General features: G+C 44.1%; 3 protein-coding genes and 3 long non-coding RNA genes across 9 annotated transcripts in view; 1 reads left to right on the top strand and 5 right to left on the bottom strand.

The window, feature by feature from the left end:
• The window catches only part of GALNT16 (polypeptide N-acetylgalactosaminyltransferase 16), a 67,073-nt gene extending 50,923 nt beyond the window's left edge, over nt 1-16,150 (bottom strand). For both annotated transcript variants that reach the window (XM_035328289.1, XM_035328290.1), the window contains exon 1: nt 15,879-16,150. In XM_035328289.1, coding sequence (XP_035184180.1) covers nt 15,879-16,049 — 171 coding nt within the window. In that variant the 5' untranslated portion in view covers nt 16,050-16,150. The remainder of the gene's footprint in view (nt 1-15,878) is intronic.
• A 6,476-nt stretch (nt 16,151-22,626) lies between these two features.
• Nucleotides 22,627-24,270, bottom strand: LOC118168663. The gene is made up of 3 exons (XR_004751723.1): nt 24,101-24,270; nt 23,348-23,438; nt 22,627-22,680 (listed from the first exon to the last, which is right to left on the bottom strand). It is a non-coding gene; the product is annotated as an uncharacterized LOC118168663 (long non-coding RNA).
• Nucleotides 24,271-33,583: 9,313 nt separating this feature from the next.
• EXD2 (exonuclease 3'-5' domain containing 2) lies at nt 33,584-44,532 on the bottom strand. Its single transcript, XM_035328321.1, has 8 exons — nt 44,188-44,532; nt 43,054-43,310; nt 41,841-41,967; nt 40,902-41,224; nt 38,789-38,895; nt 38,446-38,581; nt 37,439-37,795; nt 33,584-36,288 (listed from the first exon to the last, which is right to left on the bottom strand). The coding sequence occupies exons 1-8, from the start codon at nt 44,515-44,517 to the stop codon at nt 36,072-36,074; spliced, it is 1,854 nt and encodes a 617-aa protein (XP_035184212.1). The 5' UTR covers nt 44,518-44,532; the 3' UTR covers nt 33,584-36,071.
• On the bottom strand, nt 42,495-42,878 carry LOC118168151. The gene is made up of 2 exons (XR_004751392.1): nt 42,570-42,878; nt 42,495-42,539 (listed from the first exon to the last, which is right to left on the bottom strand). It is a non-coding gene; the product is annotated as an uncharacterized LOC118168151 (long non-coding RNA).
• Nucleotides 44,533-46,429: 1,897 nt separating the features above from the next.
• Nucleotides 46,430-53,615, bottom strand: LOC118167919. 2 transcript variants are annotated; one of them, XR_004751289.1, is made up of 4 exons: nt 53,206-53,341; nt 52,270-52,426; nt 52,049-52,169; nt 46,430-49,076 (listed from the first exon to the last, which is right to left on the bottom strand). It is a non-coding gene; the product is annotated as an uncharacterized LOC118167919 (long non-coding RNA). The 2 variants fall into 2 exon arrangements; XR_004751288.1 differs by lacking the exon at nt 52,270-52,426 and having other exon boundaries at nt 53,206-53,615.
• Nucleotides 52,808-121,790, top strand: DCAF5 (DDB1 and CUL4 associated factor 5). 2 transcript variants are annotated; one of them, XM_035327880.1, is made up of 9 exons: nt 52,808-53,330; nt 63,771-63,914; nt 67,419-67,455; nt 68,863-69,002; nt 72,990-73,119; nt 88,987-89,200; nt 103,592-103,658; nt 113,266-113,393; nt 119,718-121,790. In XM_035327880.1, exons 1-9 carry the CDS (start codon nt 53,120-53,122, stop codon nt 121,524-121,526), a joined length of 2,880 nt encoding a protein of 959 aa, XP_035183771.1. In that variant the 5' UTR covers nt 52,808-53,119; the 3' UTR covers nt 121,527-121,790. The 2 variants fall into 2 exon arrangements, with proteins under 2 accessions (XP_035183771.1, XP_035183772.1); XM_035327881.1 differs by lacking the exon at nt 52,808-53,330 and adding an exon at nt 54,781-57,154.
• The last annotated feature ends 21,151 nt before the right edge of the window (nt 121,791-142,941 follow it).

Below are 142,941 nucleotides of genomic sequence, written 5' to 3'. Positions count from 1 at the left end.
CTCAGCACTGAAGTCTCCAGAAGTTGCCACAATTAAAATATCATTACAGTATGCACTCATAGCTGGGCTGCAATATGAACCTCAAGCCTGCCAATATACACACATGTAAATTATACATCCACATCTCCCAAACAACTCATTCATAAACTGTGCACGTAGTTTCTGCATGAAAAGACACAAAAATGAGAGGAGAAACAGATGAAAAAGATGGCAGCCAGCCTACCATTTGTAGCATATGCACAGACATTTTCAGCAGCTCACCTGCAGTCACCCAGACTCCAAATGTGGATTATTTTAATATTTTTATTTTTACAATCTTTTTTCTTTTAACAAAAATCCTTTGACATTATAGTACACCCCTCTTTGCTGATTCTTTTGGAGGAGGTTTTACAAGGAGGCCATCTTTTTGTTTTTTAAACTCAGCCCCTCCCTCATGTTTTTATTATTTCTGTTATATTCTCTCCTAGTAGGTATGCATGGCTGGTATAACCTTTGTAGTGGAATGCTCATATTTCAAACACTAAAGAGATTAAAAGATTAGTCCTGAAAATAAAAATTCCAAATACTGGGGGGACAAGGGACATAGAAAGAAGTTCAGTTAATTTAGTCATCGTTGACAAGGATGTTATATTAAGTTTGATGCGACTGTGATGAATGGGCTGAGTGAACTTGGCTTATGTAAATGTTAGAGCTCAAGGAAGTCACGGGTACAAATGGGTGACCAGATTAATGTGAGGTGTGTAGACAGAAGAAGAGGGAAGATGCCCTGAGTAAATCATGTTTTGCTTTCCAGAGGCAGGGTAGGAGAATAGAGAAGTTTCACATCACATTTACGTAAGCAAACGGCCATTGGAGGTTTTATTGAAGACCTGTACTTTATAACACTAGCCAGCAATCTTACTGATTCTTCTAGCACAGACATAAGATTTCTAAAGAAGCAAACTTGGTTAGTAAGGTGCCCATACAGAGATGGGCTGAAAAAGTTTAGAGATTTCATAGGTTAACAGAGCAGTTGACTTCCAATCCTACCAGCAAAGCCTGTAATTTACAGCAAGGGCGAGCCTGTAGTACCTGCTGGCAGCAAATGGAGATGTGCTCATACTCTTCCCCGAATCACCTCCATAAGGCAATTAATCGTCTTTGCCCTCTCTGTGTTCAGTGTTTTCCATCTGAAGGTTTGGAGCAGTGCTGCTGACGTGAGGTTGCAAGGTTAAGTCTTCAGCGGCTTCAGCGGTTATTGCTGAAGCAGTAGTATGAGCAATAGCCTATGACTTTTCTAAGACACCGCCAACAAGAAGAAGGATTGTGACACTGAAGTCTTGCAGAATTATTACATTTTTTGGACCAGTGGGTTCTAGGAAGCTGAGGATGAGTCACAGGTTACTCTGTCCAAAATAAACCTGTCTCCTGCTACTCCTTTTCCATCCAGCCTCCAAAGACCCCACAACGGGGTGACCTGTTATCAGCGGCAGCAATGGCACAAGCTGGCGTTGGTGCCCTCGATACTGGTGCCTCCGTAACATGACCCTTCCCACTGCATTCAGACCCAACACATGCTCTCCTCTCTCCACAGCGGGGACAGGGCAGACATACCAGAAGCTCCATACCACCCACTCTAGCCTGGTTAGTGAGCACTGCAGGGCTTCTGGCTGCAGCAAGGACGTGAACAGCCTTTGGTGGAAACGTTGCCCTGATTTAAATCCACTCCCTCAAAGCTCAAGGCAAGGCCTCTAGGGTGAGGTAGCATTGCTCAGGCTGCAGATGCCAAGTTTGCCATGCACACAAGCCAGCCCTTGGACCTACTGGGGATTGCATCCTACTCTGTCTGACACCTTCCTTCTTGTGAAGAAGACCAGTCCCACTTTTGGTCATCACCCCAGTGCTCACATCAGCTGGGGAAGCAGAAAATACCTGTTGATTCAAGAAGGTCAGGGAGCTACCAGCTCAACTTCTCCTCCTGGTGTACCATAATCTCCAGAGCTATCTGCAACCAGGAATCTCCTCGGGTCACCAGGACTAACCTAGTCACAGACTAACTAATACTTTGGGACAGGCACTGCCTCCTGCACAGCCCAAAAGGGAGGCAGTACCCAGAGTCAAGGAAGCACGAGCAACACGTGCAGACAGATGAAGGGCTTACCCCAGGAGCGTAAGGCTAATTTCTCCTGACCATCCATGAACAGCCTCTACTGGCAGCTACCAAGATCTGCAGGAATGGCATAATTTATGTTAACCTGAAGAGCAAAATATAAGAATCTCACCTTCACAGAGCAAGAGGGACAGTAAGAAGCGTCCCCAGGCTTTTAAATCAAATATTTTGCTTCTCTCAGCAAGCTATCAGAGCCGTCCACCCCTTCTTCCAGCCGAATGGCCCCAGCAAGATCTTTTGGAGGACTCAAACTGTAACGTTCACAGCGCTGCATCAATGTCTTGCAGAGCCCCTGAGGAGTGATTAACACCTCCTTTCCACCTCAGCTCCAAGGGAGAGCTACAACACCAGAAGCAGCTTCAGGCACACCTGGAAGCAGGTGTTTTATACGTACTCATCCGAGAGACCTTGCAAATCTCACACCCAACGTGTGTAGTTTAATTAACTGCTTCCATCCATTGTAAGGATAAAAACGACTTGGATTCACTTTTTAATGAAAATATTGTCCTGTAATTAAAAGCAGATAACATTGTTCTTTGCCTGGCAACAGTCATTTTAAACTAATATTTATGCTTTTTGGAGCCAGTAAGGCAATTTTACATTACTCACATCTCACAAGAAACTTTTCCAGACAAGAGTTCAGTCAATTAGTCATCAGTGTTGTATATAAGATTTTACACAGAGGAATCCAATAAGCCAGGGATCGTCAGTAACTTCTTGACCATTCTGAAGTGCTAGGCTGTAACTCTCATCCTCAGACATGTGGCAGATTGGAAAATCATATGTCTGGGGCCTCAAACTACAAGCTAGCCATGTAGATAACTGCGCAGAAACTCTTCTGGGGGCTTTTCTAGACAGAGAAGGCACCACAGCCCACAGGTCAGCAAGTCTTCAATCACATTAAAGACTCCATAGTCTGTCCTCTTCTGATTTCTTGGCACTACACACTTGAGAACAAGGAGAGGCAAAAATGCTTGTTCTACCTTTCCTCATTTTGAGATATTTCTTTAAACTTTAATTTAGCATTCACTAAACTTGAAAAACCTCCTACTTGAAGAAGTCTTCCGGGCACAACCTTCCATCAGATCTTGTTCGGCAGAGGAGGCACCTTCATCCTAACTCATGGCAAGACAGCACAGTGCACAAGGGGAAGAAGAAAATTTCTTAACACTTTAATCCCAAAAGAAAAGTGCAAGAAGTGTTCAGCAAACACCTGCAAGAAAGCACTCACTGAAGAGCAGGTCTTAACTACAGGCATAGGCAAATACTTATCCCCTCTCTCATAATAACCCAGATCTCCCAGTTTTTGTACTCAGAGGACAGAAGCTGAAGATCACAGCTTTTACCTGCAGAGAGAGCCCCAGTGGGACATGGGGTAGCTGTATGCGCACCCAAGGCTCGTGGGGTGAGAGCAAAATCTCAGCCAGGTTAGAAGAGGGCTAAAGACTTGTCTCCATGAGACAGCTTGCATGCCTTCGCTCTGCTTTGAGGCAGGGAAAGGACACGGTTCTCCTTAGCAATATGTTTACACCATGACAGGTATCAGGGGAGGAAGAAAGGAGTTGAGGCAGCTAAAAGAAATTTTCCACTGAAAAAATGGATGGGATTATTAGCAAAAAAACAAACGCGGGGGGGGAAGGGGGGGACGGACCAACGCTCCTCTCCAGTGATTTAATTGCTCCCACCAGCTTCAGAGGAGAGCCCTGCTGCACCCCACTGGCAAGCATTTCAAATCGTGCTTACGTGTTTCAGAGCCAGCAAGCTGTTCCTGCATTATTCTCTGTGAACGACACAGCCCCTTCAAAACCTGAATGTAAGCAATTCATCCTTGGCACTAGAAGCCAGGTTTCACATAGAAGGATCCAATGAGCAATTTTAATCTCTGATTCTTCAGCTCTGCCCAGTACTTTCTAAGCTTTCTCTTCTCCAGACACTTGAAAGGGCATCCCTTGGCCAGCTGAACTGGAGGGGACAGGGGGGCAGAGGGGAAAGAAGCAGAATCGAGATCTACTTGATCTCGATTCTGCCACAAACTAAGCTGTTAATTTTGAAATTACCATAGCAAATCTCTCCGCACCTTATCCCTTCCTTTACTAGTGGCAGTACAGGAGAGGAAAACAAAGATGTTTTAGGAGAGGGCTATTAAAATTTTAAACGTGGCATGATTTTTCCCCTTTACCACTGCAGATCTAGAAGCTTTGGAATAGGCAAGTTTTAAGCATCTCCAGATCAGCAGAAAGCAAGCCTTGTGGAGCTACCTCAACTCAAAGTCAGCAATTCGTTAAATAATTAAAAACACAATAGTGGCAGCACAGCAATATCACCCGGAACCTCGTCCCTGCCTGCAGACACCAAGGACTGCCACATTTCATATAAATGGTAAACAACAACAGCCACATTTCTGCTGATGTAATTAATCTCTATCCCCTGCCATATTAACGAGTGAAAGATGCCCATGTTTAGGATGAATCCTTCTAATTAAGAACCCCATGCAAATGGCATGCATCTCGCCCAAGGGACTTTATCTAAGCTAGGAATCTGGTTCAAGAATAAAAGTCATCTGCGTGGCTAGGTAAGCACAAAGCAGGGTGACGCTTTTCTGCAAGGCAGAAGCCAATGAGCCATTCCTGGACAGCTCGTTACTGTTTGTCTCATTTGAGCCACTCATTACAAGGGGCTTCACCTTGCAGCCCTGCAAGATGCCATACTTTGCCAACAGACCTGAGTGCTCTCAATGCTGCATCCAAGGACACATCAGAAGGAGAAGCACCATCCTCAGGGGATGAAGCATCCTTGCACCACACACCTGCAGGGTATATTCACCTCTTTTCCTTAAGCCACCACCCCTCCCCACAAAGGAGCCGTGACTATTCACACATACACTAGAGGAAGGGGTGTCAGCCAAGTGCCTGGTGTGAGACATTCAAAGAGAAAGTCAGAGCCCGAGCAACCCGTGTGAATCAAGACTTTAACCTTTCTTAGCCTCAGATTCTTGATCTGTAAAAGAAGATGCTCAAGGGCTCTTCAGAAATGTGTTAAGTGAAGTGCACCAGACAGATGTGTCAATACAAAATATTTAGTGCCAAAAATAACAATTGAAGTGTCTCAGTCTTACTGTCTCTGGATTGTTTCCCCCAGTAAAAAAATAAAAATTTGGGTAAAACAGATGCTACTACAAATTTGTTGAACTTAGAAAAATACTCATTCCCTTTCAGTCTGTATATCCTCAGCAGATAGATCCCTGGCTTGGTGCAATACCTAATTCCCAACTCCTGTGACATCAGCAGCTAAGACATGACTCTAGCAGGCAGTATCCCGGCTCCCAGCGCAGAAAGCAGCACTTTCTGTTCATTGACCAGCAGAGAGAAACGTGGCTGCTCAGCAGCTGAGTCAGATGGGAACTGCCCCCTACCCACACAAAGAAAATGTTCAAGGAAAATCATCCTCTGCCCACTGCTCTCTGCAGTAACACCATTAGGCCACAACACACAGCCGGGTCTGTCGATCACCTAATGTACCAGGAAGAGTTCCAGCAATCGCATTTCCCTTGCCTGAAGGGGAGGCAGTCCACTAAATCAGCTCTGGAGGAGCAGACAGGCCTCTAACAGCAGTCCTCTCCTCCCACATCTTCAGATGAGGGAACATGACCTCTACAGCAAGAGCAACCAGCTCCAGCCAGTGACCTTGAATCCTGCTCTATAGTCCCAGCATCTCTAAATAATCATTTATTCTGGTTTCAGACACTGAGCATTCAATCTGTCTCAATGCAAGCTAACACCATAGCACTGCACATCCCGAATGTTATCTTATCAATCCCTTTAATGAGACAGAAACTGTCCGAAAGCTCTTCCTCCTCTACGTACCTCCCCAAACAAGCAAGCAGCTCCAAGATATGGCATGAGGCATTACTACAGGACAGCAGTCTGCATCTGTGGGGAGACTGCCTGGATAACACACCTCCACTTTCTGTGACTGATGCAAGCAACGTGTGCAAAGACGAAAGACAAAAAATATATCTTTTTTCCTAATACACTCAAATAGCTGAAGTGACAATTAAGGACAATATTAATATTCATATTTAAAACATTCCAGTATTTGCTATTTTAATACTTCCACACCAGCCCTACATTATAGGCATATACTGAAGAAAAAAGCCCTCGTACTTTGTGCTTCTTCGTACTTCCTTCTCATTCACTGGGAGCATAAAGGAAGCTTCTCCAAGTTCATGCAAGCTACTCCAGCAAAATAAAAGGCATATGGCTGTCCACCTTCAAATTCTCAGAAATCCACTCAATCTGTTTAATTAAAAAGTGAGAGATTTATTTTTAGCTAACAGGTTTGAGAAATGTGCAGTGACATGCTCTTTTAGGTCAACACATAGTAAAGCACAGTATAAATGCCTTTTTCCTCACCAGACCCGGTGTCTGTCCAGAGGACAGATAGCTGAGCTGCCCTCCAAATGACACCAAAGATGTTCCTGGGCAGATGCTTTTCAGGTGTGCCGTGGTAATGCTGGAGGTAGTGAGCTGGCAGAAGAATTGCAAGTAGTTCTGGAGGCACAGCCCACGGGGGCTTGAACAGCCCTATCAAACAGCAGGGATTTTCCACTCTCTTCTTTCTCAAGGGGCAAAGGTAGTTAGCTAGTGAGCTTTTCTTTAAATCAGCAGGGTTTTCAGTTAATCTTGGTCATTTTCTTCCCCTCAAATAACTCCAGATAGCCCATTTCTGCTTACAGTGCAGAGCCACTCCGAAGCACAGATCTCACAGAGCCATAAGGAGATGTTCAAGAAGAAACAGCAAGGATGTGTCAGACAAGGCAGGTTTCCCTCAGGGCATGGTGCTGCTGCTGGCTGTGAGGAGGCTCCTTGGGGTGGCATGTTGCTGCTGCCCCAAAAGCCCCCCTCTGCACACCTCTGATTGGGAAGGTGGTCTCTGGGGCCTTGCAGGGCAGCTCACCTGGCTCTGGCACAAACCATAGTTCATACATCCAGTGTTACCCGCCAGTACAATGGGGCTAAATGTCTGCTCACTCGTATTTCTTCTCATCATCCAGCAGAATTTGCCTAGACAGTCTAGCCTACACTAGTTAGACCCCTTTTGACTGAAGTCAGAAGTTGCAGTAGCAGAAGTGGATGTGCAACATCCAGATTTCTGTTCTGGGGGAAAGTACAACCAGCTGAGCTTATCCTTGCAAAATTCTGCTCCTGCAAAAGTCAATGCTGCAGTTTGTGTTTGCATTTGACAATTAATTACTTGTGGCAGAAAGGCCATGTGCCCTATCAGACAGCATTGCCCATTGTACCTTGTGCCGTATGTTTAAGCACGCAGGCATTCACGTTACTGTTGCCTAGCTGCTTAAAGAAATTGTTAACAAGGCAAAAAACAAGTGCATACTACAAATGCTAGGAGCACGTTCCCAGAGGAACATGTTTTTTTCTGCAGAGGGAATGATCTTCAGGCTGCCTACAGTGGGTTTCTTCCCCCAAGAAGAGCAAATCACACAGGCTACTGGCCTGAGCCACGGGTTACGGCTGTCACTTTACATTAAAAGCAACATAAGCTGGGTAACCTCACATTATCAGGGTGAAGTCGAGGATTTAACTCTCCAAAGCCAGAGTTACAAGTGAGGCAGCAGCTGGCAGGAGCCGTGCTGCACTGCCAGCGACAGAGCCTTCAGCCTGCAGTCAGCAGCAGCGAGATCGCAGCCCAGCTCCCAGCGCTCACCTACAAGCTCAGCAAACACCCCGCGATCTATTTCTACTCAGCCTGGAGAGGCAGCTCATCCTGACGAGAAGTCATGCAGTGAAGTGGTAGTTGGTTTAATGATTAACACTGTCGCGCAGAGGAACCATTTATAAGCTTCTCCCGCCTGTATCCCCACTCCCAGCAGCTTATCCCCACTCCAAACGCTGCTTCTTCAAGCAAACGAACAGGTAGAAAGATAGGCATGATAAACCTGAGGCAGCACTTGGGGTAATCGAGAGGGTAGGAAATCCCAACACCCCCAGCCACCAGCACAAGGGACCCAGCAGCAGGGGCCGTGCCCGAGGGCTGTGCCCGCAGGCCTCAGGCCACACGGCCTGCACCTGCAGCCACTTGGAGAAGCGGCTGCTGACCGTGGGCAGCCCTGCAGCAGCCCCCCATGGTTTGATCACCCACACACGTCCCTGCCCTGCTCTCCCACCTGCAGGGGCTCCCCCAGACACGTTCCTCACGTGCAGAGTCTGCCCCGGAGGCACGGGTCCAGCAGCGAGCCAGGCTACGCGCACAGGCTTACAGCCAGCGCTGCTTTCTCTAACTTCAGACACAAAACAGCTGACAGGCAGTGGCTGAAACCTATCAAAATCTACCCACGTCACATGTTCCCAACTGACAGCGATATGTGAATTTACATTGGGAAGAAAAACATTGAGCTGATAAGGCAAATTCTGAGCTCAACAGAAGTGTTTTCCCATTCAGTCACAACTCAAATCTGGAAAGAGAAGAACCCCCTTTAGTGATTCACGTAACCTTCTGGCAACGTGCTTCCCAACTAGCCTTGCCACGGAGTGGTGACAACCACAATTAAAGCTTCATACAGGGCTGGCAAGTTAAATATAGCAGCAGGAGGTGTGTTTCTAGTGGAATTATAACTGCATTAGCAGAAAGCTAGACACACACACAAAAAAGATGATGATGATGTAACGTGGATCCCCAAAGCTTACTTAGCTTTAGTGAATCTGCCACAAGACTTGGTTTAGCAAATTCCTGGACATTTAATAAATGCTGTGTGCTACATTACCTCCTCATTTCTCTGATGCACTGCTATATAAACTAGGGAGTTCAAACCGTCATCCCATGCTTCTGTTTGCTCACATGTGTTTCATTTGAAACTCAGATGTTGCAGTTTTGCATTCCACTGAAATGCAGCTGAAGGAACCAGGTAGGTTTGCGTACCTTGTTTTCTGACCGTGCAACACGTAGGCAGCTCCAAGTGCCTTTTGCACACTCATGAGCTAGAATAATGGGTACAGGAGGCACAGAACAGCCGCAGGGGGACCCCTTCAGACACAGCTGCCCAGCAGCACTCTCCCCATGCAGCCACCAACAGCCTGCTGCGAGCCCCTGCTCCAGCACCGGCATGATCTGGGGATACGAGTGTGACAGAGCATCCCCTGCAGATCCCACAAGAACATGAGCCCAAGAGGCGCGGGCACAGCATTTTCCTCAGCTCTTCTTCAGCACTCGCAGCGATGCTAATGCCCGTTCATCCGCTCCTACCCCTTCTTTGTGGTGTCTCTCGGGAGACATTGGGGAGAAGCAGAAGAAAGACACAGAGCGTTCTGATCCCCTTTAAGCTCAATGCAACAGTCATAATCCTCTAAATAAAAAGAAAAAAGAGGAAAAATGAGATGGGCTGTGACAGGTTGGGAGGACTAAATCCCTGTTAACTAGGGCACCAAGATTTAAAGGGCTCAGCTTTGCACACATCCTAGGCCTCCGATGAGGTGCACGCAGGATGGTGTCCCTGCAATTTCTTCTACGGGCAAGCAAGAGCTGGTGAGCCCCGCTGCTCCAGTGGTGGACAAGTGGGCTCAGCATTGCCACGCTGAGACTGATGTGCCCAAAACCACGGGAGCGGCAGGAGCACTCGGGAAGCTCCTTGACTCCCTGGGTGCAAGGGACAGGAGGGGAGGGAGGGGTGCCAATGGCAAAGCACAGCTGCACAACCCAGCGGCTGAACAGCAGCGGTTAGGAGAATACCACACAACCTGTGTCATTTGCCCTGCCAAGCACCGTCATTTATATCTTCCCACCACATTCCCCTTCAGCTCCAGCACATCTGTCCTGAAAGCAAGGCTTTGGGCCCCCAAAAATCAATGAGAAATAATGTACAATTAGCAATTATGTTCAATAATGCTGGAAGCTAAGCAACGCAAGCAGATGAGCAGATTTTCCCAGCTACTTGATGAGACTCGCTCTGCGTCCTGCACTGCAAGCACAGCACCATTCACTTCTACTTTAAACTGGCTCACCCAACATCGCAGCATGAGTTGTGTCTGTTCAGGAACCTGACCTGAGCCAGCAGGTCTTTCTTTGCGTCTCTTTCACGTGCTGCCAAAAGCAGCTTTTGAAGCATGCTGGGGCAACCCCTCTGAGGCTAGACCTCCCTTTGCTGCACTTCGTCTCCTGACCTGACAGAGCCTCTGTGCCAACCACAGCTGTTCTGAAGGAGCACTGATTTCCCAGCCCTCCCCAAAATTTCTGGGTGTGCCCGGCCAGCACAGACCAGTTTCCCCAGCACAGACTGGGAGTGCTCAGCTAAGCAGGCGTGGCTCAGCAGCTGGGCATCCCAGGGCATGGCACAGCACGACTCAGACCACCCAAAGATACAGCGGATGCAGACAGACACAGATTTGCTCCAAGACATTTTTTGGAAGGGGCTACCTCACCGCAGAGCATCTATCCTGCTGCTGCCAACCCAGGCTCGGTGTAAACACCACGTTGAGCTCTGTCTGAGAGGCGGGAGAACCACAACTGTGCTCCCCTCAGCCTGCATCTGATGCTGCCAGGAGCCAGCTCTGCTACTTCTGAGCACAAAGCCAAGGGCCAAGCACCACACGTTATGCCCTAATTGCTGCTGCTCCTATCAACCCACCCAGCACTCACACTGTGAGGCTGATTGCACCCTAGCTTCAGGTGTAACTTGACATGTTTGCCCTTCAGGCAAACAGACATCCCAGGAAGTTAGGAAACACACAGCCTGCTCCACCAACAGCCTGGTGTAGCTGGCAATTCCTCCTACTGCACAACTGGATCCAAAATGCCTTCCAGGAAGGTACAAAGGAAAACAAAGGAATCACATACTTATTATAGCACTTGGGAAATACAGCATGATCACATCACTGAGCACTTCCAAGACTCACATTTCTTAACTTCAATATTGTACTATTAATTTTTACAATTAATTTACATTTTTTTTTAAAAACCAACCACTTCAAGTTGATTTGATGGTTACTGTTTGAATTGCCACTGTATCACCGTTCCCAGACTCAGAAACCAACTCAGAAGTTACCCAAGAACCTGCTTTTTGCAGGTCCTTAGATGCTCACTTATTAATCTTTTTTTTTGTTTGTTTTAGCTGTACACTTGATACCAAAAAGCACAGAGGTACAGCACAAAAATCCTTCAAGCAGGGCTTTCTGCACGTGAGCAGATGGAAAGCATCAGTGTTTTCCAGTTTTGTCCCACAGGAAGAGTTTTTCAGAGACCTGCTAAAGACACCTTGTTGGGCAAGAGTGCTTTTCTGGCTGTGGCTGTTTCAGGATTTGGCTGGTCCAGAATAAATTATTTTTTAACGTGCTCCTACATACTTCATTGAACATATAGCCACAAGCCCAATTTGGACCTGGAAAGTATGATAAGAACAGTCCACCTCCTGTCCTTTGTCTCTTACTAGTTGCAAGAAAATATGCTCACAAAAATGCAGTGAGGAATAGCAGCAGGTAGGAGACAGCCTTTTTTCACTCCCTGCTGCACACTGAGCAAACTCTGCTGTGCCCACAGCATCGCCCCCTTGCAGCTGATCCTTCCTGACCCGTGCATTTCTGCTAATCCAGTTTCTGGTTCAAATGTTCACAGAAGAGTGACCTCAATCAAATGTTTTGCTAAGGATATCTCATCTGAAATGCTTCACATGATTTGCAAGTTAAGGCTCCCAAAAGCCCTGCGAAGCAGCTAAAATCTCCATTTTAGATTTTGGGGAAACTAAAAGGCAGCGCAGAACTGCTTCTCTTCCCAGCAAACGTTGCTAAATTTTTAGCTTTTAGATCACGGAGGTTTGTCAGGGCGGTTTTATAAACACAAGGAGAAATCTAACTCTGGAAGCAGCAGCACACTGCGTTCTCACTAAAGCCTGCAGCTGCTTCACCCACTTATCAAAGGCAAGGCTCTGCTAAAAATGCTTTTTGGGGAGCGCTGTGCTTTCAGCCCCCCACCTCCAAGCACCATCCCAGCTGCCCAGGTCACCACGCTCCCCTATACCAGAACTGCCACGCCACACACCAACAATGCCAATGCTGCCAACTGGATTTAATTAACATCACTGTGAACCTTTTCTTAAAATTATTATTATTTATTTTTAATGTCTCACACGGGCCACTGAGACAAGTTAAATACGACCATTTTCTGCCAGTTAGACAAATGGCATTCCCACATTTCTAAGATAAACGCTGTAAGTAAAATATTAGGCTGTCGAACTGCCCCTGAACATTAGTCTTAGAGAAACAGGCACGCAGTGATCCTTTTCTGGCACAGGGCTCTCATCTGCTGCTGGTAACAGAGATCCCACGGAGAACCAGCACGTTGTAGGGGCTCATCCACAATAGGAACTGCCACCACAAGCCGCCAAGGACTGTCCCCCTTCCCTAAATAAATAACAGCACATCGAGGCAGCCTTGGTAGCAAACAGGAACAAGCCACCAGTTTGGCTACCCAGAGAACTCCAGCCACTACCTGATATCTGGCTGAACAAGAGGGAAACCAGGCGACTGGCATCCTTCCTCACCAACTTGTTCGATGCCCAGAGACAGCGCCTTGTCAGCCCAGCCCAGAGCCCCACCAGCTGCCTCACAACAGGCAGGCAGAGCTCGGCTCGGTGCCGCTCGCAGAGCATTTAGAAACCCTTTGCTACAAGGGAAAAGGACACAGCGATCTTATCTGCCTGGTGTTCATTTTAAGTGGCTGAACACAGAGATAGCGAGCAGCCACCAGAGCTGACACCGGGAAATGTGAGGCAGTGCGACCGTGCCGGAGCTGTCAGCTGCCAAGCAGCCTCTGGTGGGATCACAGAGAAGCTGCACAGGCCACAGAAGCTGGCAGGACAAAGGTAACAGACAGTGCGACCACTCCGAAGAGCAACCAGGCACCACCTAACACAGTCTATCTTCCAAAGATGCTGGTTTTGTGCCACCCCAGGAAAGCCAGCCAGCTGGAGAAGCCCTCGGGCACCCTCGCATCCAGTTTTTGACTCAGGAGTGGGAGCAAATAAATCCTCAACACACACCATCAGCCAACAAGAAAAACTCCTCAGGGATGCCTGCCAGCCACCCCTCTGAGCAACACACTTTGCAGGGACGGGGGTGCTCTGGGCGAGCTTCCCACCCAGCAGCGTTTTGTGGCAGGAGGATGGAGTCAGGCTCTGGCCATCAGCTCCACGTGAAAGCAGATGAGCAGCAAGTGGTGAATGATTAACAGTCTGTGTGTCGTGTGGAAACGATGCCAAAGCCCCTCTGAAAACACATCGCACAGGTTCTGCCTCTGGGAAGCCTCCAAGGGTCAGGAGGCAAACAGAAATAGTGCTTTCCCTGGACTCTGACACTTGCCCACGGTGGATGGAACAGGGAGCGTCCAGGGGCACAGCTCACACTGATTCACGCCTCCAGTTTCCCAATTGCTGCATTTTTATTTCAAGCACCTGTAGGACCTGTTTGGGTAGAGGCTGTTGCATAGAGGCCAAGTATCCAGATTTCTGGATAAGGAACAGGGATCTGTAGGATCACCATTAACGCATGAGCTATTTCTGGGACACTGCTTGATCTCTGACATCCCCACTGCCCAGCTTTAGCATTCAAAGATTTCCCTTGCTGACTCCAAGAGTCACACATCCAGAATTTAAGTTTAAACTTGTGCTAATAAATGTGAGGTAAACAAGTAAGAAACCAGTTTCAAGATGAGACTCAGAATCAACTGTTCTTTTTTTTTTTTTTTTTTTTTTTCCTGAAGTTATTTTTATTCATCAGGAGAGAATAATTAAGAAAACCACATCTCACTTCAAGCCCAGAAAGCACTCCACCATAATTCACCCAGGATCTGAAATGTCACAGCATAGATGCAAGAGCAGAACTCTTGGACTTGCTCATCAAAGAGACACAATTTTCCCCCCAGACAGAGAAGCAGCCAATTGCAGAAAAATGAAAAAATATTTTTCCAGTGAACCAGAAGTCACATGAGTCACCCTTACTTGCAGATGAACCCAAACCTGAACTCCAGCATCATCAGTCACACAGAGCAGAGCAGACCAAAAGCTAGCTGAAAACAGGCAGCTTGCCTTGGCGGCTCTGTGGAAGGCCAGGGGACTCGAGCAGCACGCAGAGGATACACACGCCTTCTCTTGCACAACACTGCCATTATTTATTACCTCAAGTAGTTCAGCTTCTCGGGGAACGAGCTCAGGGCTGAGGGCTCTGCACAGCAGAAGGACAGCCATGTCTCTAGATAACCATTTCTCCCTCAGGGTTTTCCCTCCTGGTTCAATTTCAGGTTGAAATGGCACATTTTCTGGGCTGGATGGGGGGCGGATGGCGGGCAGCACTGTAGCCCCAGCAGGAGGAGGCAAGACAAACGCTGAGACCACCTTGTGCAGCCACAGCCACGCGTAACCAACCCCACAGACTCACACAGGGCACATGAGACCACCCACTCGGGGCCTCACTAGATGCCACCCCTGTGGGACAATGCTGTCCCCAGCATGCATGAGGGGATGCCCAGACACCACAAAACCCCGCTGTTGCCCTTCTCTCTGCAAGGGGATCGCTGCAGGTCAAGACATGGTATTGCCACCACACCGCGATGTGGTCAGATATGTCAGGAGAAGGTCCTCCACCCCAGCCACTGCCTTCCCGGGGGGTGGCACATCGTGGGACCCCAGCACGGAGGGATGGGAGAGAAAGGGATGATTATTTCTCCCCGTGATATGGGATTTCAGTGGTAAGGGATGCTTCGCAGCGACCTGCGAGCAGGCTGGGATGTGGAGCGGCAGCTGCCCGGCGCTGCAGCTTGTAAAGCCAGGCACTGAGGTTAGCAGCGAGCTCACACCGCCTCCCGCAAGCAGCAGCAGCACAGCAACGCGCGGCACCTCCACGGCATCCTCCTCCCGCGGATTTTAGGGCACGCAGATCCAGGAAACCTTGCACAAACCCTGCGAGGGGGAGCGAAGTAAATGCAATTAAAAAAATAACAACTGAAGGGTAAGTGGGGGGAATTGAGAAATAAGCTGCCAGAGCCGCATGCTCAGCACACGCAAGAAATATGGGGCTCGGGGCAGCTTTCCCCACGCTGAGGGGGGATCCGACAGACCCTCGCACTGTTCGACAGCACGGGAACGTTTTGCAGCGGGGTGCAGAACAGCCCGGGGGCACCGCAGGCACGTCCACAGCCCCGCTCCTCAGGACCTCGGAGATGCCCCAGCCGCTGGAAACAAACAACACCCTCACCGTGCCAGCAGCCTCAGCTGTGACTTTTGAGTTTCCCCCTCTGCAAGCAGCGGCCGAGGGTGTCAGCAGAAGGCTCTTTTGCCCTGCCAAACAGCCCCCGAAGGCACGGAGCCCTGTATTTCAGCCAGAGCACAGCGAGCCCTGCCCCTGCCGCTTTTGTTGCCTGCCGGCTGCCGACGGGGCCACGCAGAGCGGCTCCCGAACTGCATCACTGCCGGGCCACCTCTGCCCCTGGGCTGCCTCGTTATTGTTATTATTATTTTTAATTAAGCTATTCCTGGAGTTGCGAGAGCCGCCGCTGCGCCCATGCTGAAGTGGACCCAACCTCCCCCCGCGCAGCATCGCCCCGCTCTCCCGCTGCCATGGTTACGAGCGGGCACGCCAACCCCCCCCCCACAAGAAACGTTGGGGGGGGGGCCCAAAGCGACCCCAAATCCCCCTCCTCGCCCGAGCGCGGTTCTCCCCACCCCACTCACGGCCAGGGGCAGGCTCCCGTCCTCCCGGCGGAGCTCCGGCCGGCCCGCCGCCCTCGGCCCGCCGCCGCCCGCCGCCGCGCGGGGCTTGCTGTCCTGCCATAAGTAGTAGAAAGTGCCCAGGATCCAGGCGACCGTCAGCACGGCGATGGCATTGGCCCGCAGCCTCCTCATGCCGAGAGCCCCGGTGGAGCTTGGGAGCGCTGCCTCGCCGGGCAGCGGCGGCGGAGGGAGGCGGGGAGGCGGCGTGGGGCCCCCCCTTCCTCCTCCTCGGGCTGGGGAGGGACGGGTTAGGGCCGGGCCGCCCCCCGCACCCGCCGGGTCCTAACGCCGGCAGGAGGGGACCGGAGGACAGCACCGGCACAGCCCCGTAATGGAGGCGCCCTCCCCCCGCGGCCAGCCGCCCCCCGGGACGCTGAGGGTCCCAGCAGAACCCCCCGTGCCTGCAGATCACACGGCCCGGCTGCCTCGCTTCGCCGCCCCCACTGCGTCCCGGCGTGCCCAGAGCGGTGCTTTTTAGGAAACAGCACAGAAAACCTCAAAACTCAGAGCTTATTTGTATTACCTGGGTAACTCGGCCTGCTGAGTACAGAAATGAGTGACAGAAAGCATCCCGCACAGAATCACTACTGCCCGTAACTCCCTTTGTTGATCGTAAGAAAACCACTAGGTAGATTAGCTAATCCTTCCCGTTGAAGGCCCCAAACGCCTTTTCTAGGTGCCCTGTAGAAAAGTGTCAAAAACGAGCGGGTTGACCCCTGCCCGGGAGCAGCGGCGATAAATGGGATATGAAGAGGTTTCTCCTCACTGAGCAAAGTCACCGCTAGCCACCCCAGAGGGCATTATTCCCCTACAGGTAAGGCCTGTAGAAACTCAGCCAGACCCGCCTGGCAGCTCAGAGCCATCAGACGAGCTGCTCACACTGGCCCTGAGGCACCCCACTCGACACAGATAAACCAGACCCACAGAGACCTGTTATTCAGGTCGCCTAAGCTTCGGGACCTGAGCCGAAGAGCCGAGGGAGTGCTGACAACATGCTAGCTGCCGCCCTGGGGCACACAGCACCCGTTCAGCGCAGCCACCACAACGAGACACGTACTCGAGCAGCACTATGCCTCCGCACGCTTTGCAGACATGTCCCCAGCCATATTCCATCTTCAAGGGCCCAAAGCTCCACTGGCTCCCAGGCCCGAGCTATGAGTACCAAGGTCGTGTGCTCTGCAGTCAGAATTTGCAAGGATTTCACCTCCGGCTGCAGAGCTTTGCTCCAAAAATCTCACCTCTCATTTAAGAGACAGCGTATTTTGAACTTTGTGCTTGTACAGGGGCCTCTGACAACTCAAATTCTTAATGTGTGGCTATACTATAAGCTGCAAGGTTGTATACAGGTATTGGAGACAGCCTTATCAGAAATAAGCACCAGAAGCAGCCTAGCAGAGATCTCAACGCAGCCTCCAGAGTAGATATATAATGAATATTAACAGTGACAATATTGTATTGCTGATTTTGCAAAAGCATTAGACAATTCAATGAATACCTCTGTTGCCTAACAGAAATTACCTGAAAAACATAATAAACTGAACAAATCAGTCTTATACAAGCATCACAGCAGAACTGTGGGGTCTTACCACCACAACTGTTCTTTTTTGTTCCCTCTATAGCTGGGATTTCCATGCTAGAGAAGTCTTTATTTTTATTTTGAGACATACTTAGTTCAGTTCTGTACAGTGGAATGATATAAGGTACCCTTTGATAATTCAAGTGGCTGATTTGTTAGCCTACCTATTTAGTGAGTAATCTTCATACAGTAATAGGAAGGAGGAATATGATCAGCTACATGGAAGAAGTTTATGCAGGGGGCGTGTTTAGGAACCTTATTTTCTTTATAATCACCTTCAATAGGAAGGGATCTCCTAGAGCCCTGAAGGTTGAATAGTGCACTTGAGAAACCAGTTCTGTATTTCTGGGTGATAGCCTTGGTAACAGCTAGAAGAGTAGATCTGGTATCCCAGATAGAATTAAAGTGTTCTTCATTGCAGAGAGAGAGAGAGAGAGAGAAGAGAAAAAAAAAAGAAAAAAAGAAAAAAAGCATCATCCAGACTTGTCTTGTCTTCACAAAAAGTAAAACATGGCTGTTTTATAGCTATGGTGCAGAGAACATGTTTGTCAGATTGCTGATGAATGTAGCTGAGCTTTCAACTATGGAACATCTGCAGAACACAAAAAGGCTTTCCTTAGCACTATTCTGATCTGATAAATCATGTCCGCTATTTTTTTGTGGCCTCCAGGCATGGAAGTGCCATCTGAAATGCAAACATAAGGTCTGTCTAGACTCCAGAAACAGTTTGGACAAAGTCATCCAGAGTTTAGCTAATAACATTTAAGGAAAATCAGCATTAGAGTTCAGGGGCTGGAGCAGGTCACGCAAGGCTGGGCTGTGCAGCTGCACCCTTGCAAGACCTCTGTTTCACTTTCACTTTTCACAAGGTTTCACTTCACCAGGCTGGCAGCAAGGAGAACAGCAAAGGGGGAGAAATGAGTGTGTGGTGCTGTCCTGCGGGGATGTGGTTCCTTTGCTCAGGGAGATGCAGCTCTGCTCACCCATGGCCCACCAGCCAGGCACGGAGCTGCACCTCATGCAGAAGTACCCCATGCCCAGCTGGGCTCCTGCCTGCTCACTGAAAGCACTACAGGCTGGGGACCCAGAAAGTCACGTATCTTGAAGCCACAAGGGCTAAGGATACAGTCACAGCTCATTTCCCCGGAGCTTTCCATCCACAGAGGTTCCTTCTGTTAATTCTCACTTCAAAGCCCACCCATACACTCAGCTGAGACAGTTCCATTGTTTTCTTAGGCAAGCTTGTCATGGCTGCTAGCCAAGATAAGCAAGTGAAGAGCAGCCCCAGCTCAGGAACTTTTCCCACAACACCTCTCCTCAGAGAGGTCCTTCTACATGGGCAGAGCACAGTACCTTGGAGAAGAGTGCAAGACATCTCAGGGTGGTTTTCTCTGAGGTTGCTGCCACCAAGTGGCTCCTTCCTCCTCCTCCACTCCATCCCTGGGCTGGAGGCTCACCCTCCCTGGTGAAGTTCCTGCTCTCTTTGAGCAAGGGTGACTCTGCTCCCAGGTGCTCAAGCAGGTGCATTGGCATGGGTGAAAGCAGTTTACCTACTGAAGGACTCTGAGTTCAGCCCTGGTTTCAATTCAGGAAGACCCTTGGAAAAAATTAGAAAGGGAGAAGTGTTTACCCCAGTGGGCAGAAAGAGCCATGGAGTCCCTTCCCCACAGCAAATGGGGAACAATCTGATGGTCTAACTCTAGCACCTCACTATGCTCTTATCCAGATCCAAACCACTCCTCTGCAAGCCTTTGAGATGAGTTTATCCATACTGCAGTGCCAACATGGTAAAGTGTGTGCCACCAGCCTCCACTGCCTGGAACTGGAAAAGAAAAATGTTATCTGCATTACTCATCTAGAGTGGCCAAATTCATAAATTGCCCAAATACTTTCCATTTCCAAAGAGCTTCTTCATGCTGGTCAGAGGTTGTGGGTGTGTTTGCATTTCTGAAAACCTACATTGCAGTGCCCCAGATCATCGGTCACCCTGCACACCCTTGTTCTCAGCCACCTGCACCACAAAAGCACAAGCTGTGCCAGAAATCTAACAGACCATCTTAAACACGGCACAGAGCTAGATGCCATTCAGGCTCCCTCCAGGTGATCACCTCCACAAACACCATAAAGAGGCCAGACAGAAATTACTCCCCCAGGAGTGGCTCCATCCTTAATCTATTCTGATGCCCAGCCAGAAGAGGCACAGAGGGTGAATGCTGATTATTTCTGCAATTAACAGAAGATGAGCTGCCTGGGATGGCATATTTGCCAACCAGGACAGAAATACCTTCTGGTTCATGGTTTCTGGCCGATGTCCAAGCAGTAAGGTGGTGGAGGGCAGTGACCCAGGGCAAAGATAGGGCAAAGAGCATACTGTTAACTGGGAACTGGAATTTGAATTGCTTTGTATTAAATTGCACTGTTAAACATTCTCTTAAGTGGTATTTAAGGTCAGTTTAATCTTAAGGTTATCTTCATGAAGATTTTTCTTAATGAAAATGAGAACAGAAGAATCCCCAATAAGCTATAATTAACAGCTCTGCAATGCACTTGTGTTTCTCAAGAGAGAAGAACCTGCTAAAAGGCTAACCATGGCCAGACTAATCTCCTTCGAGAGTCTGAAGAAGCCAGGAAAGTGTTCAGAGATGGTTATCTGGGACAGGGGACCCTTGGGAGAAGGGGCCAGGTAACCCACCCATCCATCGCTGCAGGAACTGTACAGCTGCACAACCTTAGAGAAGACAGCGGTATTACCTTCTGCATTGTTACTCCAGTATGCGTTTCTTCTCCCTTCCTCAGAGGGAGCTGAAAAAATCCACAGAGGAACATCCTTCATGTAGCGAGGCTCCCTAGATCAGCACGGGGTGTCAAAGGGGTGAGGTGACTGATGGATTCAGGAGGGTGACGAGGTGTGCTTGCAGCCCTTTGAATCTAGGTTCTAGCTCAGAGCAGTAATGGTTCACATTAGTGCTCCAAAGCTGGCCAAGCAATTGTTCCCCACCCAGCTCTGTGCTGAAGCTCACTCATCTCTTGGGATGTAGCTCAACACAAAGATCTGTTTTCCCTATGGCAGAGGCCAGTCATATCCTGGTGCAGCTGAGCCTCTGCAGTCAGAATTGGCCACATCTTTCAGCTGGGTCTCTGGAGACAACTGAGCCAATCCTGGAGCAACCCCCGTGCAGCAACTCAACACATCAAGGATAAAGAGGAGTGGAGTTAGGGCAGAATCAGGCAGGAGATATCAACACACACAAAAAGAAACCACTCTGGAGTCATGCACCCATCATGAGATGTTTTGAAAGTGTAGAAACTAAACATTTAAGTAGAATAAGTTATATATTAATGCAAATTATTAAACTAGAAGATCCACTTATAATCAACTTGATCAGCTTTATGAGCCTGACTTAAGGAAAGCAGTAGAAGGGAGGATGAGAACTTATGTCCCTTTCTCACCCCAGATCATTTGCTTCTCTTACTTGCTGTATCTTAACTTCCCTAGGACAGGGATTTATTTCCCACCTTTATGGTAAAGCACGTAACACTTTTCTTGTGCTCAGAATTAATTAACAATAAAATCTTTTTATTACAATCTGATGACTATTTGCTCTCCTTTATTGGCAGCACATCACAGTGCTGAATGTGACCTGAACTGCAATTTAATCCTCATAGAAATTCTAAGCTTTTAAAGCTCAATATAGCCACCAGGATAGTGCTCATAATAGCCCTCTTAGCTGCAAAGCAGCAGCAGCTTGCAATGCTCATCTGGCAAAGTGATGAGGCTCCAGTCTCCCACTACAGAGGAATTCCAGACAAAAAACACTGCAGTCTGGGAAATAACCTGTGAAAAATATCCTACCCAGTTTCTCACACATCCCATAAGAGCGGCTTGCATCGTGTGCAGCAAGCTGGGTTCAAGTCAAGTGCACTGAAAAAATGCTTAATTTTCCTAAGAGTCACAGCAACATACTTATTTCTGAAGCCCCATCCCTCAAAATAACCCAGACAATTAACAGAACACTTCTCAAAAGATTCCAGCCCTGGCACTCAGCGTGAGAAACCTCAGGCTGAGGGGAGGCCAGAAATAGGAGCCATGGATCTGACAGCCCCAGGGGCTCCACAATGCCCCCGATCCACAACTTTGGCCAGGTAGGGTCCAGACCCACCTCCAGGTGGAAGCTAGAAAGGGCAACAAAGCCAAGAAAAATGTTGGAATCCGGAGGATATCTGGAGCAAGCATCCATCACATTAAGGTGGGGAAGAAAAAAAAAAGTCCAGCATGCTGGTGCTTTCCAGCTTTTTGAACTTGCAGGCAAGAGGGCCTTGCAAATTCACTCCAGCACAGACAAACTCTGTTCAAGGGCAAAACACAGCCACCATCACTGCAGCAAGTGGGGCACCCTCAGCAGCGTTCAAGGCTCCCTCCCAGGGTCACAGGGTGCCCCTTTTTGTTCAGCTGCCTCTGGCTGGCAGTAGCACAAGGAGTACCAGCACAGCACTTCCCATCTGCGGCACTTTCAGTCCCTGAGAGTCCAGCCAGATCAACGCAGCACTGAGGATTTACCAGTTTCTACCTTTTCCTGTTCATGTTATATTGGAACATCGTAACTCACAGGAAGGCAGGAGTAAGGGATTTCTGGGATATTTATTGAAATCACAGCCTCAGTGGAACCACAGCCAAGGAAAATTGCCGACCTGATGTCCTCTCATGGACTTTATGAGGTCTTCCAGCACAGAAACCCCTTGTGCTGGGATCAGGCAGGTCCAGCCGTTTTGCAGAAGCTCTCAGCAGTGACAGCTCTGCCCAGCACAAGTTGGGTGTTTCAGCCCCTGCCCAGGTGCCCCTTCAGGCCCTGCCAGTGGTGGGACAGAAGAGGCTGCATGTGAAGCACCCACCTGCCCCTTACCCAGCTGTGCAGAGAACTTTTCATTTGTTTTGTCAGGAGCACTAGCATCAGCCACCTCAATGCAAGCAGCAGGGTCTCAGCACAGGTCCACGACCTCCCTGGCAGCAGCCTGACCAAGACCAACACTGCAAGGCTCTGAGAGTACTTGGCCCCAGCTGAAGGCGATGAGGGTTTGAGGGTATTTACCTCAGTGAGTTTGCATCATCCCTGTTTGGTATCTCCACACTCACCAGCCCTGTCCAAGTCTCACAGCAGGCACATGGGGCTCCCTGATTTTCAGATCAGTCTCACGGGGGAAAAAAAAGCTTTGGAAGCACAAACATGAGGGCAATTTTCCTCTGGAGCTCCCCAACACTGGTGTCTGCGGAGACAGCCTCATCAAGAGAGTACCTGATGCTAGGAGATACCTATTACACAGCATCCCAAAGGACTGCTAAAAGAGTAGCATTTCATCTTACTGTTCCCTATAGGATCTGTTCATGGACATAGTCTATAACCTGTTATAATATAAACCTATAATATATACCTATAATCTGTTAGTAGTGTCTGCAAGGTCCAACGCTTCACTGGGTCCTTCCCTGCTGCCTTCATGGTTTTGTCCACTCAGCCAGCCTCCCCTTCCCCAAACTGAGGTATCTCAGACTTTGTTTCCCCTTTAAAGGCAAGGTGCCTGACCATTAGGAATCCATTTTTATAGCCCATTTGATACAGTAAGGCTATCTAATAGAAATTTCTTTGTAACATTAACACAGAAAGTCAGATTCACATTCTTTAGAAATTCACATTATAGGACAAATGTTTTCCCCCCCCCTAAAGAGAAGGGTGCTTTATAAGTGCTGAACAAAATGAACTCCCCCAGTCTCATGCAGAAGAGGAGAACGAGAATTACGGAGAAAGAAATTCCACTGTTTAAAAAATGACCCCTCATTTTTGCTCATAATTATCTCCAATACCTGAATGCGAGGCTTGGCAATAAAGAGCTGTCACTGCAGGAGCACAGCAGCCAGAAAAAGGAGTGAGAAATGGGAGGAACTGCTTAAGCCACTGTGATCAGAAGCAATACTATTTCATTTGAAAGCCTGCATGTCTACAGAGATGCTCAGCACATCAGTGCAGTTTTTTTTCAGATGCAGAGATTCATCAACACACGAGTATAAGCACATCCACACGTGTTTCACACACTCAGATTAGTTTCCAAGTCTAATTTGAGCTTCCAGCAGACACTGCATCCTCTGCTGCTGGCTGAAGACAAGGAAAATCTCTCCCACAGGAGCTAAAAGCCATCACAAACCTGACCATTTCTGTTTGAAGGTCACAGCAAGATTAAAGAAATGTACCATCTCCAGAAAATATATATGATCACTGGCGCATGCAGCTCCTCTCTAAATGCGTGCACTGCAACATACTTTGCTCCATGGAGAGAGGATGAAAAAGGCTGTGTGCAACAATTGCAATCACACTGCTTGATGGAATACCAAAGAACACTTACGTGTTATTTTGGCACAGTAAAGACTACGCAGACAAAAATAACCATACTGATAGTCCCCTGCTCCCAGGTTTTACATTCCCATGTAGAGTTGTGTGCAGCCTCAGCCTCCTGGGAGGCACACCACCATTCATCAGCATGTTACCAATATTTACACTCCATAGTCCAGTTCTTTCCTTCTTCAAGCTCAAACCCCATTGACACAGGACCACAAACACACCCCATGACTCTGCCCAGCTGAGCGGTAGCCCCATACCCACTCCTCCATGTATCCACTCATCCCAACCCTGTGTCCCCAGGACAGCTAGGCAGGGACCAGAGAAGACAAAGAGCTAAGGACCTGCACCATTAGCACGAGAGAAATACCACAGAGGGAATACATAAAGCAGGACAAGGAGCCTCCGCTTGCCTTTATCATTTGGTGTAGGGAGGAGCTCGATGAGAGGCAGCTGTGGCCAAAGAGGACAGCTGCATCTTGTAGGGCCGTTTGGTCTCTGCCAAGCTCTGAAGGACGGGTTTGCTTTGACTGATTTCCAGCCCTCAGAGATTTCTGCATCCCCACAAACATAATCTGTGATAAAAATAGATTTTACTGCTTTATTTTTTATTTTATTTTACCTCTTCTGCTTTCTAAACATCACATCCTCATTCATCTCTGAAGGCTGTTGTGCAAGTAGCTTCGTTGCACTGGGGGATTTGGGCAGCTGCTCAGATGGTGGTGGTGGCTCCACTCTCCCAGCTCTGGTCCACCTGAGACCACTCTCACCACATCCCTGAAATGAAACTTTGAAGCCTAACTTTAAAATTTACTTCCCAAGACTGGGTTTTCCAGCTCTCCCTCTCTTTGTGTCACCCCCCAGGGCATTTATTTCTTTTCCAGTGTTTGGAGAGAAACAAAGATTCAAATTAAGCATGGTTGGTAGTACAAGAGCAATGGTTGGTAGTACAAGAGCACAGATCTAATTTCATTAAACTCTGCCCTGAACAGGGGCACCAAGGGGAAGAGCCACATTTCATACCTCGCAGCTGGAAGAGAACACGCTGCAGCTAACTGCATCTCAAGGAATGGCCAGCAACTAAAGCCTTTCTGATGCTTGTGAGGGAAAACCTGCTTCTCATTCTTAGGGGATATAAATAACAACATTTGTCAAAAAGGAGACATGGGAAAAAATTGCAGAAAAAATGAAACACATACAGTTCCGAAGGATGAGAAAGGAGACTTGTTTTGTTTCTTAGAAACACTGTAACTTGTTGGGGTTTAGGAGCTTTAAAAAAAGGTATCTGTAAATCGAAAACTGAGCTGCTCAACCCTCCGTCAGTGACTCTTCTTTTTCTTGCAAATACGCCGAGGCTGGGCCTGCCAGGTATGAGCTCATCAGGGCACTGCAGAGGCTGGACGTGAGGAGAGGCAGGGGTCAGATATGAAGGTAGGACTGAGATTTCAGAGTCGAAAGTTCCTCCACAGAAGGGATGTGGGGAGATGGGTAAACCCCAGGGCTCGGCTCAGTGAGTCACTGGTGTGGGAGAGCAGCAGCCCCCTTCCCGTGGACGTGCACTTGCCAGCAAGCAGAGGCTCTGCCAGCTGTGTCCATCATGGCTATGTATTTCATCTGCAGGCAGGCCTACCCCTACTGTTCTAGTCCTGTCATCACATCTCATGCACAATTTTAATGTGAGCTCTATCTGGCATGGCTCTTCTCATGATCTCATCACTGCTCTTAAATCCTTAGGATTCACCTGAGTCTGGAGGGGGCCTTAGCAGAACTGGGACCAGCTCACACAGTGATGAAATGCAAAATGTTATGACAGCTATGGGACAAATCCATCTCGTGCAATCCCTGCAGCCTGTGGAGCAAAGGTGACACCCTACTAGAAACACAGGGCATCCTGTGTGTGCACCAGACTCGGGGCAAAACACACTGTGAGGGAAGAAAGACCTGGTTAAAAAGGATGGAGGTTTGCTGAACAAGCCAGAAGGAAGCAACCACGCTCAGAAACGTAAAACCCCAGTCCTTAATGGACAAGGTGAAGCAAATGCTCCACTTTGTCCCATCTCCCTCCTTCTGCTTTCTGCTACTCCAGGTCCTTCCTACCACCTGGATTAAAAAAGAGAGCAAGGAAAGGCACCATTTTCTGTTCACTAGCAGAAATCTAGCCCTGTCATTAAATAAATAAATAAAAAAGGCTGGCAGTTTTTTATGACGCGAGGAAGTGGAAAATGAAAGGTCTGGGCCAGAAAAGCCAAGAATGGCAAACAGGCATCACAGTGAAACATGCCTGGCAGATCTGGAAATGAAAGCCCAGCCTCCCGGAGCCCAAGGGGGAGCTGACAGGAGAGAGCACTCCGGAGGAGGGATGTTGTGCGTGAGGGGCAGGCCAGGAGATTCCCAGCTGGGTGTCCGAGGCCTGCTGAGGAAGAGGCAGGAGGCTGCTCCTCACACAGGCCACTCCACACTGTGGAGGTCCGCGGGAGGAGGGAGAAAAGTCTGGGCTCTGAATTAGATCACATCCATCTAAATCTGAGTTTCTTTTAAGTCATCTGCAAGAGAAAAGATCTGTGGTGGCATCAGACTGTTAGGCCTTTGCCCATTCATTGTGAGCTGAGGCCCATCAAAATCTCCACTCACGTTTAGGCCACAGCCCACTGCAGTATAAATAACAAAACTTAAGGTTCATTTTTGGCTCGGACATGTTTTTTCATAAATAAAATATTGGAACCAGTGACCTGGTGCTGCCTTCATGGGCTGGCCTTAGTCTGACTCTGCACATTTGTTCAGGTTCCCAATTTTTGTCCCTCGACTGGGCAGAAGTCAATATGAGTGCTGCAGGCAGTGCCTCTAAGTTTGGAAGGGTCTCCAGATACTTCTGGTTTTGTGCCTCCGCTGGTTTTGTCATTCCTTGTCCTCGGCCCACATGCCAGGCTTTGCTGTGGGTGTACTGAAGTAAAGTGTTCACAGCTTTGAGCAGGTTTCAGAAGAGAGTTTATGGATGGTGAGAAACGAAGTGGGACAGACAGAAATGCCTGAAGGGAAGCACTTTCTCCCTCTCTCTGAAGTGTTCAGATGTGGTTCTGAAAGTCCCGTTCAGCAGCTTGTTCTCAGTAAAATATCCCAATCTCATGTTGTTTTTGTGTGTTCTTTCCCCCACTCCAAGATATGTTGCTACAGGTGGGAACCCTTTTTTCCAAGACTTTTACTCTGGTTCCAGCTATTCTGCACTTCAGGTGCAATGTCCTACCACAGCCCCACCTGCTGAGACATGAGCTCAGCTACTCTCTAGGGATTTGAGGCGTCAGAAATTAGACATTCAAGCCTTGTGGCACCTTGCAGGAACAGAATTTCCCTAGGGAGCCATCTGATGGAGCAGTGACGCATTTCTCACATTCATTGTGTGCGGTTTGGGTCTCCTTGATGTGAAAGCAATGGGGAGTAGGAGCCAAAGGTTCCTACTACAGTGAGAAACAGGAGCTCAGCTACTTGGGACCGTTCTGCTCCTTTGCTCCTGAGGCAGATGGCCTCGCAGTTATCAAACAACCTTCCACATTGTTCTGGGGGACCTCCAATGCCTGGTTCACCTGCAGGCTCATTTGTCCAAGTCTGCTGGGTTACAGCAGGGGTCCAGGCTGCTGGCAGTGCATAATTGCACCTAGCCAGGAGCCCAGGGCAGGGACACAGATATAATGCCATTTATTCCCTATTTTCAAAATAGAGGGAAAAAAAAAAAAAAAAAAGTATTTATTCACTGCATGTTTTCACTGTTAAAAGAAAGAGGAGCTTGTTGATACACAAGCACTACTGCTTTAATATACTGACAGCAATAAACCAGTACAACTCTCTCAGGATGGACACAGCTTCTAGATTTGAGGTGTTTATAGCACTGCATTGCCAGGGGAATAAGCTATAAGCACATAACTGGCCTTTGTACAATCCCCCATTGACAGCATCAAATCAAATTTCAGTTAGACAAAGAAACAAAAAGACTATTCAAAAATCCACCCCCCATTAAAATAATAATTAACAACATGTAAGCAAGGTTCTAAATTTCTGGTTATCGTCAGCAGACAAAGATGGGTCCAGAGGGTCCTCTTCAGATGGTCTGGAGCAGCGTAGTGAATGAGTCACTCCACACACCTCGGTGGGCATTAACAGCCACAGCTACTAAGGACCATTGACACTGAAGCACTTCACTGCTAAATACACAGCCATGGTGTTCGTCAAGCCTGAACAGATGACATCCATTCATCTGCCTCCTTGCAATTACTGTCCACCTTCCCAAACGGATCGCCATCGAGTACAGAAAACAGAGCTCTTCAAAGACCAGCCCCTGCGAAGACCCACAAGTTCTTCCTTGCGGACTGCTCTGTTAGCTCACTGGCTGTCCCTCTGTGCAGGAGCCTTGCAGCCAAACAAGCCCAGGCCACCTCCAAGCATGGGGTACCCTGCCAGCCCTCCTGCTGCTGTTTTAGATGAGGTGCCGGACCCAGGAGCTGTGTGGTCTGCAGGTGAGCATCCCGTACTCCTGTACTATGGAGTAGAAAAGCAGATTTCTACATTAAATACTAGCACAGGCTGTTCTACGTTAAACACCAACACAGGTTGTTCCCCTATTTCTGAAGCTGCATTTGCATCCTTTTGCCAAAATCATTCATCTCGAATCTGCAGAGTTGGCTATCACATTTCTTGGTGATAGGAGACTTGCTAAAACAAAACACCTCTCCCTAGCTCCTCTCAAACTAACACAAGAAATATCACTCAATTTTTCTCAGTCATCCCTGAAAATATCAAGTGTGAAAAACAAACTATCTAAAGAGAACCGTTTTCACTACTGACTGCTACGGCCAGATAAATTATCCTGAACTAACTAGCCTTTAGCTTCAGTCCAGCACAGCAACTCTGACATTCCCATCCTCGTCCTCAGGGATCATTCAGGGATATTTTTTATGGTGTGCCTTGTATGCAGCACCCCATTGCTTTTGGAATCTCCCTTTGCTCCAAGTTGACTGTGTTTTTCCAGGCTTTTTCCTTTGTCTTTGTTTGAGATAAAAATATAGTTCTGTAAAGATAGCAGTGGGAATATCATCCTGGTTTTACTGTATTCCCATCTTTATTCCAGCACAATTTGTTTCCTGGTACAGCAGTTCCATTTAATTTCCCAATAAAAAACAAACAAACCACCAAAAAACAACTGGGATTTATAGAAGAGTAAGGCTAGTGAAGTTACTGACTCCATCCCCTAAATAAAGTTTGTAGATTTAAGAAAAGAGCACATATTTAGCAAGAGAAAGTTTGTTTGGGGCTGGAAGTCTGGTTTTGTATTTCTTCTCAAGGGAGCAGGGATTTCTGTAAAGCTACTAAGTTACTTTAAAAAAAAAAAAAAAAGGCTCATGGGTCTTTTTTTTTTTTTTTTGGAAGCATTTGTCTGGAAGAGCAAAGTGTGGTGCTAAAACACAGTGAGAGGATCTAAGGGGAGGGAACACGTGCCAAGGTCACGTCTGCAGCGGTAGCAATGGCCAGCTGCACAGCAGTGATATTAAACCTCCCTCTGATACAAGATACTGCTCACAGCTACTTTTTTAGAGCTATAAAAATCCAGAAGAGGCACACATTAATTAGAGCAGTTCACAGAGGAGAGCTGTGTGTCCATCTTGGCAGCTGGTGACTGAAGGGTATGTAGCAAGCACGGGAGCAGGATGGCCGTGCACAGAGCTAGCTGGAATATTTTCATCGCCTCCGGGTTTGTCAGTACAGACAGGGGCAGTACAGATGGTTTGCAGCTGGAGAGCCCCTCGGAGCACTTGTAAGGAAGTGATGGGACAAGAAGCAATGCGTAACATAAGGAAGCTTTTCCTCCTGACCAGCCCAAATCTCCTTTTTGTTGACATGTAAGACCAAAACCTCCTGTCATAGCTAGAGTAGACTAGAAAGCTGACCAGAAAACCCCCTTCCCCTTCGCCACAATCTTCTGGTATGTCTCCTTGTCCCTTAGTTCATTATTCCCCCCTAAGCTCAGTTCTTCTGGGCTGTGCTCATAAGCCAGATTTCCGTGCTGGTGTCCCTGGCAGAGCACAAAACTCACCTTCCAAATTTTTTGTTTATTTGTTTTGTTTTTGTTTTTTAATTGGTGACTATTTCAAGTGAGCAAAGTAAAGGTAACACAGTGTTTGTTTTTAAAGCACGGTAGGAGACATCAGCTCTTCCATCTAACTCCCTGTACTTAACCTCGCCTCCTGGCTTCTTTGTTTGTGATTGCAGCAGAACTTCTGCACTGCTGGTAGCAAAAGCATGCTCCAATATTTCAATACATGCTGGAAATCCAGCAGCATTAAGAATCCTACTGCCCACTTCAAAGACAGAGAAAAAAGATACTTGGGTATTTTTGAGGGTCTGATACTCAGCACCATCTAGTGGTTGTCACCTATGCCTATCATGCACAGAACATGCACAAGGCCTGTTTGATTTACAGCAGTTTCCTCCTCCATAGCCAATTTGTCAAGAGACAGGCAGTCTAATCGGATATTTTCCAGGGCTCCGTAAGGATTTCTTAAACTCTAATCTTATTTCCTGGGCTGGATCTCTTCCTAGTGAGGAGATATTTTTCCTGCGGGAAAATATCTGTAAAATGGAGCCTGTCTTTAAGACATCTGCAAAGCGATATGAGATGTGCAGCTCAATAACATCTAGAATTGCTACCCATATATCACAGGAGAACCAGAGGGGGAAAGAAGAGGGTGTAACGCTTGTAAAACATATGGAAAACATTATCCAAATGGCAAAAATCTGACATAAAACTATATGCACAAACTTATAGCTCTGATTTGGGCTTTCCATAGCCATTGCTAGACAAGTAAAGATTATGTTTTTGTTTGTTTGTTTTAATCCACAGTGCATTTAAAGGAGGTCCCTGTCTCATTTTCACAGCTTGCCACCAGCAGTCAGAGTCTCTCTGCTTTTATTACTAAACATCCTGGATGGAGTTGGGGCACAAAGGAAAAGAGGAAGAGCAATTGGCAGGTATCAGCTGATGCAAAGTACTGCTCGGCATTTTACAAAGAATGATCGATCAGGATTAATCAATGTGAAAGAGATACATGTCAGATCCCTACAGAGCACACCACAATGCAAAACAGCTTCTTAGAGAAATATATTTTTGTGGAGGGGGCTTGGGAATGCAGTTTTTCTCTTAAGCCTGCAAGTCTGGCAGTTGCCTAGTAGTTCCTTTTTCCCAGACTTGTCACATCCGTGCTGAGATATACAAATGTCTTTTCTCTTGTGCTCCTTCATCACTACACAATCTTTCCATTTTTAAGCAAAAAAAAAAAAAAGATAGAAGCCATATTTTGTATCATCTATAGCTGAAGCTGGAGTTTTTCCAGTACAAGGAAATGGTTCCTTATTGTTTGAAAACGACATCTCTATTTTACAGTAAAAGCCCCAGACCTATTTTTTTTTGTTTTCAGTCCTCTTTTCTTCCTCCATCCCCAAAACTGGACTAATCCAGTCCCTTTGCAAAAAAAATAACAAAAGAAAGATGGTTTTGCTCTGTTTCCTGGCGACCGGCACTACTGAGACACCGGGTAGTATCATACTGGTTAATTCAAGGCAGAAACAAGCACGGTGATAGTTAAGTGGGAAGTGAGGGTGCAGCACTAACCCTGGTGCAGAAAACCCTTGCCACGGCTGCCTGCAGTTCATGGTGCAATTCACAGTGAAAGAAGTGCCTGTTGTGAATACAGAGAATTATGTTCCACGTGTGCTTATATGGCTGATATTTTTTATTATTATTTTTCCTCACTAAACTTAGCCATGTTGGCTCTCCAGCATTACCCTCTCCACCTGTAAAAGCATTTAACAACATCACACTGATGCTGGGCTAATACAAGAGGGCAAACTGTTGCTCCCCTAAAAACTCCCAGAGGAAACAGGATGCAGTCTTTGCACTTACCTTAAACTGCCTCCCCCCTTCTCCAAAACAACGTACTGAAGGTGGGGAAAAACCTTTATGCTGCTAACACAATGCAACATAGAAATGTGAAAAAAGGCTTTAAAATGTCTCTTATTCCCAAAGAACATCAAAGGGATGACAGCCTGTATTAGACCATGGGAATGAGGGAGGCCATGAGGATTAGTCTGGGGAAAGAGTTGCATTTAGCCTGGCTGTTGTTTTTATATGTGGAAAAGTATCTTCCTGAAGGAAGGAGATGACGACCAAAGAGTAAGTGATGGGAATTGACCTACTGGTTCAGACTGGAGGTGCTTCTAAATCACACTGCACAGTGGTGAGGGCTGGTGGCAACTCCTTATTAGAGAGGCTCCTTCTACATGTGCAAAGGTCCCAGCTCCCCAGAGGCATCCAGGCACAGGACCTGGGCATTGAGGTGTGGTGGTGGTGGGGAACACCACAGTAAAACAAACAAACAGTAACAGACAGTGCAGAGTTCAGATACTCCCTAGGGAGCCGGAGAAAGAACAATGCAACAGGAAGATGGCTTCACATCCCTGGCATTAAGGAGTACCAAATGCAAGAAGCCCACGGGCGTATGTTGTCTTCAGTCCCTGTCAGTCATGGGATGTGACAGCTGAGACCTTTAAAGACTGTCAGAGGGGCGAAATCAAGGCACTCCAAATGCCAAGTCCGTCAACAGAATAATTAACATGTCATGTGTGGTCTGCTCAGAAATGCAGCACTCACTGCATCTCCAGCTGCCAGACTATTGAAAATTCTGCTCACCTGGTACTTCCTGCACCACGTAATCATGCCAAATTTCTGCAAAGCCAAGACAAATGCAAACTGTAGCGTTTGGGAGGACAAAAGTCATTTTATATCCCGTGCAGGAAGGCAAGCTAACATACTACCAGTGCTGTTGTTGCTCCAGCTCCAGAGGAGCATCTCTGGAAACATGAGCTCAGTTATATTCTTAGAAAAGTACTGAGTAAACCATGGCTGCTAGGGCAGCAAAAAATTCTTACCTCAAGGCTTCACAGCAGCATTACAAAAATTGAAGTTATTTTGTCATTATCCTCTGGAGTGGCAAAATTTCTGGTGTAAGCCTGTTCAACTGTAAGAACAAGGGGAAGACATCTGCAGGCTGGCTGTCCTTAACTCTTTGCTGTGCCAGAATAAAGCCCAACTTTCTTTCAAGCCTTCCTCAGGCCTCACATGGAACAGAGGGAATCTGACAGGCACCACAAGCATAAAGTGACAAGCGACTGAAAGAAAAATCTCACGTTGTGAAAGCCAGCCCACAGAGAGGCACAGACATTCTCTCCCTCCACTGAAAGGATGGATGCACTGCTTTTTGCAGGAGAGTCCTAGGTAAGACACTAGGGGAAACCTAACCTGAGTTTTTACTCAGGTTGAGCCAAACCTAGGATTTATTTAAAAGGATGCAGTGACTGACCAACATAATTGGGACAGTACCTGAATCCACCTCAGAACAATTCAAGTATTCCTGAGCAAACTTGCTATCACATTGCTGGGAAGTACAGTATCCTGGTGCCTGGGAGATCAGCAGGGAAAGGCACTGGAAAAGGAAATCCAGATGATGAGGTCCAGGTGTTACCCTAAGGAGGGATGGACTCACAAGGACAGGGTGAGACACAGGGAAATAAGAGAAAAAGCAGGCATGAAAAAAGGAAAAAAGAGCTTGACTGAAGGTTAAGTCTGGTAAAAGAACAGATTTTTACTGAATGTAACAATGAAGAATTGTAGTTTTATCTGTAGGCTGGTTTTGCTCTTCCTCTGACCAGCATACATTTCAGAGCCTGAGCAACTCTACAAGGAGGAAGCAGTGTACTCTGATAATAATTCAAGTAATCAGTACATTCTGACCCTCCCAGTAGAACTGCTACGACCCTGTAAACCAGCAAGTGTTCTTGATAACCATATGCAAGACCTATTGAACAGAAAGAGCAAGCATATTCTATTAAAAGGCAAAAACATGTCAAATCACAATCATATAAAAATAATCTATTTCTACACAATAAATATACCTTTTCCCCCCTCTTTCAGGTTGACTTAAAATCATGCAAGTTAAGGCTATCTTACAACCAACAACGAAGAATACTAGCTAAGAAAATATTTATGAAGGAAGTTTTCCTTGCAAACTCCTATTTCTAAACAAGTGACTTGACAAAAATTAAAAAGTTCTTTAGTGATACCACCAACTCCTTAAGTTAGAGAACCCTTAGTCTAATTCCTTTCCCAACATCATTTTCTTTTCTCAGTAAAGAGAAAAAAGACAAAGGCCCTGTTGTCACCTATGGGTTCCTGTAAACAAGGGCAGCTTTATCAGGAGTTCATGCATCAGAACAAAGGGAGAAAAACAGAACAAAGAAATGAGAGGGAGAGTTTATACTCTTGATGGCTGAAAAGGGTTTTCAGAACCATGCAAAGAGCTCTCACCACGCTGACCTGATATTAGTAAAGACAGGAGATAACACTACCTGAACACATGCTCAAAATGCTTTGGCAAGTAGTTACATCCAAGCTCCTGCTGTAGACAGGAGGTTCTTGCTGAGATTACAATCAGCCGTGTGAATGAGCACAGTGACAGAACACATCGGCTTCATCAGTTTTTGTCAAGACCTGTCAATGGTGCAAGAAAGACATAAAATTGCCCTTATAATGAAAATGGTCTTGTTTGTGGCTCTGTGATAAGTACTATTTATCACAAACCTTTGATTTCTTTTAGCCGGACTGTTTCTGCAGCTCCTCTGGGATGACATTAACGTATAATTTCTCCATGGCTCCTACACATCTCAAACAGGCTCTGCTACAAACATGTTTTTCACCCCTGGCCTATGAGATTTCTTAAATCATCTGATAGAGGAGACTTTCCACCACTATCACAGCAAGCCCAATAGCATTCTGCCCAAATGTTATCATGAAATATGGGTCAACTGTGCTATACACAGCAGTGTGGAGCATGGTTAGAGCCTTAACCAAACTTCTCTACAGAGGCTTATTGAAGTTGAGCATAGTTTCATTCAGGAGAAGCACAATCATCTCATGCAATCAAAATCATCAAAACTGATTTCACAGGAATGGGTATGTACTTTTAAAAAGTTATATTTTAACTAGAGTCTAACACCAGGCAAAAAAACATGTATATTTTTGAAAAGTCAAAACAGCAGCACAATTTTAAAAACAACAATAGTAATTAGCACACACTGGCTCACGTTTTTAAAGCATTTTACAAAAATCTTAATTAATTAATCCTCACAACACCGTTGTGAGATAGGTAAGTATTATTAGTCCCATTTTAGAGACAGGCATGGAGAGAGTATGACCTGCTCACCACCACACAAGTCAAATCCAGGAACAGAACACCAGATTTTCCAGTTTCCTGCCACACATGATCTGACCTCTTAAAAGATGCTGGTTTTTAATAAAAATTTGTTTCTTCTCATCCCTTTCAAGACACCTGGTCACATTTTACTCTGATGTGAAAAGGTACCTGCTGAGAGCTGCTCAGGAAAAACAAGTAGAATTGGTAAATCTCTCTCTCTCTCTTTTTTTTTTTTTTTTAAACAGACTCTGTGCTGCTGGAAGCTATTTAAAAACCTTGACATGGGAGCTTCCACACTGCCAAACAGTACTACTACTCCTCAAGCACCAGGACAGTGAGGCCTATCTGGAATGCTGATACAGCTCAGAATCTGAAATAAAATAAAATAAAATAAAGGTAAGGTTTCTTTGCTACTTCCAAATAAGGAATCTCTCTCTAGTGGGTAGTCTTCTCTGAGAAGAACTCATGTGAGTACAACTGCACTGAAAGCAAAGATTTTTATCAGGAGATTCTTGAGGTGCAGCCAAGGTGCACATATACATCTCTCAGAAAACCTGGAAACGTGTACATATTGTGCTCTGTGTTAAAAGAGATGGCCTGGAGGCACCAGACATCCCGGGGGTAGAAAATAACTCCCAACAGTCGACTAGAGAAGGATAATTCCCTTAGCATATCGCTCTTGCACTGAACTAATCAGTGAGTCTAGGGTTAAAAATTCCAAACCACCTGATAAAATTCAAGTCAACGGATTTAACTCCTTATAAATGCCAAATCTGGCAGACCCATTGATGCCTGTTCACAAACCCAGGTTCAGGTGTTAGTGGAGAAACGGAAATAAAAGCAGTCCTTCCACCTTCAGTTACATATGTCCATTAGATCCTATCTGGAGTCCAGGAAGTGACTTTCAGGACAGCTCGATCTGAAGATCCTCCCCATACTTTCGGATCAGCTTTGTGTGGTTATGGTCCACTGACCACTGCTCTGGGAGGTATTTGGGCTGCATGCTGTCCAAGAAGTGCTGCCGCCAGCGTCTCTCCAGCTGCATCAGGGAGCGCAGGCCTCCTTTAGCAAAGCACTGCACCACCTTCAGTCCGTGTGGCATGTAGCTCTCATTGCAGATCCTGCCAGGACAAAAGCAGAGTTTATTTTCACACAAGCCGACTGTCAGACTCCAGACCTGTCTGCAAGAAACAGCAAGGCACTGAAGATGATTTCAGTTGTGTGGTTTAATTACAGCCACATGGTGTAAGTTAACCAGGAGGGGAGCCGGGAGAGAAACTTCTAAGGTTTGCTTCAATGCCAGACTGCTTTCTGGAACACAGCTACACCGGAAAGCTGGGTTCTTTGAAATGAATTGAGTGTTATTCTTTTATGGCAATACTAAATAAAGCTCCCAGGGCCCAATACAATCTCCTCAGGAGACAGACTGCAAATATCTCAGGGCAAGAACCATACAATATTCCAGATCCCTGATCCTGCCATTGGTTTCCCTGCCTGGAGAGGTACCGACATGTTACATAGGCACATCACAAGCAACAAGGAGTTTAACAAGGAGAAAATACTGTCTTCATGCAGACAGAGATCAGATACTAGTTAAGAACAGGTATTTGGGGAGGCTTAAAGACTTCTGGGATTGTCTTTCAGTCTCCCTCCCTGATCTGTCTGTCCTTCAAAAGGAAGCAGCAAATAGTAAAGGGGAAGAGGGATGAGCAAGAACAGAAGGAGATTTCTGGAAGAGAAATTAAAAGAGGAAAACACTAGTGCTGCAGTCCACAGACCACTACCAGCACGAGGGGAAAAGAGGGTAAACACGTGCACAATAAGAAATACAGGGTGTGCCCGTCTTCACAGAGCCTTAGTATACAGCACAATTACCTTGTTTCGCCCTTTGCTTTCTAGTTAAGTGTATGAGTACTACAAATCCAGACTCTGCAGGCTTATACAAGTGATAAAGTTGTGGTTTTAGGGGTTCTTTTTGCCTGTGCACATCAACTTCTGCTAGTCTCAAATTCAGAAATTCCTTAACTCGACACCATATTTTTATGGAAGGTACAATCATATCCCAAGGAATCCAGCAATAGGTCTTATTTTCATTAAAAAGCATAGTGGGAAAAAGCCAGCATGTGTGATCCGCAACTCTGCAAATGCTGCTGGATTTTATTTTGCTCCATTAATATTTCCCCAAGGTTCTCCGCGTAGTCACCCTTTTTTTGAGTTTACGTGCACACATAAACGACTAAAATGTTACATCTACTGCTGAGCTTGTCGTACCTGGTTTCCAGACCAGCTGCTTCCTGGAGCATCTCCGGGGTCACTGCTTCTGTGTTAAAGAAGTCCTTGATGCCTTGCAGAAGTTCTGCCCTTCGGGGATCAGGCAGGCTGTCTGCATTCAGCAGAGCTCGGGCCCCTGAGCGCACCTGCCTGCGCAGAGGGTCCTCCAGCATACGCACTCCCTCCTCCGAGCCAATGGGGGCACCAAACTCCTCGGCCAGCTGCTGCTTGAGGTGGTTGTCGTAGTAATTGGAGACGGCGTGGCAGGACGTGCAGAGTAGGAGCACGTCATGGGAGTTGTGGTCCTTCATCTGGATGGGGAAGTGTCTTCGGTATTCGTGAGGAACAATGTTCTTCCTGGGGAAGACAAGTCAGCTAGCTCATTACATTGGAGCTGCTACTCCCTGATTTCTCCTCTTCCTGGCCCACAAAAGTACAACTAATAATAAAAGTGCAGGAAAACAAAGATCACCAGTGCTAGGATTCTCAATGCACCACAAAAGTTTCAGAAACCCCTCATCTGTACTTCTCTCTACGTTTTCTACATTTCTCTTTTTTAAGAAGCACACCTGCAACTAAACAGCAGCAAAGACAAAAATCTCACCCTTTGTCTCTTCACAAAGTTCAGGCTCACCTAAGCCTTCCAAAAATATAAGGATTAAGTACTGGAAGGAATAGCGTATTTATTTTCAGAAGAGAATGCCATCAGAACAGCATGTGTTTGCTACTACTGCCCCCTGGAATTCAAACTGCAACACACGTTTTATCCAAGGACCAATTCCTCCATCCTCTGTAAGAGGAAAGGCTGACCTGTTCGGTGTCAAACTTACCCAGATACATGTGACCACAGAGCATTCAACCAGTGACAGACCTTCTAGGATGTGAACAAACATTTCAGCCCACTAACCACGCTTCTGGGTGCTGAACTAGATGCAGACTTCAGTCTTATTGTTGTTTTTTGTTTTTAAATTAGATGCAACTTTTTCTTATCCCACTAAGCCACTCACCGGATGTAGGACTCCCGTTTGCCACATACAACACACAGGTTCTCTTTCACTGTCAGGTAATAATCGACTTGAGACTCAGGACGTCCTGAAGGCTCAAACCGCAGCTTCACAACAAACGGGTCTGTGCTAACTAGGTCTGAAAGAGTAAAGGCAAGTAGAGAGCATTCAAGACAATGTTGTATTTGAAAGCTACGATAACGATGCTAAACCAAATGAGACATCCTAACAAATCCACAGCAGCATTTTCAGTAAGAAAGGATACCAAAAGTTCATGCCCAATTATCTAAGAAACATGAAAAAAACACTGTATTTTGAATATCAACAGGAATGTTAGTGTGCTCACCTCCGATCCCCTTGTCCAGATACCACTGAGCCTTCTTGCGATCACAGGTGCACAGGGGCTGTCCATCTGGTGCATGCAGGAAGCAGTTGTCATACAGTGGAGATTTTCTATGAAACAAGGATAACATTGCAAAAAATATAGTAACATTCCAGAAAAACAGAGCTCTCTACAGTGGGGTGTTCCACACTACAACTCCTGCAGCCTCATCCAAATCACAGGAGGGAGAGGAGCCCCTAAAGACATGGATTAGGCTGCTGAGCGCTGCGCAGGCTGCTGCTAAGGGAAGTAAAACATCTAAAAATGTATCTGAGGTTCATGAACTGACTGTAAGGTATCTTTGCTCTCCTGATGCCAATAGAAGTGCTAACTCCAACTTCCAGTTTTCAAGAGATACCACCAATGACAATGGTTTTCAAAAAAAAATCTACATTAGAAAAAAAAAAAGTAAAGTCAAGAACGAAGATGAGCTCCAGGCAAGCTGAAGCAGTGTTATCAGCCTGTAGACAAGGCCATTTCAAGGATCAACTACTTAAGCCTATATTGTAATTATTTATTAAGATGACTTTTCTAAAACTTTGTGTGAACAGCAATTACTTCATTCATCCAAGAGCAACATTAGGAAAAAAACAGCCCTTGGAGTACTGGAAATTCGCTCAGTTTTCATTCAATTCACTGAGCAATCACTCAGCAGAGTTCTGCCAGCTAAAAAGACTGATTCACAGGCTATGTAATCTAGCAAAAGGATCTCTCCTGATGTCCCTAGGGGTGGGTGGGAATAAAAAAAATTATAATGATACAGGAGGTCTCTTTCCTCCAAACATCAGCAGTTCAACTCAGTCACCATCATAATATGAGTACCTCCCAACTCTAAATTAATAAACATTCAAATCAAACATGCTTACAGAAAGGAAGAACAGAAAAAGACTTCTGGAATGACATCCAGTCTTACCAGAACTGGACTGCTGGAGATACTGCAAAAAACAGTGGATCTACAAATCTCTCATGGAATCCAGCATGGGTAAAGCCAATAAATAAATAACCAAGCAACCATGGGGAGATATCAGTTTAGTTTGGAATTCAGTTGTGTTTAAATTTTAATCCTCCCATAAAGTATAGTCCTTCTGTTTTGTATGACACAGGCTCCAAATTAAAATATATGTATCTGAAGGGACTTGCTGCGTACAACACGATATTGTTAATGACTGCTCATGAAATCCATGTTATTGACTACAATACAATGACTCCACTGCCAATCCTGTGAACTCCACTGCCAAAAAAAAAAAAAAAGGAGAAAACAAATATACCAAAATGAATCTTTTTCTTCCCAAGTAAAGGTGGGGCAGGAGGGTGTTTAAGTTCCTATATCCATGTGATTAATTTTATTAGAGTGCACCCAAACATAAACAGATACACTAGTTCTCTGTGCCTCCTACTATACTAAGCTTAAAGAGATCACTCCTACTATTTAAAAGCAACTGAACTCACAATATAGCAAAAATAGCAAAAGGCCATAATAACTTAGCATTTGTCCCATGGAACAGCCTGCTGACTGGGGATCCTGAATCCAGAAGCAGTTGCCTCTGCAAGGACAAAGTAGAACCCTTCCCTCCTCTCTCCCTGGTGTACAGAGAAGCGCAGTGCTTTGATACTGCTACAGATGGTCCTCCCTGCGCTCCCTGGCACCTCACATAATCCCTCTTACCCCTTGCAGTAACCAGCTTACAAGGCAGATCCCACTCACAGGACAATCTCTGTGCAGTTGCCCCCTTTTCCCTGGAGGAGACCGGGTTCAGCTGTTTGGAAATGCCACCCCGACAGCCAACTGCCTCCTGCTGGGACTCTGCTCTTGAGCTAATGCCTCCATATCATAAGGAAAGGTAAAAACTGAAGACATCCCCTCAGTCTAACTCATAGCCTAGTACAGATCTGAGTTCCCCTGCCACTTTCAATAGAGGGAAATTGGGAAAGCAGAAATAGGATTTGGCTCTCATGACTGTTTGGTACTGTGTCCCTTCCTAGCTCTTATTGTCCTCTTTGTTTAATAACTAGAGCAGGAAGTATCAAAGTTATTTTCACCTGTGGTGCAAGGAGTAAAATTTGCTCACACACTTACCTTGCAGAATATCCCACACCCAGAGGCTTTCGCTTCTGCCTCCGAGGATCTCTCACTTGCTGACTGCCAGAGGACTGGACATTCACCAAAGATTTCCGATTCTTTATTTTCTGAGGGGAGCGTGCCTCTCCACTCTTCTCTCCTGTGCTGCCACTCTTCCTTCCTCTAAATGGAATATCCACCAAGCCCTGGCATTTACTCAGTACTTTTTCCCAAGCAGCAGCAGAGTTTTCACCTTCAGATACAGCAGGGAGGCAGGCAAATCCCAGCAAATGGAGGAACAGAGCCACTGAGATCTGGGCATCCCTAGCAGCATAGAGAACCTGCAGAAAAGCACAGACATTGAGATACCAGCAAACAGCAAACACTCCCAAACACCATCAGTCTTTAACACTAGATTCAGTAAAACCAGAAGCTGGATTTGTTTTCCCCTGTTCCCTTTTGGCACAATGCCTACTGCCATTCAATGTGACTATTTATCCTGTCACTCCCTCTGCTGGTCACTGATTTTGTAGACATCTGCAGCGTGACTGTAAAGAACATGAGCAATTAGGGAAACCATGACAGACTAAAGACGGTGAACGAGGTTTCCGGGGTCTTTATCCGATATTGCACTGACTGCTGTAAATTGGAGGAAAGCTAAGAAAAGAGCGAGGCTTTGGGTGCACAAACAACTTGTTCAAGGGATCTGGCTGTATAGATATTCCAGGATTAAAGGAAATCAAGGGTCAAGAATCCAGAGAGAATGACAGAAAATTGTCTTCATAGAAAAGGAGGGAAACTCAGGCAGAGAGTCTGAAATTGACTTCAGATCATAGTCACACAGAAGCTATTGAAGCAGAGCTGGAAGAAGGACAAGATCTCCCTGTTACAATGCCTCTCCTCTAATAAGAAGTTTGCTTTTCCTCCCAAAACACAAAGTTGAAGTGGAAGACACACCTGATGTTGTGTCAGTTCTTCTGCCTCCCAGTTGCTGCAACGCATATGAGGAGACTTGTCAAGCGGGCAGTTCAGGACTTTTTCAGCTAAAGACTTAAGGCTAAGGCAGTTGTGAAGTAGATCCTTCCTTTAGTTTTAACAAAGAAAGCAAAAGAGGCATATTAAAAATGAAACTAAACACTCATGCAAATTCAGACAGCCTCACACAACCTGGTTCTGCCAGAACATAAGGCACTTGATGCATGACTCCCACTCAAGCAGCATACAGCTGCTTGTCAGCTTTACAGACCCTCTCCTTCCTCTCCACTACAATGTCCGACCTAGATTTGGTAATTATCTAGTGTCTGCAATATGCAAAATAGGTAAGGCTGGGAGTTGGTAACATCTCAAGCTGAAGTATTTGGCTCTGAACTACCTGCTTCTGAAATAAAGAGGTCTGTCATAGAGCGCTGGACTGTCTGCCCCAGGGATTCATCGGCCACTTAATAAACAGGCCTGCAGACATTTTCTGAGGGGCATGAGAGCCGGGAATGACTCCAGAGGAATCTATCCTCAGCACTAAAAAGGCACCATCAGGTCATCAAATCCATGCCCCACATCGCTAACAATGCAAATACACTGAATATGAAGAACATTCCCAAGTAAAACATTTTATTTTAGGAAGAACAACAGATGATAAAATAGCATCACAATTGTAACCTATAATAAAAATAGCATCACAATTGTAACCTATAATAGGAAACACTGATATTAGAACAGAAAATTGGAGCTAGGGGTTTTTTAGCCATTTTTCAGGAAATCCTGAATTTTAACCGTTCCACTTAAGTGCCACTCACACATTTACCCCATGGTTTCAAGCAGCGTATTCAATCATCTGTTTACATTGTGAGCTCTCTGACTGTGTTGCATCACTGTGCCTGGACTTCTTACAAGGCGAAGCAAGATACTCAGAAAAGCCCTTATTGGTATTACATGAGAAGACAAACCGACACAATTAACATTCATAATTTCATTTCCTTTAAGGCCACAGAATACAAGCCTGACACGTTCTTGGGCTGCTGCCATCAGAGCTCATGCTCTAAAGAAAGTGCCCCGTCCTGAGAACTCCAGTCCTACCTGCCTGGCATCATCCAGCACACACAAATTACTTTTTAATATTTCAAACTCAAATGGCATACTAGAAACAGAGCTGCCTCTGTCTTCAGACACTTACCGCTGTCTCATGGCTAAATACCGGAGATCCACACTCCCTTTGACTGGAAGACCATAGTCCTGAAGTAACTTGCAAGCATCTTCCCAGCATCCTACCCCTACTTTCAATACAGCACTATCTGCCATGATGTCCAACAGGGTCTTTGGGATAGTCTGTCTGTTGGCGACAAGCCTGGGCAACCGGATGAGAACACAGAAGCCACTGGAAGAAGCCATTTGTAGAAGGGATACGGGATTCGCTTTTCCCTCCACAGATACCTGAAATAAAGGCAAAAATCACAGTTGGGTTACTAGCAGTACTGCGGCTGGATCAAGTTGTAAAACAGGCCACCAAAGACAGGAAATACTTATCAGACTATGCAATTGAAAGCTTTTCCTGCAAATTATGTGATTTGTTTCATGGTATTACTGTCCCACAATTACTTCTTGCCGCAACCCTGCAAGAGATGTTTTCCTCCTTTCACCCTTGCCCCCCACAGCTGGGCTGGCAGAAGAAAGCAGACACATTCCTTAATCCACGTCAGCACTACATAAGTGTTTATGGCACACCGTTTAACTGTGGCTTGTACTAATGAGTGTGGGGTGAATAAACTTCCAGCCAAAATGATGATGAAGACAAGCTTTATAAATTACTCAAAGCCTGTTCCAAGAGCTCACACAGGCAAACATACAAGCAGCAGATGAATACTGCTTTCTGGTATGCCCACAAGAGTTCTATCTTCTTATCAGCATTATCCTCCTCTTCTGGTTTATTAATTTTAAGAAACTCTTTTTTCAGTACATAGATGGACTTAAAATAGTGTAAATCCAAACTACTTCTGGTAAACCACATGCAAAGAGATATTATATAAAACATACCGTGCTATTTAACTATACAATTATCACTGCATGTTTAGGACTAGACTGATCACAGAAGTTCAACAAACAAATGCAGCTAGCAAACTGAAAACTTACAGCCAACAAGCTTAAACGTGAGAACAATCAAAGTTAGTGGATAATTCACTGGTTTTATGATAGATAATCACGGTTTCAATAGTCAGCTGAGTGGTATCCATTCAGCAGAGGAATAGCTCCTCCCCAGATGATCTCCTGTTGCAATTTGCAACCTAAAGGAGAGGCACTTGTGATCACTCACCCACTCACAATCAATTCCAAGCACTGGCCACTTCTCCAGCTCCTTCTTCAGCAACGGCTCGACCCGATCCCATTCCTCCTGCTCTGAGACTATCACTATGTCTGCACCAAGGCTCCTCTCTGCCCGGGAGAAAGTGGGAGTTCTGAAGAAGGAAGGCACCTCCTCACCCTCTGCCTTACTCACTGCCTCATCTCCTGCCTTTTTCTCTCGCTGGTCCCCAGGGCACGCTCTTCCTTTCCGGCGCTGGGCCGCTTTCCACAACACCAGGCCCCCCAGCGCGACACCCAGCAGGGTCGCCACAGCAACTGTCACTGCTGCTTGCTTGGGCATTGTTTATCCCCCTGCCCTTCACCCCCTCAGAGCGGCACTGCGGGGTTTTATCACGGCCTGCGAAGAGAAAGCAGAGAGGTGGGAATTAGAGACAACCCCGGCAGCCCCGCGCACCGCAGCCGGAGGCGCAGCCCCCCGGGCCGCTTTGGGGTCGCTTGGGGCCGGCCCCGGCGAGAGGCCCGAGCGCGGCGGCCGCTGCCAGACCTCGGTCTCACCGGTCCCCGCTACCGGGTCCCCGGGATGCATGCGGGCAGCCCCCCCGCCGCCCTCCCGGGCCCCGCCGGGTGTCCCGGCCGCTACCTGCGTCCGCGCGGCCCCGGGCGGCTGCAGACGCCTCCCCTTCCCCGTAGGAGCCGGCGGCCCCTGGGCGCCGCCATCTTGTACGGCCGCTGAGGCGGGGCGGGCGGCGGGCCGGCCTCCAGCCCCGGTACCGGGCGCTGCCGCCTCCAAAATGGATGTGCGGGGGGTGGGGGGCAGCCTCGAAAAGCGGCGAGCCTCCAGCCCCCCCCATCCCTCGGGAGCCCCACGGCAGCCGAGCAGCACCTTCAGGTCCCTCGGCGGTTCCCCCGCTTCCAAGTGCTCGTGCTGCTGAAGCCCAGCTGCTTGCAGCTGCTTAAAGGAGGCACCAAACCACGGGGAACAGCGCTTCAAGTTGCTTCGACAACTTGTGTCAAACTTGGTTTTGGTTTTAACTTGGCAACCTGTAGTGTAATCCTCAGGGAGGGGAGGAAGGTCTCCCCAGGAGAGCTGGCATTTAGCAGGCAGATCCCAGGGTGCAGCCATGGGCAGTCCCCAGGGCAGATGCCAAGAGGAGCAGGGTTTCAATAAGATGACCCATCCCCTACAGCTTCAACAGCTGCTTACCACAAGGAGCCGGGCTAAGCCCAGGGCAGCGAGATGTCAGATCTCACAGGCGATGGGATCAAGTTGGGAAAAGTTTGTTTTCCAGTGAGTGGTCTGTTTGAACATACAAATGATTTAGTAACAGCTTCTCTTTATTATTTTTTTTTTTTCCTGCAAAGACCCTCAGTCTTGCTCTGCACTGAAAAAAATTTTATCCACTTTGATATTAATCTACTGGGCTCTATAGAGCAGTGCAATTTTGCACGCTGTAGCTACACCCATCTTGTTCCTGGTACGCTCTCCTCCACAAGGAAGAGGCACTTCTTCCTCACAACCATTCCTGAGCCACAGCCTCTCCTTCCATCCTGTGATCCAATGCACCAGACCCAGCTGATTGCTGAAATGCATGTCACAGGGCAGGAGGCTACTGCTCTGAAGCTCATCACAACGCAGGGTATGCGCAAGAGAAAAAGCTGGGGTGGCCTGGCTCTAACTGAGAGTTCCCACAGCCAGATGGAGATGTTCTCCTTCCCTCCTACCCCCACTTCATTCCCCTGCCTCCCCCAAAATGTACAATGCTTTGTGTGACGTGGTCATTGTAACCAAGTACAGACCTGGAGCACTGCTTGGATATTACCACAGTTCCCGGTAAACCCAACTGACTGCTTGCTCCCTGGTCCCTTGGTCGAGCACTAGCATTTCCTTAATGACAGGGGCATAGATTCAGGCAACTAATCCACCTGTAAACTAGTCCAAGGGAAAAAAAATAATAACATCTGGGGTCACTGCACACTTAATTCAGAGACCACATAACCAAGTCCCGAGAAGTCTCTGTGACTGCACTGCAAAGTCCAGCCACCTTGTTGGGTGCAGGCAGCAAATCTTTAAGCACGCTGTCAGAGACTCAAGCTTAGAATAGCGACCAAATCTGAACAAATCTGCAAAGTTTATTCATACCTGGATCCATCTGTAATAAACTGACATCCACCCAGAAACCTGAAATAGGCCAGTCTTCCCTTTCACAAAGTGTTTATTTCAGTTTCTAAGGTAATAAGAGTTTTGTGTACTTATTACACGGTACAGAGAAAATGATATAATGTAATGCCCAAGCCTTGCTTTACAATAATAACAGGATTATATCCTTGGCTGCATCTAAAGCCTTTGTTTTTCATGCTATCAGTGACATCAGAGTCCTGTAAACCACAAGTCTCTTTAACAGCTTGTCTTACTACCTACATATCCATTTATTCAACCGTAAAGGTTAAATTAAAAATAAATGAAAGCAACTGATGCATGAGTGCACTCTGGCAAAAAAAAAAAAAAAAAAAAAAAGAAAGAAAGAAAAAAAAAAGTTCCCAAAGCCTGACAGGGACATTGCCGAAGATGAGAAGGTAACCAAGTGAGTAAACACCAACTGCTGGCTTAGCCTTACTTATGAGAAATCTGTTGCAGCAGGTAACTGAAGCCTTTGCGTGGTAAACAGCAAGATTGACTTTTCTTTGTCTCTCTGTAACCTGATCTGAGATCTCTGCAGAGATCGATGTCAAAAGACTCATTTTTAGCCTGATTTTCCAAGGAAAGAAGGCTTATGCAATTACACTGTCTGTTGGCGTTTCTGCCTGTGGGTCCCCTTTCTTCCTCCCTTGCCAAAAAAGGCACGTTTAAGCCATTGCCCAATTCCATCTAAATTTGTACAAAGAGATAGAGCTTTCAAAGGTGACTTCTGTGAAATGCAAAGCCGAGTCAATGAAACAGACCCTAATAAAACTGCCACTGAGAAAATAGCAAGCGTGTGCAGACACTGCTTAATATACATCAGAGAATCCACGCAGCAGTGCCACATCAGGACAAGTCCATAGGAAACCAGGCTTCACTTGTTCTGCTGATCACAGAAAAAAATATTTTATAATCCCATTAGCTCATCCTTTAACAGGGAGAAGACTAGAGTAAATGACTCAGTGTTCAAAGGAAAATCAATGATAGTGGAATATCAAAGGAAAGAGGCTCCAGTGAAGACCTAAATTGCTGTGAGCAGACAATGAGCAGAGAGCCGCGTGTAGTCCCCACTAGCTCATTAATAACACTGCATTTGGGGCCCCATCCCAAGCTACATAAGAAAGCCAAACTCACATTTCAACTCCTAATGTGATTCATCTTCCTTGTGTCAATGCTAGTAACCCCATGACTACATCTTCAAACCAGTCATTTTGAGCAGGATTTTATTTATTTATTTATTTATTTCAACAGGGCTGCTATCAGGGAGGTAGTAGGACAACTTCTTTTGTCAAAGTCATAATGAGATCAATTTGAAATCAACTGTGAAGCCACATCCTAAAGGTGGAGTTTCACACTGTAACAAGGTGGATGGAAGGTTTAGCTCCTGTTGAAGAAACAATTCTGCTTCCCCCTTCTACCTGTAGCCTTCCTTCTACTGCCTTACTTCTGCAAACATTGGTGCCAGTCTGATTCAAGGAATTTAGTAAGCAGAAAGCTAACACAGCAAAAAATAGAGTTTTCTCCTGGTTTAACTCCTTGGACTGGCTCACCACAGAGCCAGATCTCAGCAAAACTGCATCCTAAGCCAAAAGATGAATCAGCTGCAACTCCCTCAGTGAAGGGATCTGCCAGAGTTTGCAGGTTTTGCAAAGAATCTGAAACAACAGCTCTCAGAGGTGCGAGCTGCCAGATTGATCCCATGAGGATGAGCTGTATTACCATTAATCATCACCAACATATTTCTCCATTAATTGCCAACTCTTTCATTGCATGTGTAGGAATAGAGAGGAATTTCACAATTTTGTTTCTTGAAGGGCTGCTAAACTTACCTCAGTGGTTGAGTTCCAGAAGACACAGTAAGTTGGCCCCACAGTTCATAGCTGCTTAGAAGGTGACATCCCCTATCTCCCAAAACTGCTCCCAGCAGCACACTCCTGATGGGTCTGTGCCAATTTGGGCATCCACTGGGACACCCCCATGAGCCAAATGAAATCAGTAAAATGATAGACAAACAGGCCCAATGAGCAGCAGCATCAGTACAAAGAAAGGGACGGAACGCATAGCCAAGAAGAATAAAGCCTCCTTTCAGCAGCTACAAGTCATTAGATCAGCTCAGCTGCATCTTTAGCTGAACAGCCTCAAGGGGTGATGTTTGAGAGAACAGTGCTTGTTCTCCCCACCTTTCTGGTCTGTGAAATGAATAAGCAAAAGGAGAAAAGCCCAGAAGCCACCTAATTTCCACTAGAGGGAATAAACTACACAAGAGGAGTTATTAAGGAAAAAAAAAAAAAAAAAGATATGGCTGAAGTATTACATCATCTTGTTGGCTCACCCTCCTTTTCCTTCTATTTCTCACAAAATCAAACATGTTATAAATAAATAAAAGCCTTGACCCAGAGCCACCTCCTTCTCTAATGGCTGCCCTGTCTCTGTTGCACCTGTAGACTAACTCCATAGATATCTGACTATGTCCAAATCTCCTTTGTTTCCACTTTGGATCAACCCAAGCCATTCAAAGGCTCAACAGTGCTCAGAAAAATGTATTTAAATCTCATTGTCTTTGACTTGACACAATCAACCATGCTTCACTTAAAATCTCCTTCTACTATTTAGGCCTTTCTTCCAAGTGTTCTTTGGCAGATTCTCCTCATGCTGTGTCACAGAGCAGTATCCTTGGCCTTCTGCTTTTATCCTCCCACATTATCTCTGAGTTATCTCATCTGAAATACAAATACAACTACCATCTCTGCGCTGATGATTTACAGATCTGCTCCTTTCCCCAGAGCTATCTCCCTCTATCCAAACTCAAATCATAGCCTTCTCTTTTCTGTGGATGACTAGCAGGAAGCTAAAGCTAAGCAAAGCTAGAACATGGCTCTTTCTCTTACCTAAAAGTCCTCTCATCTTCTTTGTGCATATCTATGGATAACATCACTGGACTACCTGCCATTCAAGCTTCCATGTCTATTATCAGTTCTGACTGAGACCTCTCTGTCGACACAAGTGCCCAGGGTATGTCTAAATTTAGACCTCTGCTATAAGGCATCTTCTAGACAAAGTCCTTTGATCCATTCTTGGATCCCTTGTAGGTCTTTTGCTTCCATACCTAGACTGCCCCAACACCTTTCCCTCCAGCACTGACCAACGTGGCTCTTAACCCCACAGCCTTTAACTGCTGTGAATGCCATGCACTGACAATACAGGAAAGCTGACTGTAGTCCTCCTTTTAACGATCAAGTATGCCACAACCATCAAATGGAAACCACTAATGCAATTTTAACTTATTCTGCCAATTCAAATTTGGTCAGAACAAAATGTTGATGGGATAATTTTGTACGAGCAGACATTAAAAACAGATCAGGTATTGTCAGTACTTCCAGAAGGAGAACAAAAACTCTGTAGCATGGGCACAAGCTAATGTGAGAGCAATGTGACAGTATGGCCATACCTGATCCAGATTATTTTAGTAGCAGTGGGAGATCTGGTTGTATAGAGGCTTAGAATTAGGAACCCTGAAACCACAACCCAAGGCTGTTTATGTAGATCATTACTCTGACCACATCACTTCTCTGAAGCATTCTGATAGTTCCCTGTTCTGTATTGCAACAAAAATTATTTACTTACCTGCATTTTCCACTATAGAAAGCCATCTCCCTGTTCATTGTCTCCCATTTCCTTTTCAGTTGAATCCTCCCTTTTTACTGTCTACTTGTCAAAATTACAATCAAAACATTTTTGTGCTTTGTTTCATGCTGCTTTTGAGGCATGCAGGAGACTAACATCCTACAGAATTAAGCTGCTCAAGCAGTGGGTACAAATAGACCTTGAGGTACCCTGCCCAGTCTGCCATCTAGCCAGACTCAGGCCAGCTTGGCCCATGTTGCTCAAACAGTTCCAGCACAGCACCCTTTGTGCTAACATGTCCCACAGAATAGAAATTTGTAGGAGTTGAATTGGTTTGACTAGGTACTGTCCAGGCTTAATTCCATTCTGAGCTGCAGAAGTTTCCTGTGAAGCTAGAAAAAGATGCTTCATTGGTGCTACTCCAGCATGACTCAGACCTATCGTATGTGTTCTGATGAGACTACAGCATTCAGGCATTAACGCAGCAACATGTTATTTTCAGAGGAAAATGTTACCAGTACAGGTCACGATGAATTTCTTAGGTGTTAAATATTTTCAAAATTAATTCAAACAAAGGAGTTGGAGAGCAAAAAATGCTTACCAGTACATTTTTAACCTATATGAATATGTGAAAGAACATTGCATTTTGCAGAAAAGCTTGGCAGTCTGCTATTATTTTTCTCTCGAATTCTGACAACATGATATCTTCTTTCTGACTGCTGACAAATGTGATTTAAAAAAAAAAATCAGTTAAGTCTTTCTTGAATATCCTAGCACTGGGGTTTTAGGAAATAATTTTGTTTATTTATATTTGTTCATAAGTACACAGCTTTCCTAGAGACTGGATCCAGCACACGGAGAAAGAGCTTCAGCAATTTTGTTATGTCACATTTCAAATAAAATGTTCCTACACCTATTTGTTTCAGTATAAAAACAACAACAAAAATCCAACCTAAGCAGTACTTTAGAAAAGGAGAAAAAACGAACCACATGTGACAGAAGTGACAGTCACATTATGTGATGTATTTCTGGAAGGCTCTTGGATCTTGTAGAGATGCAAGCTGTATGAAAACTATGAAGGAGAGAGCAGAATACAAACTGATAAGAGTCGGTTGGAAATCTCTAGGTAGAAAAATACAATTTTGCTAATCTATGCTGGGAGTTTAGAAGTGAGCAACAATTTCTGTAATCGTAATGCCATAGAATCTTTTAGCATGCAAGCCAAAGAGGTATAAAGTATGATTTCTACCAGTACAATTTACCTGTTTCTGAAGCTAAGGTAATAAACACAAATCATAACTGACAGGGCCGTTGCCTGTCTATACCAAGGCTTGCTAGGCACGTTACATTGCAAAAGCTGGCTATCGACAGCTCCAGCTAGAGCAACATCCTCGTACAGCTCAGATGTAGGAAAGACTAAGTGTTCCTGGCTTTCACTTTAATGTTAACATTGTTAATTATCATTCCAACAGAAAACTGTTAGTGGACTGAGTCTGGATATTCCTCTCAAATTATTATTGTACCTTTAATTAACTTGTAAGTTCCAATTTTTACACCTATTGATATCACATATGAAAACATGTTGTCTAAAAAGCTGAATTATAGAAATGTTCACTGATTTTTTAAAATTCCATTAAAAGAGTTTATTTTATATTGTTGTATTAGAAGTAAGGCTATAGCATTGTCAACTAAAAAGTATGATTTATAGGATTGTGTTCTTTCTGTAAGTCTTTCTGTAAGTCTTAGCCAAGATGACCAAAACACTCAACTGACTTCCTATACTGAAATCATTTTAATTTCCACTGAAGAGCCGTCCCTGAAACATGGCAGCAGTCTAGTAGTGCCCAGTGATGCTGCCACACCACAGTTAATGTCAGGAAGGGATTTGTTTGTCTGCGGACACCTAATTCGCAGCAGGTGCAGTTCTGCATAAGGAAGGCCAGGACTACCGGACTAATTCCTCACATTCCGAAAACTGTAGCTTCCATAGGTACTGGCTCTGGTTCTCCTGCACCTGTGGGGAAATATAGACCTGGGAATTTCAAGCCACAGGTCTGGGAACACTCACCTCATGTGCGTGGTTGTGCACTGCAAAGCAGGACTGTGGGCCGTGCCTCACAGCAGCCACTCTCCAAGGATCACTGCTGTTGTCCTCACAGCGTCAGGTATTGCACATGGCAAATTTGGTCCTGTGAAAGAGCATTTTTTTATTTATTTATTTTTTTTTCCCCTCACAAACACACAGGTGAGGGTGTCGTGACGCAGTGAAGTACAACAGATTAGTTTCACCTGTTTAACCGACTGCAAGCATTTCATCCTTGCCGAAGAGATTTGCTTGTGCTTCCTCTGTGGCAAAGCCCTAGGAGCCCCGCTTCCCTCAGGAGGGGCACCCATCCTCCTGTCAGCCAGGAGCAGGAGGGAGCGAGCAGCAGCACCTCGGCGAGCCCTGCAGACACCGTCTCAAACCCAACGAATCCCTCACCACACGCTCTTTGGAAACGCCACTGAAATCGCTCGGCGCTCACAGACGACCAAACCCAGCACGGGGGGGGGGGGGGGGGGGAAGGGGGGGGTACTTTTCCCCCCCCCCCCCCCCCCCCCCCCCCTGGGGTGGCCCCCTTGCTTTTACCCCCGGCGGGGCCGCCTTCCCAGAGGGAAATCTGACTAAAAAAATTTTTTTTAAAAAAGGGGGGGGGGGTGGAGAGAAGCGCCGCGACGCGCGAGTCTGGGGACGGTGCCCACCCGCGGCAGCACCTGCCCAACGTTGGCGGCGAGGAGTGCTGGGCTGAGCCGGGTCGGGTCGGGTCGGGTCGGGTCGGGCAGGGCTGAGCCGGGCCGGGGGACCGGGAATTTCCCCGCTCCGTCGTTACAGGAGCGAGTTAAAAAGCGGCGGCGCGACGTTAGAGCCGGGCCGGGAGCGGCGGGGAGGCGCGGGCTGCAGCTGAGGATCAGCTGCTGAGGGGAGCGGGGAGGAGCCAGCGGGATCAGGAAGCGGCGGAGTGTCTAACACCTCTCTGCCATGGCTGGCTAAAGAAAAATCATCATAACCATAACAAGGGGGGAAGCGGGGGAGGGGAAGGCGGCGGCGGGGGAAGGGGCGGCGGGGGAAGGAGCGGCGGGGAGCGGCGCAGGCGGCAGCATGAAGAGGCGAGGCCGGGGGGGCAGCATGCGGTCCGTGGTGGGGTTCCTGTCCCAGCGGGGCTTGGAGGGGGACCCCCTGCTCACCCAGGACTTCCAGCGGCGACGCCTGCGGGGCTGCAGGAACCTCTACAAGAAGGACCTCCTGGGCCACTTCGGCTGTGTCAATGCCATTGAATTCTCCAACAATGGAGGCCAGTGGCTGGTCTCAGGTAAAGCGAGCGCTCCCTGGCCCTCACCCCCCACTCCCCCCCCCCTCTCCGCCCCCTCCCCAGAAAGCATCCTCCTCCTCCTCTTCTTCCTCCTCCTCCTCCTCGGCCGCCTCCCCCGCGGCCCGGGGGGAGCCGCGGCGGCACCCGCAGCCGTGCCTCCGAGCAGCCCCGGCCCGGGATTAATGTTCCCCCAAGTGGAGATCTAAAATGGTTGACAGGTTTTAAATTCTGCTGTGACTGCTGGTGGTGGTGGGGAGCCCCGGACAAAGTTTCTACGCGAGTGTTTCCAGGACGCCGGGGCTGGGGAGGGGGGAGGCCGGGGGTGCCCTTTTACCCCCTGGATCGAAAAAATAACCCGGGGGGGGGGGATTTTATTCGGGAAGGGGAAACAAAACTGCGGGGCTGATCTTGGGAGCCCAGTGACATTTGTCAGCGCCCTCCCGCTGCGGGGTCGTCGGGGGGGCCGGGGGGGGCTGAGCCCGGCCGGGGGCATGGGGAGGGGGCGGCGTGTCCCGGGGGGCTGGGCACCCGGCTTCGGGGGGGGAGAGGAGGAGGGGGAGTTGTTTTGTTCCTCCTCTCCCCCTTCCTCCCCTAGCAGGATGCTTCGGGGGAAGAGAGGGGGATTATTTCCGCGGTGATGGGGGTGGGGGGGGGGGGTTAAGGCTTCCCGCTGCTGCCCGCCTGGGGCAGGGGGAGGCCGGGGGAGGATGCTGTCAGGTAGCAGGGAGGCAGGGGCTCGACACAGGCTGCGACACCGAGGAGAGGGGGAGAGGGGTGCCGAGCCTTTCCCCCCGCCGGGAGGGGCCGCGGGGCCCGGCAGCCGGCTGCCCGCCTCCCCCCTCTCCCTCCCCAGCAGCGTTTGGCGCAGGTGCCTCTGCCTCCTTCCCCGCCCCCGGGCTCGCCGGGGAAAGGAGGCAACTTGAGGCCGGGGCCTGGCCGGGCGCTGCAGGCCGCGCTCCCCCCGGGCTGCTGGGAGCGACGGGCCGGGGGATCGGGGGCACAGCCCGGCCTCGGCGAGGCCCTCGGGGGGCCGCGGTGCTCCCCTGCCCTCCGGCCCGGCCCGGGGACCCCGCTGCCGAGCGGGCACAGCCCTGCGGGGCGCCGGCCCGGCCGCTGCGCCCGCGGCAGGCCGCGGGGGGAGGCCGTGGGCCTCGGGGGAAGGGGGCGGGAGGAGAAGCTCCCTGCCTGCCTCCCGCCCCGGGAGAGCCCGGTCCCCCGGCATCGCCCGGCCCCGGGGCGTGAGGCCTCGGCAGCAGTGTTGGGAGCGGTGTCGCCCTGTGCGGCGGGGCCACGGCCTCGCTCAGCGCCCGGGGCTGCCGGCAGCGGGGGGCTGCGCCCTGCATGGGCGCCCCGGCTGCTGGGGCTCGGCGGCGGTGATAGCTCCCGAAATAACGCGGGGCTTCAGTACACGCACACCAAAAAAAAGTTGTTATGGCTGCTCGGTTATTTATTTTCAGCAAGGGTGGGATAAAACCACTAAATCATACTCTTAGAGAGCGGAAGCTGGTACGCCGAGACCTCCCTAATTATAACTTTCTTATCTGAAGAAACTTTGAAGCGTAAGTCCAGTAATGTCCAGAATAAGCCTCCCTGGAGGATTGTAGCTTTGCTCTCAGGGGTTTTTATATCTATGCACACACAGCTTTCAAGGTACACATCCATTTGTCTTGCGAATATACATACACGTGCATATACACGCATGGTTGCGTGTTGGAGGAGGGCTGGTGCTTCTGTTCGGAAGTTCTCAGGTGTTCTCCATTCGGCATCCTGCTTGTACCAGGCCTTCTCCAGAAGTAGGCAGAGCTATGCATTTCTACTTCCAAAGTGCTACAGAGAGCTCAAGTGCATCTCGCCTTGGTTTTCTTATTTTTTCATCATAAGTGATGGAAGCACCCTCAGAAGTTTCTGTCCTTGCTCAGGGAAGGGAGGAGATGTTCTGGGCCTTGTCACATCACTGGTGCACTTCCCTACATTGACATCCATTCTTTAGGTAGAAGTAGAAAAAAATTGAGGGCTGGAAGGGACTTCAGGAATTAATTTTGTCCAACTGCCTGAGTCAAGGTAGGCGCAGTGGGAGAATAGAGGCAGATTTCGTACCAAGTGGATATGTGGAAAAGGAAGGCTTTCAAACCATGTCTATTTCACATTTTCCTATCGTTTTTTAAAGCCACAGAGTGTTTACAGGGGCTAAGCACTTACTCAGTATGTAGGAGATGGTGCTAGAGTTGTACCCTCCTAAATTCATAAGGTGACTAAGCAGCAAGTGAATGTTCTATTAGTTAAAAAAAAATACAAGGCAGGGGGGTGGATGGGTGTGGACTGGGTGTTTAAGTTACATGTGTTAGCAGCGCACAAATTTGGGATAATTAAGAACAGACCACCTTAAGTCTGACCTCGTATTGATGCCCTGAGAAAATGAAAAGATCTAATTATGGTAACTTCTAAACAAAGTTTTACATTGTCTCTGACCACAAGATCTAGAAAGATGTATGTGATACAGCAACAACAGGCAGGTGCTTTGTTCTTCATTCAAGAATAAGAAGGTAAAAGGCAAAAGATTTATGGATGCTCTGTTAATTTTGATGCCATTATAAGTACAGACTTCATTAAGGTTACACTCAAAACACTACTTTTTTAAGGTCATGCTTAATCTTGAAACACTGAGAAAAAGCAGTGAGAAGGGGAGCTCAGATGAAAGATAAAGGAGGGGCGTAAGCTGACTGTAATCTGAAGGTTTTGTAGAAGAGTTGCTTCAAAAGACTTCCAAATGTGGATAGAGCCTTAGAATAGATGGCATGTGGGTCTCTCTTCCCTCAAAATAGTCAGTGTGCTGAGGTAAGGATGAGATGTTAGATACTTCCATCTGCGCTTGTAGCAGCTAAGAGAGTTAACAGGGATATCGGAGTGTGTGAAAAGGAAGAGTGCAAGCAGTTTTTCAGTTGTTCAGTTTTCAGGAATATGTATATTAACAGTGAGAAGTCTGCCTCGGCTAATTGACTTGTTAAGGAGTTAGACCTTGTTAGAGCTGTTTTAACTACAGCTGATACAGTACATTCATACTGCCTATACTGATCCCATTTAAATTCAAGCCTGCATCCGAGTTAGTGCTGTTCTCATCAGCATTGGCTGGAATGCTTTTTCTGGGTGTGTGTCCCCTTTTTTTCTGGTGTGGATTTTTGTTGTTTTTGTTTTGGTTTGGTTTTGGCCATATCTCCCAAAAATGTCTGTAAGGCTAATGATTACTACTGTTTTAGTAAACATTTCTAAGTGCTTAAACAGGGTTTACGTTACAGCTCCAGATAGTTTTCCTGTTAGGATTTTGGAGAGAGCTTAGGTGTAGACAAGCCTCATCAAGCCCTTTGAAAGCATGTTTAAAACTTCCTAACCTCATTAAATCTTGTGTTAGAGATTACACCTTTAATAGTAACTAATTTTGTTCCTAACCATCATTTTAAAGATTTTTTTTTTCATTTATTGTTGTTTTGTTTACAATATTTCTGTGTTCTGCAGCCATTTGACCATTTCAGTCACTATTAAAAAGAAAAAAAAAGGGGGGGGAGGCTGATGAACAAATTGGGTTGGGGATCTGCCTGTCTGGGCTTTTGCTATGCCTGCGTGGGCTTAACAGTGTTACTTTTCAGAGGGAGAGAAAGAGAGATACGTTCATGTTTTGGGGCAAGACCTCTAGAAGAAGGGGCAGGCATAAGGAAATGAGTTAAAGAAAGTTAAGAGAAATGAAAGGAGGAAGTGCATACTGAAGAGACAGTGCAGTGGGACAAGTAGAAAAGAGCTATCTGTAGAATGACACAAGGGATGAGGCTGAGATGAGTTAAAACTAGCTGCTGGATGGAGTTGGAAGTTTTCATTGGACAAAATGCCTCTTTGCAACTTTTTATGTGCTAGGTGGTGGTATTTTTCTGTTAGCAGTTTGAGAAACACAACTGTAAGTGCATGGAAGTGAAATTCCATATGCAATGATAAGCAGCTGACTTCTTCCCTCAGATATGCCAAGCATCTCCTTCTGCAATTTAACTTCTGAAAAATCGTCTTTATTTATTCTGCCTAATAGCATTCCTTGTTCCCATCCTCAAGTTTGGTGGATGACTTTTCCTATTTGTCTATCTGTCATTTTTCATGTGTGCTATCTCTTAGAAACATGAGTATCTTTATCAGAACCTCCCCCTCCCCGCCCCCCCCCCCCCCCAAACTGTACTTTCAAGATAACTTCTGGGAAATACTGTAATCTGAGGCTTGCTTAATCCATGCATATGTTCTTTTTCTCTGACTCTCTACCTCTTTGCTCCGTTGCCAGATAACGCAGAAATAGATGGCTCTTCTATGATTGTAAATTTGTAGGGATGCAAGAAGTGCTGGTAATTCGCCTGTCGTTTGGTTGTCAGGTAAATCTAAGAGGACAGCAGGATGATGTGACTTTAGCAAAGGTGGTGGAATATTACTTCTGAATTAAGGGAATTGTGTATCAAGTATGATTTAAGGAGGGATAGTCCTGATCTTAGCCTTTTTGTGTCGAGTAGAATTCTGGGTGAGAAGGGGCCACAGGTCCACTTATTACGTGATATTTTTATTAGTGTCTGAGAAATTTTAAAAAAGTAAAGATGATACCAGGAAAGGTGGCAATAATTTCAGAGGATAGAAGCTGAATTTAAAATTAGAGACATTACCTGGAAAAAAATGTCCTGCAGCTTGATAGGGACAAGTGCAAATGGTTTCAAAATGGTCAACTCTACAGCTGCAGTATGGAGACTAGACAGCAGTCATGCAGAAGAGAATCCAGAGGTGATAGTAGATCACAGCATAAATAACATCAGATTTGATAAAGCATGTGAAGTAAGCCTTCTGCTCTATTTGGCGCTGTTGAGGCCTCAAAAAGAGCACTGTGCTCCATTGTGGGCACAAATTTTGGAAAAGATGTGGCCTAACTAGAGAAAATTCAGAGGAGACTGTGCAGAACAATTGGAAGTCTAGTAAAATAAAGGCCTGGAAAGAAGGGGTCTGTTCAGGCTACAGAGAGAAAATCTGAGTAGACAGGCAAGTCTTCAAAGTGTCTTTAATCATTTGTTACATAAAGTTGTAAACTCTTCTTTGTCCATTGGGAATAGGACAAGAAAATGGTCTTAAATTGTAGGGTGCAGTTTGATCTTACCTAATGTGCTGTAACTTGTGTCTGCCTCCAAAAAGGGCAGCCTTTATTCCCCTCCCATTCGTCCTGTAGTTCGTTCACTTTTTTCTCCTCTCCCTTGTTTGTAATGTGGCACTTGGATAGCTTAAAGTCATAAACTGGTATGACTGAGGGGTCTAGGAGGAATAGGGAGAAGTTGTTTGAGGTCTGATTTTTCCGTGGGGTCAACTTCTTCAACGTGTTTTCCTGCTGCCTGCATCTCCACTGAATGTGACAGGAGGGAGAATAGCAAGGAGCACATGGCAAGGGGCAGTGGGATTATGTGTAACGTCAAACTGCACCCTCGGGCTAGATATTAGGATAATCTGCCTAATGGCAAGGATAATGAAGCACTGAAATAGGCTGCCTAAGGAGGGTGTGAAATCTACCTTAGTGGAGTTTCTTTAAGAACAAACTAAACACATAAATACTCTGGTGGGAGTAGTTCAGGTGGTCTGCCATTCTGTCCATGGCCAGGATCAACTAACTGATCGACTTTTTGAAATGCCTTCCCTGCTCACTGTGATTCTTACAGCTTCTTGAGTAGATGCAAGCAATAAGAGTAATCGTAGGTTATGATTTAGAAGTGTTGTCTGCAATGATGGGGCCTAAGAGGTCTATTGGAGACAGAGGTGTAGTGGTTTTGAGCTTTATCCGCAGCTGATAAGGTTAATGCACTTAAACTGCAGTTTTTAAGTGCTCACTGGTATGATTTTGAAATGCTTCTTCCTGCACACACGAGCTGAAGTGTGGTTCATGAGCTATGCAGATACAGCTTAGGCTAGATCTGCTTTTGACAAAGGTATGTGCTGGCCCTCTTCAAACCATTAGAGGAGAGCTGTACTGAATCAATTCAGAGAGACCACTTGTGGGGTAGGATCCTCCTCCAGAGTTAATTGTGTGCAAATGTATTGATTACCTGTTTTGAAGGTAATCAGAACAGGGAATGTTTAAGGGAGATAGTAGCCCAAAAGTGGGGCAAACCTGGAGTGCTTTGGTTTAGAAATGGTAGAGACAGTGTTCTACCCGTATCATTTATCTGTGCTACTTAAAAACAAAAAACATTTTTTTTTTTTTTTGGGGGGGGGGGAACCCCTTCTTACTTTTCCCAAAACTCTTGGGGTATGCAGGAAGCACAAAGCATTCTGAAGTGGGCAAGCAGTGTTTGTTTACTTTGCCTTCTTCGGGTTAATTATCTCAGGATTTGAAACAGAAGCTTTCTTTTTAGGTATGTTGTGTTGAGCATCCTCTGGGTAGGATTCCTTAATCTTGCCCGTCTCTCATCAACATTAGCCAGAAGGCCCTAAGCATTAACAAAGTATTCCAGTGGTTTGGGGTAGGAGAAGAAACGTGTGTGTATTTGCATTTTCATCCATGTGTTCTTGTTATTTAATTTTTAAAAAATTTTCTACATAAAGAGTAATATGGAAAGGTGATAAAGTTTCCAGCTTCTCTGACCACAAATATTTCTTTGGCCTGAGTTCTCTTCCTGTCTGACATTCATTTTACATGTAGTAGCAGGTTTCAACAATATGAACACTGGAGTAGTTGAGTAAGTCTTTTTAAATGTGGTTCCATTCTGAAAAGTAACCGTGGCATGGCACTGCCTGAGTCTGACCTGGGTCACACAGACTTTCCCTTTTCAAACAGTTGGTTATGCAATGCTGGACAGGGTTAGTGAAGTCAGGTGGAAGTGAAGCTTCTCCCACTTTGTAGATGTCAAACTAACTAGTTCTGACACTTCTGAAGTTATACTGTCCCAGGTAACTTTCACAGTTTAAATGATTTGGGGTTTCAGTGAGCCACTGTGTAGCCCGGGAGGAAAGAGGTTCCAATATGCTCTTAACTGTCTTGGTTTAGGAGTGCTAAAAGATCCCAAAATCTGTAAAATGATCCATATATATATATGCAAATACGTGTAATTCTCTTCATTAGCAAACTTCTGATATTTGTTCAAACATTATTAATGGTGTCGAAAGCTAATAAAGCAGTGCTGGGATATACCCGAAAGTGACTGCAGCCACCATTCTAAACCTGTAAGTAGATTGCATTTGGATTTTGTGTAGTTCAAGATTTTGCAATAGCACTGCTTTGAAAATTGATGTTAATGTTTTCCAGGCACCCACCAGAGCCCTGGTGGCTAAGGTGCTTTCAGATGAGGCCATATGTGTAGGTTTCTCAGTGTAGTAAGCCTGTTGCTGTTGGTGTGTCGCACTGTGTCATGTAGCCACGCACAGGTGGTCTCTCTGGGGGAGTGTTGCAGAGTTGTCACAGTTTTATGTAGCAGGTCTGGTGCTTCTTGAAAGTGCTGAGTGCTTCTGCTTCATGTGCTGCAGAGTTGGTGAACGTGCACAGGAAGTCCACTATGAACAGAAGGCATCTTAACTGTTCTGCAGTTGCTGACCAGCGTTTGTACAGGACAAACACTGTAGGCCTGAAGTTTCCAGTACTTCCCAGGCTTGTATCTTATGTTGGATAACGTGCATGCACGTTGTGTCTGAGGAATTGCAGTTCCTTGTGACGGAACCATCTCCTTCCGTGTCTTCAAGTTTTCTTTGCCGTTTCCCTGTGTACCTGTCCCTCTATCTGTGTGCCCCCTTCCTTCCTTTCTTCACGTTCTAACAAATTTTTGGTTCTGATGGAACTGGCCTCAAATCAAAGTGTTTCTGGGATAGCTGGATTGGAGGCCGAAGGGAACACACTTCCAACCCGGTTAACATTTTCATTTTATTAAGCTTTTTTGTCTTAGCGGGGTACAAGGGGAATGAAACTGAGGCACGAAACAGAGGTGTAGACGTTCTCAAAGACAAGCATGTGCAAGACAATCTGGAGATGGAGAAGGAACAGAATTGCATGTGTGTAGAGCGCGTTTAAGCTCCTAAGCTGTGAAAAGTGTGCCACTGCAAAGGCAATGCCGTTCTCGGACTGCTGGGCAGTAGGGGGGCCCTTTGTACCAAAGTGTCGTGGAGATCTCTGTCAGGGAGCAGAGATTCATTAGGAACAGTTAGGAGGCACAGGAAACAGGCACTAAGAAATAGGAACTTTTTAAAAAGTAATAATAATAATAATAAAAAAGTTGTGGCATCTTTTCACAATGGCAAAGGCTTTTCTGCGCGGGCTTCAGTTTCTTCGTCTCCTGCTGTGCTGTATGCACGTTGGAAACTACAGCCAGGGTTGTTGTCTCTGGTGATCTTCATTGTTCTTGTGTCTGGACCAGGTAGGTAGTAACAGTGAAAAAGGATTTGCTGTTGAAGTGAAACCCTTAGATAGCAGTGCTGTCAGGCAGGAGGATGTGCAGACTGAAAGCAGTGTTTTTGCAAATTGACTTGCTGTGGTAACAATTAATAACACTGTGTTAATGTGTTTTGCTCTGAAAAGTCTTTTGCAGAAGTTTTGAAAGATGTGGTATAGTGGGAGCAATGCTGGTGTTCACCAGCCTCAAGTGTCTATTAAATCATTTGCCAGGGAGTGATAACATTAAGACCTGGCTGTTGACAGCTTCAGAAAGTGACTCCTTTAAGTGTGAGGATCACTTCTTTATTTTAGTGTGACTAGAGTGGTCATATATTTCACCAGTCGTCTGTTTCAGTGTCCCCTTACTACTCATCTGTAATCACCAGGATGCAAATAGGAACTTTCTTTCATTTTTCTGGACAGAAAGGAATCCAAGCTCCTTTCAGTTCGGTTAACTACAAGTGCTGAGTTTTCCTGGAGCCATCCCGTTTGACTCTTGTTTTCGGTAGTTGCCAAACGCATTACAGATCTCTTTATCATGCATTACTTGTTTGCTCTGTAAAGTACAAAATCAGAAGGAGGAATACGTGCTATTAATTTCACAGAACATGGATAAGTATAACATGATGGACCTGTGCTGTCTATTAAAGTGATTGGGTTAAAATCTCTTAAGAGACTTAAAGGCTGGGAGATCATTAACTTAAGGGATGTTGGACATAACTCAGTTCCATGGAAAAACTTCCTGATAGCGTTGTATTATGTGAAAATTGTAAAGAAATCTGATTAAGAGTAACAATGCGTTCCACTTGTGCATTTACCCCTTCTTGAAGGAAAACATAGACCAATTAATTTCAGTTTCCTTTTGTCTCTGTTTCATGATTTTTCCTTCAGGGTAGGAGCTCCGAAGACACAGGTTGTGCTTTTGATTGTGCAAAGAAGCAGTGCAATGCTTTAACTGAAACGAGCAGGTTTCTGGTGGCACTTCTGACTTGTGATGCCATTCTCTTTCATTTGTTATTAAAGAGAGATACCAACAACATTTTGATTCTCAGTTGAAAAATCTTTATTTGAATTTTACAAGGCATCCAAACTTGATGTTGAGAGTACTAGCAAATACAACACAGTCTTGGAAAAAAAATCAAAGATTTTTGGAAAAGTTTGGAAGATTTTCTCCCTTCCCGGCAAACTGTTGTTTAATGCAATTAAACATAAACATTGTCTAATATTTCTTTTATTCCTGATTCTTCCCCATATAGAGTAGGAGGCACTTAAATATATTTGTGCACAGAGTTCTGAATTGAGAACTGCGACTAGGCAAACTATTACAAAAAAAACAAATTCTGTTACAGAAAACTATAAAATGAGAGAGATTTGAACTTCTTTTCTGCAGTTATCCTCTTTGTCAGTAGGTTCACCTCAGAAATGTATATTTTAACCTTTACAGATCTAGAAGCATGGCATAACCGTCTATACTGAAGCTTTCAGGAGTCTTCAGCAACGTCTTTTTATGCCCATACATCAGTCCTGTAACTAACACGTGCTATGAACAGGCTTTGCAAAGACTGCTAGTGGAGATACAGCTGTTGGTTGGGGGGGAAGGTTCTTGTCTCATGAATAACATAAGCAATGCTGTGAACGGGGATTTGGTGCAGAAGTATTTTTGCCAACATGCATATGTTACTTTGGCATGTCATTCATTTACAGCTTGCTACAGAATTTTATGTGCCAGCAAAATTCTGAGTCTCCAGGTTGCTATAGGTTGTCAGTACGTATTGGCAGAACAGCAGGTTTTTATTCCAAACTCTTCCTGCTGATCTCTGTTATCATTAATATTAATTGAATACCTGACTGCGTGGCATCTTTATGTAAATACTTGTCCAAGTATCCAAACCATTGTGAGGTACAACAATTTTTACGCTAATTATTTTTTTGTTTTGTTTTGAGTAACTGCAGAATGAAATAATTTGTCTGTCATCAATTTACATGTGACTCCAGCAGTAACACAAGTTTTCCTTCCTCTCCGCTAGGAGGTGATGACCGCCGGGTCTTACTTTGGCATATGGAAGAAGCCATCCACTCAAGAGTCAAACCAGTTCAGCTGAAAGGGGAACATCACTCCAATATCTTTTGCCTAGCTTTCAACAGTGGCAATACGAAGGTGTTCTCTGGAGGTAAGGAAGAGCACCCTGATTCACAGGAGTCTGAACTGTGATTGCCTTAGAGTAGAAGCCATGAGTGACATCCTACCCCATATGAACAGTCTTTTCCATAATCCCCTAGGGATCTGGAGCTGACCTTAATCAGCACATGAAGGTTCTTTTGGAACAGGGAATTCTTTAGCAGCACAACATACTCAGTCTCATTGTGCTTTTTTTTTTTTTCCAAATCCTGGTGTAAGGGCATTGTGTCATAAACTACCATGAGAATCCTCAGTCCAGTCCTGCCCCTACTTGTGCTAGAATTGAATTGAGAGGAGAAGGAAGACGAGAGGTTTTGCTTACAAGACTGTTGAAATGCAGTCATTGTCCTTTTCTGCCATACTTTATTTCTATGTCTGATCTGATTATCAGGATAGGAATTTGTATCTTTCATCAGTATGTCAGTTAACACACAGCTAGATTCATTGTAGAGCATTATGAGACCACTTGGTCAGAGCCTTTCACTGCTTCGTTACCGAGATTTGTGAATCAATGCTGTAAACTGGTTCTAAGGACATGGGAATGGTGGAAACTTTCCATGCTTTAATGCTGTATTAAAATCATAATGTCCCTTGGGGTGGGGGAAAGACATAGCAAAGCTTTAGATAGTGTCAGATTTCACGGTTGAAATTATTTGGATATACTGAAAGATGATTTGGAGAAAAAAAAATACAAGAATGTTGAATACTGATGTCTGTCTTCTGATTCTTGAGACTGCTGTTTATTTTATGAGAGAGACAGCAATCCACACTTTCTACAGAATAAATGTTTCTATCTGAGGCCTGTAGTTATTCCAGTGAAATTTTGGGCTGAAGTCTGTTCTGCTTTAGCTTGAATTTAGACAAATGGAAACTTACATGAATATTCAAGGGCTGAACTGACAGATGAACTGTGCTAAATCTTGCTGGAGCAGCTGTGATGGTGCTTGCCATTTCCAACTCAACCCTCTGTCCATTGGGCCATGCTGTCAGAGGCTACAGTTATCACAGGAAGAGCAGCAGAATGTTTTTGCTGTACCTTGCCACTGCAATTAACACCTGCAGTTATAGATTTGTATCATTGATTATAGTGTATTTTTGCTAAGATGCCAGGTTCGATGAGCTGCGACAGCTGATGCACAGACAAACTGGCCGTTCTTATCTCTTTCTCCTCCTCTGGTCCACATACGCAGGCTGTGCCTCTGCCAGAAATTATTTCCATTGGAGGAGTCAGGAACTTATTCATCTGTTCCACCAAGATTCACAGAGCTCATCTGCTGGGGCTGTGAGGCTGACTCTTGGATCCTTCGTAAAAAGTCACTTTGCTGCATGGCTTAGATGTACCATCTGTCATCTCTCTTCCAGTAAAATGGGGCTAACTATATTTAATCACTCAACAGCGTTCTTGGAGATCCTCAGAAGGTCTGAAAGAAGTGCGAGTACTAAGATCTGTTGATTTCCCCTCTGTTCAATAAATTCAGTTGGAGTTGCATTCAAAACGTAGAAGTTGCAATGCTTTAATTTTTAAGTTTTTAGGTTTTAAGTGTGGAAACTAGCATAAGGGGCACAGAACCTCATTTGTTCTGTAAACAAAACCGCCAGCAGCTAATGACTTAGGATTTGAGGACGTTTCTGTAAGGCAGGTCTTGATAGCAGTGGAGATTTCCAGTTCAGCATAAATTGAATTCCATCCAAGTAATTTCAAACCTCCTTGATGTCAAAGAGTGCATGTATGACATGCACCACATAGAGCCAATTCTAAAACGGAAGGTAGGAACTGAGTGGATAGTGGTTTGCATGTGATCTCGGGGTGGGGGTTTGGAGGAGGGGGGAAGAAATCTCAAAATACCAAGGAAGTTCCTATTCCTTAGGAATACTATTACCCTTCTACTAGTCTGAAGAGCAGTGACATTTCCTGCAGGGGTGAATCCTTACCAGAAGCAATTGAGCAGTTTGTGGTTATGCTTTGTCACTACCTTCTCCTTCCACGCACAAAACACAGAGAAGCAGTGGCTATTCCATGCCCCCCTTTCTTTTCTTTCATTTTTTTTTCCCATTTTGGAGCTCATGATGGAAGGGAAGGTTGATCCTGTGATGGCTGGAGGCCTGAAGCCAGGCAGCTAGAATGATTCTCCTGTCCATACTGTAGGGAGGGGGAGGCACAGTGATTCCTGCTCCTCATCTTCCTGTCATTGAAGGGAAATTTCATCACTGGAGAGACTAGGCTACGTTTTTCATGGGTGAAATACACAGGCACTAGTATAGTTTTACTAGGTATAAACATTGCCTGTAATGTATAATGGACAGTTTCCATTGCAATTAATGATCAAAGGACACTTACACGAGTGACTCGTTTATTGTACCATGGAAAAGATGAGATACTGCAGTAATCTAAGGCTGGCACAATTTAACTGGGAGCCTATGCAAAGAGCAAGTGGATGTAGAAAATCTCGCACTTCATTAGTCAAAGAGAAACTTTCTTATATTTCTTCTGTTGGAACAAACAAATTGAAATGAATACAGGATAAACGGAAACTGAGTCATATGGACAGTTAAAACTCATAGCAGGAGAAATTTTGCTCCTTCTAAACCTCTGGCTTTGGAGAACACTGGAAAAGCTTCACAGCTTGATACCACAACTACCAAGATATATTGAGCATAAAAATAGGACTTTGGGCTTTCTGTTTGTTTTCTTCTGAATAAAATATGAATTTGTCTCCCTAAATATTTCTGACCAAGAGGTGCCCAATTATGTAAATTATTTTTTGGTTTCTGCACTGAATATTATATATTCTGTTGCTATAGCTTGAAGAACTCTGAAGAAGACAGTGGAATTTGTAGCTGTGATCCTCTTAGTCTGCATACACGTGGCTAGTTTCCATTGTAGTCAATGGTTGTGATCAAAGAAAACTGACATGATTGTTTGGGTTTTGTTAACACAAAAGAAATTACACCTTCACTGTCACATTTGTACCTTCTCAATAGTTGCAAAACTCTGAAGGGTGACAGCATGAACTGGCATCATTTGGCATGTGAGCCCAATGCATTTTGCTTGTGGCACCCTTTTTTAACCCTCGATTATCGTAGGAAGCATTATCTGAGCAGGAAGAAAGATGCATTCATTCGTGTGAGAGTTAGAGGTGTTCTGCTGCTTTGTAGTATATTCTTCTCTTTACTGCAAATGTCCCAAAACTGAAGCTCAAACTGAACAAGGAATGATCAGTAACAGTTCAGTAGAAGTTACCTGTTGACCAGGAGAAGGTGGAATGGATTGGTGCATTTGGAAATGTCACATGGAACGTTTCATGAAACTGAGTACAGGGCTGATCGCCTGGCAACAGAGCTGGTCTTTTCTGTTTTCAGTTGTGTTTTCAAAATAGAAATTTTAAATTTAAAATATATATGCATATATATTGGTTTTTATTTTTTTACTGTGTTTTTGTTGTTGTTTTTTTAACCATTGGAACACGATGTTAAGTGTTTATATTATTCTTTACAGGCAATGATGAGCAAGTTATACTCCATGATGTTGAAAGGTAAATACACAGTTTGTTTCCACTGCTTCATGAACTCCCTTAATAACAAGTCATTGGAGGCAATTTTGTTTTAACTTAATGGTCTGGGAGAAGAGAACAGTCTGATTTAATCCTGAAACATGTTTTTTATTTATCTAAACTCATATCTGGAGTGAAGTATTCCCCATCACCCCATTTATTTATCTTTTAAAGTACTTGGTCTCTGCATCATTTTGATCTTGGGAAAGTAAGGGATTATTAAATACATATGCTGTCCTGCAGGCAGCATATTAGGTTTTGGGAAGATTCAGAGCCAGATTATTCTGGCACTTTCAGGCTCTGTTTCGTGTGGTATTTTTGTTTGCCTTTTTTTTGTTGTTGTTTCCCCAAAACACTCACGTAGGTGTATTTAAGATAACTGGTGCTTGGCCACCTAAGTACCTTTTAAAACTTGGGCTTGCAGCTTCTTGATTCTCCATGCTGATGTGAAACATACTTATTCTAAAACTTTTTTATTTAAAACAAACTTGCAAAATAGCTGAGAATTGGGCTTTGATTAACCAAGATTAGGCTGTTATTCAAAATCTAATTCATATAGTAATGGTAATGTATTTGATTGTAGTTCTCCAGATAGCATACCATGTCTTTGGAGCTTCTTACTTTTGAAGTAGAAAATTAAAATGTAAAATTTTGGTCTGTACTGTTACAGATTTAAGCAATGACGGTTTATTTCTTTAGGGAAATTTAAATGTTATTTAAAGGGTTTTACCAAAGGAGTAGAACAATATTAAAATCTCAATTTTAATATTTCAACTACTGGGCTTTCCATGCCACTCTTTCTGCCTAACTAAGGTGATCTAAAAGGTTGGGAAAAGAGTGGAGTAGTGCGGGTGATTTTTATTTTTTTGTCGCTGTGCCATGTCTGAAGCCTAGACACTTAAGGGACTTATTTTTATTTTGTTTTCTTTTGCTGCTTTTAGTATGGGGGGGTGGGGGGAGAAGCAAAATTGTAGGTCTGGTTTGTCACGGAGTACCTGGAGAACCAAGAAAACCTAAAAAATAGCCAGATGGAATGTTGTTCTTTTGTGAGCTTCAACTGAATGTAAAGAAGCCTGTATTAATGAATCTACTTAGGTCTTGTTTTCCTTTTCAGACTAAGTACTGTAACTTGGTCCCCAGGTCCCCAGACCTCTTTCCCTTTCCCATTACCTCCTACCAGGCGTAACTGTAGCATGGCATCTTGGTCACTACACATGTGGTTGTTGGTGGTGTGGTTTTTCTGTTTGTTTTATTCCAATTAAATACAAGGGGCTTGTTAAAAAGATACATTAACATTGTCATTAATATTACCACATAGATAAAGCTGTAGGTATTTGCTTTTTAAAGCAGTATTAAAAAAGGAAGGATAATAGTGTGTGTTTCTCCCAGCACTGAGACGTTGGATGTGTTTGCCCATGAAGATGCAGTATATGGCCTTTCAGTGAGCCCAGTAAATGATAACATCTTCGCCAGTTCATCAGATGATGGCCGTGTTCTTATTTGGGACATCCGAGAGTCTTCCCATGGAGGTAAGATCTCCAGATAGAAAGATAATTATTTTAGGAAAAAATTAGGATATGGGCAAGCCAGGGAATGCAAAAGCTATGTTTATCTGGACATACAAAATGGGGAATGTTGGAGAAGGGTGAAAAGGATGCATAATTCTTGTGGAGAGTGATTAGCAAGCCCTGGTCTTTACCATTCTATGTTACTTTCTTAAACTACTTCATAACGTACGTGCATATAGCCCTGGGTAGCACAGAGCCTGGTATGGAATAGGTTTTAACTTGAGTTAAAGAAACAGTGGAGGGATACGTTTCTTCAATAAAAGCGTCTTGCTAAACTTTAAACCAATTAAGAATGTGGATTAGATGTTTCTTTTAGAATACTGTTTTTGTATATAGCCTGGGATAAAAGGTTTTTTTTGGAAGTTTAGGAAGCTATTTTGATTGAAAAAACTTTCCAAAGTGAACTATGTATTTCCCTGTGACACTGATAATTGTTCTTATGCATAATGTTTTCTGGTTCTCTTGTGAAGTGTGGACTCAAAATGAGAGAAAAAAAAGGTTTCTTGCATTTATGTGGAAACTTAGATCCCATATGAGATAACAGTTGCATCTCTTTTGTAAACCGATTAAATGCAATTGCATCAATTCATAGGTTCTGTTGGTCTTACAGTAAAGTTGTTGGTTGCAATTTGTACACATTCGTTAATGGGTCAAAGTTGCAGCTTAACTGAATTAGCTTTTTTCCATACCTAGTGAGTTTGATAACATTTCTAGATTGCAATTCTATCCCTTTTTGCCTAGGAAACAAATGCTGAAACAAGACATACTTACTAGTCTTATAGCCCTTACAACACTGGTGGCTCTTACTGAACGAGCATGACCAGAACTAGGTCTGTCTTGATGAACCCCCCACGGAATACTCCACGTGGATTGCTTATAGATGCCTTGCTACATCAGGCATATTGCCTTTGTATAAATAAAAATTAAATATAATAGCACTGCGTTCAAATTTCAGTAGTCTTAAGTCTTACTGTGAATTTTGATTCTCTTATGCAGATGTGGTATCCTTTATCTCTGTCCCATCTGGTAGTTTTATTAAAATGATAAAACATTCCAAAAAACAGCAAACACGTTCAGTATAGGTGTGGAACTGACTTTAATGAAAATGTCCGTAATGTCTTTTCTCTGGATCAGTCCTTGAGAAACTCATTAGTGACATTAGTCCTGCTCAGTACAGGAAACTATTGTCTTCCCTTCAGCCAGTTTCTTGCCTACCATGCAACTCCCAACTCCCTTTGCTAATCCCAGCTGCCTGTAGCTAAACTTTATACTATGCCACACGTGAAATTAGTCCTGATCAGATCTGCCACATTTCCCCTGAATAATAAGTTCCACTACTTTTATCATGGAAAAAGATCAAATTAATCTGATGTGACGATTCTATCTTTAGTAAATCCAAGTTTCATTTCATCCCTGTTTTTCTGTTTTCATAATATCCAAGTGATTAGACCAGACACAATAAATATTACTTCCATATTAGAAATGGCAGAATGTTCACTTACAGCCTTCTCCTGAACTCTACACCATAAAGATCTCTGTTAGGAGAGCTACCTTTTGCTGACTGGATGTCAAGAGATGGTGGAAATGGACACTGCTTAAATGCATCCGTATGAACTTGTTCAGTATCATGAGCTGATGTCTAATCTTATCAAAGCTTCTAAAATCGTATAAAAAGATGCCATTAAACCTTGCTACTGCCTTACTGTTACAAAGTCTTTGAATGAGAAGTCTGCACCAGTGAAAATGGAATGAAGAAGGTTTAGCTGTGGTACATGTGGGGTTCTTTGAAGTAGTGTCATGGGTTCTCTGAATTTTAAACAAAGAGCTTTTGTACACTTATTTAGGATGGGAGTCCCAGGTCAGCATTTAGAGGTGAGCCCTGCCAGTATTTACTACAAGAAAATGCCTGCCACTGGGGTAATCTCCTTGTCTGCAGTGGTGTTGTCATGGGAATGCACACTGTGCATGCCAGTGTGAGTATAGTTACGCTGGTGTTAGAATCTTGTAAATAAGCTCCTGGTTCAAAATAGTGCATTACGTCCATCCCTGTGTTCCTCTGAGTGACGTAAGCAGTAGCTTTTATAAACCTGCATTTAATTTATGGAAGAGATTCTGTTGAACTTTCCTTTGAGAAACATTTTCATCCCCTGGTGTTTAAAAGCTACAATTGTGAAATGAGCATAAAGAATAATAACAAAAGTAAGCCCCCTATTTTTCATTAGTGACTTAGTGCCTCATTAGTTTGGCTGCTGTAATCAGTCTTTAATTTGACAGACTGAAAGACAACTTTCAAAATGTTAGAAGAACACTATGATTCCGGGCTGTTTATAATACAAGTGTGAAGGAAGACACCACTAATTAGTGACAATGACTTTACTAAGCAAGTATGCACAAATTTAAAGTGTAGTTAAAATAACCAAACCAACTCATTTATTTGGCAATCGCATGTTGTTTCAGTCTCTACTCAGCTAATGCATGCCATTGCTTTCCAGTGGGGGCTGCCATTTTAGCAGCCTGTCAGCAGGGATCCAATTTGATGATGCTAATGTAGGTCGGTTTTGATATTAAACCTTATTCGGGACTGCTGTAAAACCAACAGCAATCTCTTGAAGTCTTTGAGCAGGCTGGCAGAACAAAAGTTTGCTCCTGTTCTTCCCCTCACCTCTACCTCCTATGATAATTAATAGCGCCAGGGAGCTTCAGCTGTGGTCTGAGACCATTGTTTTGATGTCTACTAAATGAATACTGAAAAGAAATGTCCCTGCCTTAAGCTTGTAATAGAGCAAGGGGAGGAAACAGATGGGGGCAGGACAGGTACGTATGAATTCTGTCTCAATAGTTTGATAGTTCCAGGTGTTGGGAATTTGGGAGTGTTGTCTGTTGAAACATGTTTTATATGTCTTAATGAGGGATATGAGGAAAGAAAACGAAGTACCTTTGGAGGTGCTTGTGGGGCTAAAAGTGCCTGCACACAGTGTCCCAAACAAGGGTAGTAGCAGTCTCCCAGACATGTGAGCAACACGGTGAATGGCAAGTCTGGCATAATCTTGTTTCCTAGTTGCATGACAGAATGGCAGCATGCCACAAAACATACACACAACAAAGACTTAGGCTATACCTAAAGCTATAAAGCTAGCAGAAAGATACAGAGGATGACAAAGTCAAGGCTCTTTCCCATTCTTCATGGAGGCAACGTTGTGATGGAATGAATAGGGCAGGGTAGCAGGCCAAGCACAGTCTTGCTTGTCTCATCCTAATCAAGATGAGAGGAAGAGAGCCTGGATGAGCATGTTTTTGTTTTGTTTTTGCTTTTGCTTTTTAACTGTGTGTATGAATAGCAAAAGGTGACTGCTAATGTTTTTGTGAGAGAAGCCCCCTTTCTTGCATACTTACACGTTTGCTGAATAACACTTTTAAGAGGCCTCTTTTTCCTCAGGGATGGTAGATCATATGGAACTCAGCTCTAAAAGAAAGCTTCTCTCACTCTATGCCTCCAGTGTAAGAAGCTGCTGATACCTTTACAGGTTGGATGATCATCAGTGGCTGTGGAGGCCTCAGACGTGGTCTTTGCTAGGAAGCCTTCAGAAGTCCTGCATGTGGCCCTTATTAGATAACCATTTGGTCACGAACCATAAGAAAACTCAAATATTTAACCTTTGCTAGTGCCTAGTTTTATACTCTGATAAGCTTCCATAAGCCAAATGGTGTCTTGAAATCCAGTTTCTGTCCTTTTCCATATTTAGACAAAATTGAAGTACGTGTGGGTGGGTTCTAAAACTTCAGGTTTTTATATTGCTTTGGATGTGTCAGTTCTAGAAATGGTTTGAACATGTCTCCATATCTTCAAATCTTGTTATGCTGTTTCCATATTAAGCTGCCAAACTCATTGCATCAAACAGTTGTATGCTTTGTTTGTTCTTATGTCTGAAATCGCAACTTTTTCAACAGAGCCCTTCTGCTTGGCACACTACCCGTCAGCCTTCCACAGTGTGATGTTTAATCCGGTAGAACCCAGATTGCTGGCTACTGCCAACTCTAAGGAAGGTGTGGGACTCTGGGACATTCGTAAACCTCAGAGGTAAGATGTGTCTCTCCTGGTCTTAGGCTGTGTGATTTCTTTCTCTTGAGATGTGATGGCATGCCACTCTTTTAAGTCAGAGCATGCAGTGGTACGATAAGATGCAAATAAAGTTAACAGCAACGTTAGTAATGCTGAATTAAATTATTTTGCATAATTACCCTTCTTTACACATAACATCTAATTTGATTCAAAGTGGGGCTAGACTTCCCAGTGTTAAGGTAGGTGACATCTTGAAAGTCTGCTTGGCCTCACCACTGCAGAATTAACACAGATGTCTTGACGTTGTCAAGATCTCATCATTCTATGTAGCATTGTCCTACTAAAACCGGGAGGAACCATGGTGGGGGCACTACCTGTTTTACAATTTTATTTTTTTTTTCTACCTAGCTTAGTTTTCAGTGGCTAGTCAAGTCTGCTTTTTACTCAGCATTTTATGACTTCCTAGAAGGCTAAATGATGTGCCCCCACAACTGCATAGGTTTTTAAACAAATCGACAACTTAAGAGATAAGTTTGCAGTATGAAGTGCTGCTAACTGGACTGGGTTCTAAAATGGGCTTATGCAATGCCGGTACCAGAATTTTAAATGAATGAGACGTTATGCTTCTGTTGGAGATTTTTCTTTTTTCTTCTTTTTTTTTGTCTTTCAAGTTTTGAAAATAATTTCCTTTTTTCCTCATAACTATCAGAAAAAAAGTTGAGCATTTCAAGAAAATGTTTATCCCTTTTTTCTCCAACTTTTGTTTCCACATTTCCAGTTATAAATGGAAACATAGAATAATTACAAAAAAAGTGAAAAGAGGAGGAAAGAGATTGTAGTTTTATGATACAGTAGCCTCAGTTATTTAAAATCTTCCATAACATACACTCCCTTTATCAACAAATTTCGTGGAATATCTCTAAGATGCATATCACTAAAAATACTTCTTGGCTTTGTATCGTACAGGCAGAAAGAACAATGACATTTGGAGTTAATTATAACTGGCTGAATAAAATTTCCAAAATGTTTACACATCCCTTACAATAGCAACCAAATTATGATTTCAAGGGGGTTTATTATTCTTAAATTGTAAACATTATTGGTTTGAATTGACTTCTGCTTTTATACTTGAATCAGTATTTGCTTGCTGATGCTCGTGGCTCTAGAACTCTCTCATATTTGTAAATTTTGCCAGAGCCCGTGTCGGCAGCTGTTGTACATTCTGCTATTGCATTTAGGTTTGATTAAAATAAACTGGAAGGGAGTTAGAAGACAGCCTCGGCACTTTCCTTTTATCCGTGCCAAACCCTTTGTGTAGGTCTTAGTAAGTAGCTTTCTGACAGCAAACTGTTCATCGCTCCTGGGAGAGAGGGAGAGAAAATCAAGTTGTTAGGTTTATTTCTTTCTTTAAAAACTAAACAACAACAACAAAAAAAAACACGTTTCTTGTTTGTTTCCATAAAGTTTCTATCATTTTAACTTGTATTCATGCCATTTTTTTTTCCGTATGAACTAATATGGATAAAGTTGGTGTTTCCTTTCCAAGGTAGCTGGCTTTGTACTGTTTCTGCAGGTTTTTTTGTTTATTTGTTTTGTTGTTTTGTTTTGTACCTCAATTTTGTGATTTAAAAACTTGCACGGGTTAAGGTTGCTCTCATTTTGAAGGGGAGTTATGCCAAAACACTTTTCTTCACACATTTGCTCTCAGAGTACAAACATGGATAGAGTTCTGATAGTGCTATAGCTTATACTTAATAGAAATTATACACAGATGCAAAATTTAGATTAAGTCTTCTGTTTGGGCAGCAAAGTGAAATGGAATGATACACGTGACTGGAAAGGTTAAAGGGAATAGAGAGAGGAAGTACCTATTACTAAGGATGCAAGGCATTGCCTCTGATAAGAGCACATCACTAGAGAAAGGAATTCTCCCACAAATTGTAATAGCTGCTTTCTGATACTTCTGCTATTCTCATTAAGACTTTGATTATCTTAAAGTTTCTCAGCTTAAATGTTAAAAAGGGTTGATAAGTTATTGTTTGGGTGTGGTAGCAGCTGTCAGGTCATAGAAACCCTGAAGATTTCCTGTCTAGATGCTATCATGCCTTCTTCCTCAGTTTTAACTCCGAGGCAAAATGCTTGTTGGGGGCAATTGTGTGTGTATGGGATAGTCTGTGCTCACACATTTAAGGACACGGATTTTACTCGAATTGTGGCATTGTTCTTTGTAATGCCAAATACAAAATAGCTACAGCATAATTTCATTGGTAATGCTTCTTAGCAAGTATTTTGTATTTCTTCAGGTTTAGAACCAGGTGTGAACGACTTGATAACCTTTGATAAATCTGAATTCTAAAGTCTTTTCCTTAAATGATGAAAGGGGAAGGGAAAGGATGCCTTATAACTTGACTGAAGACCTTGAGTGAATTAAATGGGTGGAAGCTTGTACACCTATCTGATGGACAAGAGCTACCCTCTTCTGGTCCTAATCTGATGAAAGTAAATCTTTCCAATTAAAAAGCTAAATAGTGGTGGTGAAACATCATACCTTGCAATAATAGTGCTGAAGTTCCTGGGTGGGTAGGTCACGCCACTTTTTCCATGTTTAAGGGAATGCTTACAACATCCTTACTGTACCGGTGGATGTACACTGTGTATAACATGCAGCTGATCCTTCAGCACTGAAGTCTTACAGCATTTGCACCTACAAAGTAGGTGTGCTGCATGGTGTATAACAGGTACATGTTTTCTGCCTGCAGCCTGCTCCTCCTGTAGGGCTCAGAAACAGGAAAGAGAATAGTAAGGGACAACCCTGCCTCTCTTAGAGAAGATGACGTTTAGAACCTCAGACTTGGGCTGAGGAAGCTGTAAGATTAAATGAATGCAGGTGAAAACAGCCTGCTTTCAGCTGTCACTTTCCGGGACAGCAATCAACTTTCTTCCTTGGCATGACCAGAGGTATGCCCAAAACATGGTAAAGAGGGTGTTCTTGGTGGTGGGAAAGAAAATGGCCTAAAGCACTCTGATGCTACTACAGTTTGTTACCAAGAAACTCTCAGGAAAGAGGAATCCTCAGAGTGAGATGTCTGTATTGTGCTGGCGGGCTGCCAGAGTCAGTCAGATTTAACCAAATTAAACCAGATTTTTAGCATTTTTTTTTCTTTTTTTAAGAGTTCCAAAGCATTTGTCAAAGCTTCCACTGGTCTCCAGAGATCTATTTTAATAATCTGGAAATACAGAACATTACTTTCAACATATTTGAGGCCAATTCACTTTGTCTTATAAGGAAACAATTCAATTAATGTGTAGATCAGTTAAGATACAATCTTCGCTCCAAACGCAATTAAAAATGGAAACTGGACTTCAGGTTTTTGTCAGTGGGTTTTAGTTTGTTATTGTGTCTTCTAGAGAAAATACATTGAATTTAAATATATTTATATTTTTTTAAAAATCTCTTAAGAGTGAAATAATCCACATAGTGCTATAAGTACAGTATTAGACTTTACATAGAACTGAAGTTGGTACGTGAGTGAATTTCTGTCTATTTTCCCTATTTGTATTAATACTAAAAAGATACAAAGGATAGTTTCAGGTAAAATGTGTTCCAAAACCCTTTTGTCTGCTAAGAAATTTTATAGGGAGAAGGGGTTAAAGAGCCTTGAGGTTCTCCATAATCTTGGGATAAACAGGAAGCTGCCTCTATAATTGCATGCCAGAACAGCAGCACAGCAAGAAGGGTAACCCCATCAGCTGCTTTTCTCATTGTCAAGACTCCGTTAACGGTGGAAATTCTTGCTTCTCTGCGGGTTTCTTTCTTTGATGCTGTTATCAGGATCCAAGAAAATGTAACACTGTATGAGGTGTGAGAAGGATAAAGGGAATAGAGGCTTTGCTGGGATACAGCGTAGAAGTACTAACTTGCTGGGATTGTTGAGTATAATGATAGTGTAAAATTGCTAGGTATATCTATCCCTTACCATGACTATCTTTTTATTTCTATTATGTGCATGAAGCTCATTTGTGAGGGAATCTATTTTATACACCAAGCTATTAAGGAAAATTCCATGTTTTTTCAGTACCAGAGTAGTCCTTCACAATATTGTGACCATTGTGGGAACGTTTCAGTCCTATCCTATCCTTCTGCCTCTGGTGCTAGCAGAAATGACCTAGGTCAGGTAAACTTCGGGTGTTCTGTCCTGGTTTGTAGTGGTGGGGTTATGGTCAATGGCTAAGTGGCTAAAAGGAAGGGGAGGAAGAAATTTTCTGAGGATTGCCAGCATAGTAACTTCCAGTGGCTTTTGTAGGTCTGCACTGCTCTGCTACAAGTAAGGTGAAATGGGTATAAGTAGTTAATTTGCTGCTAGTGAAGCACTTCATTTAAACTGATGATGCAGCTCTCATTTCCCAAAACTACTGTTCCATCTGTCAAGTATCAGATGGAAGCAGGGTTAAATTGATGCAGGCACTACTTGGTTTTCCTCATAAATAGAGACTGTTCTGGGGAATCTACTGCTCCCCTGCAAAATCCAGAAAGCAAGTCAAAAGCCTGGAATTCTGAACACCAGCTGTTTGGGGCTAGTATTAGTACTGTAGCTAGCAACACCTTCACTTAATGTGTATTACAGCCAACAGCAGTGGCACAGGAATAGTCTTGACATATTATTCAAACCAGGGGAGGTTTGTTGTTCCCACAGGATTCAGCTGGCCTTCACTCATTGGAAGGGAATCAGGCTTAATGTAAAATTTCTGGCTTTAATCTGAAAAGGCTCCTCAAGTGAGGTACAGTTTAATATTAATCAGTTAGATATGATGCATTGTCAGAAAAATAATGATTTGCCGTTAGCTTCATAACTTGTGTCATAAGTGATAAAATATGGCTAACTGACTGCAGTTTTAAACCAATGGCTCTGAATTTTCAGGGGCATTGAATTTAATTGTCTCCAAAGGTCACCATTTCTGGAAGCTCAATTTGGTCAAAACATTTAATCAACTCAAACTGTGTCTAATTGGTGCTTCTGAAAATTCAGATTTAGTGTCTTAAAGGCAGAGAGAATAAAAAACGTTTTAAAAGGTTTTTCTATTCAATATAGAGGACTAAAAGTGCTTTTAAAGACCTTGAAGCTCAAAATTCTTGTAGCTTACAAAACGAGGCATCCATACTGATCACTCCATTTATGTAACTAGTGACTGTATAATCACATTTTAATGACTTTCTGCAACAGTTTTGCAACAGTAAGATCATGCACCTGGAAGTAGGAAGAGATCAGAGTTTCTCTTCTCCACTTGCTGTAACCAAAAGTAAATTAATATCCACAAATAGTCCATTGATGCCACGTGGATGGGATTGCAATATAGCTACTTAGCGTTGCTCCAAGGAATGTCACCTCAAAAATCCAAACGCTAAACCCTCTTCCCCTCTTCTCATTTGTATTCCTCTGTCACTCTTCTAACAACGTAAATGGAAGGGTAGCCACAACTTAGTGCTGAACGGATCACTGTGATATAAGTATTGTCTCTAAGGGTCTCATTTTCAATTCCTTTTTGTAACCTTGTTAGGGAAGGCATCAGTATGTCAAAATTGTCAAGTTAATAGTGTTCTGTGGTGATTCAAAATATTGAATGGAGCAATGATAACTGACGAGATTAGTGAATTTGGATACAGGTTTCACCATCTGTTAGAAACAAATGAGCTGTATCTACTTACCTATCCTCCAAAATCGGAGGATTTTTCTCCAAATTACACAGTTCTTTTCTACTTGAGTTACGGGAGTATAGCTTCTTGCCAGCCAGGAAAGTTAGTTTTATCTGCTTTTTCCAGGCAACTCTAAACACCTCCTACAAATTATAAATAAAGTATTCTTAGGGCTAGGGGGAAAAAAAAGTCCTGATTAAGAGTAGAGTTTATTCATATACTAAGGAAGTGGTTAACCTTCTGATGGGAAGCTGGGAGTGCTTCAAGTTCAACTACTATTCAACTACTACAGTGAAGAAGGTAGTTGAAAAGAGCTTTTCTTGGTGTGCAAAGGAACATTTAGGGACAATTGCACAGCTCAGAATTGTGAAAAGTTCAGCTCACTTCAAATAATCATAATTTGATTACTCTTGCTCTTTGAGATACAGAGACTGATTCATTTTGCTTTTTTTTCAGAGTTCATTCACAGCTTGGTATCTCCTCTTCTGTCTCAGATTTTCTCAGTGCAGCAATTGAGATTCCTGCCACCCCCCTTCACGAGCCTACTAATAAGATCTAAATGCAATGGGGTTGGCTCATCAAAGATAGCATATGAAGCACTATTGAAACAACTCATAGAAATCCAGCATGATTACGAGTTGACTGGTGATTCTGGAAATAATTTCTCTTTTTTTTTTTTTTTTAGTGTATTAATGTTGTCTTTCGTTCAGATGGATGTTAAACCACAACCAGCTGTATTGTTTCTTCTTTAAAAATAGCATATTGAGAAGCTGAAATATGTTCTCGATTAGCGAGGCTGTTGTAAGGCACTTGCAACGCTAGATGGAGCCTAGAAGCTGTGCCTGTTTTTAGATAGGCAAAAAAGGCAGTTCTGTGCATCATAAACTGTTTGCAGCAAAAATGTATTGTGGACCTGTATTGTTACAGAACTGCTGGGGGCAACTTGGCAAGTCAGTTTACTTATGTATTTCAACCAACGGCTGTGTAACTCCAGATATTTTTAAGTACTCTTGTGTTCTCCCTTCTTCCCTTTTTCTATTCCATCGCATCTCCTCCCCCCCCCCCCCCCTTTTTTTTCAGGATTATATTCAGATGTTATTTCTGTGCTAATAGCTTTATCGGGTTAAAACATAAACAACTTCTTTCTACGGAGGAGTATGGAATGTCTCTCTATCCATCAAAATCTAAGGATGTAGAAGTCCTGCAGGTGATCTATGTTGGATTGACGTACTGACATGTAACTGAAAAAGCTTGATGGTCTTTCAAGTTCACAAGTCCTTTGTCAGGTGTGAAATAGAAGTGGCAGCTGTCAGAACTATAGGCAGCGTGAGTTAAACGCATGTCACGCAAACCATCCTTGCAGGAGAGGGCAAGGTAGTACCTCTGAATAGAGGTGTGGTTTATTCTGGTGGTGGTGGATGGGAGAACAACGAGGAGGGAGGAAAGGGAGACGATGAGTATTTTCAGCTCTGCCTGTGCCACAGGTGATATTTATAGCCTGTGGAACAGAGAGGACTTTGGAGAACCTGTGTGGTGGCAGGGAAGAATTTAAAGGTCCTTAGCTAGCATCATAACTGAGTCCATAGATACAGGTCTCCAACAGTTACCAGTTTTAATTTCCAGGCTCATACCTGGCCTGGTTATTTGATCCTTAAAGATGATGCCAGAAGAGCAAACGTTGCAGTTATTTTCTGAGGACTATTCATATACATGCTGCATGTTATCCTTTCCAGGTTACCTTCCTGATTTCTCTCTAACAAGTAGCTGTCACCTAGTTTTATCTCTGTGTTACCAGCATGTCTGGTATGTTGACTGAAATATACCGAGCTCCTGGAATGACAAGTGTGGGATCCAGCACTGTTCCTGGTTGTGTTGCACAGGTCATTAGTCCAGTGGGTAGCCACAGGATTTGCTTTTGACTACAAGTTTAGTGAGGCTGGGACTGTTCAGAGGCTAGAATTGCTGGACTGGAAATTTTCTTTCAAAGTAGCATCTTTGGTTGTAATTATTTCATCCCTACAGGTTTTTGATAGGATGATACATGAGGTGTGCAGGAGTGGCATGGCAGGAATAGGTGAAGATTTAAGGTTTTTCTGTGACTGTTTTGCATTTTGACCCTGCATGTAAAGGAAGGAAGCCTGTGATACTACTAATCACTTGTAATGCATCTAGTTTAGGATTATCAAAGCCCCTGCAGATGGAAAAGAAATTCCTCTGCATCACTGAATCTCCAACTACCAGTTTTAATTATTTCAGTGCAATAAAAATGTGCTGTTTGTTTCTGTTTTGAGACCTCTGCTAGTCCTGCTCTGAGCAGAGCACTGCATTAATGAGTGAAGGAAAAATGTGTGTATCATCAGGTCATTTCTTTCCCTTCTAGTAGAACTATTTGTTGTGAATTTCGACTATTTTTATGCTGCTTAAATTAACTTATTTAGCTAGGTTGCAACATAAATTTTAAATGCAGCTTAGGCACTCACCAGTATAGGTCAACCATACCACTTACAATAGTTCAAATAATTATTTATCTTCTCTCACTGCTCAGGAAATACAACTCACCCCACCTCCCATACTTGTAGCATCCTCATCTGTTCTGTGGTACTGAGACACCTCAAATTATTTTAGACTCAACCTAGAATTTGAGGCTCTTCTGACCCAGTTCTGATCTGGTGTATTTGCCCCACGTGGCACAGAGCATAAGCTTAGATTTTTTTTTTCCCTGTTAGTTTCCATGATTACTTAAACATTTATTTTTGTTATAGAAAGTGAATTTATTGCTGAAGTTTATGGAGAATTATTCTTTTATGGAAATCTTTGGGGTGTGTTGAAGGAACTGTTGAATGGTTATGGTGAGGGGTGGTATTTTTGTGGGATGTGTATCGGATTTGTTTTCTTCATTGCAATCATTAATAAATCTCCGAAGTGTTTGCCACAGGTTTTAGCCAAATTAAATGACATCTTTGAGATGAGAGCCACTGAAGAGAAAAGGGAGTGCTTTCAAATAAACCTTTCCAACTTTTGGCAGAGAGATGGTTACAACCATTAAGGCTTTATACAAGTTGTATTTCTGCTGGGCGGAGCACTTTGCTGCATATGGACTTTCTTTGTGGTTGGTGCTTCTTTATCTTTTAAGGATGAAGGTGCTACTCTAAAGTTGCAAGAGAAGTAAATCAATGAATTTAATGCTATATATTTTTATTCTGAAGTAAGCAATCTTTGCTGGTGTGAGTGCCAACTAATACCTAGTCTAGAAATACTTCGAGTAAGTGTGCCAGTCTGCTGGATACTGCCTGGTACTCTTTCCCACCTTTATATGACATGAACTTACTTAAGAGTTAACTAGGACAGTACTGTACGAAGACCCTCCTCCCTTGGTGCCTGTTTTAAATGTACACATGCCTTGGTTCAACCCTGTCATAAGACATGGGAATTCGGTGTTGAAACATAAATGCGTAGGAAACAACTGTGGTGGAACAACCTGATGAGACCAGTGTTGTGGTTAGACTTGCATTTAGGTAGGTGCCATTTTGTATTCATCTGGTACGTATTGGAAGGCAAAAGCTTTGGTTCAAGACTAGATGGTGCTTCTGCAGGGAGCACCTTAGATCTCGCCACTCTTTCTCTTAAAAGAAAGGAAGGCTCCAGAGCTGAATGCGGTGCTCCAGGTGGAACAGAGGGGGAGAACCGCTTCCCTTTACCTGCTGGCCACGCTGCTTTTGTTGCAGCCCAGGATATGTGTGGCTTTCTGGCCTGCAAGTGCACGTTGCTGGCTCATGTTGAGCTTCTCATCAACTAACACCCCAGGTCCTTCTCCTCAGGGCTGCTCTCAAGCTATTCTCTGCCCAGCCTGTATTCGTGCTTGGGATTCCCCAGCCCAGGTGCAGGACTGCACTTGGAGCAGCTTTGCTACAGAAAAGTGTGCGTCTATAAACGTGTCTTTATTGGATGAGGGAGCAAATCTGAAGCTGATGGTATTCAGCTTTGTTAATGCAATACAAGAATCACAGTACTGGAAAACACACAGAGGGGAAAAAACCCTTTGTAGGGCTGCGTTGTTGATAAGTGGCTGGTCTTGTGTAGGCCCTAAGGTGTAAATATGGAGTTACTCCTCATGAGGAATTACACTCTTTTGCACTCAGATTATCTTTCTGAGGTAACTTTCCCTGGCAGCTGTGTATTTTGTGTTATACTGGCTTTGGTGTGTGCTTTGTTTTGGAAACAACTATTGTCCCTTCATTTGGCCTAGAGGTCATCTTCCCATGCCACGTCTGGCTGTACTTGCATCTTCTCTGTCTTGTTATCTGATGGAACCTACTCCTTTTTGTTTTACTGCCTTCAGCTGAGCAGTGTTCCCTCACACAGTCTATACTCCATCCTTCAAGGTGCTATTTCTGAACACGGTGAGTAATAGACTGACTTTAGAATTTAGAGATTAGAAAAGGAGAAAAATGATGAGATCATTTAGCTAGTTTGCTTGTGGTTAGTGGGACAGTTACTCTTTACTTTGCATTCTCTACTTTTATTTTGATTTCTTAAAACTGGTTAAATGTTTTTTTTCCCTCTTCTTGCAAAACCATTTCACTATCTAGTAGATCTCATTTATTAATTACTTTATAGTAACACCTAGACAATTAGAGCACAGTGAGAACAGGGCACTTGTGCCTGCTGACTCAGAACTGTAGTGAGGGCAAGGCTGGGCTGGTGAGAATGTTTGGGAACAGGTCTGTAATAAGACTAAAACAAACATTGAGTAGAGCTGAGGATGTGAAACATTCAAATAAATAGGGTTGTTTTTTCGTTGTTGTCATTTCCTAACGCTTAATTGCTATAATAGCCTTAAGCCCTAAAAGGATGTAAGTGATACAGATGAGGGAAAGAGTTTGGTACACTTTGGGCCTCTGCTCTGTCATCCCAGTCAAAATGTCATCTTATAGGTGTTTCTTGTTTGTTTTTTGTTTTTCCTGTGAACAAAGGTAGAGTAAAGGAAAACCTAACAGTGCTTTCTGGAGAACTGCCTGTGATCACTGGTGAAGCAATATTAGCATTCAGCACCTCAATTAGATCATAAGGGCTAAACCATGCAAGCCTTTGCTGTTAAAAGGTCTGGTTCCCCTGGGTACTTAAATCTGGTGCTGTCGGATGATCTTAAGGCTCCAGGTGCTGATGTCAATTATCAGATAAGAATCTCTAATTTTTTTTAAAAAAAGAGATTCTTAAATTTAGAGATAAAAAATTAATATTTTATATATGTATATATAATATAGCCTTCCTGGCTTGGAGGGAAGCTTCTGATCACCTTAGAGTTTGTCAAGCACAAAGTTTGTTAACGTTGGGGGTTGCTCGTTCTTCTAACTTGCACGTTCCTCAGCCTAAACAGTAAAGGTGAGAAAGAGTGACGTGTTCTTTGAACACACGGAATTTTCACCCTGAACTCCGTACTTTTCCAATCTTGTTGTGTGCAGGTGATTTTACTTGTTTTTCCTCTGCAAAGGAAAGCAAAGGTACTTAGTTTTACTAATAATACACAGCCTTCATTTTATTTGGTTGTTCTTTAAAGTTCAAACAAACACCCCTTATTTTCCATCTCACATTCTGAGGGATGTTGCTCATCTACAGGAGATTTTTTGTACAGGTAGTGAGATAATGAAATAGTGATGACAATTTAGAAAGAGGAGCATATTACCATGAAATAATAAAATGTTGGCTATGGCTTGTGTGTTCTTTTTCTTAAGACACTGAGGGACTTAATTTAGATTTGTTAACACTTCTCAATACTTAGAGAGAAATTCCAGGAACTTTTTTACATGACTTTGCTGCTTTTTAAAGAAGGTATTTTGAGATTTCTGTAAGAGTCTTAATTTCCTTTAAAAGAGATGAGAAAAAAAAAAAAAAAAAAAGCATGTTAATTGATACCTTGCTTGCTTTTTTCTCATTGGTAAATTTGGCTCTTCCTAAGTGTTTGCTCCAGATTGAATAAGAATTGTGTTTTTACATGCACAGAATTAATTTAAAAAAAAAACAACACTCCCTTTCTGTGGTTTTCCAGGCCAAGATTTCTATTTGCCAAGTTTCATGCCAGTTCTTTTTGCACAGTTAGAAGTTCCTCAATTTAGTGGTTACAGAACTGCTGACAAACACGGCTGTGTGCAATCGTATGTATGAGTTACAAGCAGTCAATTCATTTTTCCCTTTTAAGGTCATTCTTTCATTATGTTAGTTTCACACGCTGCTGTTTATCATACCAGTACTTTCTCACTTCCTTCCTTCCTTATCCCTCTTAAATGACTCTCATTTCCCAAGGACGGTATCTATACTGCAGTTCACTGTCAGATTTACAGCTTATCGAGAGAAACTATTCAAATGGTTCTATTTAATGCTGTCATACACGCCTCTTCTATTTTACTTCTGCCAGGACACTGATCTTCTCTCAGTTCTAATGGTCACTGTCTGCTGTCAAGCAAACTCATGAGTAGTCAGGGTTAAGCAAATGGTACCAGTCAGGCAGCTGACTTTTCCAAAAAGGATGAAACAACCTTTTTTTTTTTTTTTTTTTCTTAAGGCAGTGGGGAAGAGGAGGGAAACATTTGTTTCAGGTATGGTCTCTTCCTGCAGAGGAAGTGATGGAGTGATGCAAATTCTGACTGCAGGGAGACCGCTCCTTCCCTCTCCCCACTAGCTGCCAGCAGAAGCGGATTTATTTACTTTAGTGGTGCTGCTCTTGGATTGAAAGCCTTCCATTGTTTGCGTGTCCTGGTATTTAGCTAACACTTGAGCGCTGCCTGAATGCAGCATATCCAACTACAGAAATGACCATATTGCACATAGCTGTCCATTTACTCCCTCCTCAGCCTCCCTCCAGCGCCAGCATGTGTGTTTGGATGTAATGTTCCATCTGTGGACTAAATATTTCTCTTAATCATACAAGATGACTTTTTTTTTTTTTTTTAACTCGGGAGTGCGTATGGCTCTGTTCCTTCCAGAGCTGGTAGGCAGCCCCAGCATTCCCCGGCTGCCTGGGCAAGCCAAGTTTGGAAGCAGTCTGACTCCTGGCATAGTCTGGGTCTGGGGTGCACGACAATGCCTGTGGCAGAAAGCGGGTGCTGCCCATCTTGCTCGGGCATGTCCTTTTGGGATCTCCCTCAGATTTTTCCCTAGCTGTCATGGTCTGGGTGTTTGAGATGGGAGTATTGGTCTTAGTCTGCCCCATCAGTAAAGCTGTAGTAACTGCAAGGTGGTGATTCTGAAATTCCCTTCGCTGGAGCATGAAATAAGGAGCAGGCAGAAGTGACAGTTGTAACATATCCAAGCATGTCTGTCTACAGTGCCCCACTTAATCCTGTCTGAAAAAAAATCCAAAAGTAGCAATGACTAAAGGTACAGAGCAGCATCATGATGCAATCTGAAAAGTGGGGACAGTCATTTTAACACTAAACATGCTTAAGCACAATTTTCCCCTCCCCTGTTGTTGTCGTCTTCCCTGTTGTCCTTGTCCTTTCCATCAGGAAATGGATGCTTTGGCAGCTTTGATGTCAGTTTTTCTCTCATCCTCACCTAACTACCTAATGTCTCTTTTCATAGTTTGTAAAAGGTAAATGCTTTATAGAACAGGTCACTAGTCTATGTGAATGGTAAATGTCTGTTGTAGCCTTTCTTCCCACTTCAGCCAAACTTAGTCTACTTTTTTTTTTTTTTTGCTGGTGTTTTTATTTATTATTTTTTCTTTGAGCCAAATGTCATGGTCAAGAACAGCACAGACTGCATTTCCATTACAAGTGTGGCTGAACTGTGTGGAGTGAGGATATGAAATAGGCAAAGCTATGAGGCTTTTGAGGGGGGATCAACTATGCAGCTTCTTTAATATTAGACTTCTCATCTGTGTACATGATCATAATTTCTGAAGTTCTACTTTTTCTTCATTTAATTTAATAAGTAAAATCATCTTTTAGAGCTTTGTTTCACTAAACTTACTGAAAGAGGATACAGAATTCCACTCCAAGAAGTGTTTTATTTGATAGCTTTGACTGCCATAGGAGCCCAGTGAAAACATCTGTAAGCATCTGGAAGCTGCTTTAATGTTATACTACTATGACTATAAAATATAACCTCAAAATACTTCAGGCAGGGCATAATAATAGTAACCATGGAAACTTTGCTTGGAGATTTGAGAGGATGGGGTATCTGGTGTGCTCGCTTGCAGGCAGGAGAGCATCTGGGCTGCAGTTCAGGCCTAGGAAGAGAACTGGTAATGGGGAAGGGGGCTTAGTCTTGTGCAGCACTGGCCTGCATCTTACCATCAAATCTGGTTGGTCCATTATGCATCACAGTGTTCTTGTGTGGTGGAAAACTCATATTTTTATAGACAAAGTGACCTTTCTCAACCAAAACATATGGGTTTATTTATTCTGCGGTATTTTAGTTTATATTTTTGTGGGGGTGGGGTGGGGTGGTGGGGGCAGGTTGGTTTTTGTTGTTGATAACCAAGATGACCAATGGACACAAGTGACTGATTAGGGGACAAGAGGAAGGAGGTGCAAGAAGCTGGCAGGCTGGCACAGCTGTCTTGTATAATGCTCTTTTACATCTTACTTGAAATGGGTTTCCACAAAGCCAAAATCTGGATTGATCAAGAAGCTACATACCTAACTGCTCAAAAACAACACAGTAAAATGTGCTAAAATTTTTTGGTGTCCAACTTGAAGCTCTTTGTGGCTGGCTTTGAAAATGTGGCTTCTGGTTCTTTTGTGGCACCTTGGCTTTGACTCTTCAGCTCACAAAGTTTGTGCGTGTGGGAGCAGCATATTTCTAGTGTGTTCATTATGTGGAGTCTAGTCTCCTGTTTTGTTTTTGGTTTTGTTTAACTCTGGCTTAGGAACAATAGACTTTTAACTTTACAGTATCTCCTGTAGTGATGCGTGCTTCAACCTGTGTGGAATGTGGCTTCCCGTACACACGGAGTGACTCATTTTTCACAAACGTTGAGGCAGAGGGCTACATCAGAAAATCTGAAGCATTAAAACCAGTGAATGAACTTCCTTCTAGAATCTACAAATTATGTGCTGGCATGCCTTGTCTGGTCCAGAAGGTGCATAAAAGTCACAGCTCTTTACACAAGATTTGATGGAGACTGCTCAAAATCTGTTTACAAAAGGTCTGATTGCCGTACTGTTTAAGGAAGCTTCAGTGGTCTATGGGGGGCAGGGGGGGAGAACACAGATAAAGTATCTTCCTTGTTTGTCTCCCTCTCCCTACACATGATGATTTCAAATACAAGGATTAAGTCTTTGAAAAGACAAGAAAGCCTGTATAATTCATGTTGAATTTCAGGTGTGCTTTGATCATCATTAAGCTCATGGATGGGACAAATTCCATTTTCTGTTACTGTTCTGAAGAGAGAGTCTGGAAAATTATGACCCTTTATTTTTATACTGTGTATGTCAGTAAGAACTGATACAGATACTCCAGCTCTGGTCATACAACCTTATATGGGATAAGGAAACTAGCTATTTCAACCATGTGAGATTTTTAGGTGATAGTGTCATCTGTTAGCATAATTGTCCTGCCTATTTGGCAATATTTGTACATGAAGCAAGTCTGAGATTAGCTAAGTGTCTTATTTTAGCATTTCTTGCAATAACTTGTTACTAAGGTGGCCTCTTATTTAAGACAGCTGGAACTGATTTTAGAGTTCAAACATTCTTTGATGCCTTGTAGAACTGTAAATAGAAGTGGAAGTAAGATAATGGTCAGAGTATCTGTGCTTGGAGAAAATGCCAGAGTAGAGAGACAAAGTTTGGCTTGGCTGGTTTATGGCACCAGCTGAACAAAAAGAGCTAAGTGCTGGTAGGGTCGGTTTTAGATGCCAACATCCCAGAAGTACAAGAATAGCCTATTGAACGCTTACGGTTACTCTGTGGAACTTTTCTCCCAGGCAGGAAATGTATTTGTTATTAACAAAACTATTCACAATCTTTAGCTTCACTCTTCTGAGACTTTATAGTCTTATTTTGATAGTTTGTCATCTAGGCTTTGAATGAAGTTTGTTCAGGGATTGATGCTTTGAAGCAGAAACTATACAAGAATAGAGTTTATGGGCTTGTCTGCTTGCAATGACTCAGTAACGTCAGAATTCTGTTTTTAAGCAGTTCAGTTCATCTGTGTAGCCTGTCTGACATGTTTCCTCTGTCTTTTCCCAGTTCATTGCTGCGCTATGGTGGAAATCTCTCCCTTCAGAGTGCCATGAGTGTCCGGTTCAACAGCAATGGAACCCAGCTGCTGGCACTGCGTCGGCGCCTTCCCCCTGTCCTCTATGACATCCATTGCCGACTGCCTGTCTTCCAGTTTGACAACCAAGGGTACTTTAACTCATGTACCATGAAGAGTTGCTGTTTTGCGGGTGATCGTGATCAGGTAATAAGCGGGTAATGCTGTCCTGAGTTTACAGAGCTTCTATGAGTGTTTGAAAACACCTTTGTAGAGTTGATTTTTTTTTTTTTTTTTTTCCCCCGATTCAGTTGATAAAACAGGACACAGAATATGTATAGGCTTACTTCAGAACTGTTCTGCAACGTAGGCTCTGGATGAAGAAAAATGAACACCAAAGCATGTGATAAATTTTACCTCTTGATTGATGTGATTTAGTTCTTATTTAGGTGATATTCACAAGAAAAAATACTTGCATAGGCTTTTTAGGTCCATTTAATATGACTTTAGAACCATGACTAAACAATATTATCCCCATGTGATAAGGAAACGTCTTCCTTTCACTTCAATACTGCTTTTGAGAATAGTAGAAACAATCCCAACATTTACATTTTGTTGTGAATTTATAAATTCCTTAGTTCTTATTTCAAGTTATGTTTCTCCTCTACTTACTTTACTGCTGGATCTGATTATAGGTCTTTATTGTTCAGTGTTCTGTAAGTGGTGATGGCAGGGGGTTAGGGAGGAGTAGTTTGTTCCTCTACTGAGGCAGGACTCTGTCGCTAATAGTAATCACCAAAAATAGGTCACACACAAAGTGGCTGTGTATTTCTAGAGCTGATCATTGTCTTTGGACAGCTGTATTTAATAACCACTAATGATATTTAGGGACAAAAGATACATTGTCAAAACACAATACTGCAGAACTAACTAAGATCTGAAAATTTCTTTGCTGTCATCAATAAAAGTCCTGCAGTCAGAATTTGGTCGCTAATTCTGTTGCTGCTGCAGGAGGCAGAGTTGAGCTTCTTTCAGATAACGAGAGGGAAATACATTTGCATCACTGAACTTGAGCAGTGTGATGAATGGGCATGGGAAATCTGTGTGTTGCACGTTGCTTCTGAGTTTTACATAGTTTTTGGCAGAAGGAGAATGAAAATGCAATACTGAACCCATCTTAAAAAATTAGAAGTATTTACTGTAAAGAACGGCAAGCACATATATATAAAAAAAAATGCTGATGATTTAGGGTCCATTTGTTTAGTCAGCCTAAAGATGACACTGTTTTCTCCTTCCGAAGTCAGAGTACAACTGTGTACACTTTGACAAGTAGTTTAGTTTCTTGTCAGTTAGTAAAGATCCAGAAAAAAGCCTTAGTGCCTCTTCTGCTTTTTAAGCTATTTTCTGCTGGGTATAGTGTTATTTGAATGGGTAGAATGTTTGTTTTGTATCAGGTTGGTGCTGTGTTTCAGAAGTCTGTCTTTTTAAAAACCGTGATATTCTTTTGGTTTGATGGACCTTTTGGATGAATAAGTAGCAGCACATAATGCTACTAACAAGTTGGAAATCAGAGCAAAAGGCGCTCTATGGTTTGTACCCACTCTCCAACTAGAATACAAGAAAGATAATGAAGTTGCAGGAAATGCCAACGTGTGGTCCAGCTGCATGTCTGAAGCTGTCCAATAATGCTTAACTTCAGATGACTAAAGGTTGTCAGCGCTATTGACAGTCCTTAGAGACCATCTTTTACTGAGAACCCAATTCTGTTTCCAGGAGTGTCTAGCAAAGGTTACAGCTCAAACCTACTGAAGACAGACAAGCTGAATAATAATAATAACATTTTTTTTAGGTTAGTCCTTCTATACAACTAGTATGCACTTGCTTTTTGGTCAGTTTTATGAGTATGAAATAATGCATACAAGATAATAACAAAAAATCTGTTTCCAATTTAAACTGGTTCCAGTGCTGCTGCACCCCCCCCCCCCCCCCCCGCCTTAATATCGCTGTATTTTGCCTTAAAGAATGTCTTTCATTTGAGATCTATGGGAAGTCCCTACTGAGCTTCATAGAATTCCTTGCTTGTACTTCCTTGTAGGATCAAAACTTTGTGAGTTGAAGTTTTTTGTGCAGGGGTCATTTGAAGGGATCTAGGGATAAGAAAGTTGTGCTCAAATTATGAGTGTCATTTGTGGTAGGAAGGATTCTTCAGAGTTTTTCTCTTGTTGCACCTCAGATTTTCTGTCTTCAGCTTTTCTTTTCATCTTTATTAAACTGATAATTCAATCTTTTTCTTCTCCTTTTAAGCTGTCTTAAATAGTTAGGTTTAAATACTTCATACAGAGTCCCTAGTAGTTTAAAAATGTGACTCTCCTGTGTTCAAAAAGCATTATGTGCTGTCTGCACAGTTTGTTCATCTGATAAAGTTGCATTTCAATCCCCTGTTTTAACCCTAACAAGAAAAGGCATATCGTTAACTCATGAGTGCTTAGGTTGCTGTTGGATTGAAAAAATAAGTGAATAAGGGGGAAGCTTTTCTTTTCAGCAAGATGCAAGACCTTTAACTAATTCAACTTCCTAACCTGGCAGAAGTATTTACTTTTTCTTGATTAATGACTTATATTGACACTCAGAAGGCTCTGCCAAGCATTTAAATGTGATACAAGAGACTGGAGGCTGGATGAGAGGTGGCCTTTTAGCGCTGTGAGGCTCAGCCCCTCTCAGAGCTGCAGCCTTTGCTAATCTTTCCGTGAAGTTTGTACATGGAGAATGGTTTACTCATAGGAAGTTTCTCCATGAATCATGACCATCAGGGTTTAAACCCACCCCTTGCAGCTGTTAGTATCTTAGTACTTGCTTTGGAATTTTGTTGCCACATGAGTATCTACAGAGAGGTAAATCAACCCATGTTCCATATGGAGATTTTGGATTCTAGCATGGCAAAAATGAACATTCTTAGCTGCAAGCACACAATCTACAAGTTTTCTTAGACATCACAGTTAAGTATTAAATTTCTTAAAGTTCCCGTAATAATCAGATGTGTTATTCTTACTTTGACAAGTTGTGTGTGCATGTGATCCCATTAAATATACAGTTAAATAATTACAATTTCTTTGCACAAACGAAACACAGACTACTAGCTGGGGAACATTGATCGATTTGTCTCTTTGGTGACAGTTGGACTCTGTGTGCCAAACTTAGCTCAGCATTCCCATTAGTCCCCACAGATTGTTGGGATTCAACAGGATCCAACCATCCTGGCTTGTCATGCAGGAGGGGAGCCTGCAACCAGCAGGTGTGCAGTGATCTGCATACCATCTGCATACCACCTCCTTGGACTGAAGCACCTGTGATACAAGTAGATTGAAACCTCTTCACAATGAAATACCATTAATGCTTTTGCTCCTTAAAGCATTAAAGATTCACCTCTTAATCCCAGTGACTTTTTTATTATTATTATTTTCTTTTTAATTTAAAATAACACAGTCCAAAGCGCTTTAAATGGCTTTGAGTTCTTGTAGGTATTTTGTGGGGAGAACATTGCAGCTCAAGCAGGGTGACAGAGGTCTTGGAGGATGAACAGCTTTGCTTCTTTTTGTGTCCTTGCAAACTGCTTTCCTCCAAAAGTGTTATTGCCCTTGTCCTGTGAGCTCGATTTGGAAATCAGCAAACTGTATATGCAAAAACTTTTCCTAGAAATGCTCCAGTCTTGTTTATTTCAACTACTGAAGCCTGAGAGGCAGTGTGTAGCTGGCGCTTTGTTTGCACCCGTTTTTAATTGCCTTCTCTCAGAACTGTCTTTTGTCCGTGTCATGAGTGTAATGACCTCATTCGCATGCTACCAATCTTTCCTTTCTTTGTGGGAGATCTCTGATGTTCACAGCTAAATGAGTTCAAAATTGTATGCTGTGGGCATTATCTAGGAGCTCACTCGAGCCATACAGCTGCGGGAGGAAGGAAGAATAAGATAGGCTAGATGGACCAAGCATGACCCCCAGCTGCCCACTGTGTTTGCTACAGAGACTTAGATGGGAGCAGAATCCGTCCATCCTTCAGGTACAGGCATCCAGGCCTAGATGCTTAAATACAGTTTATTTCTGCACCTGTCTCCCACGGATTTTACCCTAGTGTTCATTTTCATGCTCATTTTACGAGGAAGTCTACAACTTCCTCGTAAGGGGGTGTCGAGAGACAGGAGACCTTTTCTCCATTAACACCAGTGACAGGACCCGCGGGAACGGGGTTAAGCTGAGGCAGGGGAAATTTAGGCTGGACGTCAGGAGGGGGTTCTTCACAGAGAGGGTGGTTGCACACTGGAACAGGCTCCCCAGGGAAGTGGTCACTGCACCGAGCCTGTCTGAATTTAAGAAGAGATTGGACTGTGCACTTAGTCACATGGTCTGAACTTTTGGGTAGACCTGTGCGGTGTCAAGAGTTGGACTTGATGATCCTTAAGGGTCCCTTCCAACTCAGGATATTCTATGATTCTATGATACCAACGAAGTGTGGGAGAATCTCAAGTTGCATCAGGAGGACTGAGGGGAGTTTCCTTTCTTCTGGTCAGCCTTAGGATTTGAGAAATGTTGAGATGCTAACGATTTTTAGTTGATGTACGAGTATGGCAAATATCTTCTTGGATCTGAGGATATAGGAAGAATTAGAGTGCTTCAGGTACCCAAATGTGTTTTTAAGTGTAGGTTATAGTGATGGACAGGAGAAAGAAGAGGAGGGGGGGGGGGGGGAAACAAGACACACCAAACTCAAAAACGCTTCCACACTAAAAGTAGACCAAAAACTATTCTTGCTCAAGCACTGTTGCCTTTGTCACAGTGATGAGAGGTATCATTTCATTGATTTATTTATTTTTTTCCCCACTCTGTAGATAATGTGGGGTTCTACAGCACTTGTAGCTGTGAAAACCGCTGCTTGTTGCCTGCTTTAGAAAAGATGGGGGTGGGGAGAAATAACTTGTACCCTGTGAATCAAACAAAAAGTGTCTTGACTCTGGCATGCCCTCAGACATTACATCACCACTCAGCCTTTTCTGTTGACATTACACTGGTATAGGAGAGTTTCAGGAATGCACCACTCACGGTACTTCAGACTGCTCCAACTCCCTATAAAGTTACAGCCTTCATTATGTTGAAGTCTGTGTACTAAATAGCCCTGGGTAGGGACAACCCAGGTTTTAACAGCACGGAATTACTGCGTGAACGTAACCCTTCTGCAGGAACAGGGTTAGTTGTGCAGGTGCCAGAGGTCTTATATGGTTGTGCATTGCCCTTCTAAACAAATACAACTTTTCTTCTGTGTTCTTTGTTGTCATCTAAGGACTGTTTATCTCAGGAAATTGTACTTATCAATGTCTAGCTTTAAAAAAGAAAAAGCAAAAAGAGAAAGAGAAGTCTTTTTATTAAAGTACATTTTGTGTTTCCAGTGCATAGAAGGCTTCTTAATGACTAGTAGCTTACTGCTGTCATTACTACTTAATACATGAAAAGCAGTCAGTCTGCAAATACTTTGTAGTGCTCACATAAAGGAAAACGAGTGTCTTACTCTGTCTTAAGTTGGCATCCTTCAAGAAGGATTGATGAGGCTGTATTTTGTCTTTATCTAAATGGCAGATTAAGTCCCAGATACATGCGTACATTACATACATATAAAATAACACATGAGCAATGCATCTGGCTATGGGCTGCTTTGTTTATTTATTCCCCATTGCTTTTGGTAATTGACATATGGGAGGCTTGTACTAAAAATGGCTCTTCAGAGCCTGGGTCTTGGCAGAAGGGGCTGGGAGTTTCCTCTAACCCTTATGGTTCTGATCGCCCCTTCCCCTGTTCCCTGGGGCATCCTGCCAGCCCTGTTTCCTCTCTCCCTTCTCTGCTGAATTCCTGTAAGCCCCTGGTGGAGGTTTTTAGACCTCTGGATAGTAATGGATAAACCCAAATGGACCTGTACTGAAGCTGAATTTTGGAGCCCTGACTCAGAAGACTTTGAAGCCTGCAGGTTTTGTGTTCCTTGTAGGTGTATCACAGGAGACCTGCAGTTTAGTCGCATCACTTGCAGGACAGGGGAAAGGGAAGGGAGAGCACGCAGTACGCTGCTAAACAAGCCAAGGGGGCTGTACTGACAGCTGTACTACAAATTCTGAATAATCCTGACTAACACAATATTTGATTTTAGTGTATCTTTGACAAGGTAACAGCTGAAGAAATCAAAACAGAGCAGTTGGGCTACATGCAGTTTCAGCCATGTGTGGAAGAGTCCCCTCAGTACATTCAGATAATGTTGTTGCTTTCTTTGGAACATAATAGGAACATTATGGAACATATTTTCCCTGCCATAGAAATCCACAGTAAGAGTTCCTAAGTTGCTTTATTGTTCATGAATAAAATTACTGTTATGGCCCCTGTGCATAGCAAAAAGGCAGCTGTAAAAGGGTGATGGATTGTTCCCGATGATGCTTCTGTAAGCATTTAGGACTGCCCCACACAGAGTTGGCTGCTTGTAAGATTAAGGATTTAGGGAATGGGAATACAGAGCTTTGGCTTTGAACTTTATGTACTAGCAGCGAGTTGTGTTTCTCCAGTCTGCTGTGTCATGGCTTTTCTTTTTCCAGTTCATGAGATAGGCATGCTTTGTGCTGAGGAGCAAAGTTACTGTTGGAAAAAGCCTTTGGAGGTACCTTCCTGGTTCCTAGGCCAAGATGGAAATCTCTTAAGCTCTTGTTTGTGCCAGTTTGAACCCTCTTGAAAAACAGTCTCAAATGCTGCAGGCTGCAAACTGCTTTCCTTGCTTGTATGAAAAAAGGTGGCTGTTTTCAAAGGAAAGGTTTCGTAATGCCACAGTGCTATGAGAACTAGTTGTAGGTTAGTCTCATTATGTCAGACTGCACAACAGATATGATTCAAGCCATAGGGTTTATTACAGAGAAGATAAAAGAACATACAGGGATCCTTTTTAGTAGATAAATGATTTTCAGAACCATAAACTTTCCAAAACGTGTTTCAGTAAATTTTCCTAGTTATTTCTCTTCCTACTTTGTGTCTAGTTATTGAAAGACACAAACAAGAGATGAATAGCCTGCACAGGTGACTGTTCTTTGTTACCCCACCCTACCCCTTGGTTACCTAGCTTGGAGGGAGGAATTTCTTAGCTGACAACAGTGACAGCTTCTAAAACAAGAGTCAGCTGCTCTGACAGAGGTTGTACTCTGAGGGGACAAACAAGGCAGTATGGCATCAAGAGGGGAGGCCCTGTATGTTACTTGGGCCCTGCTGGCACTCGCCTGAACCCTGTGCAACCTGGCTGAAATAGCTGAAGCAGAGGAAATGAATTGGATGAGTGATGGTGATTTATGATGGGTTTTTAGTGTTCGAGCTAATGAACCAGGCCACTACTGTGCCATGAGCACTGATGTTGGCACAAGGGGTGTAAGTGGAAGTATACCCAGCAAAGAGGCCAGCAGATGATCATTAGAGCAGATTTTGAAGTTGTACTCAGTAGGAATTCTATATTGAAAGCCTAGATTCATCAGCATACAGAACCAGATTGACAGAAAGATCAGGACTTGCAAAGAGATGCAATATTAAGCCCAACTGATGGTTTGCTTCTTGACTGCTAAAGGAAAGGACTATATATCTGCTTTGTGGGAGATGCTTTTTTCCTTATTCCTCTGGAACTGCGCTTCTCAGACTGTTACCTTGCTGCTTTGTGTGTGTGCTTCTTGTTGCTCCTTGAATAGGAAGACGTGTTTTCCTCCTCCATAGAATATTAGAGCTTCAAGATGATCAAGTCCAACCATCAACTGTATGCATCCTTAACTCGTTTTCCTCCTGGTTAGTGGGTATTCTAACAATAGAAAGATGACTTGAAAATAAATGTGGGCTTTCTACTTGCAGAAAAGTGCAGACTTGACACTAAATTCTGTTCAAATTGTAAACTAAACATCAGTCATTTAAAAGAAAAATTCAGGGGTTTTTGAGATGCCAATACTGGACTACACACCTTTCTTATAAATGAGACTCCTGTGGCTAGGATGTAGCTGTAAGAAAAGGAATTGGTTGTCTTTTGTCAAATATGGTTCTCACTATACATTACATAATTAGCATGAAAAATATTTATGGTTGAGATTTTATATACACACATGTATATGTATGTATGAGGTGACCTTTTGAACGTTTTGGTTTTAAATGTTTGTAGTTTGCTTTCTCATCCCCTTTGAAATAGTTTCACAGAGGTAGATCATGGTGATCTCAGTGGCATTTTGTTTGGTTCAAGGATGACTTCCCATTTGGGCTTCCTGTTGTTCAGTGGGGGTTGATTTTGGCACTGCCTTTCTCTCAAAGATGACACCCTGTAAGTAGCCACTGATTGATTTTTTAAAAAAAAGTAAATCTGGACAGTTCAAAGTTATTGAGCCCTCAGGTCTTTTGTCAAATTTGAAATTGTCTGCTAAGCTTAAAAGTTCTTAAAGTCGGAGTGGTGCCACAAAGAACAAAATAGCATACACCTGGTTGCCTTAGGAGACCTTTCGCCCTTGGAAAAAATACTCAGTTCTTATATTCTTCATGTAAGTGGTTTCCTTCCCCAAAGTGCTGATTGCTATGAATTTTAATCTCTTGGACAAGTAGTGTTTTTCCAATTCCCCAGCAAACTGTGGTTTGTTCAGTGCATACCTCACCACAGAGATGTCCAAGGTATCTTTTCTCTTACACTCAAGAGCAGTTAGGACTTCAGCCTAGCAGACTGCCACCAATCCAGAACCTTTATGCGTTGTCACTAGGAGAAAAACAAAAGCCTACACCCCAACCACAAATTATATTACAGGCAACATTCGGAGGACCGTACTTCCTGCTGCTTACAGGGGCTCTGCAGAACTCCATCACATTTGGGTGCCTCTGTGCTTCCTTCCCCAGTGTGTAGATTTTGAGCTACTTCAAGATGCTAAAGAACGCCTCACTGAAAGCCTGAGGAAAATTCTGTCTAATCTGATCTTTCGTGCCCCAAGTTTTGTTGTCCCCTTTAAGGAAGGGAAAAGCATACTCCCATTCCCTAGTGAGTGGAAATTGAGATTTAAGAAGTTTAGTCTCTTTTGGAGCTGACTTGGTAAGGCTGTAAGCAGCGGCATGGAATTTGAGTCTGTCTGACTCCTTGCTGTCTGTAGGGTGAGTGACCCTAATTTGGGCATCAGTGGGCATGTTCATGGCTTCTTCAGGTTGGCACTTTTCAAATGGTCACCATCTCCATACTCATAATCATGGTCTCGTTCTTCTATATATAATTATATGGCAATAGTGTGTCTTTTGTGCTTCTAAGACAAGTTTTGTTATTTATGTTCTTCTTATTCATCCTTACGTTAGTAGGGCCGTTCAAAAGATCCACTCATATTTTGGGGAAAAAAATTATCTGTGTCTGCTGGTTCCTTGTCTAGGGCCAAAAGCTTGAAAATACCTTTCATCTAGGTCATTAAATAGTGGGATTTTATGGAAACAGAAAATGTGGATGTTAACAAAACAATAGTATAAGGTCTGATTTAGATACAATTTTATTGAAATAGTCCATATTCAGTAGTACCTGAGAAAATACAGCCTGTGGGATTTTGAAAGCTTTGAAACCAGCCGTTGTAAGTATAAAAATAAATTCTCCCGAGTGGTATTGCAAAATGCAATGCTAATGCTACTGTTACAAGACTATAGCAGCAACAGATTAGATCTTCATTTATTTATATCAACTGTTCTAATCTCCTTGGGGAGGGAGAAAACGAGAAGAGTTGCAGGGAGTGAGTGGAGATCGCTAGTCTGAAGTAGCGCTGCCAGATTCCTGATGATAGTTCATGTTAATCATTTCATGCATACTTGAAGTTCAGACTTTCTCCAGCAGCAGACTCTAACCACGCCTGAGAGTTTTCTTCCTTCTAAGGCAAACTACTGAATCAGCAGCTGGTAGTCATCTGGAAGGCTTTTCCTGTCATTGTTACTAACAGCTAGATGTAGAAGCTAATTCTTCCCTTCTTAAAAAATAAATATTAATTATTAGCAACTGCTTTTCTCTATAACCTCATGTTCTTGTGAATATGCTGAATGTTGATTTCTGAAGCCCTAGTCAGATACAGCAGCAAAAAATGCAGACAATGAAACAGGTGGTTTTAATATTGGTCTCTGCCCCCAGACATCTGAGCATCTGTACTTTTTGCTCAGCATCTGCTCTGATGCAGGACTCAGCACTACACCAGTTCTCTGTATTATGTTCTGCTTACAACCTCTCTTTGGAGGGGAGGGTGAAAAGGAGGGAGAGGGCACCCTGTCTTAGCATTTACTTGTTTTTGTAAACACACATGGTTTTGCCTCTTACTAGCTTGCCTCTGTGATTTGATTATCCGGGCTTTTGTTCTTGAAGGAGTTAGCAGAAGGTGCTCTGCTAGGAATTACTCCTTGCGCATCCCCTCAGGACCAAAAACTCTTGGACATAATTAAAGTGGAGTCTAAACATATGCAGCATAATGTTCTTTCATCTACTGTACTCCAAACTCCTTTTCTTTCCTTTCTCTCCTTCCTTTTAAAAAGTCTATTCCCTCAGGATTTCAGCCTTATTAACAAGGGCTTGGTGCACTTCATAGCAATTATTTCTTTGAATTCTCTAGTAGTATGGACTGACTTTTGCAATTTCTCAGTCGTTATCCTGCAGCTGTCAAGTAGTATGGAAAAGTATCAGCTTATTGTTATGCTAATAACAACTACATGAAAGAAAATTTTTCACAAGCGATCGTGTAAATGTCCCAGTACCATCAGTCCAGCTGTGATCTCCAGAGGCTTTGGGTTCCCATTGCCTTGTGCAGACACTACCAGTTGGAATTGTCAAGTGTCAAATTGCCAGATGTCACAGTGCAGTTCTGGCTTCAGCAGCTTGGGTGTCTGCTCTTGAAGCTTCAGCTGGCACGTTGTTCTTCAAGTAGCAGAAGTCATGAAGTTGTGCTTCTGGCTGCTTCTCGGTCTCTAGCTGAAAAGCCGTGTTGTACTTCTCAGTTCCCTACTGTCACCTGATCTCACAGCAAAAAGGCAAAAGGAATGGGAAAAAGGCAAAGGCCATAGGAATTCAGTTCTGTATTGTGAAAACAGCAGGAAAACATGTATCCCAGAGGTGTCCTTAACAGGGAAGAAAAATGTAAAACCATGGCAGCTGCTACTGTGGTGGCAGTAGAATGGTGAAGATTCCAAATTGTTGGGTATTTTGGAGAATATGGTATGTTTCTAAGGATTACTAGCAAGAGCTAATTATTGGAATAAATCTTGAATATATATAAGAACTTCAGCCTGTAGTTTAAAACATCCAATTTATATCTATCAGTTTCTGGCCATTATTGATGGCTATCTTGGTTTCAAGGTTAGACACACAGCTACTTCTTCACAACATCAGCTCAAATCCTGAGCTTTGTTCTGTGATTAGACATGAATTGCATTGTAGGTGCTGCATTTGTACTTACTGCCTCGAGAATGGTTTGGCCATATTTATTTGATTGTTGCAAATGTCACCTTCTTCTGGCTTAATAACTAGCTGAAGGTTGTTGTGATGCTTTTAAGTAGATAGTTGAGTCTCTCTGTCCTTGGGGAGAGAAAAAAAAACACAACACTCCACCAAGACAATTCTTTCCTTTTTCTTTCTTCAGCAGTCACAGAATCAGAAAAGAGCTCTGGAAGTCACCTGTCCAAAGCAGTTTCTTAGAGCAGGCATCGTCAAAGTCAGATCAGCTTGATTAGGGAGCCTTAGTTAAATTTTGGATTTGCAAGGGTGGAGGTTCCCCTGTCTTTCTGGGCTGAGTTGCAGTGTTTGTCATGCTCCTGAACACGTTGTTCCGTTGTGCTCAGCTGGAATTTCCCTTGCTGTGACTTGTGACCATTGCTTCCTGAGCATTCACCGCATGCCTCTGAGAAGTGTCTGTCCCTGCCTGCTCTGGGATCCTTTGGGCAGCGGAAGACTATTGGGGTCTGCTCTGGCCCTTCACTTTCTTTTCTTCTGGCTAAGTAAGGCCAGTTCCCTTAGCTTTTCCTTGCAGGTCACGTGCCTTCATAGCTTCAGTGGCCCTCCTCCGCTCTCTGTCCAATTTATTAGGGTTACTCTTATATTGGGGGATCCAACCTGACACCGTACTCCAGGTGTGGCCTCACAAGGGCCAGGTGAGGGGAATAATCATTTGTCTTGACCCTCTGGTTGCATTCAAGATAATGCAGTCAAATTGTCATTAGTCTGCATCGCTGCAAGGACACACCGATTTTCCCTTTCTCCAAAGTCAGACTCAATCAGGAGCATTTGAAGGTAGTGTGTTCCTCTTCAGTTGACAAAGATATGTCAGATTTCCTAGACAACTGGACATTGAGTCTTATAGAACATACAGCATTTTCAGCTGCAGATCAGTTTTGAAGCTGATTTGAAGAGCCTCAGAGATGCTTAGTTCCCTGCATATACATAATGTAATTTTTCTGTGTTCTTTGTCTGGTGCAGGATACCCGAAATCTGTCACTTCTGAGCCTGACATTGGTAGGCTTGTTTGATTTCATACATGAAGTGGTAAATTGCTCTCATGTTAAAGTAGTTGGTGGAACTTTTTTTTTTATGTATTGTGGTCATAAATTCAAGATACTGAGCTTTATAGATGTTTTAGAAGTCTTTTTTTCTTTTCTCTCCATGTCATAGACAAACCAGTTTTTGCTTCAACTGCACACTCTGGTAATGAATGTCAACTGGCAACGTTTTCATAACTTTAAGCATGAGCTTTTTTTTTCTTTTTTCTTTTTTCTTTTTTTTTTTTTTTCCTATGGAGCATTTTGTGTGTAACAAAACACATGAGAGCTGCTTTCTTTCTGGTTGCTGGGAGGCTGCTTATGAGAGCCCTGATTTGTGTAGATCTGGCACCGTGGCTCAGCCTGCTGTGGGCTAACGTTTATAAGCAGTGAGATGAAAGGGAAGCACGTATTCCTGGCAGGTCAGTTTGGCAGAGGTAAGCTGCCTAAGTGCTTGAACACGTTGACTTGTAGAAATTGCTTTCTGGCTTGGAAAGGAAGGGTCTATGAGTGATGCAGAACTAGCGCACACAAGTTTGTAATGGAACTGGTGTTTGATCAATGCTTCTTACCTGTCAGAAAATGTGCAGAGTTGCATTCATAAATGCTTACTCACATCCTACATCCTTAAAAAGAAGAGAAAGAAGAATGGTTGGATTGTGATAGTTGGACGCCAGACAAGGGACTTCAGTGGTTGGTAATTGCAATTTCTGTGGCTGGAAACATCTAAACTCTGCAGGAATGCAATTAGCATTGCAAACAGAATATATGTAAATTTATAGCAGCTTCTCCATGTTGGTATATATTTTTTGTTTATTTGCTTCTCAGTCCTGTGTAATTCCAGGACTTACCTCCTCACTGCTTGATGTTACTTTGCCTGATGAGATTATATATCCTTGGAGAGTGAAAGACAAACCAAATTGTATTTGAGCCAAACAAAACAGAATTTTCTCCTATCAAAGGATGAAAATAGAAACAGACTTGCTCTGTTTATTTCTTTTTCTCCCCTTCCTCTCTCCAAATAATTATAATAATAAAATAATTAAAAACCAGCTTATTGATTGCATTGATTAAGCAGAACCCGTAAGTCTGCTGAGGATGGTAGATGTAAACTGTCTGCACCAATATAACTGGAATTGGTATCTGCCAGTGTTTCCATTATGTGTCTTCTCATCTTGTAATTAGGGATTTACAGTTTATTGGATAAGAGATATTTGAAAACAAGGCACAATTTATAGCCTCTCTTAACTGAGGGGCATAAGCTTTTTACCATGTCAGATGTCACTTGTCATTCCAGTGCGTGTTTGTAGTTTATGAAGTAGGGCTACTTCAGATTGCATTATTGCCTACATTTATACGCCATAAAGCTTGCTTGTTCTTCATGTACTGTTGTAAAAGGGCAGCTGTCCATCTCTTCGGAGTAGCTGTAACCAGGAGAAAAATAAACAGTATGATTCACATGTGGTTTTTGAACAGTTTGAGACTTGATGACAGTGTTTAGCTTTGGTTTTGTTCAGTACTGAAGATTATTGTCATCGTTGACTGACCTGTGATGGTCTTCAGCAGACTGCGGTGAGCAATACATGTGCTTATGTGTAATGAAAGTGCTAGCTCTCTGCTTTAGGTATGTGTTTGAAGAAGTTTTCCTCAGTAGTTCAGGAGGAGAGAAAAAAGGCTGAGTGGCAGACATTAAAAAACAGACGAGTTGCAGGCTGCAAGATCCATTTTTGCTCTAGACCCTTAGGTGTTAAAGCCAGCCATAATCTATAGCCTTATTTAACAAGGAATGCATGTACTTTGGGCAGTAGGCATTAGATACACGAAGCATGCTTTTGAACTTTGGTCCATTTATAAGCATGCAGCATTTTTCTGCCGGTACCTCATCCCTGTTTAAGGATAAGTTGATCAGTGTGGTGCAAAGAATGAGGAAAGCTATCTCATTTTCTTTTCTTTTTATGTTTGGAGAAACTAGACCAACAATCAAATGACGTAATTCAGGTGATACCTTGTGGTAAACTGCTTTTATTTTTATTTTTAACAGTACATTCTTTCGGGCTCTGATGACTTCAATTTGTATATGTGGAGGATTCCTCCGGATCCAGAAGCAGGTAAGTTCTGTTGTTTTGGAATTTGGGGGTTTAGGGTAGAGAATGCCTTACAAATATTAGCCTGTTTTTTGAAAAAATGCTATTTTCACTCAGCCACTGAATCCAGAATTGTTCTGATGAAAGCTGGATGGGGAGGGTTTACAGGTACATAATGCAGTCTCTGGATAGCAATGGACAATGCTATTTGAATCTGTGATCATAGTGGTTTTCTTTGTTTCTTTTCTCTTATAATGATCATTTAAATCATCTGGATGAACTGACAAAGAGAAAGAGCTGTGGCTGGAGGCAGGGTTTGCCTTTCCTCCTTTGCTTGGTAGACAAGAGTCTACCAATTCTGCTGCTTCTAAGTTGATCAGAGTTCACTGAAGTACTCAGGATCTGTTACTAAGAAACTTCATCCCATAAAGAAGCTTGCAGCATAAAGTGATTCTGGCCTGTTTTATACAGCGCCACCCTCCTTTTCCTTTCCTCCTGCCCCAAAACCCTCCCGCTGAATTCTGACACAGAGCAGGTATGCTCTTGGCCGTTCTGGGTGGAGGAGCACTGTAGCTGGTAGAAATGATGACCACTTACGACTATTTTGACCTTTCCCCAAACTGAGGCAGACACAGTAAGCAAGTAGCAGCAGTAACCCAAATCTGCATAGAAGAGCAGGAGTGGGGGTGTTAAAGAAAAGCAGCAGTGTGGAATATAGCAATGGCATTGCAAATGCTACACGGTTGGTGCCTGATTTGATATTGTCTGGTATTGTGAGGGTTTGGCAATACAACATCATCCATTACTATCCCTAGACCTTATAACATCAGCATCTCTTTTCTGTGGAAGCAATTCAAAGTGCTCTTTCAGAGTGGTGCTGAATCCTTGTTGAAAGACTTAAGACTCCAGGAAAATCCACTACCATTTTGGTTTTTAATGGCTCTCACAGTTTAAACTCTACATTGTAGTGGTATTAAGCACAACCAAGAGTCATGGTCTCAGGTCCTCTAGCAATATCGAGAGAAAATTACAGTCTGCTTTGGAGGTGAAGTGAAAAGATTTTGTTTTGCTTTGAAAGGCCATTAATCACCACTGTGTAATCCACAGCTAAGAGGATGACTAACCTCTAAAAGGTTTGTTTAATGCCAGAGTTTTGAGGAAAATGTCCTTCTAATCTTGGATTGGTTATTTAATGAACATTTAGTGTTGCATTCCAGAAGTCCTGAAGATGGCCCTGTTAAAAAATATCAGTACCTTAGCCTTCTGTCTTTTCTTTAAGGGTTTATAGAGACTTCCCTCTGCTCAACTTCCCACTTGTATGATTTCCTTCTTCGTTTGTTATTATTTTATTTCTAAGTATGGAATTTCTTCCTATCTAAAGTAAAAGTTACATATATTTAAATTAGTTATTTATCTGTATATTTTCTGGTGCACTGTAGTAACATATACAAAATGTAATCCTATACTTATCCTCGCTACATTTATAAATTCTGGATTTGGGTTCTTGTATTTGGCTGTGATGCTTTTGAAAACTTTTTTTCAGACAGCTGCAGCTGACAAACCTTGTATCTGGAACCTGTGCACAAGGACTGATAGCTGGAATTGTCACAAAACCCTGTCTTATGTGTTTCAGTCAGCCTTTTTGTTTCTGGTTCTTGTAAGTTGAGGAAGGGTGTCAGTAAACTTGCAACATTTCAGTTACAAAATTAGTTACTTAATGTCAATTGCCATCAGTAATTGCTTAATAGCATCTGAAGATCCTGTTATAGGGACCTGTATGTCTTAGAGAACTGCTCAGTTTACATGAGACTTACTGAAAGAGTTTTAAAAAGCTCATGAGTATTGCTTTGGTAAACCTAGAAATTTGGTTTCTGTGGCAAATCTCATCAGCCATCCAAGTCACTTGTGATAGTCTTCAATGAAGTGCTTCTTTTCTTCATTCAGCCCTTGAAGGGTTGGGCCTTTTTTGAATGTGATGAAACTTCGTTTTTTAAATCTGGCCCTGTGGTTCATGACAGTTCAGCTGGAGAGTTTGCTCTGCCTTCTTGGAGAAGAAGTCTTGCTATAGGGTATGGAGACCTTAGAAACCTTCTGCTTCAGTGGAAAAGTTATTCTCACGTCCTAGCTTAAAATAGAAATGTCTTTGGGTCTGTAATCTGAGGGGGTGGGATGTGGTTTTTCATTTAAATATTGTACAAACTAGACAGGATGATGTAATGTCCTGTACTGTTGGTTGATATTTTAAATAAAAATATCACCCTGACCGATTTCTATCTTTCTAGTTGAATTCAGACATTGTGTTGCTATAAATATTTACAGTACAACTCCCTTAAATTATATCAGCTATTAATATAAATAACATAAATAGCAACTTATTTGCAAAAATAAACCTTTTTATAGAGCTGTGTCCTTAAGGACAGCTCTGAAACAGATTGTTTTGGTTACATCCAGGTATAGCAAGCATTCGCTTAACTCATGGTTAGCAATATTACTACACAAAAGATGAAGAAGAGCAGAATAGAGTACATCAGTCAGACAACTGCAAACTTATTTCATGTTGGAGGAATGCAATTACCTGTCTTGGTATTTTGCCAGGAAAATGGAACAGATTCTGCTGGTTTTATGGCAAATAATTATAGTTTAGAGGTGTCTTCCCAGTAGGCTGCATTGAGTCATTCCCCCTCAGCTGGAGATTCCTCCAGTGGTTTTGTTCAGATGAATTTTTAAGACAAGACTTACTTGGGAGCTGGGGAAGAGCAAAAGATACTCCCCAAGCTACTTAGGAAGCTATTCTACTGAAGAGCCTTACTGTCTTCCTCCACAACGTTAGATTATTCTAAATAAGCCAGGACTTCCAATGCCAAAATGGAGGTTTTTTTATCACCTTTTTGTCCTTTCTTGAAGATGGAATAGCTTGTTGATAATTCTGCTTCATCTTCCTTCTAAATGCTACCCCTCATTCCCGTCTTGCCAGTTGTGTGGTAAATCTGTTAGCCAACTTCCTCTTTAAAGCATATATTCCAGTTTTCTTCAGAAACAGAGGTTCTAGCACAACAAATACATTGATCTGGTATAAGAACAGCAGTCCCAAGTTTCCATGGCATTTATTTGACTTGAAGGCAAGCTAGAAGTGAGAACAGGCATCGGCCCTAAGTGACCTGCTCAGCAAGCCTGTTAAACAGCATAAGCACTTCAGGCAGTATTTAAACCTAACTTCCATAAATACAGCCTCTTAGTAAAGAATCCCCGTTCAAGACAGAACCTGACATGTCTTGTGGAGTAATAGAGGGCTTAGGAATTTACATTCCTCACCCACTACTCTGAATCATCTTTGCAACTCAGAGCTTGTCTCTCTTGCTTTTGAAATACTGCTCAGAGATGCTATGTGAGGGACATGATATTTGTGATAGGGAAGACAGTTGGCGATCCTTCAGTTTTCATTGTCAGGCTCTTACCAGAGAAAGAAAAACTTGACTAAAGTCTGAAAAACTTGACTAAATCAGAACAGCAAACTATTTCAAAACCTTTTCTTAATTCTGTCTTTAACTGCTAGCAAGAAAGGGCCCATCATTGTGGTCCAGTTACTAAACTAATTGCATCAGTTTTGAGCAGAACTGATGCAATTTTTCTTCCTTTTTTTCTTTGGTCATTGTAAATGCAGACGGCTCCTTAGGCTTGAAGAATTCGTCAACAGATCTTTTCATAACATTTGAACAGAGTTATCACATTGGAGACAGCTTTCCCCAGAAGTATTTAGCAGTCCAGGAGTGCTACACAAGACTCCCCTTGATGCCTTTTCTCTTAACAAACCCTCTCTTACCTTGCAGGGATGGGAGAGGTTCTTGACCAGCCCTTGCTGTTCTCACTATCTAAGATGCTATTCTATCTTTGACATGACCAAAGTCAGCCTTGCTGGTGCTGCTGAGAAACCTTGAGTTTGCTCTGGCTCTTGCCACAGCTGGACTCAGATTCCTGATGCCACTAGAAGGGATGGTGCGGGGACCTGTGCTCTCCAGGCAAAAGTGGTGGTGATTAATCTAGCTTCTCTACAGACAGCTCTCTGAGGAGCAAAGCCATCTGCTGGCATGCATTGTACAAAACAAATACAGGTGCGTAAGTGACCAGATGGACTTTTAAAGGGGTCTAAACATAATTTGCTGCCCTGTACTCTGTGAATGTTTATTTGCACGACTGGTGGAAGAACATGAGGCAACATCAGAGCTCTACAACATTCAGCAGTGTTGTTGCTTGCATAGTCTCTCTCTTCCGTGAGCATGTCATGACCTAATAGGATTCAAATGCAGGGCCGTGGCCTATGGACTAAATGTGTCCTGCATTATTATTATTAATGAAAACTAAATTATTTTTAAGTTAGCTTTCTTTGTAGTGCCAAATACTACAGTGAAATGCTGTGCTGTGGCACACTGGCAGCAGCTGCAGATATCTGGTTCTTCTCAGGAGCTTTCAGCACTTTGAGTAATTCGTAAGGCTTGTATGAAGTTATGCATTAGTCTATGGAGCGTCTTTCTACCTTATATGAACAACCAGTGGGACTTCTTTTCGGTGTCCTAGATAGAGAGGACTTCTTTTTAATGAGGTCATTTAATTCCTTTGTTACAGAGACCGTGGAGATTGTTCCTTATCCCAGGAAGTTCTCCAGTACTTTGACTTCTTTTTAAATATTTGGAACAATGCAGCTTCTATTCCTTTTGAGACTCTTCCACGTTCTTACAGGATTTCTGCACTAGGGCACGCTTTTGAATAAGCACTTCCCTTTCTTTCCTTATTCTCCAGATAATTTGATCAATTGTTTGTTTTAAATACTTCTATGTGTTATGGAACTTCTCCATGGGAGGATTGCTGTCCAAGCAGCTTGTTCTCCCTTATTATGTTTTCCAGTGTTTGTTTTTTAATTTGGTGGTGTGTACCATCAAACATGTTCTCTATATATGAAATGCTAGTTTATTTGCATAAATGTGAAAATGTGCATAATTAATAACTCATTAACATAATATTTTAAATGCATAATAATAAAGCAAGCAAAAATGTACGCCCCTTGACAGCTTAGTAGACATCTACTGAGGCATTTGTACTCTTGTTTCCTTCAGTCTGTATTAAAGCCTATAGATATGCTGTGTTGCCATGGTATTCTTGTCAAGTGTACGTAGAGGAAATCACTTTTAAAAGTGTATATTTAAAATGTACACTTAAGATTTAAGCTCTAACAAGTTTGTGGCAGCTGGACAAATACCATAGTAGAATATATTTAGAGAATTTTTTTGAGACATTGAATTGCTCCTCTTTGGTACACCTATTTGCAGGGTGTAGAAAAAGGGGGATTTTCTTGACATTTCCCTTTGTGTATCAAATAAAAGCAGACCAGCACAGCTAGAACACTAAATCACTAGTCAGAACTGTCTGTAAGCATAGCAATTTTCAGAAGGCTTTGCAAAACCAGCTAGTATATCTCCATCCCCTCCTCCAGTGGTTAGAAAGTTAAAAACCTTCTAAAATCTGCATAAGCAGACTGTGAAGACTTTTAAAGTTTTTTTTTCTTTAATAGTACCAACATGTACGCGAGCTAAATCCATGACTTTTATATAGATACTGTGTGTACAAGTGTGGTAACTATCTAAGAATATGAAAGCTGTCATGCTAAACCAGTAGCAAGACCTGTGTATGCCACTAAATTAAAAGCAACGCCCTCCTCCCCCCCAAAAAAGCTAATATCAAAAGCAAAATTTTAAGTTTTGTTGTGATAACAGAAGCAAAACAATGGAAATAAAAATACCAGTTTAAGTGAAGACAGCAAAAAGAAAAATAAATAGAAATCATTACATATAAAAATGGAAGATGGCATTAGGAATTTGAGCACTTGGTGGCCAACCTCAACTTAATGCGGAGATAATTTTTATTTTTTTGGCAGCAGACGTGAGCAAACTCGACTCACACTGTGCGATGGCTAGAAGCTGTACAGCTGCAGCTAAGCCTCTGCTGAGCCTGGACTGTTGAGGCCTGCTGAGAGACCAGGGGGATTCCAGACAAGTCTGGACACAAGCATATCTGCCATGTAGATACTCATGTAATACGATATCAGCTTTGCTGGACGACTCTGAAGGGAAGAGGATAAGGATGAGAAGGATAAGGATGGAGAAGAAGGCTCCACATTAAGCGACGATTTAGAGACATCACCGAAGTGTATATAGGAGTTGATAGACTAAAACTGCATCAGGCAAGGGAGTTCTCCAAAACCAAGGGTCTGGGGCAGTCTCTTACATTTCACACAAAGATTATCAGGGCATTGCTGGAGTCAGTACTTTTCGTTTTAAATTATTAAAGCCTTTCATACTATCAAAAAAAGCTGTCTGCTAAACTGTGGTTCCACTAATCACAAAGCTCTTGGGGACTTTTCCTGTAATTGGCAGTTAGTTGTTTTAAGGGGCTTTGTAGGGAAGTTCACTCTAGTGCATGTTTGAGTGCTGTGCTTCCTCTTTACTATTAACAGTGTGAAAGGACCTATTAGAGCAAGTCCAGAGGAAGGCCACGAGGATGATCAGAAGGCTGGAACAACACCTCTCCCATGAAAACAGGCCAAGGGAGTGGGGGTTGTTCAGCCTGGAGAAGAAAAGGCTCAGGGGAGACCTAATAGTAGCCTTCCAGCACCTAAAGGTGGCCTACAGGAAAGCTTGAGAAGGGACTCTTTGCCAGGGACAGTCAAGACAGGACAAAGAGTAATGGCTTTAAACTAAAAGAGGATAGATTTAGGTTAGGTTTTAGGAAATTCTTTACTCAGAAGGTGGTGAGGAGCTAGAACAGGTTGCCCAGAGGAACTGTGGATGCCCCATCCTTGGAAGTGTTCAAGGCCAGGTTGGATGGGGTTTTGGGCACCTGATCTAGCAAAAGGTGTCCCCGCGCATGGCAAGGGGAGTGCAATTAGATGCTCTTTAATGTCTCTTCCAACCCAAAGCATTCTATGGTTCTGTGACTTTTAATTAAGCGAACTTCAATGTTAAAGCAGAAGGCTTTGGAGTTTCTTCACACTTTCTGAATTTGAATATGGCCTAGGGAGATCTGTGTTCTACACATGGCATGCCGTGTACTTTTCATCCAGTGCTCTTAGTAAATTTATAAACATTTAAATTTTCAGAAGACAGTTGTGACATTAAATAAGTGTTATCGCTGGTCTACTAGGAAAGTAATTGTGGATTAATTCATACCACTTACTAGTCCCACAAGAGGCCGGTGACTAACTTGGAAATGCAGCCCATTACAATCCTTTTTTTTTTTTTCTCATTGTTTCTCTCACTTCAGACTATTTTGTAAGTGTTTCATTAGGCATATTTCTTGCTTTCTACAGAATTCAGGCAGCTAGAGTCCACAGATAGTTAAAACTTGTTTTCGCCATTATTTACAGACTTGGAAATGTTTCCTAAGCAAATTGTCTTTTCACTTCTGAGGCCCTCTTTCCTGGAACATTTGTCTGCTAGGTCAAGATAAATGTGTTGAGAACTGGACTTGATGTAACCATCTACAGTTGGCTTGATAGATGCAATTGGATTGACAAGTGTGATTTGGCTGGAAGGAATGTTGTGGGAGTAGGGCAGCTTGCCATCAGCCACAAATATGGTTGTGAATGTCTAACCAGGGCAAGCAGAATGAAAGGGTGTGAGGAACCTCAAGAAAAGGAAACAAAAATCAAGAGAGACCAATCTGACATTTAATGAACTTGCTCTCAAATCAGTTACTTACCAGTCAATTTTGCTTACCCTGGTGAAATCTTGCCAGAATGGCTGAAGGCCAAACTTGTCTTTACAGAAACTTTGCAGAAAATACAGTGTACTCAGATAAAAGAACTGTTCCAGGTAGCTCAGTCTCAGAGTAGTTCTGGTGAATGTACCTTGAAGTTAACTGGAAGATCTCCCTTTCAAGGTCATTGAATTTTAAATGTCTTCACTTCATAGACAGTCTTTAAAATTGTTTTTCTTTCTTTCTTTCTTTTGCTCGCCATCTCTCTTCCCTTCACAGGCATGTTATCTTTCTATTCCAAAGTGCCTGCAAAAATTGATCTGTGCAAATAGAACACTTCCCAGAAGCTGTGAAGGTCTGTTTGCAGATAGGTTTGAGATTTTTAGGGGTTGGATAACTCTTCATTTCTGAATCATCATCATTGTTTATACACATCAGTCTGGTCTTTAGACTGTAGTTGAGTGGAAGGGGTGGAGTACTTCTAAGGGGAGAGGGGCTAAACAGAAGCTAGCAAGCTGCAGTTGTCATTTATGTAACCTAACAAATGGAGGTGATAGAGGAATGCCTTTTTCCTCTTTTTATTTTTTGACCATTTTGTCTTGCTACCCTTCGGTATTAATGCAAGCTTTTCTTCTGGAAGTGTGTATTGTGGAGAACTCTGACTTCCTGCTTCAGAAGACAGGTGTTTCAACATTGGGTTTAGAGCTCAAACCAGCAGCTACTTCAGAAGAGAGCTCTTCTTGAGGACAAAGAAGGGTAGCAAACACTAGCAGCAAGAAGAAGCAGTTATGTTAAAACTTCACATATGCATATCAGTTTACATATACCTAAAGTTTACTTGTTCAGTGTTAAGATGACTATAAGTAGCCCATAAGCTATTGAAGTGATTTTAACCTTCTATAAGGTGTGCTTATGATCTTTCAAGTTGTAAGAAGCAAGATTGTTTTCTTCTGAAGTGGTTTTCAGTTTTTACCTCCAATCTTCTAAAAGTCTTGGTTTCTTTCATTTATACTGTTAATCACAGCATGTTGATTGACTCTTGTTTATTCAGATGTGAAGGTATGCTTTCTAACAAATTGTTTTATTTACATAATACATAATTTGTCAATATATATTTTAAAAAATACTGTGTGATAGTTCCTTGCTTTGATGTATAGACTTAGTAAGAGTCAATAAGTTAGCTTCTGTTTTGAGTTTTACAATTACTACAAAAGTATTGTGCTTCAGTCAATTCTCTCCCCTGTGGAAGAGAATGCTAGAACTCACTGATCAGGTTTGTTATTTCAGGTCCTTCTTTAAGCTTGATTCACAGAAATATGAGTTGTTATAGATCCTGGTCTAGAGAAGACTGTACTAAGTCTAGCTGTATTATAGTGACACAGGTTAGTAGCCCTGAAGGTTTCCTGTCCATCTGACTAGAGTTAATTGTGACAACAGTGAATTGCTGATTTTTTTTATTTTTATTTTTTATTTTTAAATACAACTAATAGAAAGTCAGCTTCTTTATTTGTCTCTGCTTCGCATTCACAGACTGAGTAGTGTCATGCCTTAGGCACTATGGTTTCACTGGTGATTTCATAAAATATGTATGTTGCTCTTATTCACATACTTGTCCTATTGGGTCAAAAACCTTTATTTGTTTAGATAGTTGAACTAAAGCTAGCTTCCCAGTCATAATTTGCAGGAAGGATGCTTTTCATCAAACTTGCAGCTTTTCATAGGGGCATTACTCATAAATTTGGAATTCTGCAGCCAACACAGGCCTTAAGTATTGCAGAATAAAGCTGAAGCACATTGTCAAATATAATATGACTTTAAATTATTATGAATGAAAGCAATACGGAAAATTAATTACTCATTTCAGTTGTCCTTGTTTTTCCCCTAGGTGGCATTGGCAGGGTTGTCAATGGTGCTTTTATGGTATTGAAAGGTCATCGGTCAATTGTAAACCAAGTCCGGTTTAATCCTCACACTTACATGATCTGTTCATCGGGCGTTGAAAAGATTATAAAGGTAAGATTAATTATCAGAAGATTAATTATCTGTTCTTTCAGTAATTCAGAAAGGATTGCGTTGTTTTGCTGAAATTCTTTGCATCATTCATACCCCACACCCATCCAGTCTTCCCATTATCTTCTTTTCTGAGGTGGTATGTCTCATTAGCTGGCTAAGCTGATGCAATTGGGCATTGCAACTTCAAACTCTATTTCAGTTTTAAAGGTTTTAGGGATAAGGGATAAGATCATGATTTCATGGATTTTTGTAGCTTGAAAAAATGATATTTTTTTTCCCCACTTTAATTCTGTATGTTGCTGAAGTACCATACAAACTTAGAAGAGTTTGGTAACAGCCATAATGTGTGATCTCCTAAGACTTTGAAAAATTTAGCAAATTCTCTCTGAATGGTACAGCTGAGCCGTAGCATAGCCTGACCTAGCTGAACTTGGCCCAAATACTGCTTCGGGTTCCCTTTTATAATTTCTGTACACGCCTCTGGATTACATCAATTTATCATACCTTTCTGTGGCTTTCTTCTGAATCATGTAACAATTTGTTATATTTTCTAGAAAGTTTGTGTCTTGTTATGTGGAATGTAAAGAGATGGCAAACTGTTACGCTCTTTTTTTTTTTTTTTTTTTTTTCTTAAAGAAACAGCTGATATTGTGGTAGCAAGACAAACTTTTTTGGCATTTTTAATAACAGAGGTTGAGAGTGGAGAGATGGGATTATGCTACATTAATGCACTTTGCATTATGCTGCTATAGAAATTTTGTTATTATTTATGTCTGTCAACAAGAGAAAAAAACAGAACAATTTAATTTTTAAGTAGGATAATAAGAACTAATGCTGCTTCTACACTTCTGTTGAATGACTTCATAAAGGTCTTACCTGCGCATGGCTATAAATAAGGTAGTTTATTTCTGTGAAGAGTAAATAAATTCTTTAGTAAACTACAAGTTGACTGAAAGAACTTGTCCTGCCAAGGGTCTGCAAATTATGGACCAGAACTGGACAAAATAGTGGGACCATGGCCCAGTGTCCAGCTGCATCACTTGCTTTACAGCTACTATCAACCTTTGGTATCTAGTCCTAGCTCAACTTCTCTTCTGTCTTCTAATGGTACTTTAGTTTGTTTTTCTACGTTTTACTTCATCTGTGTCCCTTGGACAGGTTTGTATGCAAATACCTTGATCACAAATCTGTCAGTTAACAGGCTTTGAACTAAAGAGCATTGAACAGTCTTAGCACCTCACAGATTTTTTTCAATTTCCAAGCAGCCAGTCTGCCGCTGTTTAAAAGCAGTTTAGCCAGAGCAATCCATTTGCTCTGGGAATTTGATTCACACAATCTCAAGCCTCCCTTTTGGACTTTAGATCTGCTGACCCTTCACCCTATGAAGCCTTCCTGCGTGAGTGTGCTTAGACTATTGGATTAGCATTGGTATAAACATCCCCTGTGTTGCTTTTGTGTACTTCTGCTAGGGTTTTTCTATTTTTTTTTTATTTTTTTTTTTGCTTAGTGATTAAAAGGTTAGTTTGATTAAGGGTCCAGTCACAGGTTGTGTAACTCTTTGAAAGGCATCTCTGCTTGAATGCTTCCTTAACAGAGAACACCCGTGGTGTCACAGAATGTGCTGTGCATCTTGTGTAGCTGCTTTGAGCAGCTCAAGTCCCCAAACATTGCAAACTAGAGAAAATTCAAGGGAAAGGTGCAGGAAGTTTTAGAAAGCCTGAAGTTCTTATGCTTTTGTTGTATGCTGTTTTGGCTCAGCTTGTAAAGCATGTTGTTTGGTGCTCGGGTTGTTTTAAGGCTCCTACCTTGTTTGTTCTGCATGGCTTTACTGTTTGAAGGCACGGTCTGAGTAAACGACAGTTTTGCAGGTGACCATATGGTGGTTTTCTTCTTCATTACAGCTGCTTCTGAGGACAGGCTGGACACTAGTAACAGCCACTAGCAGTAGGGCAAAACAGGAGAAACAACAGCAGCAGCTCTGAGAGACTCTTGGGTTCTGCCTGGTGCAAAGATGCAAGAGCAGCCTGAGGAGAGAGACCTTGCAGGGGCAGGGAAAAATGTGGCTGAATTGAGGAGTGAGGGAACAAGGAAGAGAACATCCACGTGGGGAAATAGAGGAGTAAAGGTGGTGGTGGCTGGCAGGAAGGTGAGGGAAGTGGCTGATTGAACACCTGAGAGAGAAAGACAACTTGAAAACCAGTGGAAGAGGGCTGTTTACTGCATTAAAAACAGCCGAGTCCTTCCCTTGCATGGCTGTCTTTCTCCCACGCAAATGCTTGAAGCACTTGCCTGGAAAAGTTGAGATGATGAGAGGAAGAGTCATATATAAAAACTGTTGCTAGTATTTTATTTTTTTAATCGTCTGCTTAAGAAGTGTCCTTCCTTCCACTGTCCTTCAGGTATCTTCTAAAGATCTCTCTGGAATTAAGTCATAGGAGATAACTTCATGAAGGTTGTCTGGTGTTCCATTCCCTCAACTGTAGAAACTCTGATGAATTAAAATGTGGATGCAAGTAGTTGGTTTGTCTGAGCCCTTATTTTTCAGACTAGCTGGCCTAATTTTAGTTCTTGTAGAAGTGAGGAACTGATAGCACCAGCATCAAGGCGTGATACAGACAAGCCATTCAATAATGCCATGTGCTTCTGCCAACACACTTGCTATTTTAATGCTGATTGCAAATGAGATACAAATTCATCTCAGACCTAGCCCTGCTGAAACGAATAACATTCACAAGAATGATTTTGACCTTTTTGTTTATCATATTTTGCTTTATTTAATTTTGTAGTAAGGCACCTGCAGGAATTTAATTCAATAATTCAGTATTTTAAGGTTTGATTTCTACTAGGAGTGGGGATGCGGTGGTTAAGCTGAAGTGTGTGTATGTGTGTGTTAATATTCAAGTGAGGAGACTTTAGAAACCTAAAATGATAGTCAGCAAGCTGATTAATAAAGAATACTTGAAGCCTTGACTCCGGATATGTATGCTGGACCCAAATAAATTGTTCATCGCCCTCCATTTTGAAAACCTGAACCTCAGAAACATAGTGTGGGAAAGCACAGCTGCAAGCTAAAAGTGTCATTTTGCTGAAAGCATTTGCCATTATGGCTAAGCAACATAAAATAGAAAAAATACTACTCTTTTCCTCAGTTAAGTATAAGACGTTGGGATGTGCTGGCAGGAAAATGAGTTGCATTAAGGGAGAAATAATGGAGGCTTTCCCTCCCTCTAACGTGTGGGGCTTAGAGGAAGGCCATTGAGAATTATGCAGTTAAAAGACAGCTCCAGAAAAGATAAAATGGATAAAGTGTATAAGGATTTTTAGAAAGAAATACTATTTTGTATCGGAAATGGAATACTGCCTAATTTGAGGGCAACTGTCTGTCAAGGACAGCAGAGTCTACTGGCCCTTGTTGCTATGGTGACAGATGAATGTCATTGTGGCTAGCTGCCTTTGCCTAATGAGATAATCTAATGTAGCTGGCTTTAATTATGCTCATGCTAACGGCATAACTATTTCTCTTTAAAATTTTGGTGGTTTGCCACCACGGAATACAAGAAATTCAAAGATGCTCGCAGAGGCATCTCTGCTGAAGTAGCGAACCAGTTTTGTACTCCCTTTTTCTGTTATTGTGCCTATTTTTATATCTGTACTTGGGGCATCAGTGACTAATATTCAGCTCCTTAATCCTCTGACAAGGAAAGAACTTCTTGATAGATTGTTGCTTCAGTGGGATGAGCTGCCAACTTACTTTCTCTAACTTGCTCACATTCTTCCCTGACACGGCATCAGTCAGGGGATGAGAAAAAGGCAAATGCGTGCCATTTACAAGGAAGCCCATTTCACATGGCACAGACAGAGTACTGGACAAATTGCCGTCAATTTAAAGACTTCCCAGTTTTGCTGAGGAAAGAGTCATTGATTTCTTTCTGGGACTCTGGCAGGCCCTTCTACTCCCTCGTTGCAAAATGCCTCAAAGTAGGGACATCAATCTCCAGAGGCATCAGATCCTGTGCAAACTGTACCAGCAGGCATTCGTGGGGATAAATGCTGAATTCCTCCTGACTTCCCTTTTTTATGTACTCCCTATTGAGAGTACACAAACCCATCTCAGAAGCGAAAAAGCCTCACTATGGACTTTGTAGTTATCTTTTCAATATTTAACACTGATTTATTTTTTCTCATGCTTGCCGAGTGAGCAGAAAGATCTTGGAGCAATATAAGGATGTGGAATCTCAATATTCACTTTTTATACCTTTTTAGATGACTCTTCATCATAAAAAGGACCTTTCCCAGACTGACTTCGGAGCAGACAATCTCTCCTCCGCTTATATTGGTTCATGCAGAATCTAAGAGTTTTTTAATTCTCTTGCTTAAAAAAAAAAATCATGACAAAATCCAGGAGCTAACTTGCAATGGTATTGCATGTCCAAGAATATTTACAACTTGTTTTCTTCTTAAAAGTAAATATTGTCTAGGCAAAACTGCACCTGAAGGAGATTCAGGAATCCTTCTTTGGAACAGAGACAAGAGAAACAGAGGAAATTTGTCATCACAAGCAGGGGGGCAGAAACAGGAAGCTGCCGTGAAGAGGAGGCCTTCCCTTTGCAAGCTGGAAACTTAGGACAGTTCTACATTCAAGATGCAAAAACATACATGAGATGCTGAATTGGATGGCAACACGTGTTCAGAACAAAAGTTTCATAAAACATAGTGATCAGTCTAACACCGCTAGGTCTGTCTGTTGGAGGAAGGGGAATGCCAGCCTGCTTGTCCAGGCACACAGCATGAAGCACTTACAAGAAGGTGTATGCTCCCTGACCACAAAAAGCTGTGATCTACTTGCTGAAATGCTCAAGTCTGGGAGAACTCTAGAATTAAGGTTACCTTTACGTCTTAAATTTGGCTACACTGATCAAGTAGCTGCAAGATAACTTACTTTGGTTTTCTTCAAATATTGAAGGTATAAGATCTCGCTGTACAGTAGCGAAAACCTCTGTGAATACAGAATTACTGGAATCCTCATGGGCTTTTTTATTGTGCTTGTCATGGTAGCATGAGATTGAATGTGTTAACTCTGCATCCATGAGATGAGTGCTGATTATCCCATTTACAGAAGCACATCACTCTATTTGTTAATGGTTATGTCTACTTGGAACAAAACTTGTCTCATTTCTATTGGGAAAAGAGTTGGATGTTTTTGCTGAGGTCTGTCCCAAAAGACCAACCTAGAGTAGGTAGCTGGCATAGAAACATTTCGTGAATTTATCAGCGTGGTTAAACCAACACATGACTGAAATCAGATATTGTATCAGAACACAAACGCTGTCTTGTGGATAAGACACTACTAGCTCTGCCCCACTAAGTGTTGTGCGTGAGATTAGCAGTGACCTAGAGGAAGGTGGTGGTAGCTGTCTAAATAAGTGTTTCAATTGTGTTGCCCCGGAATCTGTGAGTAAAACTGAGAAAGGTGAGGAGATCCATTGTTATGTTTGCTATGGATTAGCAGTTTCTTAAGGATATGGGTGGATCTCCCTTGGGGCACTTTTTTTTTTTTTTTTAGTTTTCCCTTCATACTAGGAAAACTGAGGGTATAATAGACTGACAGCACAGTCAAGGCTGTTGATATTGGTGAAATCATTTCATTTTGCAGTAGTACTACCTCTTCCCACTTCAAAAATAGCTTTCAATAAAGCTCTTCTCCTTCACCTTTCCCCACTAACTGAGCCTGCTGCTGCATCTTGAGAGGATGTTGGATGATTTCTTTCCTTCTCAACAGTTCTCTGAAGAGGGAGTAGTGCACGACAGCTTCTCACCTCCATGCACTGAGCTCCCTGCCTGCTGATCAGGTGTGACTGACTGTGCAGCTGGATGAAATGTTACTCTACATCACTGGCACAAGCAACTCTAGTTTCCTGGGAAACAAGTGTCTTCATCCTGCATTAGTGCTAAGACTATACTGTAGGCAACAAACCATTCTTACAGTTAGTGAGTAAGCATCACCTACTACATAAAAGTAGAGCCCTGCAATTTGGGAAGAATTATTACACACTGAAATATTGAAACGGCGGATAATCTGCAGTGTGAGAGCTCTTAGATTTCTGGATGGTTGAAGAGGATGCAGGAAGAACACGTTTGTAAAGGGGGGTAGGGAATCTCTGGAATAATTGTGAGTGTGGGTCTGAGGGGTAAACATGAATAACAAAATCTGCAACTTGCAGCTGTTGTTAGTATTTGCTTTACTGTCCTATTTCAAATGCTTTTAGTAGTTTATGAAGTCAACGCTGTGTGTATTTTATTTTATTTTTTTATTTTCTGTTACAGATCTGGAGTCCTTACAAACAGCCTGACTGTACGGGGGATCTAGACGGTAGGATTGAGGATGACTCGCGTTGCCTCTACACTCACGAAGAGTACATCAGTCTCGTGTTGAACAGTGGTAGTGGTTTGTCACACGATTACGCCAACCAGTCAGTCCAGGAAGACCCGCGGATGATGGCCTTCTTTGACTCCCTGGTGCGCCGGGAGATCGAGGGCTGGAGTTCTGACTCGGACAGCGACCTCAGTGAGAGCACCATCCTGCAGCTCCACGCGGGAGTAAGCGAACGCTCTGCTTACAGCGAGTCCGAGTCCTCGGCCTCTTTGCATCACTCCCCACCGCACGCGGCCGAAGAGTCTGATGAAACTGCCTATAACTTAAGGGCCTTAAGATCAGCTGAATCCCCCTCGGCCAGAGAAGACGTGGCTTCCCGACAGCAGAGGCTCTCTGCGCTGCGAAAGTATCAGGACAAACGTCTCCTGGCCCTCTCCAATGAGTCTGATTCTGATGACAATACCTGCGAGGCAGAGCTGGATACAGACCTTTTCCCACGGCCACGATCCCCGAGTCCTGAGGAGCACGAGTCTAGCAGTTCCAGCAGCAGCAGCAGTACGGAAGACGAAGAGGAACTGAACGAACGACGCACGTCTATGAGGCAACGCAACGCGCTGAGGCGCCGACAGAAGGCGCAAAAGGAGGAAAGGACTAACACTAACACAGAGAACGTGACCCCTTACATAGGTGAGGATATCTATGATTACCCCCAGATCAAAGTAGATGATCTTTCTTCTTCGCCAGCTTCTTCACCAGAAAGGAGCTCAGCCAACAAAGAAGTTCTCAAAGAAAGGACCTCTCCTTGTTCAGACAGTGAATCAGTGGAGAGAAAGATTTACAAAGCCTACAAATGGCTTCATTATTCGTACATATCATATTCAGCTAATAAAGATGGTGAATCCTCCAGAGGAGATGGGGAGAATGATGAAGGGAAACCAGGAACTAGTGGAAGGCACAGTACAACACACGCGCTAAATAAGGAGGATGCCAGGAACTTGAGCTCAGTGGTTCCTCAAGGTTCCCCAGCTCTTTCTGCTGAAAGCCACAACAAAGAAACTTTAAAGGAATGTGGTTTGGTAGAAAATTCTAGTAATGGTCAAGCTCATGAATGTGACAATCATCGGCGGGTGGAAAGTCAAGAAAACACATCTGAAGACACTACCAGCGGAGGTGTAGAGCATTCTTTTGAGACTAAAAAGCTCAATGGAAAAGCTAACTGCAAAGGGCTAACTAGTTGCACTGAAGAGCCTTGCATTCAGACTGCCGGACTTGTGGAACAGAAAAACAGTCAGAACTGTCAACCAGCACCAAGCCACCACTCGCTGGTCCCTCCGTTCTCCGCCGTTGCCATCTGTAGTATGTCAGGTCACTGCTCCAGAAACCAGACTGATGACAGTGAGGAGAGGAGCCTCGACACCTCCTGCGTTAACCACAATAACGGCCACTTGCATCTTCGCCCTTCGTGCTTCAACAACGGACAGAGTTTTGGAGAGCAGGAGACTGTGATTCAAGGACTACAGGTGCGCTCAAACGCTGACAATGGCAACCTTGCGCAGGTGGGTGTGACCTTGCACAAAGACTGCTGCCTGTCTGAAATGGACTCCAACAGCTACAACGTGAGCACAAGAGAGGATACTGCTGACTTGCATCCTACAGGCAGTGAGAGCGCTCAGTCTCTCGGAGGACTGAAAAGACACAGAGCGGAGCTGGAAGATGCAGATTCAGAGAATTCATCCTTAGAAAAGAAGTTAAAAACATGATACATGCAAATGTCTGTCGTAGCGTGCACTCAAAAAAAAAAAAAAAAAAAGGAAAGGAAAAAAAGAAAGTATTAAAGGCACATAGAGCTTGGGTCTGAAATGTTGCGTTTGATTCTCCATTCCATTCTTCAGTGGGTCTGTTTTAGATTGCCAATGGTTCATGCTGTATAAAAATCCAACTTACTCCTTAATGAGACTGAGTCTAGTGTACCCATACAAGGTTCTGTTTAAAGTAAATCCTTATTAAGACGGTTGACTGAATTATTCTTGTGTGAACATGTGTCGTTTGTTCAGCCAGCCAACCAGGATGGCTGCTTTAAGTTTTAATTGTTCTTCTTAGAAGGAATTTTTCCATTCTGACACTTACTGCGCATTACAGGCTGAGGAATGATTGAATTAGATCACCCTGGTGGTAGCTTGGGGTGTGTTCCTTGTTGAGGAAAATGGGGAATAAACCGTTCTGGCCCCTTTATTCTACTTCAGGAACTAAAGAAATGCAGCCCTTAGGGGAGGATGTTTTCAGAGCTTACTGATACCTTTAGAGATGATAGTTCATAAAGCACTTGCTTCTGATACGGTTCAGTGTCATTATTTTTATGCCAACAGAATAGCTATAGGAAATAAGCCTCTTTCCAAAATCAACTTTAGACTGTTCCCATGGTGACATTCAATTTTGTGGGTTTTGTAAAAGAAAGGAACTGAGTAACACAGTGTCATCATTACAGTGAAATGTGATTGTTTGGCAAGGGGCGGGTGTTATGCTGCAGGCCTCGCCCTAACCAAGGGTATCAGAAGTCAGGCATTGAAGCATGCCTTTCTGCGAGCCGAACGCACAAAGATTTGGTGTTGTTACTACTCAGAATATGGCTCTGAGGGCTGGGATGTATCCTGACTGTGCCTTCCCCCTCCCATGTGTGCTGACTTTTGGTAGGCAGTGGGCCAAAGAGGAAACAGTGGATGGAAGGATGGATGTTGTAAGCGGTGCCTGTTAACAGCAGCACTCGGTAAGGTCTGGAAACTGCTCCTGGAGCTGCTTAGCTCAAAGCTCAGCCTAGGCTGGTGTTGGAGGACAGGGCTTTCTCCCACTGTGCAGCAGGTACCCACCATTGCAGGTGGGCAGAGGGGTTCCACCTCAGCAGAAGGGGGGGGGTGTGCTTGTAGGAGAGCTTCGGAGATGGCCCCAGGTGTCAGGGTGCCAGGACTTGGAGTTGGGCAGCCTGGCTCCTGCATTGTTGGGGCTCTGCGTTTAGTGGACCAGCACGGGAGTTGTCCTACTCCTGGCAGCCTTTGGTCGGCAGAGTTGCTCCTGCTCCTGTAGCAGCGAGGTAAGAGGAGTCAGTGAGCAAAGGAAAAAGGAACCTCGTATAAAGGACACGACGACGTGTTTGTGCCCTGCAGTGCTGACAAGGGAAAGGTGCTGCTTTGACCATAGAGGCTGTTAGAGGCTTTCAGGCCCGGTACTGCCAAAGGGGTAGCTGCTGTAAGGAGTAGGGGACTTCGAGCTTTAGGTAGGACGCTAGCAGTACTGGGCTATAGAGCAGTGGTCTTGGAATAATTATCTCATACAGACAGCTACCTGGTACGTAGGGAAAGAAGCAAGATGCCCTGTTAAAACGCGATGAAAGTAAAGGAGAACTTTGGAAGGGATGCTGGGAGGGAAAGGGATGGGAAGGAGGGTAATCATGAGCTGAAGAAATGTGTGTTACAACCGCCGTGTGCGATAGGCTGTTTTCCCACGCTTAATCGGCTTTGCTAGGTGAGAACTTGGAATAAGCACATGATGCAGTATTTAAGAAGCATGTTAAGGAGGCTGAAAGGGAAAGGGATGATCTCAAACACCAGTGCAAGTGGCAATGAGAACAAGCTGATGTATTGCTCCCTTATTGAAAAAATAGTTCTGTACTGGTTATGTTTTAGACCACTCCAATCAGGATCTCTGTAGGAGTGTTCTATATAAACACCTTGTTGTAAATGCTGGTTTTTAGCTAAATCTTTATTTTGCTGTGTCAAATATTTCAAAAAATAATAATAATAATATTGGAAACATTTTCTCAGCTGTTACACTCACTCCTTCTGCCCGACTCTGAAGAAAGCCCAGATTGCTGGTGAAAGCATCTCCACTCTCCTATGTGATCATCTTTTCTCACCATTTCTCAAATGCCTCATGGTCTCGCTCTCTGGTTCTTCTGTTTGTTTTCATAAGTGGAACAGAAGCTCCCCAGTTTGGTGTTAATGCTCCTCCCCAAGCTTGGGACATAAAGATTTGCTGTGCTTCCCAAAGGTAGCCTCCCATGTTGTCTGCGTGCTTGTTATTTCTAGTTTCTGTGGAGCAGGAAGGTAGGTTGCAATCTTAACCTTTTGTTCACAGGAAACTTCACTGCACACAAGACCTGTAGTTTCCAGCTCAGTGGGTTCACCTCACACAAATAAATAATGTCATCAGCACTGGGCAGCTACCTTACCAAAAGACAAAGGGGGGAAAAAAAAAAGTCATGTCCGCTACAGGTAGACAAGAGCGAAAAGAGCTGCCCTCTCAGAGGGTGGCTTGCTCCGTTGTTGATCCGTATGCAAACCTCCGCGCCCTCCCTCCCTACACCAGGCCATGAGCTGCTACGTGCTGGTAGTTTCCTGGCTCGCTGGTCGGAGCGTAGCTCTGTGTTTGGCATCGTCACTCCCTGTTTGTGGGGAAAGAGTGGGCTTTTTAATGGAAAACCTTACATGTCGGTATCTAGATTCTACCTGTTCTAATAATGTGTGCTGTGTACTTAAAAAGGTTGTGTAAATATTGGGTTACCTTGCTAGTTAGCTACTGTTGACTCTTCATGCAGCTTGTTATGACAGGAGAATTGCTACGTCGGACTGTATGGTTCATCTCTGAAAAAACTTACCAGTGGGAGAGAGAAACCCTCCTTTACGTCTTTTCATAGCATGTTGGAGGGAGAGAGATTGATCTTTAAATGCTTTTTGACATTCCTGTAAGCTCACAAGCTACACGTTTGCCTTTCTGTTTTCCCTGTTTAAAGCATTAATGTCAAACCAACCTGTTTGGCATCTGAACTAAAGTGACCAAGACAAAGTTGGCTTTTCCTCTGAAGCAGGCAAGAACGAGGCTTTTTCAGAGACGTGAGAGGATATGAGATTAATCATCCCAGAGTCCTAGCGTGTTGTTGTTTTTTTTTTTTTTTTCCAGCTCTCTCGTGATTCTCTTAGCAACGCTGGTGAATCTTCCCCAAGGTGAGAGGCTCGATGGAGGCCACGCTTAGCTGTCAAGGGGTGGCTGTGTCTCATGAGCAAGGTTCATGCAAAAAGTGCAGGTGCTTTGAGAAAGGGAGAGCACAGGGTTTTAACCATGGGTGTACCAGGTGGTCGCATTGAAGTCCAGCCCGTCTCAGCTGGAGTAGTAATTGGGGAGGACAACTTATTTCAGAATCTAATTTTCTCTGAAGATTGCAGTGGATTTTTTTTTTCCATAATAGAACCGCTCTCAAGTAATTGAAACCCGATCCTAATCCCTTAAATGTTCTGTCACTTGGAAGCTGGAAAATCACTTTTCATGTAATATGTCAAGGAAGTTAGGTCTGCTTCTGTGGTGGTGTGCTTCTCTGTGTTGTCACATCGTAATGAACAGACAGATGTCTCTTGTGGCCATCGGAAGCTGATGTGGCTTGATACTGCTATGGTCTAGGGATGCTTTCATTTGTACTTCTAATTCATGTTGCTGTTTGTGAACAAGAGCAAGACAGAATTGTTGTTGCTTCTTCATTGAGTTAAAATGTTCCATGTTAGTGAGTTCTCATCTCTTACAGGCAGCGCTACTGAGAGGTACCCTGTACTTCTGATGCTTTCTCTCAGTTTTACCCGCTGATCTTAGAATGTTTCTGCCCCTGGCAGCTGTGTGTGCTGCTGCAGAGGCTGCAGAGTGATGCAGATAGCTGTAACAGCCAAATTACTCTATAACAACCTCATTATTATATGGGGTTCTTGAGGAATTCTTTAATAAGCCAATTCTGGTGCATACATAATTTATAAAACACATCAGTGTACTCCTGCTTCAGGGGGTGCTAATAATCCCGGTTAACGCTACATTAATACAAACAAGAACAGTTTCAAACACCTGTTAAGAAATTGGCAGTTCTTTAAAGAACAAAACAAAACGAAACTCCCACTGGTTCTGGCAGGTGCTAGGTGTTGCAGAGTTTTCTTCCGTGGATGTGCAGGTCAAAAGCAGTGAAAGTCTCAGAAGAGCTCCTGGTGTCCGTGTAGTGAGGGCTCTCACGCTTACGCATTGCAGGAAATAAGCAATGGGAACTGGTGTTTGCATTCTGCATCGTTCCAGTCAGGCACTTGAACTTGGGTCTCCTGCCTTGCAGTTGAGCATCCTAACCACCAGCCTACTGCGTCGTGCAGGAGTGGGCTTTTTCCTTCTTTTGTCTGAAATGCGCACGGGGAAGTGCCAAAGGTTTCCCCAGGCTTTGACCAGCTGATGGGGTCTTTTTCCTACAGCCATTGGGTTCGGCTTTGTATCACCTGGGACTTGCTGCAGAAAGATCTGCAGAGAAAAACACCTCATTTTTAGTCCGTGTTTGCCTTGGACCTTAAAATGAAGTTTATGAGCTTCATTTCAGGGTGATCTTTATGCAGCCTGTTAAAACGAAGAAAGTAAAGCAACCTTGCAGGAGGAACAGAGAACTCTAAAGCAGGAGCCACATCTCACTCGCTCTTCCCCTTCCTGAGGTTTCCACACCTCATTGAGGAACCTGGTGCCTTCTTCCCCCTTCTAGGTGAGAACCAAGAGGGACTTCTAATGCTGGGGTGACTAGAAAGCAAAAATGAAACTGTCCCCGGTTGCAGTACTCTGCTTCAGTGACATTTCCTGTATATTATGGCCAGATGTGGAATTTCTCGCTTGGATCACATCCTTGAATATAATTTTCTCCAAAGTTTGAGGAACATCTGTTTCCCACCCATCTAACCTTTGGGGAGGGAGAAATGAAAGGTGATCCAGCCTGAAACAAAAGGACGTATGTGCTCCAAGTTGTACATGAGCCCTCTTGAAGCTCTCAACGTTATCAAGGTTTGCTTTTCATACAAGCTGACTCTGCCGTGCTATTCACTTCCATGCCCTCAGTGACGGAGAACAGTAGCAGTCCTTTATTTCCTTTTAATTCAGTGCGAGGACTGAGAATTGATTTTGTGTGTCCTAGGGGGCATATCCCTAGGCTTTCCATAAAGAAGCTTTTTTATTTATTTAAAAGCTTTTAAATGTTTCTGATGATGTGGAAGACTTATTTTTAAGCTGGGAAAGTCTGTAGCAATGTTTTGAATTCCTAAATCACAGTCTGGCTAGGATAATCTATCTGAGGAACAGTGGAAGCAGTTAAAGCCTTAGATGGAGATTTTTGTTTGCTTACACATACTTTTAAAGTCAAAACCATTGCAGTTTGTCACCCAGCGCAAGGGCACTTCAGCTTTAGTCTACCATATGTTTTGCCAGGAAGGGCATGGTTTTTCCTTCATCTCCCTAATGATACGGATGCAAAAGATACAGGCTTTCTGTGGCCCAACTTCCCAGCAGCTAATGAGCAGGTTAGGACGGTAGATCACCTTTCTGGAGACACGCAAATTGCAGTAGACAGCAGGAGTAATGGCTCATTAATCACTCGGCTGTAATCTTAAATTGAAAATCTGCACAAACATGGGAGGATTTCAGTCTGAGTGACACATCTTGAGGTCTCATGCTGCTGGTCCTGAAATACCTTTGATGTTTCTACAGTTTTATGCTGTTGTTTCTGAAGTCAGTGGTTGTTTCCAGCCCAAGGGCAATTCTACTTTAGTCTTACTTTTGCCAGATGAAAAATTATTTACAGAACTCAAAGTTAGTGTATTGCTTAGATGATTACATTTGTCAAGTTTAAACCAAATGAAATCCTTAACTGTTCATGCTAAATGACAATTACACTGCCAGGAAAGGGAGGATTTCATCTGTGTACAGCTGGGAAAATAAAGAAGCATTTTAAAGAGCAAACTACTTTAGAACAAGGCTGATGGCTTCAGGAGCAGCTGTTAGCATGAAACTGGTGCCCAGGGGAACACAAACACGTGCACACACACATGCACACACCCGCTCCTGCACTGAAGCAGGCCAGCCTGTGCCACTGGACATCCCAAGGGCACCAGTTCAGCTGGTGGGAAGCTGATAGGTATCTCCTGGTGCTCCTTCAGCTTCACGTGAAACCCCCAGGGAGTGGTTGGTGTGAGCTGGGCTGACCGGGGATCGCTCTGCCCCTCATCAGCAGGAGGTGGGAGGAGGTTTTTCCTCAGAAGTGTTACCCTGTTCTGGGGTGACTTACCAGGCAGGGAGGAGATGGGAGTCCCTGGGACTGATGCCCCTTTGTATGACACCCTTTCTCTTGGTTTCAGGATATGAAAACCCGATTTCACTGCCGGTAGCAGGATATAACAGCTGCCAGGGTAGCTGTGGCTTCTTTCCCTCCAGCCATGACTTAAAATGGTTTTAGGACATTTTCGTAGAAAGTCTAAAAGCCATGCTGAGAGAGATGGGTGCCGTTAGTTTGCAAATGAGCTTGGGTTCGGGGCAGTAAGTGTGGTAATAAAATACATACTTAAGTTTGCTGACAGTGGAAAGGGGAAGTTCACTGCAATAAATATAAACCAGAAATGAGGAAATGTGAGAAAGTAATGAGGGGGAAAAATGGAATAAAGGGCAGGAAGAAGAGTACAGTTAAATCCAGGTCAGGAGGAATCTGTTGCTTGCCCAGCACTAGCTGAAAATGCCATTTTGCTGCAGTAACACAGGATGATGGGCAGTAGTTCGCAGCAGGTGTGCAGGATCCCTGGGTTAGAAGCCACCAGTTAGAAGCCGCCTGTTCTGCTGCTGGGACACGGCTTCCCAGCGTGTGGGCAGCGAGCTACAGCCCCTCCTTGGTACCTTCACGCTGCCAGAGCATGTGCAGGAGGTTTCTGCAAGCCACCAGGGAGGTCTCTGGCCCATCCCTATGGGGTAATTAATAAGGCTGGGAGCTCTGCGGGGCTGGAAGCCACCAGAGAAGCGGGATGACCTAGTTCCAGGCCCATCAGCTGGCTCGCAGCACGATGGAAGGCTTCATAAGGGACAGAGCTAAAATATCGTAGCTAATTAATAGTGCAAGCTGATGGCATAGAAAATAGGCTGTGTTGAGCTAAGTGTGTTTTATGGGACTTCAGCTCTGACTGATAGATGCAGAAGCACTGGCGGAGTTACCCTAATGCTTAACCTGAGGGAAATCAATGCAGCGCAGGCTTCAGCTGTCCGTAGGGAAGGCATGAGTGGAAAAAATGGTTGGTGTGTTCGACTGACTCAGGTTGTTTTCATTTTACTGTGCATGCCTGCACAAAATGGTGGCACGAGCAGAGCCACACTGGTGCCAGGCCCCGGCGCACGGAGGGGCTTTGGCAGGATTTGCAGGCCGCCCTGCAGAGCCCCTGGCTCTTATGTCCCCAAGGGGATAAAGGGGTGCAGTGTCTGGAGGGCTTGGTCTGTACAAAGCGAAATGGCTGCTTTATAAAACCATGGTGGTGACCTGTTGGACAGACAGAGGGAAAAGCTCTGAGGCTGCTGAAATAAAGCATCGCTGATGCTCCAGAACCAGGATGTTGCTTGCCACCAGGGAACAAAGGCCAAGCCCTGGCCTATTTCTTGAGAAAAAGAACGACTTTCAGACAAAAGGTAAATCACAAGGCTGCTTTTCTTGGCGCTCACCTACTGCTTGTACTGGATTCTCTGCAGGTACCTGCGAGGGGACACGCATGAGGCCTGAGGGGGCCTCAGGCTGGCAGGGCTGGGCCTGGCTTTGCCCCCTCAGAGGGTTTTGGGGGAAGGCCCTGCCCACCGGGCTGCGCTGACGGGCTGCGGGTGCCTCCTGCCCTCCGTGCTGGGCCTGGGGGAGCCCGCAGGGGAGGATATGTGTGGCGCAGATCTCATGTCCCAGCTGCAATAACATGGGAGGGGAAACACAGACCCTGGGGATTCAAGTGAGGGATGTGGTCAGAAAAACAGAATTGTATGGTTGAGGGGCAGAAAGGAGACAGCTCTGGCATTTACTGCCTTTCAACGCATGACTTGCTTTTCCCCAGAGTTGAGCAGAGAAGTGCAAAATCTTTACCTGTTTCTCAGCAGCTTGCAGTGCAGGCTGTGCCTAGTCTGTGCAGGAGGAGCTGCTGGTGGCTCTGGCCAAACTCTTCAGGAGAAGCCCCTCAGCAGCAGATGACCTAGCTGGTATCAATGCTGGGCTCAAACGTGGCCTTCAAATCAGCTTCCTTTCTAGTAAACCTCATCTTTTCCTAACCTCTTTTAGGAAAATCAAATAAAAATAAACTCCAAGCGGTTTTAACAATTCATGCATTTAATTGCCGTGCTGTTGATTGCCTCATCTATCTGCAGCACGACAGGCCTGGGAGGTCCCTCACGAACAGCAATGTGTGTGTGCAGTGCTCTGGATGGGCGGCCGTGTGGTGCTGACTTCTGCAGGATGCAGAAGATGCCAGCAGTGCAGACACCCATCCCTCTAAATTGTGTAGTAAACAGCCCAGTTTCCTACTGGAACAATAATGGTGCCATGAAAAACACTGCAAGGTGCACCAGCCTGATACACTAGAGTGCAGGCAGAGGAAATCCTTAAAAAAAAAAAAAAAAAAAAATCCTTTAAAATGTCATTTCAGGTAATGAGGCTCTGTGCATCTACTAGAAGCTACGTTAAGCCCATGCACGCTGGTCCTAAGGAACTGCAGCTGGCCAGCCCAGGTGCTTGCTCTTAGATGGATTGTTTGCCTTATGTACAAATGCAAAAGCCCCTCTCAGCCCATTTTCTAACCAAGACAGGCTCTGACTCTTTTATTGCAGATTTTTCCACTTTTCCCCTACCCGATGTGGCTCAGCCCATGTTCTGCAGTGCTCTTCCCTGTGGAAGCGCCCTGCCAGACCCTGCAGGATTCCTGCTGGAGCTAAACCACGACCAGATGAGGAGATGGGAAAGAGACTGATAATAACGTAAATTTGGTTGTAACGTCATTGAATTCTGTCTCCAAGGGCCCCTCGCAGCACTGCACTGAGACTGTTCTTTTTCTTGTTATTCCAATTGTTAATTGGTATCTTCAAATATATTAATTTAGACATCTCACTGGAGAGTAACCCATGGGGTGTCCGGTTCACTGCAGTGACAGGCTAAGGAAGGGTGGGATGTACAGGTATTTTGTCTACATGATCTGTTCTACTTCCATGGTAATATCCCTACTCTTTGAGACATAGTAAACTAATTCACTAAACAGTCATGGCGATGTTTGCTAATTATATTACAGAGTTGTTGTTTATCTCAGAATAGGAATCTCAAAGATTTTTCTGCAGAGAGTTGGATGTTGTTTAAGGTGGTGCCTGACCACCTTCAGCAAACCAAGCTGCACAGAGTTCCCTTCTCATGATGGGGGAGTTGGTTTAATCTGTCAGGGAATTCATTGTTACATAAACAGAGGAAGAGGCTGAATTAGCGTTATTGAGAGATCTATAAATGTTTGTGGAGAAATTGTATTACTTTAACACAAAGAGCTGACTCTGGTGCTTGGCTTTTTCTCCTTAGCTCTGTAATATTTCCCAGTGGAGTGCTCCATGATGAATAATGCCTCAGTTGTTCTTCTTTTCTTAAATAAATCTAATTATTTTTTTTCATGCAGGAAATGAAATAAAATTATAGGTATCACTCATCCATCCTTTTATTACTCGCATAATGTTAACAATACCATATCCTGCTGGTGAAGGAAGCAGCATGCTTGGCCCTGGGCATTAGGTGGAAGAAAATGGAAGGATCTGATCAAATTATTTGGGTTCCCAAATAAATCATTTTTAGAAGAAGAAGATCCTAATTACCTTTCTGCCTTCTGTCCAGGTTGTTCCTACCCACGGAAGATCACAGTGGTGGTGGAGTGATGCTGACCTGAGGGATAGGGCTGGTACAAACTGTGAGAATGCCACAGGGACAGCAGGCTGGGATACCCGTCAAAGTACTCAGTAATCTCATGTGTACCTCGGATTCTTACACAGGACTTAAAGCATGTCACCACGCATGTCCTGCATTATCTATGAGTAGCTGATGGGGTGCAGCGTAGCTGTGTGCCTGTGGTGTTATCCACCTGCCCAAGAGCTGTCAGCTGTGCCAGATGGGGAACGCCAGCTCCCGTGCAGGCCACCTGTGCTCTGATGGCGTCCTCCTCCTATGTCAGAGCCCAGCTGCCACCAGGCCAGGCAGCCTCTCTCCCAGCAGAGGAGCTGGCCCTCCGCAGGAGGACGACAAGCTCATGTCACAGGAGACAAAGGGCTCCTGGTTCTGCCTTGGTCAGCCCCTCCTGCTGCTCAGCACCCCTGTGAGCGGCAGGGAGCTGCAACACAATGGCCTTGTGGCCCTGTGGACACAGGTAGCTGTGACGGGTGGCTCCCCTGTGTTTGCAGGCCGACCCCAGCACCATGCAGGCTCAGGCAGAGCGTGTGGTTCATCATCCCTCCCCGAGCAGGGGGCTCCTCCTTCGTAGCCACTAGCCCCAGGGAGCTGACCCAGCCTGACCCCAGCACTCTGTTTATTTCAGGTTTTATAGCTTTATAAAGCTTCCTAGCCAGTGATCTAGATGTACTCTCACCCCAGTGTGGTGTAGTTAAATTCCACCAGCATGAAGCAATGTTTCAAACAGGGACCGAACCTGCTGTTGTGGGCAGAAGCCCTTCACTGTTATGAGACCAGATCTTCTCAAAGCCTCTCTTAAATAATTGTCTTTTGTATTGTGTCCAGAAAATTAATCTAGTAATTAAAAATCAAGTAATCTGGACTTTTTTTTTTTTACCTAGAGTAAAGTGCAAACTGGGGCCCTTGTCCCTCTTACAGGAGTCCTTGCCCACTGTGCCACCAGGAGCTCTGAGGCTGTAGCTGTGGTGGGACAAGCAACTCTGACCTCTCAGCTAGGCCAGTGACAGGTTTTTTTTGGTAGGACACCCATGAAATCACCTCAGTCCTCCAGTGGTGTGGCATGCTCTGCACTGGGGCCTGCTCACTGTGACCCATGTCAACGTTGGCCCAGCATTACAGCCCTGAGTGTGGCACAACCCTGCAGCATGTGGGCGGTCACACTACTTTGGATATGACACATGGCGTCCTATCTAGTGCTTCCACTGTGCTTGGTTAAAGGGTGGCAAAGATCCTCTAGCCCAGGTGACCATGTGGAAGGAAGCAAAGTTGTTAGCTCACCCCGAGATACAATACCAAGGTCGCTCGTGGATGTCCCACCACAGCTTCTTCCCTGCTGGTTAGCTTGTGCTGCCTGCAGACAGCGTGTCCCACCACAGGGGCCCTCTTTGTGTGAGAGGCAGCTGATCTGCAAAACCAAAGCATTTCTATATGTCAGGGTAATGAGCTCCAGGTCTTCAGCTTCTTCACTGTCCCTGTGAATTGCTGCCCCAGCCAGGCTGCTGGGCTCCCCATTTCCCTGGATGTCGTCTCTTCACAGGCCCAGGCCCTGCACCCATGGCCTCTGGCAGCTCTGGAAAGGCTGAGTGATGGTGGTGATGGCAAAGCATTGAGGGTTTGTTAGTGAGCACAGGTAGGGAAAACAGGTGAAGGTAGGTCCATAGATCTGCTAAAAAAAGGGAGGGAATTGGACCATGGAGCTTTTGGGAGCCAGCTCCTACGGTTTCTCCCATCTCTGACTGGTTATGTAGGTATGCTGTTGTCCCATCTCAGCCTCTGCTGGACAAATGAGGGGGTTAAGAGGGATCTTCCTTTCTATATTGGGGGGAGAAGAGGAGGAAGAATGAAAGACTGGGGGCAGGAAACCTTGGCAAGAAGACTGAGCACAACTTCAGTCATGGTAGCATGAGCACAACATCAGTCGTGGCAGCATGAGCTTCAGCCTTCCCCAGCTGCTGGTCCTCCCCCGGCTCTGCCACTACGGCTCCTCGGTGAGCTGACATGAATAAAGCGTGAGCTTGGGCTGCTTCTGAGCTAGAGGGAAGATGTCATTCACCCCAGGCAGCTCTGACATCTCCTGTCAGCAGCACTTCCAAGTTCACTAGATAACGACCATAAACCAAGCCATGCCTGAACTGCAGCCCTGTTTAATACGGTCTGCAGGGTGCAGGGGCAATCCCACAGGATGAGCTGATGCTGGACAACAACAGCATCTGCCCCAGCATGGTGGGGGCCGGGCTGCTGCTCCTGCAGCCACCCCAGAAACGTCCCCATGTGGTGCCCGTGCCCTGCCGCAGGCACACCGCCCTCTGCTTCCCGAGCCTCCCCCTGCAGAAGGAGAGCAGGGACACCACAGCGGCTCTCTCTGACCTGCGCCTGAAATCTTTTTCCCTATCTGACGTCGCCTCCTAATAGGATTTGGCTGGTCAGTGCTGGCTGGTGTGCACGGGGTGGGAGCATTTTAAAATGGGTGTTGAAAACTCTTTTGTGGAAAGTTTCCAGCCAGCTTATTGCTCCAGGTGGAAGAAGCCTGGAAGAAAGCCACATGCATGCAACAGTCTAGACATGTTTGATTTCTTTTTGGAATTAAAGAACAGAAGTCCCATAATACCCCCTTTTTTTCAGCATTTGTACAAGTAGCCAATATAAACAATTCTCTCACTGCCCTGAAATTTGGAGTTGCTCACAGGATGAAGCGGTGACCTACTGAACCTCTGGGAAGAGTAATATTAGCCTCCGTCTGGTCTGCTGCCTTCTTGGCTGGGGCCTGACGCCTGCAGCCCGGCTGCCCCAAGGGCCGGTGCAGGCGCTGACGTGTCTCCAGGGTGCTGGTGGGGCTGTGCTCCCGTAAAAGGAGAGGAGACACACGGTGAGATCCCTGAATTCAGGCATTCCCCCCTGCATGTATCCCAGCTGTTTCTCAGGTGCAAGTTTCCCAGCCCCACTTTGATCCACATGGTCACAGCAGCCCTTGTCATCTGCTGAGGACTAATCCTGGCGTCTGCGGCCACTGTTAGATCCCACAAAAGTGCTGACCACAGAGTACATTTTGCATCGTGCCCAAGAGCTGCTGCTCAGGATGGATGTGGAGGCGCCTGCAGACACACAGTAATGACAGCAGAGCCCCAGGCTGACCTGCAGGCAGTGACTGCTACTTAGCAGAGATCACCTCTGAACTCCCCAGCGCAGAATGTCTTTCATGCAGGAGTGATGGAGTTTCCTGTCCATCTTGTCTTGTTTCTTTCACACAATGAAATATTGGGATAAGTGTTCAGGAGGCCAGATAAGTAATGCATTTACTCTCAAGTGAGGACAGGGGCTGCTGGCTCCTCTCTCACAGGTGGTGCTGCTCCTTTGGTCTTCCCCAGCATTTCTTGCCACCTTATCATTGCCTGGACTAACGCTGCTGCCACTTCTCCAGCTCGTCTTATGCAATTACATTTTTCTTTTCTGGGTTTTCTATCCCTTCAGCATGGGTTCTGCCTGCACAGTCAGCCATGGTTGGAATTGCACCAAGGAGCACCCAACAAAGAACAACAGGAAGCAGCTGCCTGTACATCCCACCTGGCTTCAAATGCAGTGGAGCTGACAGCTGCTCACGTTGGATTCCTGAGTATGGAAATGACTCACAAAAGGCTGAAAACGTATCAAGTGAACAGATCTGCTCAGGAGTCAGCCTCCCTGACTGCTCAGGGAGGAAAGCTAGGTGCTGATTAGTTTGTGATAGCTGTGTAAGCCACCCTATGAAATTAGGAGACTTATTTTTGTTGAGTGATTGCAACAGCCAAGAATGGGGTGTCCATAACTTCCTACAGCAGTAGGATGAATGCAGGGAACACAGGGAATGCCTAAGTGGGGTGAAGAAGAGATTGTTGCCTTTCAGCTAAGCTTTTGTCCTTGCCTCTCTAGGACTTTGAGATAAAGAACAGGCCTTTGGACCTAATCAGGACGTAAGGAAGCATCCAGGCTGATAACATATTTGAAGTCTTTCAAGCCCCTGGAGTTCATTTTGCTCTAATCCCCGCATAGTTAATTTTACTTCCCAAATCCCATTTGTAGCATCTATCGCAGGCTCTGTTCTTCCTCTGGTCCCTCATCAGGCATGTGCAGCACCGGTGAGTCACTGTGCAGACATGCTACACCTACCACAAGTGCAGACAGTCAGCTCCCTCGGGCTCAGTGGGTTCAGGAAGGCAGTTTGGGGTCCCCTGGCCCAAAGGTGCAACCCCAATAGGAGCAGCTACTGCTACCAGCATGGCTGAAAATTCCTCGGGTATCTCTTGCTGAACTTCATTTCCTGCTGCTCTCTGGCAAAGCTCCCCGTTTCCATGGCGATGATTTATTCCCTTAAATAGTTCTCATTCAGGAACAATATCATGAGTCCTTCTCTGTTGTTGGTTTAATTAAAAATAACCTATGTGGCTTCTGGCATCACTCCTTGCTGGTGCTGTGGAAGCTGGACACGCCATGAAACCCCAACCACATCAGCTTTGCTGGGCTGGAGATGATGGTGTGACAAGTCCCCTGCCCGCAGGGGGACACTCCTGCACCCCCAGGGCTGGGATGAGGGTACTGCACGGGGGCACGGCTCTCTCTTTACGGCCAAGCCACAAAGCTTTCCTCATTGCTCTCCATCTTTCACTCCTGCCCTGGGGACCTCTCTGCACCAGGAAGGTCTGATAGGAACAACTCTGCAGAGCCAGTCCTTGTGGGATGCGGATTCCTTGGCTTGGTCTTCTCAGCAGTACAACCCAAAAAAGTGCCTTGGTCTTATTTCAGAGCATGAGAAGCTGACCAAGGAAACTGGGGATAATGGAGAAGCCCTGGCACCATTATTCTGCCCCATCTTGAAAGCAGCAGCCCCATTGCAGGGGTCTGGGAGGAGAATGCAGGGAGGAGGATTGAGCTCCTGCAGGACAGCCCGGCCCAGCCCAGCCTGATGCTGGTGCTGCAGTGGAAGAGGAGCCTGGCACCGCTGTGGCTCTGCCCTTGGGCTTTCCATGCCATGAGCAGGGAGGCTTGTGAGAAATAGGAAGCTTTGTAAAACAGCATGGCCTGCGATGAAATGGTCCAAGGAGCATCACTCATCATTGCAGTCTGGGTGTTCAACGAGGCTGCCAAAAAGGGAGCCTTTCCCATCCTCCCCAGTCCTTTGTTTTCAAAACTTTTTTTTTTTTTTTTTTTTTTTCACAGTCAAATGACTGCACAGCTAAACTGCATATTCTATATATTTTAAAGTGTCCGTTGTGTTGCACAGAAGTCTGACAGGCAGCCTGGGCTGTATACAACACGGGCCGCTCAGTGTTTCCTGGGACACTTCTTGCTTTGCATAAAGAGGAAGGTAGAGCATCTGGTTTCTTTGCTTCGTTTTAAATGGCAGTGCTTATTTTGTTAATATGTTTACATTCTAGTTTTCCTCACATGCAGTAAAAAAAAGAACATTTGAGGGAATTTTATAAATAGAAGCACATTAGCCTGGCTGTTTTTTAGGCAGCAGTGACAGACGTGCACCCAGAGCCTGGAGTTCAAAGATCGGAGAGGAGAACAGACTGGGGACAGTGAATTCCCATCTATAAATGCAAATTTCTGATTTAATGCAGAAACTTTCTGATGCTGCCTTGACAGCAGGGCAGCACTGGCTTAGGCTGGGAGAGGGACAACAAATTTTCTGCAAAAATAAAAAGTTTCTAACAGAGCTTCCCTAATGTTTTTTGCTCAAGCACACAAAATAGCATCCCAGGAATGGCAGCTGGTTCAGGATGGCAGGTACCAGGTACATTTCTTTCTGCAATACTTAGGCTGAGAAACCTTTGAAAGCAATTGCAGCACCTTTGGAACGTCCTTATAAGGTGGAAAAGCTCCATGCTCTACTGCTGGAAGGCTGGAATGCGAGGACAGCAAGGATTGCTTCACATGAGCCTCTTATCTGAGAGATTTGTGATAAAACTGAAGAAGTTCATGTGATACAAGAAGAATTTCCCTCTTATCTAAAGGAAGCCAGAGATGGGCAAGTAAGAGGTATAGCACGCAGGGTGAGTTATGAGGAGGAAATGATGTAAATAGGCCAGACTGTTTGGAAATCTGCCTGCTTGCTCAAGTGTGTCCTATTTTGTGCTTTGGAGGATTTTATTGACATCACCACAACATCAATTTTAGAAACACTTGACTGGAGACTTGAATCTGCTGACTGTAGGGCAAAGTGACAAAATCCAAGGTCTTTAGAGACCCTCAGATTTTGTCATCGCTATTTTTGACCTTTCACTGACATTGAGTTGGGTGAGAGCGAGGGAGGATTTTGACATAAGCCTTTCAATCTATCAGTTGTTTGTAATTTCCCTCAGGCATTTTTTCCTGAAAGTAGCAGCCTCTATGCCTCTTAAAATACAGTGGGGAGACGTTTTGATATCAAAACAGCTCGTTTGCCTCTTACCAGACACCCACAAAGTTTGCCCAGCAGTGATTTTTCAATCATTTAAATATTTGCTCTAAGACAACTTGTTTCCTCTACAAGCAAGGAGGAAAATGCTACTTTTTCATATAAAATACAGGCACACCAAGTGTTAAAACCCAGCTGTTCCCTCTGCACCCTTTTCAATGCCTGGCTGGGAACGCCTCATAGGGTTTCGAGAAGCCTGTGTGGTCCCCAGCTTCTCCCGACACGTCACTTCAGACAGTGTCTCTGCAGGCTCCATGGTTAATCTTCCATCAGACCCCTCCTGCTTCCATCCCTCACACCACTCTCCCTGCGTGTTTCCAGCACTGGAAACTGGTCCCATTTACCCCTTTTTACTGTGGTGCAGGACCACCGGCAGGATGGGTGGTTACTACATCTCATGCCAGTGGGAGACCGTCACCTCTTGGGCCCTCAGAGGAGAGACCCAGGTCCTACTTAACACACTGAGGGCAAGGAATTTTCTTCTGAAGAGAGCAGAGGCTTTTCCCACATTCATAAGTTTCCACAGAGGAGTCAGGACTTGATCCATGAAAAAGGCACCAAACCCCACTAAGTTTCCCCCTGGGAATACATCACCTGATGGCCCTGCTGTGTTCTTTTCCCTGGTTCTTCACAACTTCTCCTTCCTGCATTTCTTTTTGCCTGGCCTCAGTACTCAGCCAAAATGCTTCTCACCCTGCCAGCACTGCCCGAGGGAAAGCCAGACACCACAGCTTCCCTTTCACGGGCTCCAGTGAGAGCAGTTACAAGGCACAGGACCCTCGGCAAGACCAGAGGGCTGTGAAGGAAGGAGCACAAGCTCTGCTGGCCTCAGGGCAGTGCAGGCCCAAGCACACTCTCAGGTTGGCCTGGAGATCTCCAAGGCTAAACCCAGGTACCACAAGAAGAGGTTACGGTGCGATTCCAGTTGGGCTGTTATGAGGTTGTGCTATAGCAGACAGCGATTTTCAGATGTGATTTTTTTTTTTTTAATTGAAAGACCTTGTCCTTTGTGAGGACCTCAAAACACGTTTGTTTGTTTGTTTTTCCCTCCCCCCCTCCCTTTTTTTAAATAATAGTCCTGGATTATGTTATCAGAGACAATGGGGGCACTAGAAGTGGAATAATGGGGTTCAGAGTGACTTGCTTACTTCCAGAACAATGCCCATTGTTTTGGTGTAGCTGAGGACAGTTTGGGCCCTTACCAATTCCGTTTTTATGTAAACCGGGAGGAGGAAAAACAGAACCTGACTCCTCAGCCGGGCAGAGCTGCAGCGGTTTTTGCACTGCTAGCGTGACTAAAACGTGGTACAAACACAGTCCAGTCTCTCAAGCCAGCAGATAGGATGAATAACAAATTGTTAGTGGAATCATGCTTTTTTGGACTGAGAAACCTGATGAAATTGGCCCTGCCCTGAGCAGGCGGTTCGACCAGATGTCCTCCAGGGGTCCCTTCCAACCTTCCAACCCTGCGATACTGAAGGATGGCAGGCTCCTGTTGGTCTGCAGAAAAAAGTCCTTTCATAAACATTAAAGCAGAGTAAGACTCGAGTTCCTAATGCCTTCTTACGTTACAACCCCAGGAGGCGATGTGGCTGTTTTTCAGCAAACCAGGGGGCAGCCAGCACCCAGGGCTCCCCAGCAGCCAACCCTCCCAGCCGGTCCCCCCGACCCGGCAGCCCGCGTGTGTGCCCATCCTCTCCGAGGGCAGCACCCTGCAGCGGTGGCTCTTCCCAAGCCTCCCTTCTGGTGCTGGAAGGAGCAAGATGTGTCTGTAAAGAGTAAAAAGTGAGACATGATTTTTTTCTCACCAGGGCTGAGGGTGGAGTGACCGCTGCTTCTCTTCTTAGAGGGGAAGTGGAAGGCAGAAACTGGCCCTGTTCCTTCTTTGGGGCATCCTTCCCAGGCCCACCTGAAAATAGAGACTCACTCTGGGACCAGGTTGGTGCAAATGTCATCTCCTGCCTAATAGAACGGATGGTGAAAACCTAAGAGTGCCAGCACGCCAAGCCTGGGGCTGTCTTCAGGGGATAACACAGTTCTCCCTTTGAAACAACGACACCAGTGGTAGCCACGGGGGGCTGGGGGTTTCTGGGCTGCTTGTGGGAGCGGTGCACCTGATGGAAACAGGTCATCCATCAGAGGGGACAAGTTTGCTGCCCAGAGAGCCATACTTCTGCTGAACCAGGCTGGAGAAAGGCGGCAGGAATTTTCCAGCCACTTGCACCCATCTCTAATTTTCTCCCACCAACGCTCTGGCAGAGCTGAGAACTTTAAGAAGTTCTTGGAGCCATTTTTTTTTCCTCCCAGGGTGTTCTGGATGCACGCAATACGCTGTGCATATGCTCCCCAAAACCTGCTGGATGGGCTGTATTTTGTATATATAAATGCTAAATTACAGATAAGCAGGTAGAGGAGAGAATGCTACTGTAAGCCCAGGTGTGCCTCGTCTGCTGCTTTATTTGGGAATGGGAAGATGCCAACCACAGGCCCGTTCAAGGGAATGGTAATTTTGCTGCTGGTTACACACAATTTGGACTGTGCCCAGGTCCTCTTTCTCCCTCTCTCTTTTCTTAATTGCTCTTTCCATAATTACCACTATTGTTGTGTGGTGGTTTGGTGCTTTTTTTTTTTTTTTTCTTTTTTTGTTGTGTTTTGTTTTGTTTCCCTTGTGAAAGTTTTCATTACTGGAGTGCATAAGCTATGACGCAAATGAGAGTCACTCCCAGAGAGTGCCCAAGGGCTGGGGTGCAACTGCGCCGAGATGGGATGTGCTGCAAAGTAAGAAGGGTCGGGGGGCTTGTTCCAGACCAGCTGGCATCAGAAGAGATGTTGTGCCATTGCTGTGGTGCCAAAGAAGAGCAGGTACCAGCAGGGTGACGGCTGGCCTTGGCCGTGCCCCAGAAGAACCTGCATGGCTGGGCTGGGACGTGCCTCTCCTGGTGGTCACACAGCTGGGGCTGGGCTTTCTCTCCCCAGAGCTGCTTCAAACACCCGGGCAAACAAGGAAACTGGCCCTGGGGAGGAAACACAGCAATTGCACAGTGCTGACAAATGTCCAGAGAAAACAAACCACGAAAGCACGGAGAAAGCAGGGAGCCCTCTGCCCTCCGCTGTTTTTCCCTTGAAGGGATCTCAGGTGTCACGCACAGAGACCAGACGTCTGCAGACAACCCCCTGTTATTTACATTTTATTTTTAGCTAAAGCAACGTACCTTGTGGCTAATTTGCTGCTTTAATAAAACAGCACTGCAGAGGGGTGAGGTTATTTATGTGTTCAGTGAGACCCACGCAGCCTGCTCCAGCAGCCCTAGGCCCCAGCCCTGGGCTGAGGGGACGTGCACATGGATGCCACCACATCAGGGGCTGCAAGAGGATCTGCCAACTGTTAGCAGACACTGAGTATGTTACAGAGTGATATTCCAGCAACCTTAAATTCATGTATTCTCCCCTTTCTTCTCACACAAGTCAAGCAGTGGCAATAAACTGAACTCAGTACACGGAGCACCTTTCAAAATCCAGAATGGAGCTTTCATTCAAGGGATGGAGAAATATTTCTTTTTTACTACATTAACTGTGTATTCAGTGCATTGCCTGTCATTCAAAGAACGGCGGCTTAGAAAGCCAGGGGAGTGAATGGGGGTATTTGGTTATTTCTCTGGCTTAGCAGAAAATCCTCCGTGAATAAAGACGTGAGCCTGGAAAGCTGAATGGTTCAGAAGTTATGAGTACATGGAACAGAGCATATGCACAGAGCTATAATGAAAATCGTTTCACAGCTCTGACTGCTAAGAAAGCAAGGAGCACAGGGTGCCCCAAAGGGGTGCTGTTAGGCCAGAACTGAACCAGAACTCCCCAGCAAAAACCCTTCACCAGCCAAGTTTGCATTCATGCAGTACTTGGGCTGAATTTGGCACTGGCTTGGGAGCAGTTTGCAAATGAATAATTTGCATCTAAGTTCCCTTAGGTACTTAGTCAAATATTCACACTTTATTGCTTTCTATTGCCATTATTCTGGAGAGTACCAGATACCCTAAGTACTTCAGGTGCTTTGGATCTGACGGAAACAGAGAGAGGAATTAAAATATGTTTCATCAGCTGTAGGTGGACATCTATCAGTGGAGAACTGGAATTGTTTATCTGAGAGCAGCATTCTGGTTCTGCACCTGAGACTGTCATGAGCATTAGGACACATTGTAGTTGCAATGATTTGCTTTCTCTAGTTTTGCAGAAGAAATGAATATATTTCACTGTATTTTGCAGCCAATACTGTCCATTCACTTTACATGGATTTTTTAAAATTATTTTTCCACAGACTCGTCCTTTCAGAACTGACTTACCTTTCAAAAATGATCTAACTGCCTTTATAAACAGGCAGGCAGGCTATGCCACGAGGGCTTTCCTTTTATGTGGCTGTTGCTATAGAGAAAGAGAGGTTATAATCTGGGGCTGTCACCCATGGGGCATCTTGGGAACCATCTGTGTTCACCTATGAATGCGAAGCACCTGGATCAGGACCTCATAAGAAGAAATCAGGGTAATTCACAAAACCACAGCATCTTGGTGTTTCCAGTTCCTCTCTGCCAGGCTGCAGCACTGGTGCAGAGCGTGTCCCGAGACGTCCGGTGTCAGAGGGGCAGGGCAGCCAGCACGACGGGGTAGCGCCACAAGCCCACCTCAGCCCCAGAACTGCTCAGTCCTGCAATAAGATCAGGACGCTTTATTTGTCTTCCCAGGCTTTTAGTGTCCTCTCTGCTTTTCAAAATCCTGGCTGATACAGTATCTGCAAGATGCTTGTTGAGCTCAACCTTATGAGAGAGTGCCTGTGGCTCTTTACCCCAACCGTACAACAAACCTTCCTGGGCCTCGTACTTCGTTAGCTCGAATCCTCAACAGCTTCAGCCCCAGGGCTTGTGCACTGCCATCAGCTCTGGGAGGCTTTCTGCTGGCCCCATCTCTAACTCTGCTTCCAAATACCTGC

The sequence above is a fragment of the Oxyura jamaicensis genome, chromosome 5 (genome assembly GCF_011077185.1).
Source record: "Oxyura jamaicensis isolate SHBP4307 breed ruddy duck chromosome 5, BPBGC_Ojam_1.0, whole genome shotgun sequence".
Classification (NCBI taxonomy): Eukaryota; Metazoa; Chordata; class Aves; order Anseriformes; family Anatidae; genus Oxyura; species Oxyura jamaicensis.
The sequence above is the reverse complement of the archived record's forward strand: the minus strand, read 5'-3'. Positions and strand labels throughout refer to the sequence as shown.

What these genes read in the sequence shown, in the direction of transcription:
- EXD2 (XM_035328321.1), bottom strand. Translation starts at nt 44,517, where the DNA reads ATGCCCAAGCAAGCAGCAGTGACAGTTGCTGTGGCGACCCTGCTGGGT. An exon ending in TATTTAGCCATGAGACAGCG is followed by an intron (nt 41,968 to 43,053) that starts GTAAGTGTCTGA and finishes TTAAAACTAAAG; the next exon opens with GAAGGATCTACTTCACAACT. An exon ending in AAACGGGAGTCCTACATCCG is followed by an intron (nt 37,796 to 38,445) that starts GTGAGTGGCTTA and finishes TGTCTTCCCCAG; the next exon opens with GAAGAACATTGTTCCTCACG.
- DCAF5 (XM_035327880.1), top strand. Translation starts at nt 53,120, where the DNA reads ATGAAGAGGCGAGGCCGGGGGGGCAGCATGCGGTCCGTGGTGGGGTTC. An exon ending in TCCTCCGGATCCAGAAGCAG is followed by an intron (nt 103,659 to 113,265) that starts GTAAGTTCTGTT and finishes TTTTTCCCCTAG; the next exon opens with GTGGCATTGGCAGGGTTGTC. An exon ending in GCGTTGAAAAGATTATAAAG is followed by an intron (nt 113,394 to 119,717) that starts GTAAGATTAATT and finishes TTTCTGTTACAG; the next exon opens with ATCTGGAGTCCTTACAAACA.